Source organism: Dipodomys merriami, unplaced genomic scaffold (genome assembly GCF_024711535.1).
Source record: "Dipodomys merriami isolate MVZ:Mamm:240054 unplaced genomic scaffold, mDipMer1.0.p SCAF_70, whole genome shotgun sequence".
Taxonomy (NCBI): domain Eukaryota; kingdom Metazoa; phylum Chordata; class Mammalia; order Rodentia; family Heteromyidae; genus Dipodomys; species Dipodomys merriami.
The window spans coordinates 3,975,050-4,111,506 of record NW_027206291.1 but is presented as its reverse complement, the minus strand read 5'-3'; the positions used below and the strand labels follow the sequence as shown (position 1 = coordinate 4,111,506).

At 49.8% G+C, this 136,457-nt stretch overlaps 3 protein-coding genes across 14 annotated transcripts; 1 reads left to right on the top strand and 2 right to left on the bottom strand.

Annotated features, from left to right (window-relative positions):
- The first annotated feature begins 5,704 nt into the window (after positions 1-5,704).
- Positions 5,705-12,567, top strand: Plpp2 (phospholipid phosphatase 2). Of its 3 annotated transcripts, none has more exons than XM_070008565.1 (6): positions 5,705-5,829; positions 7,969-8,120; positions 8,256-8,533; positions 9,589-9,646; positions 9,860-10,036; positions 10,295-12,567. In XM_070008565.1, exons 2-6 carry the CDS (start codon positions 8,085-8,087, stop codon positions 10,442-10,444), a joined length of 699 nt encoding a protein of 232 aa, XP_069864666.1. In that variant the 5' UTR covers positions 5,705-5,829; positions 7,969-8,084; the 3' UTR covers positions 10,445-12,567. The 3 variants fall into 3 exon arrangements, with proteins under 3 accessions (XP_069864666.1, XP_069864665.1, XP_069864667.1); XM_070008564.1 differs by having other exon boundaries at positions 5,739-5,870; XM_070008566.1 differs by lacking the exon at positions 5,705-5,829 and adding an exon at positions 7,402-7,425.
- A 48,145-nt stretch (positions 12,568-60,712) lies between these two features.
- Positions 60,713-91,887, bottom strand: LOC138817759 (putative adhesion G protein-coupled receptor E4P). Of its 5 annotated transcripts, none has more exons than XM_070008406.1 (19): positions 91,846-91,887; positions 87,639-87,717; positions 84,623-84,673; positions 83,546-83,668; positions 82,402-82,554; positions 81,036-81,083; positions 78,036-78,083; positions 75,783-75,835; positions 75,136-75,271; positions 74,587-74,688; positions 74,146-74,330; positions 73,355-73,522; positions 72,029-72,223; positions 70,542-70,777; positions 69,562-69,628; positions 68,570-68,661; positions 66,407-66,587; positions 65,092-65,187; positions 60,713-62,224 (listed from the first exon to the last, which is right to left on the bottom strand). In XM_070008406.1, exons 2-19 carry the CDS (start codon positions 87,667-87,669, stop codon positions 62,156-62,158), a joined length of 2,034 nt encoding a protein of 677 aa, XP_069864507.1. In that variant the 5' UTR covers positions 87,670-87,717; positions 91,846-91,887; the 3' UTR covers positions 60,713-62,155. The 5 variants fall into 5 exon arrangements, with proteins under 5 accessions (XP_069864507.1, XP_069864508.1, XP_069864509.1 ...); XM_070008409.1 differs by having other exon boundaries at positions 62,140-62,227; XM_070008407.1 differs by lacking the exon at positions 78,036-78,083.
- A 2,430-nt stretch (positions 91,888-94,317) lies between these two features.
- Positions 94,318-133,949, bottom strand: Adgre1 (adhesion G protein-coupled receptor E1). Of its 6 annotated transcripts, XM_070008400.1 has the most exons (22): positions 133,910-133,939; positions 130,752-130,818; positions 126,950-127,012; positions 124,892-125,038; positions 123,470-123,625; positions 123,246-123,365; positions 121,819-121,965; positions 120,678-120,815; positions 120,441-120,587; positions 118,322-118,410; positions 116,827-116,907; positions 114,777-114,954; positions 113,531-113,647; positions 111,983-112,182; positions 109,606-109,776; positions 108,229-108,423; positions 106,737-106,972; positions 104,188-104,254; positions 102,749-102,840; positions 96,589-96,757; positions 96,377-96,481; positions 94,318-95,277 (listed from the first exon to the last, which is right to left on the bottom strand). In XM_070008400.1, the coding sequence occupies exons 2-22, from the start codon at positions 130,765-130,767 to the stop codon at positions 95,272-95,274; spliced, it is 2,640 nt and encodes an 879-aa protein (XP_069864501.1). In that variant the 5' UTR covers positions 130,768-130,818; positions 133,910-133,939; the 3' UTR covers positions 94,318-95,271. The 6 variants fall into 6 exon arrangements, with proteins under 6 accessions (XP_069864501.1, XP_069864500.1, XP_069864502.1 ...); XM_070008399.1 differs by lacking the exon at positions 130,752-130,818 and having other exon boundaries at positions 133,910-133,949; XM_070008401.1 differs by lacking the exons at positions 102,749-102,840; positions 130,752-130,818 and having other exon boundaries at positions 133,910-133,949.
- Between the last annotated feature and the right edge of the window lie 2,508 nt (positions 133,950-136,457).

The following is a 136,457-nucleotide window of genomic DNA, read 5'->3' as shown; positions in this document are numbered from 1 at the left end:
TTGTTAGGAAGATGCTCTACCACTTGAGTCAGTCACGTTTTTAGGTGGGGTCTTAGTAACTTTTCACCTAGGCTGGCCTTGATTCCTGATCCTCTTACTCTGCCTCTCAGAAGTAGCTAGGATGTCAAGTGTGTGCCACCACACATGGCCATATTCTATGGGGATTTTGTTGTTTTTGTTGACACAAGGACTTGAACTCAGGGCCTCACCCTGGCTCATCTTGCTTGCTAGGTTGGAGCGCCTATCACTTGAGCCCAGTTTTGCTGGTTATTTTGGAGTCTCACAGACTTTGCTACTCCAACTGGCTTTGGTTGATCCTCAAACCTCCAGATCTCAGCCTCCTGAGTGGCTAGTAATACATGTGGGAGCCACTGGTGCCTGGCTTATGTTGTGGTTTTGAATGAGTCAACTGATGATTAGGTCTCATGAATACTCTGCCCACGCTCCTGTGGCCAGGCCCTGAGCACTTACTGACTGATGGCTTTCAGTTGTTGCCAATGATGTGTTTCTGGTTGTACATTACACAGTGTGTATAAGGAGAGCCAATAGGAAAGTCAGCCCAGGCTGTTGGCCCCTTGTCTCCAGCTGGGGTCGATGCCAGGCAGATCTGCAGAAGGGCCTGAGATGTTCCAATTCTTGCCTTCCCAGCCCTCAGGACAAGGCCTACCAGTTAGAATTCCCTCCTTCTGGAACAAACTTGAAGAAAAGTTTGTTTTTCACTTTTCCAGCAGGTGTGAAGGCCTTTCTGGGACCCCTGCACTTCAGCCAGCATTGCACAGAGCTGGTGGATGTGGACCTGAAAACTGAGCCTCCACCTGTACCTTCTCCAGGCGCCTTCCTTCTGGAAGCCAGAAAGTTGCCCAGAGTATAGGGTCCTGAATTCATTGCTCCAACCATGGCCTCCCTGGCCAGGGAAGCAGTGGACATTTGGGCTCCATCCAGACTTTTAGAAGACCACCTTTTCCTGATGGTCTTTCTTTCCTGGTTTGTAGCTTCTCAGTAGAGTAAAATACAGTTAAGTTCTTAATATACACATGTATTGCTACTACAGTATGGTGACATAATTACATTAAAAAGTGGTTTATGCTGGTGGCTCACGCCTGTAATCCCAGCTACTCAAGAGGCTGAGATCTGAGGATCAAGGTTCAAAGCCAGCCCGGGCAGGAACATCCGTGAGACTCTTATCACCAGAACACTGGAAGAGGCTCTGTGACTCAGGTGGTAGAGCCCTGGCCTTGAGCTGAAGAGCTGAGGGACAGCACCCAGGCCCAGAGTTTAGCCCACCTCCGGCAAAAAAAAAAAAAAAAAAAAATGGCTTGTTAGCCTGGATTTTGGCTGCTCACACCTGTAATCCTAGCTACTCAAGAGACTGAGATTTGAGGACAGATGCAAAGCCAGCTGAAAGTCTGGGAGACTCTTATCTCCAATTAGCCACCAAAAAGGAGGTAGTAGAGGTGTGGCTCAAATGGTAGAGTGCTAACATTAAACAAAAAAGCTAAGGGACAGTTTCTAGGCCCCGAGTTCAAACCCAGTACAAGCATATACACTCAAGTAATTATTATTTTTTTGTGGATTGTGGGGCCTGAACTCGACCTGGGCACTGTCCCTCAGCTCTTCAGCTCAAGGCTAGCGCCCTACCACTTAAGCCACAGCACCATTTCTGGCTTTTTTCTGCTTATGTGGTGCTGAGGAATTGAACCCAGGGCTTCATGCATGCGAGGCTAGCACTCTACCACTAAGCCACCTTCCCAGCCCTCAAGTAATTTTTTTTTTAAAGTGGCTTATTGCCCTGTGCCAGCCCAGTATTGCGCTCATTCAACTCATGCAACCACAGCTCTGCTCTCGGGCTGATACCAGGACATAGAGATTGAGTGTGAAGTTCTGACTCTGTGCCCGCACACAAGATACTTCCCAGGCATATTCCGGGCTAGCACTGGTGGCTGTGCCTTTGTGATTAATGGTCAGGCAGGTGGATGATGGTGGCATTCCAGAGCCGGTGTGTGCCCAGCTGGCTTGAGCCTCCCTGGGGAATTGCATAGTCACCACCTGCACTTGGGAACTAGGCCTGACCTGGGGACATGAGCCCAGGCCATCACCAGTGGGGAAGAGTGTTGGCAATAGGGTCTCCTTGAGACAGAGGATTCAGATTGCTGGTGGCTGGCCTCTGATCCAGGACTTTTTGGGTGTTGCTTGCTAATGCAACTCCTTAGCTCCATCACATCCTGGCTTACAGTGGGAATGTAACGTGCAGGGTGTGAGGAAGGCCTGGCACCACAGTCTCTCTGTGTTTTGTAAAAGTAGTTGAGCCGGGTTCTTGTGGCTCACGCCTGTAATTCCAGCTACTCAGGAGGCTGAGATCTGAGGATTGAGGTTCAAAGCCAGCCTGGGCAGGAAAGTCTGTAAGACCTATCTCCAATAAATCAGTGGCGCTGTGGCTCAAGTGGTAGAGTGCTTGCCTTGAGCTGAAGAGCTAAGGGACAGCACCCAGGCCCCAGAGTTCAAGCCCCATGACAGACAAATAAATAAATAAACAAACAAACAAAAATATATATCAATAACAACAACAACAAAATCTGAGGCCGGGCATCAGTTCCTATAATTTTAGCTACTTTGGAAGCTGAGATATGAGGATCTCAGTTCAAAGGCAGCCCAGGCAGGAAAGTCTGTGAGACTCTTATCTTCAATTAACCAGCAGAAAGCTAGAAGTGGAGCTGTGGCCCAAGTGGTAGAGTGTTAGCCTTGAACAAAAAAAGCTCAGGAACAGTGCCTAAGCCCTGTGTTCAAGCCCTAGGACCAGCACCACTAAACAAAATCCCAAAATAAACCCTGGAGTGCCAGATAGAGAGAAAGAGCTCAGGGGCCAGAGCTATAATGCAGAGCCCTGGGCCCCATACCTAAGACCACCAGGCCTTGGGCAGTGGGGTCTGCCATGAAGGGGATGTGGGCAAGACCCCAAAACCAATCAGTCCCTCCATGGCTGCCATCTGCCAGGAGGCAGGCTGGGTGCCCCATGGGGCTGAGCAGCTGGGTCTGTAGTGGGGCCGGGTATGAGAACTCTGGGCTGCCCCAGGAATGGATGTAGGAGCCTTGACCCCAATCCTAACCTTAATCCTCATTTTTGCTGCCCCCACCAGGTTTTAATCCTGATTCTGTCCAGGGATTTCCAGGACTGACCTAAATCCTGATCAAGAGGAAGGGTGGGAGAGGGGGTACCCTCCAGATTCACCCCTCTTCTAGTCTCACCCCTCCAGCTTCACTCCAACCTTAACCTCCACTACTCATTCCTTCAAATTCACCTACTCCTGCCTCCAGCCAGACTCTGTCCTGCAGTAGCCTCTCCCAGTGTCCCCAGAGGCCCCATTCCCAGCACACATCAGCTGTTAAAGAACTTGAGCTGGGTGCTGGGGGTTCATACCTATAATCCTAACTACTCAGGAGGCTGAGATCCAGAGGATCTCCCCACTCCAGAGGATTTTTGGTTCAATGCCAGCTGGGACAGAAAAGTATGAGATTCTTATCTCCAAAATAACCAGCAAAAAGCTGGGTGGGAGGCATGGCTTAAGTGGCAGAAGACCAGCCTAGCAAGCAAGTTGAGTAAGCTCAAAGGCACTGAATTCAAACTCTGCAGCAGGCAAAATTAATAAAAAGGAACTTCACATTTCCTTGGCTTCAATACAACCTTGCACCTACACAGGTGTACTTTTAGGTCCTCTCTGAGGTTGGATGGTTTCATATGTGGGTATGTCTTTATAGTCTGTTTATGCCAGTTGCTGGCTGAGGACACAAGCCATATAGTGTAGGGGTAATCCTCACAATCCTGTTAACACAATCTCCATGTGAATGAATGAATGAGCAAATAAGGGTTGAGGACGGTGCACTCTGGGTTTTCAGTAGGAACCCAGTGGGCAGAGCCTGCCCCCAGGATGACCTGAAGCTAGCACTGTGACCACTGAGGTCTCTACAATGCATTTGCGATGTGCACTGGGCTTCCCCACACTCCTCCCACCCAGCTGCCTGAGCATAGAGCAGAAATCTAAGTGTGGGGTGGCTCTATCTGTTCATTCCCAGGCCCTTCATCCTGGCCACAGAGACCTTCCCTCCCTGCTCTGCCTGACTCAGCACCAAAGGGTGGGTGCCTAGGCTCTCCTAGAACTCCCAACTACGATACTTACTACCAGATGTGGAGTCTCTGGTTATGTGTGTGAGTGTGTTGTGTACGTGCTGGTCCTGGGGCTTGAATTCAGGGCGTGGGCTCTGTCCCACTCGAGCCACATCTCTGCTTGTGACGTTTTGGTGGTTAATTGAAGGTAAGAATCTCAGGGACTATTCTGGCCCAGGCTGGCCTTGAACTGTGAAACTGTAATCTTCAAATCTCAGCCTCCTGCGTAGCTAGGATTACAGGTGTGAGCCACTAGTGTCTGGATGAGTCTCTGATTTGATATTGGATAGAGGGATGCTCTTCTCCTAACTTCTGATGACCTCTAGTCTATACACACACACACACACACACACACACACACACACACACACAGCCTTGAGATTTGAGACTCACTCTATCTTGTTTTTTTTTTTTTTTTTTTTTTTGTCGGTCGTGGGGCTTGAACACTGGGCCTGGGCGCTGTCCCTCAGCTCTTCAGCTCAAGGCGAGCGCTCTACCACTTGAGCTACAGCGCCACTTCCGGTTTTCTGGTGGTTTATTGGAGATAGGAGTCTCACGGTTTCTCCTGCCCGGGCTGGCTTTGAACCGCGATCCTCAGATCTCAGCCTCCTGAGTAGCTAGGATTACAGGCGTGAGCCACCAGCGCCCGGCTTATCTTGGGGTTTTTGAGGTGAAGGGCTGATGGAGTTTGGCCCAGGTGGTCAAAACCCTCAGACTCTGGGGCCAGCCCTGCCATTCCCCCTGCAGCCTTGGGCTAAGGTTAGATGGAGGCCTAAGGTTAAGGCAGGGTCTCCAGGAAGTGGTGTCTGACCATAGTGGTGTCTGACCAGCCCAAAGAAACCTGATATGGTGTTTGGAATAACCAAAGGGGAGGATTTGCTGGGTACCCTTGTCTCCCTCCTCCCACACCCGCCCTCTCCCCGTCCCCCCGGTGTGGGCTTCCAGGATCCTCCCCAGGAAATGCAGAGCTGGTCCAGTCGCCTTTCCATCTCCAGGGGCCTATCTGCCCGCGGAGCAGGAGGCCGTGGCTCTGGGCCTCCTACCCCAGGACTCGAGGTGCGGAGGAACGAGGTCGATGGCGCCAGGCCGCCCCGCCCTTAGGTTCTTCCTGGTTCCAGAAGCTCGGGGGTGTCCAGCACGAGCGTCGTCGTCGTCGGGGGAGAGGAGAGAGAAGGAATGCACCCCGCGCCGCGCCGTCCCGCGGGGGCAGCCTCTCCCGCGAGGACTCTGCTGCCCCCGCAGCCGGGGGTCGCCCCGGGTGACCTCGAGCTCACGGTCCCTGAGAGTGCGGCGACCCCTCCAGCAGCTAGGACACCCCCGGGAGCCCTGCACTCTCGGGATCCCCAGTGCCTGACACCGGCTCCCGGTGAATCTTCGGCGCCGCCCCGCCCCCGCGGCCCCACCCACTGCCAACTAACCACGCCCACCCCCAGCCCCGCCCCCTGCTCGCCCCACCCTTCCCGCGTCCTAGCCCCGCCCCGACTCCGGACCACGCCCCCTCCCTCGCTCCGCCCCCGGCCTCCGCCCCGCCCCTGCCCCGTCGGTTCCCGGGGCTCCGGGCCGGCGCCGCAGCCATGTGACCCTGCAGCCGCTGGGACGGGACGGCACAGCTGGGAAGGGCGCCGGGGGTCGCGGGGCCGGGGCCCGGGCGAGGGCGGCATGGAGCGGAGGTGGGTCTTCGTGCTGCTGGACGTGCTGTGCGTGCTGGTCGGTAAGAGCCGCGGGCACCCGGGTGCGGGGGTCCCCTTCTCTCCCGGTGCGGACACGCCCCCGGCCCGTGATGGTGGTGGGGCGGGGCCCGCGCGACCGCGCTCCGGAGCGCGGCCGCCAGGTGGGGACCCGGGGTCGCGTCCCCGGTGTCCCCCGGAGCCTCCCTCGCGGCCCCCCGGCCCGTCCCGGGCTTTCTGGGGCGCGGGGTGCCCGGCAGCCCCGGGGGAGGCCGCTCCCGCCCGCCGTCCCGCCCCGCCGGCCGGCAGACTTCAGGAAGTGGCCCGAGGGCCGCGGGACGACGGTGACTCACGCGGGCGGGGAGGGCGGGCGCGGCTGCCGGGATCGGGGCTGCGGGCAAGGTCCGGCGCCCGCCCCTCCGACCCGGGGCCGGGGTGGGGGGCGAGGGCAGCCGGGTCGCCGTGTTGGGCCGGGGCCCCGGGAGCCAAACCTGCCTGGCAGGTTTGAGACGGGCGGGGGTTGGGAGGAGGAGAGGGGGGGAGAGGGAGGTGCATCCGGACTCTCCTCCCCCCCCTCCCCGCCCCCTTCCCCGCCCCTCCTGGGCCGGGAACAAAGGCCGAGTGTTTGCCCTTGGCCAACCGGACAATGGCCCCGGAATGGTACCCTAAGGCTCTGGGTGGGGGTGGGGAGCTCCCCCTTGGCCTCCCAGCCTGAGCTACCGTTTTCTGCAGTGCCCAGGTTTTTAGTTGTTTTTCTGTGAACCTTTCTTGTGGCAGGCACCAAGGTGGGGATAGAACAAATAATTGCACCTTTCCTTCCAAGCAATTTTGATCCCAGAGAGGTTGAGTCACCTGGTGGAGGTCACACAGAGGCTGCAGGGCGGAAGGCATTTGCATATTGCTGCTAGGTGCCCCGTGGTGGCGGCCGAGGCCGAGGTTGGAAATCTGAGTTCCTAAACATTTCAGTCGGTGTAGGTTTTAAGTACAAGGAGGAGTGGGAGCCAGGGAGGCTTTGCCTGCCGGTCCCCAGCTTTCCCCACCTACGGAAGCGCCAAGACCCCCGCGTTGTCACCACCCAACTCCTGTTCCCATTGGGGAAGAATCTCCAAGGGGAGGAGAGAGCCCGTGAAGCCGGCCAGCCCCCCACAGCTAAGTGCTAGCTCCTACACACCGGGTGCCCATCCTGCCTGTGCTCTGTTCATCTCCTGCTCCCCACTTCCTGTCCTGCCCTCCACTTCTGGCCTAAATCCTTGCCCCCTCCCTGGAGGCTGACTTTAGTATCTTCCTAGTCGGAGCTCAGCCCAGGCCTGGAAGGTCTTGTGTAGGGGTGAGGCCCTCCCATCATGCCCTCCAGCTTTGGGCACCTAGGAAACTGCCCTGCCCTGGGACAAAGGGCATCTTTGCTGCATTTCTCTCCGGAGCTCTGTCCCCTGCCCCAGCCTTGAGAGTGGGTCCTGCTTTCCTGCCAGGCTAGCTTCACAGGGCCCAGGCTCCCAGGGCCCTCCTGCCTGGCACGCGCTTGACAACTTGATTACAATGTAGAGGCTGGGCTGGGTCTGTCTGGGCCACCTTGTGTCTGGCTTCTGTCCTGGTGTAAAGGTAAATTAGAGCCCCTTTGCCTGCAGAAGGCATGTCTACCTGCACCTTGCCGTGTGCTGTGGAGCTCAATGGCCCCTGTTAGCCTTCCTGGTATTGGTAGATGTCTCCCTTACATCATCAGGCACCAGGGCACACAAATGCATATGGTGAATCTTGCCAGGCCTCAGACAAATGGGGGCTAGACTGTGACACTGATACTGGGGGCCAAAGGGAGGGGAGCTTCAGTAAGGTGGATGGAAGGCAGCTTGAGGGCTTTGCATGTGCAAAGGCCCTGGGTTGGGTGCTGGCCACATTTCCAGGAGCAGAAAGGAAGCCAGAGAGGCTGAGGGTGGGGAGGGAGGGAGGGAGGTGGTGGAGGTGGGTGGTGCCACTGGTTGGGTTTATTGGGACTGTAATGGACATGGCGCCTCTTGAAGGTGCCTGAGCAGCAGGGGGGTAGCAGACATCACGGGAGAGGAGGGGAGCAGGGGAGCAGAGTAGGTAGATGTGTGGGTTCCCAGGTACCTCTAGGGACAGCCATATGCCTTGTGTGGTTTCCCACAGCCTCTCTGCCCTTCGTCATCCTGACTCTGGTGAACACACCGTACAAGCGGGGGTTCTACTGTGGCGATGACTCCATCCGCTACCCCTACCGCCCGGACACCATCACCCACGGGGTCATGGCCGGGGTCACCATCACAGCCACTGTCCTCCTCGTAAGGCAGGAAGGGCTTGGAGGGGAGGGAGGGGGTGGGTTGGGGGTGGGGACACAGCCCTCCCAGGCCAAGCCAAGCCCTGTCCCCCCTGGGCCTGTAGCCCCCCTGGGCCTGCAGCAGTCGATCCCTTGGCAGGTGTCAGCCGGCGAGGCTTACCTGGTGTACACGGACCGCCTCTACTCGCGCTCCGACTTCAACAACTATGTGGCTGCTGTCTACAAGGTCCTGGGGACCTTCCTGTTTGGGGCGGCCGTGAGCCAATCACTGACTGACCTGGCCAAGTACATGATCGGCCGTCTGCGTCCCAACTTCCTGGCTGTCTGTGACCCTGACTGGAGCCGGGTCAACTGCTCGGCCTATGTGCAGCTGGACAGAGTGTGCAGGGGAAGCGCGGCCAATGTCACCGAGGCCAGGTGAGTGCCAGCCCTGGGGCTTGAACTCAGAGCCTGGGTGCTGTCCCTGAGCTGCTTTTGCACAAGGCTAGTACCCTCTATTTGAGCCACAGCTCCACTTCTGGCTTTTTTTTTTTCTTTTTCTTTTTTGCTGGTTAATTAGAGATCAGAGGCTCATGGCTTTGAACTGCAATCCTCAGATCTCAACCTCCTCAGGAGCTAGGATTATAGGCGTGAGCCGTGGGTGCTGTGTCTGCTCTAGGAGCAAAATAGAGGACATGGGACACTGGCTCTGCATGGTGGTGCGGGGCCTCGTGTCCCAGTGCCCTCTGGCTGCTGTCGCTTCTGGTTGGTTTGCAGGGCTGCAGGCAATGGCCCTGCCCTGCTGTGGCTTGCTTGCCACCCACACTATGCCTTGCTCTGTCCCTTCTGTTATCTCTGTCATCTGTTGCTAAATCTGGGTTGTGTGTAGATGTGGCTGTGTATAGGAGGAGGTGGCTGGGTGATGGCCCTTAGGACTTTTTTCACTCAAGGCTGGTTCACTACCACTTGAGCCACAGGCTTCATTTCTAGCTTTTTGCTGATTACTTGGAGGAAAATAAGAGCTCGTGGACTTTCTTGCCTAGGCTGGCTTCAGACTGTGATCCTCAAATCTTAGACCCCCTGAATAGCTAGCATTTACAGGTGTGAGCTACCAACACCCAGCTAGATCTGGGATTTACAGGACAGATGGTGTAGTGCTCCCTCGATTTCCCTAGGTAAGAAACAGTCCTAGGAGAAAGTCTGTGGACACAGAAGGGGCCCCCGCTGCCTGGGTGATGGATGGGGGTTCACCTGGGTTCTGAAAAGCCTGCAGTGCTGGCTGTAAGCCCTAATCTGACATCTGGTTCCATTGTGTGGAAGGGAATAATGACAACTTCATCGTGCTGGGATGAGCTCCATTGTGCGGTTGCTTACTGCCAGTCACAGGCTGAGACCCGGGAGGTTTGGAGGAAGCGATGCTGAGGGAGTGGCTGGGAGCCTGGCCCTGCTGCCCCATGCCCCACTGAACTCTCCCCTGCACTCTTCTTTCCTAGACTGTCTTTCTACTCCGGACATTCTTCCTTCGGCATGTACTGTATGGTGTTCTTGGCGGTGAGTTTCTCTGCCAAATGCTAGCCGGGGAGCCCCACACCCCTTCCCTGAGCCTCGGTCTCCCCAGATGCACGGAGAGATAAGGTGTCAGGTGGTGCTGGGGGGGCTTACGGCCTGGGTACTCTACACCGCCATCCTCTGTCCTGGTTGGGACCAGGAGGTTGTGGGCAGTACCCAGGCTGATGCCCTCTCTCCCGCAATCCCCCCCCCCAGCTGTACGTGCAGGCGCGGCTCTGCTGGAAGTGGGCACGGCTGCTGCGGCCCACAGTTCAGTTCTTCCTGGTGGCCTTTGCCCTCTATGTGGGGTACACCCGCGTGTCTGACCACAAGCACCACTGGAGCGATGTGTTCGTCGGTCTCCTGCAGGGGGCGCTGGTGGCTGGCCTCACTGTGAGCCCTGGATTCTGCCTCCTCCTCCCTCCACCCCTTCACCCCTCTAGACGCCTGCAGGACCCCAGCCCACCTTAGCCTTACAGTTTCCCCGGTGCCCTATCCTTGCTCAGTCTCCCATCCCAGGCTCCATTTTCCTCAGTGCCCTCCACAGGCCTTCCTTTTTGGGTCTCCTCCTCTTCCTCCTCCTCCCGCCTTTCCTCCTGTCCTGCTCATTGTCTGCCCGCTTACCTCATGACACAGATTCTTCTTTCCCAGGTCCACTACGTCTCAGACTTCTTCAAATCTCGGCCCCCGCTGCCCTGCCAGGATGATGAGGAGCTGGAGCGCAAGCCCAGCCTGGCGTTGACGCTGACCCTTGGCGAGGCTGAGTCCAACCGTTACGGGTACCCGGCCGCTTCCTCCTGACCTGGATGCCAGGACTGTCCTCTGGGTTCCCAGTTCCTGGACAGGCAGCCAGGGTGGGCTCTGGACAGGACTCAGCATCCCAAGCTGACAGCAGTGGCAATTTGGTACTGGACTGGAGATGTCGAGGTGCCTTTGCCAGCCCTGTGCATTCAGTGTGGCCTGTCCTCAGTTCCTTTAATGCCCCTCTTTTATTTTGTGGGTGAAGGAAGGTTCCCAGAGGGTGGTGGATGCTGCTTCTGCTAGACATGAAGTATATCTGGGGCTTGAGCATAACTAGTTCCCTGAGTATCTCAGAGCATCTGCTCTACTCTGAGGCAGTTGCTCATTGCAGAGTGGACTCACCCTGGGGCCCACCCCTCCATCTACTCTATGGCTCACTGGGGATAAGGTCATTGGGTGGGTCAGCTGTGGCCCCCTGACTCCCTCGAGGGCCTGCAGTGGCGCTGGGGCTGCCCTGCAGGAAGCTGGGCTCACCTTGGTGGTCTGGGTTGGGGGAGGGGGGTACAGGTGAGGACACAGATGCTACTCTGCCCAGTCAGCCTCTGGGCCTTGGAGTCTGGGGTCGGCAGCAAGAGGCACTAGATTTGAGTCTGGATTCCTTCCTCTCTGATTGCTCTTGATCCTCACTGACCATCGACACCCCTGCTCTGAGGCTTCTGGACATCCCGTGTGACATGGGGAGGTCCTCCCAGCTGCTTGCCAGCCCCAGGCCACCCAGAGTGCAGACCCTGGGGGGGGAGGCGGTCAGGCCTTGAAGGAGCCTGGTCTGTCCTTTGCTGGTGGCCAGTGGGACTCAGAGCTGCTGCCCATGGCCTGTGCCCCGAGTCCTGACCCTCCTGACCACACACAGACCCACGTGCGTGGCCAAGGCTTCTGAAGAGGGCACTGCAGGCCAGTGCTCTCCGTTTCTCAGCACACTCAGAGGTCACTTTTTCATAATTTTTTAAAAATCAAATACCTTTGTGATGGTCATTTGTTGTTTTAAAATTTTTTTGCTGATATTTTATTTGTGCCCTGAACCTGGTCTTTATTTCTTGATCCCCTGTGGTATGCCCATGTCAGGACTTAGTCGGGAAATGTGCAGATGTCTGATGCCCTCTGCACTGGAGCCAAGATAGAGAGATGTCCATAGCTTCTGTGACCCTCCCTGGGTGTCGTGGGTGGGAGAAGGGTCTCTGAGTGTCCTGGTGGCTGAGCTAGGTACTGCAGGAAGCTGAGAGGGTCAGGCAGGTCCCTGATGGGGAAAAAGCCTTGAAGCTCCCAGGGCCCAGGATCTGGTCTCAGCAAAGTGGTGAATGCATCCCATCTAGCGCAGAGTGTGAGCCGTGTGGAGCATGAAAAGACTTCCTGAAGAGCCCTCAGGTCTTTAGATCAGGAGTCCCATGAGGAAGGGGTATGAGGGATCCCCTCCCTCCCCCCAAAGCTTCCATGTCCCTGTTTGTGTCAGGTCACTAGGACCCCTGACACCATCACCAGAGACATGTGCAAACCAAGGAGTCTCTGATCCACAAGCCTGCCATCCGAGGCTCCAGGGGCTTCCTTGCGGACTCCACACTGGGTTGTCAACAACAGAAATAGTCTAATTCCCTCCCTACCAGCATCCTTCACCAGAGCCTTCTGCCCCAGCTCCCTCCCATGACTCACCTGAGGAAAAAATGGACTCAACATGATCCAAAGGAGTGAAGAGTCTTTTCTAGAACAGGAAGGGTGTGTGTGGAGGAACTGGCAGATCCCTGCTTGTCCGAACTTGAGTTGTGGGCTCCTAGGCCTAATCGTGCACTTGGAAAATGAAGTGTGACCAAAGAACTCCCATCGATTTGGAAGCAACAACAGCCCCATGTCTGATAATTGGCTGTTTTTCACCACTACCACCGCCTAGGTGATGTCTGGTCATCTGTCCATCTGCAGCTAGGACTGTTAGGCCAGTGTAGCCGGAACCACCCTCAGCCCTGAGGTTCCTCGGTCATGCTCCATATATATTCGCCATATAGCTCCTCCTTCCATGCTCCTTGGGTATAGATTCTGCTTGAAGTTGGGTCCAGTCTCTTCCCAGCTCCAAGATCCCATTCCAGTGGTCTCTGCCTGTCCTAGCATTCTGGAATAAAGTCTCTTCCCAGGTTTTACATATAGCTACGTATTTCTTTTTTATTAACATTGTAAACCAGGTGTCAATTACCAGCCATTGACACCTGGGAGATGCAGTGAAGGGTCCTCTATAACCTGCTCGTCCCTGCTGGCAGCTGGCCACAGAATGACAACTTCAGAAAGGCAAGATAACATTTCTGCTTAAAGCTCCCTGTATGCTGTCCTTATTACAGCAACCCTAGGAAAAGGATCCACACTTTCTCTCCAGTGCACTGCTAATCACACCAATGCTGATTGATAGGACTGATGAATTGGATGAAGAGGAACCGTGAAGAAACTTGGATCATAAAGGCCAGAGGGCTAGGCACTGATGGCTCAGGCCTGTAATCTTAGCTACTTAGGAGGCTAAGATCTGAGGATCGTGCTTCAAAACTAGCCTGAGCAGCAAAGTCCAAGAGACTTAGTTCCAATTAACCACCAGAAAACCAGAAGTGGAGCTGTGGCTCAAAGTGGTAGAGCATTAGATTTGAGGGAAAAAGTTCAGGAACAATGTCCAGGCCCTGAGTTCAAGCCTCCCTCACCACCAAAAAAGGCCAGAGGAAGTGGGCATGGGATTTGTAGGGCTGAGTTGAAAGATCACAGAGGCTGTTAAGGGCAAGGGAGTGGCTAGGGAGTGGCTGGGAGGGAAGCCGCCCAGACTCTGAGCACCCTAGCTCTTCTGAGTCTCCTATTACATAAATTACCAGTCACAGGCCTCCAAACTGGGATGATGCTGACAGCCTAGACAGCCTCAAACCAGTCCCACTTGAATGGGGGTTCACTTAGGGAGCAAAGAATGGCTATGAGTACATTTACCCAGCTTGGCCCATAATCTATCTTTCCTCCCTCCCTCCCTCCCTCTCTCTACCTCTCCCTCCTTCCCTCTCCCTCTCCCCCTCCTCCTCCTCCTTCTTCTTCCTCCCCCTCTTCTCTCTCTCCTTTTTTTCTCTTTGCCAGCCCTGTGGCTTGAACTAAAGGGTTAAACACTGTCCCTGAGGCCAGCTACAGTACCACTTCCTGCTTTTTCTGAGTATTTTATTGGAGATAAGTGTCTAATGGACTTTCCTGATCCGGCTGACTTTGAACTGTGATCCTCAGATCTCAGCCTCCTGAGCAGCTAGGATTACAGGTGTGAGCCGCCAGTGCCGGGCTGTGGCCCATAATTCTTGGCTTAGGCCCTGTCCCTGAGCTGCTTTTGCTCAAGGTCTACCACTTTGAGTCATAGCTCCACTTTCAGCTTTTTTTGTGTGTGGTACTGTGGTACTGAAGCCCAGGGCTTCAATGATGCTAGGCAAGCACTCTAACACTAAGCCACATTCCCAGGCCCACAGTTATTTTTTTTATGAAATTGTTTCTCAATATTCCCATAAGTAGGAGTGTTCCTGGGAGATTATAAATTAACCCCAGGTGTCAGACTGGAAAACACTAGTAATTCCAGATCTCTGGGGACATTCTTGCACTTAACCTCTTCCCTTGACTGTGGGTTTTGGTATGACCACTAGAGGGAGCAGGAGACACGGTAGATTTAAAGTTAAGGATGAAGTGAAGATCAATTTTGAAATTTGGTTCAAGTAGATTCTTGGTCAGTGTGACAGGGTGTGTGGAAGACAGAAAGGGCAGGTCCTGTGTCTGAGGTCCTGTGAAGATGGACGGACACAATGGCTCCTGAGCTGTTTTAGCTACTTATCCCAAATTCAAGCATCTTGTTCTCTGAGCACTTCCCTGAGCTTCTTTTGCTCAAGGATAGCACTCTATCACTTGAGCCAGGACATCATTTCTGGCTTTTTCTGTTTATCTGGTACTGTGGACTGGAACCCAGAACTTCATGCATGCTAGGCAAACACTCTACCACTAAGCTACATTCTCAGCCCCATTCCTATCTTTTAAAATAGTATCATTTGTTACTTATATGTATTTGTTGAGTACAACATTAATACATAATATTTCAAAAGGCTTCATTTCTCCTTTTTGGTCTCAATTCTTTCTTAGTATTGTGGGTTTTGTTTTTTGTGCCGGTGCTGGGGCTTGAACTCAGGAATTCACGCTCTTGCTTAGCTTTTTCATTCAAGGCTGGCACTCTACCATTTTAGCCACACATATACTTTTGGCTTGGCTTTATAAATTTTATTTTTATTTTTGTTGGTCGTGAGGCTTGAACTCAGGCCCTGGGCACTGTCCCTGAGCTCTTCAGCTCAAGGCTAGCTCTCTACCACTTGAGCTACAGTATGACTTCTGGTTATCTGGTGGTTAATTGGAGATAAGAGTCTCATGGGCTTTCCTGCCCAGGCTGGCTTTGAAGGTGATCTTCAGATCTCAGCCTCCAGAGTAGCTAGGATTACAGGCGTGAGCCACCAGCACCCAGCTTCCCTGCCTCTTGCCTTATAAAAAGTCCTTAAACATTGCACCAGTTATTCTGCAAGGTTGAAGCTACCTATGGTGCCTACCTTTTGCTCTAACAAGTTTCTGGCTTGAATTCAGGTCCTGGGCACTCTCCCCTAGCTTTCTTTCTGAAGTCTAGCGCTCTACTACTTGAGCCACAGCTTCATTTCTATCCTTTTGCAGGTTAGTTGGAAATAAAAGTCGCATGGACTTTCCTGCCCTGGCTGGCTTTGAACCATGACCCTCAGAATTCAGCCTCCTTAGTAGGTGTGAGCCACTCAGCACAAAAGCACATTTTCAAACTGTTCAGGTGAGGGAGAACGGAAGACAAGAAGGTGCTGTGTTCCAGGGCTCAGACTGTGCCGCCCTAAGCAGGAGTTGGGGGTAGGGTGGCAGTTACCAGGGTGGCAGACCTGCATTGTCCCTAAAGGGTGTGTACGTGTGCGTGTGTCCACGCACACCTGTATGTACACACATGTGCATGTGTGCAACTACATGTGTGCACCTGTGTGTGCCCACTTGTGTGTGTGCCCATAGATGTATGCACACCTGTGTGGACCTGTGTGCACACAGATGTATTTATGTGCACAGGGAGATCCCGCGGCCTTGCCCCCACTTGACCCCACCCCGCCCCCGAGTCCCACCCCTGGATGGCCACACCCCCGTACAGCCCTGCCCCTGCGACTGGTTCCCCTCCCCGCAGCCCCACCCTAGAGTCCCGCCCCTGGCTGGCTGTCCCCCCCCCCTCAATCCGAGAGTCCCGCCCCTGAGCGGCCCCGCCCCTGAGTGGCCCCACCCCTGAGTGGCCCCGCCCCGCGCGGCCCCGCCCCTGGGTGGCCCTGCCCCCGCCCCCGCGCGGCCCCGCCCCTGGGTGGCCCTGCCCCCGCCCCCGCGCGGCCCCAGGCGGCCCCGCCCCGCGCGGCCCCGCCCCCGCGCGGCCCCGCCCCCGCGCGGCCCCGCCCCCGCGCGGCCCCGCCCCACCCGCGCGGCCCCGCCCCACCCGCGCGGCCCCGCCCCACCCGCGCGGCCCCGCCCCACCCGCGCGGCCCCGCCCCACCCGCGCGGCAGGGTTGCCCGCTGTGGACGTTGAGCACGGCTGCCTTCCCCACCGCTGAGGAGCCGCCGCCTCCCGGCCCAGGGTGAGGTGCTGCGACTGCCCAGGGCAGCACAGCTTGGGGCGCGTGTGCGGGCTGTGCCTCAGCCCAGGGAGAGGCAGAGCGGCCGGCCAGGGCCGGGCCAGGGCGTGGTGTTGGGGTCAGCCGGCCGTTACCCACCGTGTGCGCCAGCACCGCCCGGGGCCTGCGGGGGTGTTAGAATCATGGCCGCCCCCTTCCGGGACGGCTGGGCGCCCCCCCCACCACGGATTACCCCACTGATCCCCCCCACTTCCCTGTCCCGCCCCTCCCCCTCCCCCACGGACCCCCCCAGGACGCAGCCCCTCCCCACACTGCCCCTCCCCCTCCCCCACGGACCCACCCCAGGACGCGGCCCCTCCCCCACACCGATACTGCCCCTCCCCCCTCCACCGCTCCCCCCCCACGGCTCCTTCCCCCCACGGGGACATCAGCGCTCACCCCCACTGCCCCTCCCTCACACCACCCCGCCCCCTAGGCCCTGCCTCTCCCCCCAAGGACCTCCCCCCATAGGCTCTTCTCCCACACTCCATCGCTCGCTCCGCAGCGCCCTCCCCCTGGGCTCGGGACCCCACTCACTTCGGGGTGTTGCGTGGTTAGCTGGAGGTCGGTCTCACGGGGCCTCGCTGCCCGGGCTGGCTTCCAGCAGATCCTCCGATCTCAGCCTGTGTTCGCACATGAATTGAGTCTTTGATGTCTATTTCCCATCCGTGTTTTTGGGAGTTTGAGTGTAGGTCTGTCCCACCATGAGAAGTTTGATAGCGCTAATTTTCTCTGGACCGGTTCCAATAATCTAATCTATGATGCAAGGCCCGACTGTGATGGTCAGCAGTGACAGAGCAGGGGACCTGCCGTGGCTGCGATGAATGTAGTTATCCAGGAAGACGAATCGAATTTTGGGACCCTCCTTTCTCTTGCCGGTCCTTTTCCCTTTGTAGCTGGATGTTCTTTCTCACCTGTGACAGACTGTCTCTTAGGACCCCTGAATTGTTTGCATAAGAAGCAATAATTTCCTCCCAGAGCCATACATAGACCCCCTTGTTGGAGAAAGAGGCAATCCAGACCCCTTTGGTTTGGCAGGACCATTTCAGCTAGGGAATCTTCTTGGCTCTCAAGCTGTGAGACCAAGTTTTTTTAGGTGGCCAGGGTCAGTGTCTGAGTAGACAGTTTCCAAGGTTCATGTCCCCTTTTATTAGCGCCTCTCAGTCCCAGTAGTACCGGTACCAGCATTAGTACTCTTCCACTGGGACAAGGATGGTGGAGGGTAGATGAGGGTCCCTCCCTCATGCCCATCATACCAGTACACTTGGGGAAGAATATCCACTAGAATGCATAGTAGAGGTGTGCTTTTAAACGTAGAGAGGAGGCACCCTTGGTCAGCCTATTTGTGCAGGTAAACCAGGTATGGTTAGGTGCTTGGTAGAGTACTTGAAAGCTGTCGTTTACTACACTTGTATTATTGCAAACTGAAGCATAGGGGGAGTACTGAAGAAGGTAATTGGGCCACAGCAAGCAAGTCCCAGATCTCTGCACATCTCCTAGCTTTAGTCGAGTAGGTACCATTGGCAGCATATTCCGTGAATCAATAAGACCAAGCCCAATATAGTAAGGGGTTTTGAATTTAAACAGATCTGCCCCTAGCCCCGACTGAATATTGTTTACCACCTGATGGATGGTGTTTAACATGGTGAGAAGGGATATCTCAGAGGAGATTGGTGGCTGGAACCACACTGGTCTGTCTCCCAAAGGAGTAGCTGTTGGGGGAGGGGGACGGCTGGGTTTTGAGTCAGGTTAGGCCCTACTTGTATCTGTAGGGCCATATCAACAAGCAGGCCTATAGGCCTCCTTTGGCTAGCCTGGCATTTCCTTTCAATAGTGCCCGGATACTTTCCTTTTAATATATATCTTTTTTTTGTGCCAGTCCTGGGGCTTGAACTCAGGGCCTGGGCACTGTCCCTGAGCCTCTCTGTGCTCAAAGCTAGTGCTCTGCCACTTGAGCCACAGCGCCACTTCCAGTCTTTTCTGTTTATGTGGTACTGAGGAATCAAACCCAGGGCTTCATGCATGCTAGGCAAGCACTCTACCACCCCTCCTCTTGATTTTTTTTTTTTGGAGAGGGGTCCGGTTGTGTGGCTTGAACTCTGGGCTTGGGCGCTGTCCTTCAGCTCAAGGCTAGGGTTCTACAACTTGAGCCACAGCGCTACTTCTGGCTTTTTTTCTTTTTGCTTATGTAGTGCTGAGGAATCGAACCTAGAAGTTCATGCATGCAAGGCAAGCGCTCTACCACTGAGCCACCTTCCCAGTCCCTCTCCTCCTCTTGATTTCTGACTTGAGTTTCTGACAGATAGGCAGAATGGGCAATGTCTTTAACAGTGATTTAAAAAAAAACACCTTTATACTCAAATATCTGATACTTAACCCTGAATTTTTAACATTGGAGGAAATAAATCCTAAATCCTCAAAAGATATACTTTTTGCTAAGCCAGATAACTCTTGATTACAGTGCTAACAGCTTTTATTTAGAACATGTTTACACGCAGACACTTGTGCACAAAGATCTTAAAATGTACAAAAATGAATATTGACTGAACATTTTTGGAATTCCAGTGGCAAGAGATACCTTTACCAATCTCATGCTTACAGATGACCAAGATTTAAGATAAAACTTTGCTAACAAATTAACAAATCAACTTAGCATCCCCCAGCTCCATTTTTCAGGGCTTGCTTGTTTAACAAGGCATTAATATTCCAATTGACCTTTGAATACCTTCAGATGGAGAAAGAGTAGGATGGGGGTTACTTGAAGCTAAACTATTCTGACTATGTCTTACCCAATTTTAGACAAGAGCACTTTACAATTCCAATTTTTAAGTTTCCAAAATTAATAGGGGTCAGAACCAGGACACTGAGGCCACCCATGCCCTGCCTCCAACCTCCAGCTGTGGTGCTGAGCAAGCTGTGGCTATAGCCAGATGCTAGAACTTTGACTTCCCCAAGAGATATCCAAATGAAGAACAAAGACACAGAAAACCATATGAGACCAGAGAGGAACACAAAAATCAAAGGCTGAGTTGGGGCACCATGCGTGCCTCCCTCCCAGTTCAGACCTGACTAGAACTCTACTGTCCTAAGAGCCAAGACTCTTTACAGTATGAGAAATAACCAAACCATGAAAATAAATCCTTGGGGAAAAAGAAGAAGAAAATATCCTGAAGGAGAGTAGATACAAACAACTGAAATTAACAGGAAAAACAAAAAGGGCCCACATACATCACAGGACAACTCACAAGAATTCAAATAGGTCCTACTCTAGGGACCCCCAACAGTTCCCACTAACATATTGGGGGAGCTGGTGGCAGGGAGTTCAGGCTGCATCTGGCCCTCCCACAGTCCACCATGCACACAACTACCCAGATAAATGAAGTGATATGACCCACTTCCAAAAAGGCAGGCAGAATCCTGGGATGTGGAGAGGAGACACTGATGCAGGTGTCAAAACTTCCCTTGGAATCTTCTGGAGCCCTGGAATGTCTCAAGGGGCACCTCCCCTAGAGGATCCATAGAGACTGACAACTGGGAAGGAGAGGCCAGCAGTTCCTGGGTGTCTGACCCAAGAAAGATTTCCCAAGTGTTGGTAGGCACAATCCCGTTGGGGCCTCCAAAATGTATCCCAATCAGTGAGAAAACAAAGGACACCACAATTAATAATCCAAATTACAGGAGTTTATTACTCAGGCTGGTGACTGCATGGGGGCATAGATGTCCCCAAATCATGCAGCACTGAGACAGCCCTGAGTTAATATTTTAAAGGCAAAAAACACATCCTTTTTGGCAAAAATGTAAAGTTTTTTTTTGTTTTTAGTTTGCAAAGAATACACACAAGCAAAAATAAACATTATTAGTAAATCCAGACTTATTTCCTGGAATACTGGGCAGATGAAACATTTGGGTTTTTTTTGTGTGTAAAACCTGCTGAGCAAACAATTTGCAGTTTTTCACAAAACCCACTAAACAACAGCTCTGGGGCCTTTTTCCTTTGGGGGACAAAATGGCATTACTTCTGTCAGGCTTCATAACCTACTTCATAACCAAAAAACTAGAAGTGGAGATGTGGCTCAAAGTGGTAGAGTGCTAACCTTGAGTGAATATGTTCAGGGACAGCGCCTTGATCCTGAGTTCTAGCCCCAGGAGGGACAATTAAAAAAAGTATCAGCACTCAGCTTGAGTTACAGTGCTCTCGGCAGCCTGCCAAGACTCCCAAGGTTGCAGCCCTGAAGCAGGCACCACCTGCTAGTGTTGCGGTTGATTGTCGTCTCAGGAACTGAAGGAATGAGGTCCACAGAGAAGGATTAGTGAGTGCAATGAACTTTAGTTAAGAGAGAAGTATTTCAGTAGCTGCTTTTTTTTTTTTGTCATGGGGTTTGAACTCTGGGCCTGGGCACTGTCCCTCAGCTCTTCAGCTCAAGGCAAGCACTCTACCACTTGAGCCACAGCACCACTTTCCAGTTTTCTGGTGGTTTATTCGAGATAAGTGTCTCATGGACTTTCCTACCCAGGCTGGCTTTGAACAGTGATCCCTAGATCTCAGCCTCCTGAGTAGCTAGTATTACAGGCATGAGCCACCAGTGCCCAGCTGCTTTTGTGTCCCAAGTAGCTGAACCTAGTAGCTATACCCTGGGCTGTGCTCTAGTTCTCCCTATTAGGTCTGTTGATAAGGTGACTTTTTGTGTGTTTGTGCTGGTCCTGGGGCTTTAACTCAGGGCCTGGAAGCTGTCCCTGAGATTTTGTGCTCAAGGTTGGTGCTCTACCACTTGAGCTACATAATTGGAGATAAGAGCCTCAAAGACTTTTCTGCCCAGGCTGACTTTGAGCTGAGAACCTCATCTTTTTTTGGTTGGTCGTGGGGCCTGAACTCTGGGCCTGGACATTGTCCCTCAGCTCTTCAGCTCAAGGCTAGCACTCTACCACTTGAGCCATAGCACCACTTCTGGCTTTTTCTGCTTATGTGGTATATAGGAATCAAACCCAGGGCCTCATGCATGCAAGGCAAGCACTCTACCACTGAGCCACGTTCCCAGCCCGATCCTCATCTTGAGTAGCTAGGATTACAGGCAGGCCTGCTGGAAGGTGACTTGTATTCATTGAGTCCTCACCATTCTAATTTGTTGTTAGTTCCCAACCAGGTTCCTTCTGTAAATTCCCTCCCACCGAAGGCTCTTGGAACTTGAGGAGCTAGAAGGGACTAGGTGTGGTCTGAGGCAAGATGTTTTGTTGCTTGCTTTGTTTCCACATATTCTTTGAAATATTTTAAAAATTATTTCATCTTTCACTGGCCTGGTCAGGATGCTCATCAGGATTTCTGGACCTCCAGCTAACTGTTCCTCACAGCTCTAGCCTCCAAAGGTCACCTTACCCTCTCCTACTATCAGTCAGCTCACTGACAGAGCTCAGAGGCAGAACCAGAGAAAGCCCCAGACGGAATCTGAGGCCACTGGTCCAGCAGCAGAGCACAGCATAGGTGTGTTACCTTGAGCCCACTCACTGTTCAGCTATGCTGGACTCTTCCAGACAGCCAGGCTCCCCTGCCTCCCTGTTTCTGCTAGTCCTGGGGCTCCCCTGTATTTTCTTCCTGCCCATGATCACCTCTATTTGATACTGTCTTGGGTTCAGGTTCCTTTTCTCTATGGATAAGAATCAAAGGGAAAGAAAGTATTAAAGGCAGACAGAGTGAATTTATTTGAAGGTGAAAGGAACAGTGAAATGGACTCCTTGTAAAGAAGGACTCCTGGAGCCGTCTCCCAGGTCTCCCTCTATATGGGGTTTCTTGCCTCTCCTCCTTTGGTGTGCTCCTGGTCCCACTGGTAGTAGGGTGAAGGACTCCTGGAGCCGTCTCCCAGGTCTCCCTCTATATGGGGTTTCTTGCCTCTCCTCCTTTGGTGTGCTCCTGGTCCCACTGGTAGTAGGGTGGACATGCAAGACTCATGATTTGTTCCTCCATCTTACCATCTGTCTTAAGTCATTCCCTACCCCATGTTGGAGCCAGCCTCAGCTGCCATTTTCTTTCTTTTTTTGGGGGGGGGGTGGTCCAGTCATGGGCCTGAACTCTGGGCCTGGGCGCTGTCCCTCAGCTCTTCAGCTCAAGGCTAGCACTCTACCACTTGAGCCACAGCGCCACTTCCGGCTTTTTTTTCCTGCTTATGTGGTGCTGAGGAATCGAGCCCAGGGCCTCATGCATGCAAGGCAAGTGCTCTACCACTGAGCCACCTTCCCAGCCCCATCAGCTGCCATTTTCTACCTAGCTGGTGTTAGAAATGCCTCAGGATATTGAGGTGTTGCAAAGGAATACAACTTGAACTTGGCAAGGCAAGTTCACTTCTGAGCCAGATGCTTGTGGCTTATGCTTACAACCTGAGCCACTCAGGAAGCTGAGCTCTGTGGATCGAGGTTCAAAGCCAGCCCGAGCAGGAAAGTCTGTGAGACTCATCTCCAATGAACCACCAGAAAAATGGAAGTGGTGCTGTGGTTCAAAGTGGTAGAGTGCTAGCCTTGAGCTAAAGAGCTCAGGGACAGCACCCAGACCCCAAGTTCAAGCCCCACAACCAACAACAAAAAAGGTTCACTTCTGTGCAGAAGGCAGTATGAGTACACCAAAAGAGTTGTAAAGCAGAATGACCCTCTGTGCCATCTTTTAACGTGGCACAGTGAGCCTTTCCCCCCTTCCTGGATCGGTTCAGCTCAGGGTTAACAGTCTTTGGGATCAGCTAACACTCAGCATTTGAATCAGGAGTGGGGAGTTTTGTTGGCAGGCTCTTAACAAAGGACTCACTGGAAGAACCTGGCTAGTCTGGGCAAGGAGGGGTTTATTATTAGCAGAGAAATAACTCAGAAAAAGAACCCAGAAAAATAGTCTTACAAAGGAATGTAACACAGATAAAAAGAGTATTCCAGAGTTGGAAGTATGGCTCAGTTGGTAGCGCGTTGTCAGTGAGGGAAATATTCAGGTACCGAGTTTGAGTTTGGGTCTCAGACCAAAGAAGAGAGTAATTCCTACACTAGGAGGCCTTGCATTTCCTGAAACCCAGTACCTTGGAGGCAATACACGTGGTCAGTTGCTAGACTGTGTTGGTAAGTGGGGTGTAGCCTTTCCTTCATTTACTTCTGCAGACTGTTTTCCTATTACAGGTAATAGGCTTTGACAGCAACCCTCAAATAACTATAGGGCGTCTTAAGCTTTAGGCTCCCTTACTGAGGGAATAATGAGAGGGACCCAATGAGGTCCCTCCATGTTAAAAGCCAGATTCTGTCTTAAAGAGCACAAGACAGGATACTGGGAGGTCAAGATAAGCAGATGTGGGACACTAGGTGGAGAGTCTCAAAGACTTGGGCCAGGTAGGTCATGTTAGTAAGGTGCTCAATGGCTGAAGGGTCAATGGGAAAGACAGGAACACTCTCAGTGACACAGGTTCTATTGAAAACCTGAGAGGGACTCTCGGCATCCTACTTGTAGGCAGGGTTTTAAGGAGATGAGCAGGGATTGGAGGCATGGTTCCGTTGGTAGGGTACTAGCCAAAAGGGAAAGTATCAGATACCGAGTTTGAGTTCCAATTTCACACCAAAAAAAAGGAGATGAGCAGAGGGGATGGGATGGGTGAGGGGGAGAAGGGGATGTTGCTGATTATCTGGGAATTGTCAGTTACAAGAGCTTTATATCCTGCTGAGATGACAAGCGGAAAGTGGGTCCAAGGTAGTAAGGCCTGGTGGCAGAAGGCTGCTTGTCATCAGCAGAAAAGATAAAGACTGGGGATCCCTCCACCCTTCCCATGGAAGAGCTTTTTTTCTATCTTTAAGAAATGTCTTTTGCTCCCCACTTCACTGTTGAGCCAGTCATTTCTCCTCTACTCTTGCATGTAATCCCCATTCTCACTTAGGTCTCATCTTGTATCTGTACAGACAGTAGGACCCACTTCTGCCTGTTGTCTTTTCCCCAAAAGTCCTGCCACACTTAGTTCTATCTCTCACCTGGTTATAATGACATCTGCCATCCAGTTAACAGCACCTAGCACGGCTGCCATTCTACAAGGCTTGGGTGTGAGCTTCACTGTCCTTGGATCCCCCTTTCTGCCTGCAACACTGAGAGGGAACCTCGGGCAAGGGGTTGGGGAAGGCTAGTCTGAGTTCCTTTTTAACTTTGGCTGATGCATTGTGTAGAATGCGTCCATTAGTCTTTGACCCACAGAACAGAGAGGATCCACTAACCCCTGGAGTGTTGGTCTTAGAGGGTATTGCTTCTATGGAGAAAGGACTTGAGGAGGCCTTTAAATGAATTTGTACTGGGTCTGAATTTAAGACTGGGCCCTGGACTGCCTGTACTTTGGGGTGGATGTCTGTCTGTATGAGCAGGGAGGATGAGAGACTGGCCAAGTCTCATAAGAATAGATCTTTAGAAGAGCCAACATACTCTGTCCTAATTGAGGGATCTGTCTCTCTGGCATAGTAAAAGAGAGAACAGGAGAATATGACATTGATATCTCATCAATCACAAAAAGTTACCGAGTTGGAAAGAGACAGGAGACATCTTATATGTGGTTGCTTTTCAGGAAGAGGGAGTACAGTCCTTGATTCAAAAGGAGCCCAGCAGAAACTCAAATCAACATCTCCCTCCTCCTTAACACCCCCCCCAGGAAGTAGATCTCTTCTTTGATTGGTTGAGAACACCCCCCCTCCCAGGAAGTACATCTCTTCTTTGATTGGTTGAGTTTTGCCCAGGCCTCTGGGGATCTCTGATTGGATCTTCTACCTAGGAGCACAAGTGAGGAAGTAGGAAGGTTCATTCTCCTCCACATTGCGCTTTGTAGGGCACATGTTTCTGGAGATTTTGGAGGCTGTCTGGCCTGACAGAATATGAATAGTCTAGTGTGCTGTGTCATTATTCCTCACCATGTTGGCCTTTGCTGCAGTCATCATTTTCTACCCCTGATTATCTAACAGAGTAAGTTAACTGTCCCTCAGAAGCAGAGCTTATACTTCAATTTGTGCACTTGTGCATATGACCTTGTATATGTTTTCATACATGTTTATAATTTAAATCTAACTTCCATATATGAGCGAAAACGTACCCTGTTTGCTTCTCTGAGCTTGAATTACTTCATTTAACATAATTTATTTTTACTTTATTTTTATTTATTTTTGCTAGTCCTGGGCCTTGAACTCTGGGCCTGAGAACTGTCCCTGAGCTTTTTGCTCAAGGCTAGCACTCTACCACTTGAGCCACAGCACCACTTTTGGCTTTTTCTGTTTATGTGGTACTGAGGAATCAAATCTAGGATTTCCTGCATGCTAGGCAAGCACTCTACCACTAAGCCACATTCTCAACCCTTTTTTTTTATGTTTAAGGTTCATCCATTTCCTTGAAAATGACATTCTTTCCGAGAGATGAGTAAATATCCATTATGTATATGTACTTATGTACCTACTTATGTATAGCTCTATAAATATATCTATATATTTGCATACTTCTATATGTATTTCTGATCCTTCCAGCATTGATTTTTTTGGCCCAGGTTTGATTATTCAGTGCCTTTTGTGATTCCATATGTGTTTTGGGATTGTTTTATCAACTCAGTGAAGAATGACATTAGGATTTTGACAGGTGTTCCTTTAGATAATATGATAATAAGGTCATATCATCTGCCAGTAGGAATAGTTTGACTTCTTCCTTCATTTTTAGATTCCTTGTAATCTTGCTTTATTGCTCTGGCCAGAGATTCCAGGACTGTAGTGGACATCCTTGTCCCTGATTTTAAAGGAGATGGCTTTAGCTTTTAACCATTTAGTATGATGTTGGCTGTAGGTTTGTCATAGGTAGCCACTATTATGTTGAGGTATGCTGCTTCTGTTTCTACTTTCCATAGAGCTATTGCCAGAACAGGTTAGATTTCGTTAGATTTTTGTCAAGGGCCTTTTCTGTATCTATTGAGATGATCATATGATTCTTGTCCTTGGCTCTGTTAATGTAATGCATCACATTTCTTGATTTCTGTATTCTAAACCAGCTTTTCATCTCTGGGATGAAACCAACTTATAGTTGTTGAAGTTAATCAGCAAGTAGTTTTATTAAGAAACTTTGTTCATCAAAGAGTTTAGTCTGTAGCTCTCTCTCTTTTGTCTCTTTGTCTCTGTTTCTCTGTGTCTCTGTCTCTGTCTCTCTCTGATCCCTGTCCAGTTTGGGGATGAGTGTAATGCTGGCTTCATAGAATGAGTTTGGTAGGGATCCTTTCTTTTCTACTTCATGGAAAAGTTTGAGTATTGGTGTTAGAGTTCTTTAAAGGTCTTACAGAATGCAGATGTGATCCCTTGGGGCCTGGAGCTTTCTTTGTTGGGAGACGCTTTATTACTGCTTCAGTCTTATTGCTTGTTTTGGCTGTGTTTAAGTGGGTTATATCTTCTTGGACCAGCAATGCCGCAAGCGTGACCCATAGTCACCACCCCTTAAGTCTCCACTCTTAGGCTCACTGAGTAATCCCCTGAATAGGGGATTAAAAAAATCCTATATCTCATGGCTGCAGCTTTTGTTGTCATATTGGAATCTGTAGCAGAAAGAACTGCATTTTACCAAAAGATGTCTTTCTCTATCTTGTGGCGGTCTCTGTCAAAGGTCACCTTCGGGCTGTATTACAGCTGTATTTCAGCTGTGTGTCCTCCCCGGTTTCTGGGAACCCACATTCAAGACCCTAGGGTCTCTGTGCTCAGGGTAGGCAGATCAGGGCTTTAACAGTCTGAGGGTATTGAGCTGAAGCTGTGGCTACTGTCTGTTGGCCTGGCATTCCAAGTCCTCTTAACCCAATGGGACAGTGTCCTGATGGCAGGTCTCTGTGGCCATCTCTATTCCCTGGGCTCCCAGAGAAGTCCTCCCAAGATGGTGCCTTTCTACCTCTTTCCTGGCTACAGGGGATGCACGGTCAATGAACTGGGACACACGGTCAGTGAACCGGGACAGCCGGGTCATGTCCCAGTCCTGGCTCTCCCAGTGGATCAGTCTCATCTCCAGTGCCTCCTGTGGGCTTCAGCCACAGTAACCGTCATTCTCAATGGCTGCCATGGCCCACACACATATGTGACCAGAGTCTCCTGGGGTCATGAAGCACCCAAAGGGTAGAGACCCTTGAGGCACATATTTTTGAACAGGGCATCTGCCTCTGTATGTCCAAGGTCACTCGTAGACTGTTGGGCTGAAAATATGTAAGATGGGAAACCTGTTTATGTCCTCAGTTCCCATAAATCCTGTCATGGGTCTGCTCCCCCTTCTGGACCCTTCCCACTTGTCATTCTTGCTCTCCCACAGGCATAGCCCCACTGTCAATCCTTCCCTGCAAATCCTGTAATGGTCCTAGGTGGGGTTTGTCTGCCTGCCAGGTGGCCCTTCCTTTTGTTTTATGCATTTTTGTTTCAGGGAAAGACCTTTGCACAGTGAGAACAGCATAGCTGTTGATTGTCCATCTATATCAGCGGAGTCTACACTGCAGCCACCAGAACTGCCATGTTACATGGTGGGACGCCTTTCTGGGACCCATGATGGTCCGTTTGGCCAGGCCCATTTTGGTTCTTCTTGTTTTTCTCTGTAAATGGTTCTGTGCATTGGTCTTTGTTCTTCTGTCCTTGTTTTAAAAGCCTTGTAAACTGCATTATGTGTGCATCTTTTTCCTTGAATGTCAGGGTGACATCATAGATGCCATGGTTCACACAGGCATGAGAAGTATACCGAGAGTTCCAGATGGTCTTGCTGGGGCCATGGCTGTCCACACAGGTCTCCTTTTAGTGGTGAACTGCTGGTCGTCTGGGCTAGTATGTTATAGCTGCAATATGTGGCATAGGCGCATTTCCCTTAGCACTGGCACCATTCAGCACAGGACAGTCACTTAGTGTTGTGGTAATGGGAAAAAAAATCCACCCCCCTTTTTTTTATCAGTTGTGGGGTTTGGACTCTGGGCCTGGGCGCTGTCCCTGAGCTCTTCAGCTCAAGACGAGCGCTCTACCACTTGAGCCATAGCGCCACTTCTGGTTTTCTGGTGATTCATTGGAGATAAGAGTTTCATGGGCTTTCCTGCAAAGGCTGGCTTTGAACTGGGATCCTCAGATCTCAGCCTCTTGAGTAGCTAGGATTACAGGCATGAGCTACCAGTGCTTGGCTAGGGCAATACCCCTTCATTAACCCATACATCCTGGCTGTCCCCACGGGCCAGCTGAGCATTGAAGGGTCCCCACACCATCTGGTGCTTGCTGCATTACATTCTACATGTGCTGCCAGAGGGTCAGATTTGTAGTTATAGAGATTAATTGTTATATTTTCTTCTTTCCTTCCTTCCCTCCCTCCCTCTCTTGCTTCCGTCCGTCCCTCCCTCCCTCTTTCCCTCCCTTCTTCCTTGCTTTCTTGCTTTCTTGCTAGTCTTGGGGCTTGAATTCTGGGCCTGGGTGCTGGCCTTGAGCCCCTTTGTGCTCAAGGCTAGCACTCTACCACTTGAGCCACAGAGCCACTTGTGGTTTTTTCTGTTTATGTGGTACTGAGAACTAGCATGCCAGGCAACCACTCTACCACTAAGCCACATTCTCAGACCAATTGTTATATTTTCTCAAGAGAGGATCAAGGTATCTGCCTATTAACCCCAAATCCTAGTAGTCGAGCCCTAATAGATTTGCCCGGCTGCTGTTGGCTTTGCATGGCTAAGACATGCAACTCCTCAGGGTGTGCTGCACATATGCAGTCTGTTTTACCTCAGGGGACCCCACCTGCCCACCCTGCTATCAAATTGCAGATCATGCTCCAGTTGATGCTTTGCAATGCTTTGGCCTCTATGCATCACCAAGGTAGAAGGAATAATCTGCCCAAATTGGAGGCAGCAGTCTACAAGCTTGCTCGTCCAGCATGGTTACCTTGGCCTCCGGGCTGTCTGCGCAGTCCTCTCATGGGGCACTTGTCTTGCAAGGCTGGATCTTCTACACATTGTAATCGTGTAAGAACAGCCATGCTACCTGGCATGCGGATCTGTAGTGCTCTTCAAGGAACATCTCCAGCACATGTCCAAGTGCCTCTTGCAGTATAGCGGCCTTGCTGCTGGATCCTTCCATGGTCTCTGCAGGCACCCATTGCAGCCACAGGTCACCACAGGGTACCACCACCACCAGACACCACAGATGTATCAGTGGCCCCATATCATGCACTTCATTCAGATCTGTCAGAGGAGTGTATAGTTGATCCTGCTGATGACCCCAGCTTATCAGACTGACCATCTTGGCCAGTGGTTCTGGTGCAGGTCCAGTGGCCAACTGGAAGAAGGTACAGGTGGCCAGAGGTAATTGCATGGAGATATTGTATTTATTGCTAGCACAAGCTAGGAGGGCATGGGCAAGTCACCTGGGCTTATATAGTAGGAGAACAACAGAGGTTTATTGCTGAGACCCTCAGCACCCCAGGTTGGTATCACGGCATGTTACATAGGGTCACATTGTATCCCTGCCTTTGGTCTGTGAGGTGGGCCCAGTGACTGAGGGTTTCTTGTGATGCACACATGGGACCTCCATACTGGCTCCCTTATACCTCTCTACTGGGAGGTAGTGAGGTTGAATCCTTCCGAGAGATTCTTCCAGATCAGGGGAGTTTCTGTCATCTTCGGTGTGTCCATAGCTGTGTGTGGTCCCATGCTTTCGTCTTTGGTACAGCCAGGCTTTCCAGACTTCCAGTGTTTAAGCTGACTGACTCTTCTCACTATTTGAGAATCTCTTCTCAATGCACTTTTTTTTTTTTTTTCGTCTGTCATGGGGCTTGAACTCTGTGCCTGAATGCTGTACCTCAGCTCAAAGCTCAAAGCTAGCACTCTACCACTTGAGTCGCTGCACCACTTCCGGTTTTCTGAGTGGTTTATTGGAGATAGAGTCTCACAGACTTTTCTGCCGGGGCTGGCTTTGAACTGCGATCCTCAGATCTCAGTTTCCTGAGTAGTGAGGATTACAGACATGAGCCACCGGCGCCTGGCCTCAATGCACCTCTTATGACTGATTTACTGAAGTGTCTGTGTCCAGATGTCCTTGAGTTATAAGCCAGGTGGCCTCAATGTGGATTACAGGCTCACACAGATGCTTCTAGTTCACCGTTCTAACCATTTTCCTCACTGTCATTTAGACCCTTTGCTTTATGTAGTGTCATGTTGGCTTTCTTTTCAGGTCTTATAAATTTCCATATTGAGATTTGTTCATCTAAGGTCCAAGTGTTAAATTACAATGAAGTTTCTGGTTTGAGGTTTTTGGTCACTGAACATTTTTTTTCATTGACTTACTCTGCATTTCGGCAGGAGTGGGTGGTAGCAGGGTTGATGTGCCATTTTTCACCACTGGGGGGAGGTGTAACTTGGCAATCACAAATTTGCAAAGTGTGAATGCTGTACAGACTTTCTGATCCTGGCAGATTGAATGATGATTTGGGCAGGCTAAAGAAAAGGTGAGTCACAGCAGGACTGATGGTCATGCTTGATTCACGACTCTGCAGTTTGTACTCCAGCTAGACAAAAGTGGTGTCTGGCCACGTACAGCCTCAAGGTGACCACGAAGGTGATAACATGTGTACATGATTGAAGGTTATGGGAATGTGCTGAATCGTAGTCCTGTGGAAGTGAACTCAGAGAAGACCCTTCAGAAGTTAAGAGGCAGTGGCAGCCTTGGGCCCACAATCCACCAGCTCTGTTGGGGGAGGGGAGGATCCCTGCCACAGAGTACCATGTTGTCTCTGACCACCATTCAATTGCTTCCTCCATGGGGGCATCAAAAAACACTGTTCTTTTTTTTTTTTTTTTAAAGCAAGTATTTATCTATTGGTCAGTCATGGGGCTTGAATCCAGGGCCCCGGTGCTATCCTTGAGCTCTTTTCTTTTTGCCAGTCCTAGGGCTTGAACTCAGGGTTTAGGCTCTGCCCCAAGCCTCTCTGTGCTCAAGGCTAGTGCTCTACCACTTGAAGCCCAGAATCACTTTTTCTGTTCATGTGGTACTGAGGAATTGAACCCAGGGCTTCATGCATGCTAGGAAAGCACTCTATCATTGCCACATTCTCAGCCTTCCTTGAGCTCTTTTGCTCAAAGCTAACGCTCTACCACTTGAGCCATAGTGGTTTTCTGGTGGTTAATTGGCAGTGTGAGTCTCATGCACTTTTTTGGCCTAGCTGGCATTGAACCTCGATCCTCACTCAGCTCTCAGCCTCCTGAGTAGCTAGGACAGTAATCTTAGCTCACCTCTAGGCATGAACCACTGGTAACTGGACCCTTTCTTAAAATTTTGTAAGATGCACGTTGAATGTTTGACTGCATTCTCTGTCCCTTCTTTTTTACTTCCTTCCCCTTAACCCCACCCAACCCCTTCCAGTACTCATTTACTGGTGCTTATTTTGTTGAACTTTGATTTATCTTTTCTAAGGAATTACAGTGAGTTCTCCGCTGGAGCTACCATATTTCATTCAATGAATATGTTTATGTACACATGTATACTACCCTAGCATTTACTTATAGGTTTATAAATGAATTCTACCTTCCACATATAAGAGAAAAACATGTAACCTGACTTGACAGCATAGTTTTTCTAGGTCTTTCCATTGCTATGCAAATGAAGCAACTTTTTTTCTAATGGATGAGTAAAATTCCATTATGTATGTAATGCCACATTTTCTTAACCCATTTGTCCATTGAGACATCAGCTGATTGCATACCTTGTCTATGGTGGATAGTGCTGCAGTGAACATTGTTGTGCTGATAGCTTTATTATAGCCTAGTTTGTACTCTTTTGGATAAATGTCCAAGAATGGGACTTTGTTCTAGCCTTTCAACTGGAGTGGATATTTTGGTCATTTAGATGATTTCTTATAGGTAGAAGATGGTTGGGTCTTGCCTTTTGACCTGACTCGTCACTCTGTCTTTTGGTTGGAGAATTGAGCTCATTGATATTGAATGTTAGAGCTGAGAAGTATGTGAAAGATCCTAGTGTGCTACCTCCTATTTTGGGGTTGTGTCTCTTCTGTTCTTACTGCTTATCTGCTCACCTGATGGGGTCTGTTTTCTCTGACTCTTTCATGTTTGTCTTGATTTCCTATATGTGGGACATCTGAGTATCTTCTGTAGTGCTGATTTGGTGACTATAAATTGTTTTAGTTTTATTTGCCCTTCAGTTATGAATAAAAGCTTGACTAGATACAGTATTCTCAGTTGTTAGTTGTTGGCATTCAATGCTTGGCACACACCATACCAAACCCTTCTTGCTTTTAGGGTTTCAGATAAGAAATCTGTTAGTTGGATAGCTTTTCCTTTGTAAATAATCTCTCTTGACAGCTTTCAGTATCCTCTCTATTCAGTATGTTCAGGAATCTTGTCTGGAGAGCTATTTTGTGGGCTGGTTTAGGTGGGTTGGCATCTTTCTTTGCTGTCCTCTGTGTTCTGCAGCTATCTTCTTGGTTGTTTAGGGCTGGGGGAGGGGAGAGATGGGGTGTCAGTCCCCAGGCCTTGTGCAGAAGTTCTCAGTCCTTCTGCTTGTCTGGGGTTGTGGGCAGATTGATCGATGATAGGTTGGAGATCAGATCATCTGCCATTTTTTCCTGCTGGCCTGGTGTAGTTCCCTCACTCATCAGCCGTGACTTGGCCTGGAGCACCATTTCCTCTATTCTTACACTGCTCTGTGGGCACTGGCGGCTGCTGTGGGCTGGGGTGGTCCACAGTGCAGGGTCGTGTGGTGGGTGTGCTCTCTGGTGTGAGGAGTGCAGGCAGGTCCTGTGGGTCTCTGTTAGGTGCTCTCCCTGGCAGCTGCCTCAGCAAGGAAGACTTGAGAGTTCCCCCTCACCAGCTACATGGATGGCTGTGGGCAGGGCTGGGAATGGGACTTGGTCTGCTGTACCTTTCCTACTGATGATATGGGGTCCGTGGCTGGGTGCTCACCACTCACTGGTGTTAGAAGTCCCTGCAGAGCCAGGCAGCAACCTTGTGGCACTGCTTTGTCTCTGAGTATGGTGGTGCACGTTCCTGGTTCCAAGCCTTCTGCCTCAGAGTTGCAAGTATGTTACTGTTAGTGAGGCGCATCTTTGGGTCACCCAGAATAGAGAGCGGGAAAAAAAAATGGAGAAAGACCTCAGACTAGAGACTGTGGCTTTTCTTATAGATGCTTAAATTTTGAATTTTCCTGGTGCAAATCTCTGTTTACAGTTTTTTTTTTGATGTCCTCTCTTAAGGTAGAATTCTGTAGTAGGCCTGCACCTCTGCTTGACTAGAGCTGAGCTGGGGTTATTCCCTGTCATGACTCCGCCATCTTGCCCCTGGATCCTATTTTCTGTCTTCTCATTGAACATTTTATCAGAAGATCTTGGAGTCCAGTGTGAGGGGTGTCCTCTAAGAGGTCCCTGTCTTTCTGTTCCATCATTGTATGGTGGTTGTTTTCTAGGGGAGAGGGTGTGGCAGTTCCTTAATTTCTCATGTTTCTTGTATTTTGGTGATGGGCTTTGAAATATTTTGTTGGATGGTTCTCTATCTTCTCCTGTTGACGAGGTTACTGATGATTGGATAGGGTGTTTTCCTCTACTGGTGTGTGTTGTATGTCAGCTCTAGTACCTTATCCCAGTCTAGACAACTTAAAGTCTTACACATAGTTGGATATTGCTGTTACTTTTTATCCCTCTTCAGCATCACTATCTGATCATAGGATTGGTGTTTTGTGGTAATGTTGGGGTTAGTTAGGCTCTTTGGGGCTGGAGGGGTGAAACTAGAGATGGGGTGTGGAGAGAGCACTGGGATGGGGACTGGAATGCACTCGGTGTTGGTTTGGAGATTAGCTGTGCTGGTGAGTTAGTGATGCCAGGGCTAGAGGAGGAGAAGCTGAGTTCTAAGGGAAGGGAGGGAGATTAGCAACAAAGTGAGTTGCTTAAAGAAAGAACTTTTCATCATTTAGGGGCTGGGAAGGTGGCTCAGTGGTAGAGTGCTTGCCTTGCATGCATGAGGCCCTGGGTTCGATTCCTCAGCACCACATAAGCAGAAAAAGCCAGAAGTGGTGCTGTGGCTCAAGTGGTAGAGCACTAGCCTTTAGCTGAAGAGCTGAGGGATAGCGCCCAATCCCAGAGTTCAGGCCCCATGACTGGCAGAAAGAAAGAAAGAAAAAACTTTTCGCCATTTACTATGATCCTTGCTGATGGTCTGTCATATATAACCTTTGTTGTGTTCTTTCTGAATAGCTTCTCCAGAGCTTTTCGATTTTGTCAAAGGCTTTTTCTCAGTCTATTGAGATGATCTATGATTCTTTGGCTGTTTTAATGTGGTATGTTACATTTATTGATTTATATATAGTAAACCAGCTTTGTGTCTCTGGAATAAAACCCACTTGATCATAATGTACAATGTTTTTGATTAGTTGTTGGAATTCTGTTGGCCAGTATTTTATTAGGGAGTTTTGCATTTTTGTTCATCAGAGAGATTTGTCTATAGTTCTCTTTTTTTGTTGAGTTCCTACCTGGTTTTGGTATTAGTGTAATGCTAGCCTCAAAGAATGTGTTTGGTGTAGTGGTCCTTCAATTTCTATTTCATGGAAAAGTTTGAGGAATACTGATGTTTAGTTCATTTTTAAATGCCTTGAAGAATTCAGCTGTGAATCCGTGTGGACCTGGACTTCCCCTTGCTGGAAGACTATTACTTCCTCTATCTCATTGTTTATTTTGATTTGTTTAAGTGGTTTATATCTTCTTTAGACAGCTTGTATGTCTCCAGGAATTTACCTATTTCTGCCAGATTTCCCATATTACTTGAGTATAGGTTTTGAAAGTAGCCCCTCATAATCTTTTGGAGTTCTTGGATGTTTGTTGTGATGTTAACTTTATCATCACGAATTTGTTGTTGTTGGTCATGGCACTTGAACTTAGGGCCTAGGTTGTCCCTGAGTTTTTGTGCTTACCACTTTGAGCCACAGCTCCATTTCTGGTTTTCTGGTGGTTAATTGGAGATAGAGTCTCATAGGGTTTGCTGACCTGTCTGGCTCTGAACTATGATCCTCAGATCTCAGCCTCCTAAGTAGGGAGGATTACAGGTGTGAGCCCCCAGTGACTGGGTCATCATTACTTTTATTTATTTTAATCTTTTCTCTTTTTTCATAAACTTAGATGGAGGTCTGTCAGTTTTATTTATTTTTTCAAAGAATCAGCTATTGGTTTTATTGATTCTCTCATCATTTCTTTAATAATGATGCTTTTGTTTTTTCTCTTTTCACTCTTACTGAAGTCCTCCTCTGAGTTGTTAGTTTTTGAGAGTGGCATGTTGTCTTGATTGTTGATAAATTTTGGGATCTCTTGTTGTGGTTTCCTCATATGTTTGGCTTAGGGAGTAAGTTCAGCTGTGATGGGAGTGGTTTACTGGGTTCCTGCTGAGTGCTACACTTGGTGGTATCACCTGTGCAGAGAGGTATGGGCAGTTAATTGAATCCCTGCCAGACACTGTGCCTGGCACTGCACAGAGGGACATGGACAGTTCAGTGGGTACCCACTGGGCACCAGGTCTGGCAGTGCCCTGTCCAGAGAGACTTGGGCAGTTCCATGGGTCCCTGCAGGTGCGGTGCCTGGTAATTTCCCACAGAGTGTCGCAGATAGTTTATTGTAGTTTGATTGGGCACTCTTCCTGGTGGAGTACTGACAGGGTGCTGGGGCTTACTTGGACTTTGGCTTTGGTGGCTGCGGAGGGTGGAGGTGGGGTTTTCGGCCCAGACACTCATTGCTGCTGGTGTTAGAAATCCTTCTGAGTCCTTTAACAACCTTGTGTTGATGCTTTGTTTTGACTATGACGGTCCTGGCGTGTTGCCATGGCTGTACCTTCCAGTTCCAAGACTTCAGCTTCTGGATCACAGGTATATTGTTGCTGGTGAGGCTGAGTTGTGGGAGGGTTGTGAAGGCTTGTGAGAAAAAGAAGAAAATAATTGGAAAAACTCTATGACCGGTGCCTGCAGCCTGGCTGCTGCAGGAGTCGCCTGCTTGAGCTCCTCTGTGTATTTTTAACTCTTATAAATCCTTAAATCTTGAATCTTCTTGGAGTGAAGCTCTGATGACTATAGTTTGCATGGTATGTTCTCTTGAAATGGGGTTCTGTGCTGGACACTGTTTCTCCACTTGGTCAGAGAGTGCTTGGGTCAATCCTTGTCACTATTCTGCTACCTTGACTCATTCTTCTGTTTTGTACACCCCCTTCCTCGCCCCCCCTCCCCGCCCCCGTGTTCTCTCCTGAGGATTCTCTGCATTCCCAATCTGAGGATCAGTGCTGAGAATTGGTTTGAATAGGTTTTGAGCCTCAGGGCTCATAATTTTCTGCCTTTGTTCTGCTGTGGAATGAATCGCTCATTCTTGGCTCCAGGGCACTGGAGCCCTGGGTGCCAGGTAAGGATCCTTTGCCCACGTAGGGTTTGAGGATTGGGCCCATCCCTCATCATCCATTCAGTCCGTCTCTGTCCTGTGTGTGGGATGGGGTTTTGCCATGCTTCTCACTGTCTTTGTGAGGTCAAGTGTCACATGCCTTCCACTCAGGCTCTGTGTGCTGTCTGGGTGGAACAAAGTTTGACCACTTTGTCTCTGCTGTGTGGGACTGTTTAGTGGGACCCTCACCTGGGGTGGTGGTAGGGGTTGGCCCCATGTTCTTCCTGGAGTCCTCTAGTGACTCCCTCCCCCCCACGGGAGGGAGGAGCATGGAAGTCCCCTGTTAGCTGACTTCTTGGGCCCTTGGGGAGTGGTGCACACCCATGGTAGGCACCAGCACCATCGGTGTCATTTTCCAAACCTCTGAGGTGTTGATCTGTGTCTCTTTGCTGGTGTGGTGGGCATGCATGTGTTAGCAGTAATAAAGATGCAGGGAAAAGAAGAAGAGACTAAAACAGGAGTAACTGGCTGGGCATTTGTGTCTGCCTGCAGCACCAGCAGGTTTGGAGTCCATTTAAGTTGTTTTCTTTTTCCCTTTTTGAAGCTTAAGATTTGGTACCCCTTGGTTGGCACCAAACTGATCACTTCTGGACTGTCTGGTGTCCTCTCTTGGGCTGGATTTCCCCGCTGAAGCTCTGTACCTCTGTTTGCTTGATCAGAGGGCACTCTGCCTCTTTTCTGTCACTATTCTACCATCTTCCCAGAATCCTCGCATCTAATCTTTTATGCCTACTCCTCTTTGGGAGCTAAGAAATGTATGAGTCAAAGTCTTAATAAAAATTAAGACTTTGGTAGCTGATGTGGGTAGCTGATGTCAGATGTGCTATTGGTGATGGGCAGAGCAGGGGCAGAGCTGCGCCTCCTGGCCTTCTGATGCTCCACTGAGCCACGGTGCAAGGAAGGGGCTCAGTTCTACAGAACAGCGAGGAGGACTAATACCTATCTGAGCACTCACACTCAACCCTCATCAACTGTTGGCTGCTTTTAGAGGCTAACGGTTACGTGTGAGGTTTTTCCAGGGAAGATATTAATGAAGTACTATGTGGTCATGCACTGAAATGGCTCAGACATCCATGTACCAAGCGACTGTGCAGGACTGCCCTCAGACCACAGTGACCCTGACTCAGTTTCTCCTGGTTTATATTAGGCTGCTAGCTCTTTCACTGTGATTTACTCATTTGGGGTCAGGGTTTGTAGAGGCCATTCATTTTAGGTATTAAGTTCAGTCATTGTGGGATGTGGTTCACTGGATCCCTGCTAGATGCTAAGCCTGGTAGCATCCATCAGAGTGGTGCTAAGGGTCTAATGGGCCCCCACTGGGGTTGAGCCTGGGAGCAGGGTCCCACCGTGAGGCTCGTGCTGTCTGATAGGTCCTAGCTGGGCTGGGCTGGATAGAGATTTTTTATCTAGTCCTAGGGCTTCAAGTCAGGGTCTAGGCACTGTCCCCGAGCTTCTTTTGCTCAAGGCTAGCACTCTACCACTTGAGCTACAGCACCACGTCTGGCCTTTTCTGTTTTGTGTGGTACTGAGGAATTGAGCCCAAGGCTTTGTGCATGCTAGGCAAGCACTCTACTTCTAAGCCACATTCCCAGTTCTGTGGCTGGGGTTTTTAAGACTGCTGGATCTTGTAGTTTTCTGGCCTGGGGGCATGACTGTGTCCTGGTGATCTTTTGCAGGTAGCTGTAGAAGTGGTGGGAAGAGGGCTCACTTCTTTGCCCTTTTCAAATATGGCATCCTTTCTCAGGCCAAGGCTTCAGGCCAGGCGCTCTGGGTCACGGTTAGTGCTGGTCTCCTGAGGGTTCCCAGTAGGGTATTCCCAGTTACTGGTGTTGGTTAGAAGCCAACCAGCAGTGGCATGGTGAAACATTTCTAGATGGGGCTATCAGGTTTTACAGACCAATAGAAAGAAAGGCTTGATCAGGAACACCATTACTTGTACTGTACATGCAGTCTAACAATGAAGCCATAACCTAAACTTTCTTGTAGACTATGGCAGAGTGACATGTTTTTCATGCTTGTGGATCCTAGCATGTGGTATCATTGAGACCAGGAGCACTGTGTGACAAGGTAGTCATTCCTTGGAAAAACATATCCCATAGTCACAAAGCCCCTCATGCAAGAGTACCCCCACAGTGATCTACCCTTTAATGTTGGTAAACATTGATTTTTGTCACTGCCTAGGACTCAACTTTGTCTTAAAAAACAATGTCAAAGAGTTGAGGATGTGTTTGAATATCTTCTGAAGTGCTGCCTTAGTGGTGATAGTTTTAGTTTTTATTATGGAGGCCTTAAATATCTTCCCTTTATTTTAAGTACTGTAAGTTTTGATAACAATGTGTGATGAGAAGTTCCTGCCTCTGTCAGGTGGGTAGTATTTTTTCTCTTGAGATTGGGGAAGTCTTCTATTATTATTTTGTTAAATAGGGTTTTGCCTTCACTTTTGAATTCTCCTTCCTCTATCCTGATTATGCGTAGATTTGACCTTTTGCCTGAATCTGCCAATTCTATGTTCTAAGTGTTTTTTCCATGCCTTTGGTTTTTTTTGGTCCAAATTTCTTTGCTTTATAACTCCTGATTCTCTGCTTTCTACTTAATTCTATTGCCTATGCTTTCGACTGTGCTTTGCAATACGGAGATAGAGCCTTTCATGTTTCCTTGATGTCAGTTCTCATGGTGTTTTTGCCTTGTTATTTTTGTCTTTCATGTCCTTCCTTGAGGTGTATAAAGTTTTTGCCTTCTTATTGATGTCATCTTGGATGTCTATCCTGTATTTCTTCATCATTTTATCCCTGTATTTGTCTATTTGTTTGTGGGTCTGCTCTTTTAATTTGTCTTCCAGTTTCCTCATCATTCCTTTAATGGTTCTTTTGTTCTCTTTCTCTTCTTCTTTGCTCTCACTAGAGTCCTCTGAATTGTTCTTGGTTTTTGAGAAGTGGCATGTTGTCTTAGTTGTTTGTGAATTTTGTAATCTTGCACTGTGATTTATGCATCTTGTGTCTGGGTTTGTAGGTTCAGTGGTACTGGGCTATGGTTTTTAGGTTTTCTTGGGTGTTCTGTGCTGTGGGTGTCCCCTGAAGAGTTGTGGGCAGGCTTTGGGGTCCAGCAGAGTGCTGTTTCTGGCGATGATGTGTCCCAGGGTGTCCTACATAGGGATGCATGGAAGGCTTTTGTGCCTGGTTACATGCAAACCACGGATGGCACTGTGGGCTGTCAGCAGCCTCCCCTTGCACAGATGATCAGGTGGGCTTCTGGGGTGGGCTAGGCATAGACCCCTGGTGCTGTGGGTGAGGGTGTCCTGCGCAGTAAAGCATGGATAGGCTTTTGGGGCTGTCTGGGAACAACCCTAGACACTGTGGGTGGGGCTTCCCATGCCAGAGTGCACACTTGGGCTCTTGGGTCTGGTTGGGTTTAGATCCTTAGTGCTGTGGGCCGCCTTCAGTGTCCCTCTTGAGGACAAATGGGTGGATTAGGCTGGGTGAAGATGCTTGATGAGGTGCTGGCAGGATCCTGTGTGAAGATGAGTGCATGAGCGTGTAAGACGCCCCCACCCCTGCTGGGTCTGCTTGCTGGTGTTAGAGCTCCTGCCAAGGCTGTTCCAGAGGTCACGGGCCGCCGTGATCCCTTGCCGACATTAGAGACTTGCAGAGGCCCTTTCTGGGGCCCAAGGCCCTCCTAGGCTTTTGCAGTTACCTTGTGGAATTGCGTTGTCTCTGAAAATGATGTTCCTGGTGCACACTGCTGTGGCTGCCTTATCCAGTTCCAAGGCTCAGCTTCTAGACCCCAGGTAAGTTGTTGCTGTCTGCTGGTGAGGTTGAGTCCCTGAAGGGGCACCAGGGGAAAAAGAGGGGGACTGGAGGAAAAGAAGAGCTGGTATGGCTTTCATGCCAGAGCCTGTGCCTGCAGCACGGCTGTGCTGAGCACCTGCTTCAGTGTCTGTTTCCCCTCTTGTAGAGGCTTAATTATGAATCTTGATTGGTGCCAACCTCTGATTATTTCTAGTTTCTTTGGTGTGGTCCCTAGAAGTGGGGTTTTATGTTACAGGCCAAGCTCCTCTGTTCGATCAGAGGGAGCGTGGGTTAGTCCCTGTCCCTACGCTGCCAACTTGATTCCTCCTCAATTTTCATTGAACCCCTTTTCTTTCACTTGTTTAACTTTTTATTTGTGTTCTCCATGCATGCTTCCATCCCTCTTTTATTTCAAGCTCATCCTGTTCATGACATTCCTTGTTGAGGTCTGCCCTCTTTCATTTCATTGAGCATTTACTCAGCAGGTCTTTGAGTCTAATGCGTGAGGTTCTTCTTCACTATCATTGTGTTCCTCTGTTTGGTGGTGGTTGTTTTCTGGGGCTGTTGTATTTCCCTGATTTATGATATTCTTGTATCCCTGTGGTGGGCCCTGTCCAGTTGAAGGCACGTTTTGGGATTGAATGTCAGGTGTTTAGTCTTCATGGTGGGCTGTTCTCTGTGTTCTCCATGTTGGAAGGTTGGACAAGGCATGCCCTTCCCTTGACATGGGAGCCCATATCAGTTCTAGCACTTTACCCCAGTCAGGATGGATTAAAATCTTACAGCAGAATGCCATTGGTTGCTATTTGTCCTTAGGCTTGGATTATTTTTTTTCTCCAAGACTGGGACTCGAACTTGGTATCTGGTGCTTTTGCTCATTGGCTCATGCTCTACCACCTGAGCCTCCAGCCCCAGGGTTGGACTTTTATGGTTACATTGGGGTTAGAGCTAAGCTTTTGGAGGTAGAAGGGAAGAGGCCAGAGCTATGATGCAGGGTAGCTGATGAGGCAGGGGATGGAGTACACTGAGCGAGGGTGTGGGGGTCAGTTATTGCCAAGGTGAGGCCCTAAGAGGAAAGAGAAGAGATGAGCAGCCGAGGTAAGGGACCAGCGAGGCTGCGGGAGGGAAAGGACATGAGGGTGAATGAGAGAGAAGATGAGAGAACGAGGAAGGGAAGGAAAAATCAAGCAATCAACTTCAAAAACAACTAAAAAGAAGTCTCAACCCCTAAACAAGATGAAATCAACTCTGAACAACACAAGCCAAATGTTGGTACCCCCCCCCACACACACACTCTAAAGAGAAGGGAAGGGTGGGGGTGGGGGAGGAGGTCCCAATCCGGTCAGTAGTGTCCTTGTAGAGGTTTTGAGGTTTTTTTCTTTAGGATGACGTGCACTTGTGGCCTGAGGATCGGCTCTGTGAATGGACGGGGTGGGCCACAGTGTCTGCCTTGCATTGTTGGCCCTTCTCCCTGCCCTGCAGAGCTTGTGCCGGGCACCCGCTGCTGTAGATGACTATGTTCCTCTGGGCTGTGGGTCCAAGGTCTGGGTTTGGGGTGAGCTGTTGGAAGATTCTGTGGAATCTTACCCCTGGGAGCACAGTGGGTGTGGCTTCCTTCCTGGATTCCTCTTGTGGAGAGATTCTCAGTAGTAGGCAGTGGCAGTGTGGCGGGTGTGAATGTCCTTTGTAAACTGTTTCTCTGGGACTCTCAGAGAATGGCTGTCACTCTCCGTACCACCATTTCTGTCATTTTCCAAGTCTCCAAGCCTCCAGATCTGAAACTGCAGTTTTGTTTCCCTCCACTGGTGTGGTGGTTAGGTGTGTCCAAGGAGCAAAAAAGAAGAAGAAAAGAAGAGCCCGCTGATACAGGGTACAGTGGCAGCTCAGCATTTCTGCCAAGTCACAAATCCCTTTAAGATTTCTGTTTGCTTCTTGATTGGCACCAAACTCTTGGCTGGTTATAACTTGCTTGGAGTGGAGTTCTCTTGAGCTGAATTTCCCTGCCAAAGCCCTGTACCTCTCAGTGATTAGAGGGAACTCTGACTCTTTCCTGTTTCCACTATTTTCCTACAGCTTTCAGGGGTCTTTTTCTTTTTTGGTGTCAGTCCTGGGGCTAGAACTCAGGACTTGAACTTTTGTGGTGCTCTGCCACTTTGAGCCACAGCTCCACCTGTGACCTTTCGGTGGTTAATTGGAGATTCTTATGGGCTTTGCTCCACAAGCTGGATTTGAGCCATGATCCTCCAGTCTTAGCTTCCTGAGCAGTTAGGATTACAGGCCTGAGCCACCAGCTCCTGGCTGAGAGGTCTTTTTTTAACCCATTAGCCAGAGGCAGGGCAAAAGGATGAGCTGAAGAAAGTCAAAGTTACTTGTTCTGTGAACAAAAACAGCTCATCAACGCAAAATCCAGTACCAGACTCCCGCCAGAGAAGAGGAGAAGTTCACGGCAGATCTGAGGAGACCCAGAAGTGATGGAGGATGAAGAAATGGCAGTGAGGTGTGAAATGCAAGTAACCAGCCCAGAAGACCATACAGACAAAGTCAGGTGGAGCAAAGGGAGTTTATTCCCAGTGGAGCTGATAAGGCCTGTTATCTCACAAGTGTGGGGGAAATGGTGCCTGTCCTTGTTCAGGGGCACGTTTATATAGTCATGCAACTAGAGTTGGGAAGTACTCTGCATATGCAGCTGGATGCTGAAGGTAGCCTGTAGATGGGGTGGAGTCTAGGTCTGGCCGGAGAGGGTAACACAACTGATTCTGGAGAAGTGGCAGGATCCTGGGAAAGTTCTCTTCTTTGTGAAGGGCAGGGTGGAGTTCAAGGCTGGATAGAGGGCATTCTTCTGATGCAGCTGGGGGTAGAGATACGTGCTGAGGGCCTAGGATGGAGACTGTCAAGTCCAAAATGGAAGAGGACACACTGACGTTCATGCTTTGTTATTTAATAGGTATGGGTACTGGGCTGGGAGATGGGTGGAGTTTCTTCTGGAGCTGCTTCCTGCTGAAAGGGGTGATGTAGTCATGTCGTTCAACCGGGTACCCTCCTAGGAGCATTTGGTTGACAGTCTGATTGGTGAAGATCCTCATCTTTCCCATAAGAATGTTTAGCAGACACCTGAATAGGCAAGGCACAATTAGTAAAAGGCAAAACATTGCTGTGAGCAGGCCCAAGAGAGGCGTAAGCCAGGGAGCATTCCATCCAGATAGGGCCCACCCTCCCACCCTCCCTTATCCTGGTGGATCTTTTCTGCAAGCTCTCTATGATGTTTGATTTCCTCTCAGATGGTATAGCTGTTATCAGTGAGATTAAAACAGCACACGTTCGTTACCTCCTCACACTCCTAATCGATGGCAGCATGTTTGCCCAGAATGGCTTTTTTATGCTCCTGCTGTTCTTGGTTTAACAACACTATGGTGGAGGAGGTATAGTTAATATTTTTTTTTGCCACTATACATACCAGGCGCATGATGGCTTTATAGACTCCAACTGCCAGTCCTGGTATCCCAACCAGAGAAAATGTGAGGCCATTATATTCTGCCTCAGATAAAAGTGTAGCTCATAAATGCAGGATTCTTCCAAGGCCAGACTCTTGTCTCTTGGGTCTGGTGAAGCTCAAAAATTTCCTTCTGGGGTAGCACAATGGCCAAGCAATTTAAACAGCAGTGGGAATTGTGGGACAGACCGGTGGGGATGTAATCAAAGGTATACCTTTCACAAGTGAAGAACCAGCCAGTTGGCAGGGGAATGTGGCTTGTTGCATATAAAATGAGTTCATAATTAGCACAAGCAAATTTATCCCTTTTTAGTTGCTTACATTTGTAAGTGCAATTTTGAATTTGTTTTTTGGGATTATAACTCCAGGGGTGTGGAACATCAGTGCATCTAGGGCCTTTTCCCCAGCTATAAGAACCAGCATAAGTAACAGGTTTATTAATTTGACCAGAGGAGTAAATAGTTTAATTTTGCATAGCTAATGTGGGTTTACATACCAGGGAGTAGGCAAGACCCAAGCATATGTCCTAATTGTCATTCCTGCTTAGACAAAAGTTAGAGCTGGGTCCGTCACAGCCAGTTATTGTAATGCATGCAGTCCTATAAGGATTCTGGGGAAGATCCTTCACGTTGTACTACACAAGTGCTTAGGGGAAGCAAGCAAAAAAAAATTATAGCCTGGTACAGTAAAGAATTTACAGAAGTGGCGCTGTGGCTCAAGTGGTAGAGCGCTAGCCATCAGCTGAAGAGCTCAGGGACAGCACCCAGGCCCAGAGTTCAAGCCCTACAACTGACTAAAGAAATTTACAGCCATTGTAGGAAACTTCCTTGTAGAAAGCACAAGAAGAAATAGAACAAAGTATAGAAGATATAGTATCCCAGGCTCACCAATATCCAATGAGATAAGGGCCAGTCCGGTGCGGCTGCCATTCCTAGAGCTACACCCAGAAAAAAACAGATGATTTCTATACCGGAGTTGACCAAGGCTGAGACTGTTATGATGTTACTTGTTCAGAGTGGGGTCCTCTAGTTCCTCAGTGGCTCGGGGAAGACTGGGTCCAATCTTGTTTCTCCATAGAGACGAAGGTCCTGTTGGCTTGGAGGTGTATGAAAGTTGATCAGGCAAGTGACGCTTGATGTGGCAGAGATGAATCCAGTGGACGGCCCTGAACCTGCACAGCTGTGGGAACAGAGAGTTACTGGATAAGTTTCCTCCCCTGTAGCAGAAAACTTGGTGGAACTCGGTGCCTATGGAAGATAATTTTTAGAAATGTATACCAGGTTCCCAGCATTTATGGAGGGCACCGAGGATGAGGAGGAGGAGGGCATAGGGCTATATTGGTCAGCATATTTCCAAAGAAAAGTGCATGGGTGCTGAAGGAGGGAAGACAGCATTGGGAGAGGCATAGGAGAATCTGAGGCCTGAAATGGGAGGCAAAGGTGAGAGGCCATACGTCACTTCAAAAGGACTTAGTATTCAAGGCTTTTTAGGTAAAACTCGCTGGCAAAGAAGAGCCAAAGGTAAAAGCTTTAACCAATCTAAATGTAACTCAAGGGACTGTTTGGTCCAAATCTGTCTGAGGGAGCAGCTGGCATGTTCCACCTTCCCTGAGGACTGAGGGTGATAGGGAATATGAAAATATCAGGAAATGGTTAGGGACTTGGCCAAGAGCTGGGTTATGGAGGAAACAAATTCTGGGCTGTTGTCCATCTGGATAGAAGCTGGCAGGCCCAAGGGAGGGATTATTTCTTGTAGTAGAAGCTGGGACACAGAGGAGGCTCTCCTATTGGTAGTGGGGAATGCTTCTGCCCATCTTTTAAAGAACCAGTGGGTGCTTGTACTTTTGGGCTGTTGGCATGTGAGTAACATCGGTTTGCCAGTCCAAACCTGGGAGGTTACCTCGAGCCTGACGGGTTGGAAAGGGAGGTGGCCTCACACTGGTATTGGGGTGGGCCTTTTGGCACACTTTACAGGTCTGTGAAAGCTGTGTGTTGGAAAGGAACTGTGTGTTGGCCAAGGTTAGAGGGAGGTTTTGTTTGAGGAACTCGCTTAAGGCACCCCCATGGGGGTGGAAAAGGTGGTGCAGGTATTCAAGAAGATCCTGCCTGGAGGGTCAGGAGGAGGGCCTTTTGTTACAGGCGTTGTGAACGCTCACACTTTTGAGGACATTGCAGCCCATTTGGCGGTCTCCTTGGCCAGGTTGTTTCCCTTAGTTATAACTGAGTCATCTGACCGATGGGCCCTGCAGTAAACTATGCCAATGGCTGAGGGGAGAAAAGAGGCTTTTAAAAGCTTGGTAATATAGGGACCGTTTATAACTGAGGTCCCCTTGGTTGCCAAAAGGCCTTGTTCTTTCCAAATAGCTGCATGAGAGAGGACGGTATAGAAAGTGTACTTAGAGTCCATGTATCATTATACCATCGGGGAATGGCCTGCAGCTTGGTGGGAAGGTAGGGCCACTAGTTCAGCCTGTTGATTGGTAGCTTGGGGAAGCAGGGGGCCAGACTTCACAGCACCAGCGTATCCAGCCACCTGGGAGCCTTCCCAGAGGAAGGAGCTGCCATTGGTAAACCAAGTAAAATGGGAGTCCTTGAGCAGCCCTTCACATGTGGGCTGGATGAGGCAGCAGGTCCTCCAGAGTCTCCACACAGAGTGTGTAGGCGAGGTTCCCATAGCTGGGACAGGTAATAGGGTGGATGGGTTTAATGGAGGCAGGGCTGGAAGGTTAAAGTGGGGTCCTCTACCAGCGATCCCTGAAGGGAGAGAATATGGGAGGGAGGCGTTGTATACAGCCCCTTATAAGTTAACAACTCAGAAAAGTAATGGTGGGAAAGAATTTTGGTAAGGGCTGCGCCAAAGCTTAAGCTGTTTGATTCCTGTATTACAGCTGAGGACGTGGCTAGGGTGCAGATGTAAGGAGCCCCTCTCCTCATGGTGGGGTCTGGGCATTTTGACAAGTAAGCAACCAGTGCAAATGAAGGCCCAATTTGTTGACCCAGAACACCCAATGTAATTGATTTTCAGTAACATACAGGAAGAATGGGAGTGAAAGACCCGGCAGCCTGCGGGCAGGGGCCTGTAACACGGCCTGCTAAAATCTCTACGAGGAAGGGGACAAAGGGGGTTCTCAGGTGACCTTTGGCTGCCTCATGTAAGGAGTGGCTAGGAGGGAGCTGTTGGGGATCCAGGACCCGAGGCTCAGACTTAGTGCAGGGTAATAAGTGTTTCCTGGGGGTAGTAATATCCTTGTGAGAGGGAATAAGTTGAACTCCCAGATAAGTTACAGACTGCTGGATGGCCTATACCTTATTGGACGAGACTTGGTATCCCTCAGAGGCAAGAAAATTAAGAACTGCCACGGTATGGGTATGACACAGCAGCTTGGTGGGACTGCAAAGGAGAATGTTATCTGCAAACTGGATAAGGGTGGTTAGTTTTAAATTTAATTCCCATGCCAACCTGGCCAAACAGGTGGGGGCTGTCACCAGAAGCCCTGTGACAGCACAGCCCAAGTGAGCTGCGTTGAGGTGCAGGTAACAGGGTCAGTCCACGTAAAGGCAAAGAGGTCCTAAGAGAAAGGAGACAAAGGAAAGAGGCATCCTTGAAATCCAGCACTGAGTAAAAGGCAATTGTTGCCGGAATTGTAGAGAGCATTGTATAAGGACTGGGCACAGGGGATGCAGGGAAATAACAGCTGCATTTATGAGGTGAAGGTCCTGCACTGGATGAAACAAGCCATTAGGTTTGGCCACTGCTAAGATGGGAGTATTGTAAGGGGAGTTAGCGGGCATAACAGCCCTTTTCTTAGCAGATCTTGAACAATCCATTGTAGTCCTAAAAGGCTGTGGTGTCAGGCTAGGAAGGTGGCTCAGTGGTAGAGCGCTTGCCTCGCACGTATGAGGCCCTGGGTTTGATTCCTCAGCACCACATAAGCAGAACAAAGCCAGAAGTGGTGCTGTGGCTCAAGTGGTAGCGCTCTAGCCTTGAGCTAAAGAGCTGAGGGACAGCGCCAGGCCCAGAGTTTAAGCCCCTAGGACAGACAAAACAAAACAAAAAAGGCTGTGGTAAGGGAAAGGATACTGGCAATGTGAGGGGAACTTTTGGGGGGGTCTTTCAGGGCGATATGAATGGGGGCATGATGTTTAGCAATGGAAGGGTTGTGAGTGTCCCACACTGAGGGGTCAACTTCAGAGGGTGGAAAGGGGAAACCCACGGAGTCAATAGGTGGATTTACTGACGCCATCAATAAAGAAAACACAGGGGAGGCCAAGTCGTTGCCCTCCAGCAGTTGGGAGGGACACAAAGTGATGAGGTAACACACGTAGCTAAAAGGTTTCTGCCCAGTGGGTCAGGGCAGTGGGGAATGATAAGAGAAGAGTGACAAAAGGCTACAGGGGCCTGTAAGATTTACCCTCCACCCCGACTACAAAGGTCTTAGCTAGGTAGATCAGACCCCAGAACTCAGTAAGCACAGACTATGTAGCGCCTGTATCCACCAAAAGTGACACTGGCCTACCTGCAAACACAACTGTTACCCTGGGCTCGTGTGGGTGATGTCAGTGGCCTGGGCCGGGAGTCCAGGGCCTCCTCAGCCTTCATCTTCAGCAGCCACTCCCAGAAGGTCCAAAGAAGGTGATGAGGCCTTAGTGGATGGCCACCATCCCTGAGAGGAGGATGGACGGTGCACAGCCCAGCACCTGGGTCATGGCCCGTCGGCTTTTGTGGCTTTATGGCCTTGCTGGCCATACTGGTGGAATGGCTTAGAGACTTCTTCCTTTGTCTTCAGGGGGCAGGATCCCTTCCAGTGCCGCTCACCACACCCATAACAGGACTGGGGCAGGCCCTGTGGGGAAGGGGGCTGGTGGCAAGGCCTGGGGCTTGAGTCTTTTGGCCTTGTGGTCCCTGCTGTGATACATCTTTAAGGCCTCCTCCCTAGCTTGACCTGGGGTGGGGGTGGTCTTGGGTCCCCTGTCTCATTTCTGTAGCTTAGCCCAAATGTCCAGAGATGCCTGATTAATACAATGAGTCATTAAGCAGCATTGTCCATCCATACACTCAGGGTCTAGGTTAGTAAACTGAAGGAGGGCCTGATTTAGTCTAGCCCAAAGGGCAGGTGGGTTTTCATTTTTTGTCCTGCATCACCTCAGTCATTTTGTCCAAAGAGATGGCTTTGCGGCCTGCCTGTCTGAAACCCTCAGTTATGCAGGCAATAAAGCAGTTCCAGTTTTGGCGACTGACTTGGGAGTTGTAGTCCCAGAGGCTCCTGGTTGAGCACGCCTCAGTCCCAAGTGGGTGATGGGGGTGGGGAGGTCTGGTGGGTCTCAGCCACATAGTGGCAGGCCCTTTCCCAAACCTCCTGCTGTCCCCGGGGCAGGAGAGTGCTACTCAAGATTACATATACACCATGCCAGGTTATACCTCATAGGACTGGAACACACGCCCAACTCCTTGATGTAGGTGGTAGGATTGGAGGAGAAAGATCCCAGGCACGTCTCAGGTCTCAATCAGGGATAGGTCAGACAGTGAAAAAGGCACATGGACACGTACGATGCCTTCTGTCCCCACCACCTTGTGTAAGGGAAGAAGGGGGATGGGGCATAACCCTGAGTCGGAGCAGGCCCCTGGGCAAGGACCTGGGTCAGGGCGGCACCCAGGGTTTCTCCAGTGTGTCTGTCATTTGGCGGGTGGTTTACAGTGGCTGGGTGGGACACACCTCTGGCCTGTAATGGAACCTGGGGGGCCTGAAAAGGAAGAGGGGGTGCTGATGGAGGAGGGCCCTGACCTTGGAGAGTGTGAGAGCGAGAGGCTGGCAGGCAGAGGTGGGAGGAGGAAGTACCGCCTCTGCCGGAAGTACCGCCTCTGCAGGAGGAGGAGCCACCACCACCAGGGCCTGAAATGGTGGCAGCGCAGCCCCTGGCTTGAAGGAGGAGGAGTCTGGGTAAGATGGCCGTGGCCTCTTAGCCAGGAGAAGCTGCGTAGGTAAACAAGAGGAGCGAAGTAAAATCTTGGAGCCTCTACACAGCTAACTTCCTTTAACTTGCCCAAACACTAGCAAAACTTCGAGAGGTCCCATATAATGTGGGGATCCAGTGTCCCATGAAGGGGCCACGTGGCCAGATGGTGCAGCCAATATTAGGGCCCAATTTGCTTACATAAACGTACCCGTTTAGGAGGCTTGCTGTCTGGTACAAGTGTAAGTAGGAGCCTTTAAAAAGACAGGCCAGAGAAGATCCTGAGGGAGTTTAGACTGTGCTTCTCTCCTGGTGAGTGACTGAGTTGAAGCTAGAGATACCACGTGTGTCCCCAGAGGCTCTCTGGTCAACTAACTTGGAACAGGCAGCAAGAGGGGTTGTCACCATGCAGGTGATGAGTCCCTTGTCCTATCTGGCCTGGTGGCCCAGGCCTGGGGGTTAAGGGCTCAGAATGTGACACCCAGATTTTTCTCCTTGTAAAGCGATATGGAAAAAGGACTCCAAGCCCCCAATGGTGGGAAATGGTCACTCACCCAGGAAGAAAGCAAATGGGTCACTGGTGGATGTAGGAAAAGGCATTCGGTCAGAAGGAAGTCAACTCGACAGTCCTCTGGGTGGGCCTGGGACTGGGGTTTGGTCCCAGGACAGCTCAGATTTCCCAAAGGGAGGAAAAAAAAACTGCCAGAGAGCCTAGATCTGAGTCACCACACCAATGAAATGAAAGTAACCAGCCCAGAAGACCACATGAACACAGTCACGTACAGCAAAGGGAGTTGATTGCCAGTGGGGCTGACAAGGCCAGTTCTCTCACGGGAGAGGGACAAATGGCACCTGTCTTTGTTCAGGGGGATTTTTATATAGTCAGGGGACTAGAGGGGGTAGGCACTCTGCATGCGCAGGATGCTGAAGATCGTGCACGCATAGTCAGGGTGGAGTTTAGGCTGGGCAGAGGGTGGTAATGGGACCTATTACCTATGACCTATCTATCCTGGAGAAGCCAGCGGGATCCTGGGAAGAGTTCTCTCTTCTTGGTGAAGGGCAGGGTGGGTGGGGTGCTGAGGGCCCAAAATGGAAGAGGGCATACTAACAAGGAGGAGGAAAACACCGTGCACAGCGCATGTGGCTCGCCTCCCCCCAGGCGTGTGGGATTGCTGAGACTGGTGCTTGTCCTATGTCCTTTGACTCAAGGCAGAGGTGGGAACTCGGGATCCTCTCCCAGAAGCGCCCGGGAGCCAGGTGACTGTTGATGGCTTCCTGAGTTTCTTTTTTCTTAAGAGAGGATAAAGAAGTCGTGTGTGTGTGTGTGTGTGTGTGTGTGTGTGTGTGTGTGTGTGTGTGTGTGTGTGTGTGTGTGTGTGTGTGTGTGTGTGTGTGTGTGTGTGTGTGTGTGTGTGTGTGTGTGTGTTCTGGCAATGCATTCTGGGCTACAGCCAGAAAATTGGATTTTAAGGGAGGGGAGATGCTGGGTTTTATTTTATTTATTTATTTTATTTTTCTCTGTCCTGGGGCTTGGATTCAGGGCCTGGGCGTTGTTCCTGAGCCTCTTTGGCTCAAGGCTAGCACTCTGTCAGTTTGAGCCATAATGCCACTTCCAGCTTGAGCCATGGTGCTATTTTTGGCTTTTTCTGTTTATGTGGACTTAGGAGTTGAACCCAGGGCTAGTCCAGCTAGTCCAAGCACTCTACCACTAAGCCACATTCTCAGCTTGACCCTGGGTTTTATCTAAGCTGGTTATACACAAAATAGGCATTAATCAGATATACAAAAGGATGTCAGGTGGGCTGGCATCAATTTTTGACCAGATGGGCAATTCCTTTCTAGTTGTACAGAGATAATGACATCCTGCCACTACCCCTTCTGAATTGTTGCTTTAAAAACGCCTTGAGGGCTTCCCACTATCTGTTCCAATAGCCCTACGCTGTGCACACCCAACCCATGTGCTAGGCCACACTCCAGCACTGTGGATACTGGAAAGTCTTTACCTGAGGGGTAACTTTGTTACTCATCCCCCCCCCCCCCACCCAGTACGTAGCTCAATTCACTGGGATATAAGTAATACTATTTTTGCTGCCAAGATGCTTATTAAAGGAAGCTCAGGCCCCATGTGAGGAGAAAGAGTAAAATGAGTCCAGTGATTCTACTAATGATGGATGTTAGTCATGAGTTCTAGTTAAAAAGACTTCCATACCAACTTGATACCTGACTTATTGGCAAGAATGCAGCATCCTTCCCCAAGTGCTGTGGAGCTGAGCTGAGTGTGGAGGTCTGTGAGGGCCGCGTCCACGCCCTGTAGGACCAGGTCGCTGGCCCTGCTTAGCGTCTTGGTGTCAGCAGCCCCCTTCCTGAGGGCAGCGGTTGCAATGGTGGAGGCCTCAGCGATCGATCCTGCTGCATTGGTGCGGATTGGATGGGGCGCCGTGAGGTTGAGACCTCTTTCCCCTCCATATACTTGGACCTGTGGCAGCACAACTACTAAAACGCAGAGGCCTTTTCAAAAGACCCATCAGTACATGATTTTGGGCCATCTACACACACACACACACACACACAATGGGTTTCCTCAGGGACAGTATAAGCAATGTTACCTGTCAGGGTAGCATTCCCCATGCAAGGCATCTGGGTAATTGAGTTAAGTGGGCCCGCAACGAAACAAGGCATTTTCCTGGATGTCTCCCAGGCTATGAAATGGCCCTGTGGACTTGCATGATTTTTATACCCGAAGAGGACTGACAGTGGGGAGCTTAGCACCCCATGTAATAAGGGGGCCTGGACTAAAGCCAGAGCCAGCAGTCTTGTAGTCGATCTGGCATAGATGGATTGACTACCCCGCAAGTGGCCTGCAGCAAATCCTACGAGTTCACCTTAGGGAGTGCTTAGGGTGGTTTGTAGGGCCCTGGGGGTTTGGAGAGCTGTCTGAAAGCGTGAGCCAGAGGGGATCTTCAAAGGTCCAATTGGCACGGGGCAGTGGGGACAACAGGAGTCTCTGGTGGATAAAAGAGACCCCTGGGTCTCTGCCAGTGACCTAGACTCTCACTCCCCAGGTTTTGAAGTTGGAGTGCGATTCCTATTTTCTGGGGAGCCATAAAAGGCTTTGGCCTGTGACCATTTTCCTAAGTGAGATATCTCCATCCAAGAGAGGGGTCTCTGCTTGTCACCACTGCTGCCCCAAGTCTATTTTCCTAATCTATCCTGCCTCGCTTTTTCTAAAAAAATGACTTCAGTCCCTCAGTCTTAAGAGACGTAGAAGGGCAAAGATCCATCTTCTGTAACTGCTTCAAGCTGAGTAGGGGATCTGAGCCTGCCTAGCCAGGAACCTGAAGTCTTATCCTATCTTATCTACGGGTGACATGGAAAATTCAGTTGTCGTTTGCCATGTCATTAGGAGCATTCTTTGACTCCAAACTAGAAAGGAAACCATGTAAGAAGTTAGGGGAGATAAATAAGCTACAGAGACAGTATAAGGAACAAATTAATATCCCTCCACATATTAGTACCATAAAGCTAAATGGCATTTTTTTCTGGTCCTGGGGCTGGAACTCAGGGCCTGGGTGCTGTTCCTGAGTTCTTTGTGCTCAAGGCTAACCCTCTATCGCTTTGAGCCACAGCTTCCCTTCTGGTTTTCTAGTAGTTCATTGGAGATAAGAATCTCAGACTGCTTGGTCTGGCTTTTTTTTTTAAACCTTTTTTTTTGTTGTTTGTTTTTTGTCTTCTTTTTTGGTACTGGGGATCAAACCCAAGATGCTGCACTTGCTAGGCAAGTGCTTTGCCACTGGGCTACATCCCAACCCCCTGGTCTGGCTTTGAACCACAATCCTCAGATCTCAGATTCCTGAGTAGCTGGGATTACAGGTGTGAGTCACTGGCATCCAACTAGCATTTTTTTTTTTTTTTTTTTTTTTTTAGGGACAATTCCTTTTTTTTTTGTCGGTCGTGGGGCTTGAACTCTGGGCCTGGGCACTGTCCCTCAGCTCTTCAGCTCAAGGCGAGCGCTCTACCACTTGAGCTACAGCGCCACTTCCTTTTTTTTTTTTTTTTTTTAAAGACAAAGTGGTTCCAGAGAACCGTGAGATAAGAAAGCTAAGAGCAGAGTCAGATCTGTGTGTGCAGACTGAGGAGACATTACCTGTGTTTCTATAATGTCCACACACAGCATTTAACTTTTACAATGCATCTATTTGGTCCAAATGACCAGGTGTCCTTACCTGGAGTTGGGTTTCTTTTTTTTCTTTTTTCTTTTTTTTTGTGGGTCATGGGTCTTGAACTCTGGGCCTGGGCGCTGTCCTTCAGCTCTTCAGCTCAAGGCGAGCACTCTACCCCTTGAGCCACAGCGCCACTTCTGTCTTTTTCTGCTTATGTGGTACTGAGGAATTGAACCTGAGACCTCATGCATGCAAGGCAAGCACGCTACCACTGAGCCACCTTCCCAGCCCTCTTTTTGTATACTTCCTGACTCCCTATGCAGAGACCTGCCTACTTCTTGAGCTTGCCTAGATTGGCAGATCAGACCCCCCAGACCACCACAAACCTTCCACTGGAGGAGTTTGATAAACAAAGGTGCCTTCAGGAGATTCCCCACGCCAGGGGGCTTCCTCTGGCAGGCCTGAGGCCACTCCGGATGGATGAGAGGAGAGGGGCCTGGCAGCACAGTCCCCTTTTTGCTGCCTCTTCTGTCACTGGATTTCCTTGGGCCGCTTCACCAAACCCCTATTTGCATCTAAGGAAAAGCATGACAGCTACCTACTGCTGGCCCTGGAAGGGTGCAAATGTTCACCCCTTTACCTTGCAATAAGTTCAGCCAGCTGTTCATTGGTATTTGGTGCTAGGGTGCAGCTGATGGGGTTTGAGACTTGGTCACGCTTGCATATCCTGCCTTTCTAAGGCCATCTTTTTTGTTTTGTTTTTTTTTGTTTTTTTTTGTTTTTGTCAGTCATGAGGCTCGAACTCTGGGCCTGGGCGCTGTCCCTCAGCTTTTCAGCTCAAGGCTAGAGCTCTACCACTTGAGCCACAGCACCACTTCCTGTTTTCTGGTGTTTCATTGGAGAGAAGTGTCTCACAGACTTTCCTGCCCAGGCTGGCTTTGAACCTCGATCCTCCTGAGTAGCGAGGATTACAGGCATGAGCCACTGGTGCCCCGTTCTCACGCCATCTTTAGAAGTCAGGACAGGATGGGCTGCACACACACAGTGCCACAGCTCTGCACAGAGCCTCTGCCCACCCTCCTTAGCTTCCTCACCTGCTGGGACAGGTGATAGCGGGGGTTCTCCTGGATTCTGGGGGCGGGGTGTGCTCTCCCAGCAAGTGGAGGTGTGGCCTTTCCTGGCCTGGGGTCGGGGAGGGGCGCTCTGAAGGGCCTCTTGCTGCCAGTGAGCTGAGGGCCGCTCTCCTGGCAGCTGGGGGAGGGGAGGCTGATAGGCCCTAGACTTAACTCATATTTGATACACACATATTAAAATATCCACCACTCAGTGGCTGGCATTTCCAGCCACATTTGGTGATGCCCGATGGCCTTTTTCTTTCCATGTCATACCTATTATCTAGTCATGAGGGTTTATGACCATGCCTCTTCCCATGGTGTTTACTACACGAGTATTTATTACACATAGCAGTTAGGTTGTGACTTCAATTTAATGCAGTATTTGGTGGGAGCCCCAACCTCATTTTTCCCTCTATGAATTTCCAGTTTGTACCAGCACCAATTTTGTTGAAAAGACTTTTCTCCATGTGACTGTTTCGTTGCACTTGTCCATAATGACTATCAATGGACCCTTAAGATGTGGGTACAATTTTTTTGTTTTTTGTTTTTGTCGGTCCTGGGGCTTGAACTCTGGGCCTGAGCACTGTCCCTCAACTCTTCAGCTCAAGGCGTGTGCTCTACCACTTGAGCCACAGCGCCACTTCCAGTTTACTGGTGGTATATTGGAGATAAGAGTTTCATGGACTTTTCTGCCCAGGCTGGCTTTGAACTGTGATCCTCAGATCTCAGCCTCCTGAGTAGCTAGGATGACAGGCGTGAGCCACTGGTGCCCTGGTGCCTGGCCACAGTTTTGATTCCTGTCTGCTTTAAAGATGTCCTGTGTGTCTCCTCCTGGCCAGGAGCAAATCAGCTCAGCACAGTTATGAAACAAGAGTGCTTTCCAGTCAAGGTGCGGGTTTCCAAATGTCTCGTGTAATAACAGAGCAGCTTCAGCTTCGCTGCTGTGGACAGGTGGCTTCTTGCTGGAGCCAATGACCGGTTCATGACTTGCTGATGGAATGGGGAGCCAGGCTTTATATAACAGATCCAGAGGGGGCCCAGGCGCTTCCACATGTAGCCCCGGGCAATCACAAGGCTGAAATGCAGCGGATCAAGATTCAAAGCTGAAAAGTTTGAGATTCCATCTTCAATGAGTCAACAGAAGAGCTGCACTACAGCCATAGCTCGAGTGTCTTCAAGTCCTGGCACGCGCGCGTGCACACACACACACACACGAATCTAGGGCTGAGGTGGCACATGAGTCTGGCTGGCTAAGGGCTGCGGCTACCACTGCTGCATTTGATGGCGCTGGCATCGTGGGGGCACAGAGCACCCGCAGCCCTGTCAGCAGGAGCACAGCGCCCGCTCTCGGCTGCAGAGGAGCCGGATGTGGGCGGCCCTGCCTGCCCTTTCACTCCACCGCGCTACCCTCGGTGCTACATCCTGTCCTTTGGGGCAAGCGCCCAAGTACCCGGGGACCTCAGAGGGATGGAGTTGTGTGAGCACTTCCAGGACCTGGGGGTGAGCTGCCAAGAGCCCCCTCCGCCCAGGCCACTGCCGCAACACCCACGCCACCCACCGCGGTTGCGGCCTGTGATGCCCTTTGCTGACCTCGTCACCCGGGGCCAGCCCATCCAGAGCGCCCGAGATGGAGCTGGCTGTCGCACATCTGCATGGGGGCTCAGGAGCATGCGCAGCTCCGGGGAACTCACTGGCTGTCCTGTACCCGACACAGCACATCCACTGGGCAGAAGGAAGGAACTAAGAGTTCTTGGTGGTGGCTTGGGCCAGAGAGAGGCAGGAGTGGAAACCACCAGAAAAGAAGAGCTGCCAAGGAAACAGCTGCTCTTCCGTGTGGCCAGGAAAGTGCTGGAGAGACAGCTCCGGTCACCATTTTCTGCATGGCCTGTGAGCCCGGCTCTCCCAGCAATGGCAACTTTGACAGCCACAGTACATCTGGCCCTGGAGTGGCTCCCACGCCTCAGCGCTGCTGGGGACAGAGCGGGGTGACCCAAGGCCTCACCTGCACCCGTCATCTGCCACGAACATGCCTTCCACACTGCCCAGCCCTTGTCACATGAGCAAGCCTGGAAACAGGGGAGACCTTGTGGAGAATCCCTCATCCCAGTATCGTGATCTGCTCCCACAGTCGTTTTCATGCACAAAACACCAGTGTGAATTCACCCAGGCCAGACCACCAAAAGTACCCCATCCAGCCAGCCCAGCATGTGCCTCGGCCCCAGATACCCATGCACACACACACTTCCGGACAACACTGAGCAATGGAGGATTGAGGCATTCGACTGTGCACCGCTCCATAATGGCAGCTTGCCATCAGTTGGTCCTGGGGTGACCCAGTGGGTCCTCAGGCAGATTGCAATGGGGAGCCCAACTCAGGCAGGCCACCATTGCCCTGCGGGTGTGTCCTCTCCCCATGGTGACCGACATGTCTCTCACCTCAGCCCTGAGCTGCTTGGCCCCAGTGAAGACGGCTGTACAAGAGCCTGTGCCCAGACGAGGGCTCTGGGCAGCTACTCTGTGAGACGCTGCAGTGGTTATGGCAAGTGGGCCTCCTCCATGGGATGAAGCTCCATTGTGTCTGTGCGTGTGCGCGTGTGTGCCAGTCCTGGGCTTTGAACGTGGTCTCCTGCTCTCACTTGGTGCTCTACTACTTGAGCCACAGTTCCACTTCAGTGGTTAATTTTTGATGAATTAGAGATCAGAGTCTCTTGGATATATCTTACCTAGGCTGGCTTCAAACTGCACCCCTCAGATCTCAGCCTTCTGATTAGCTAGGGTTACAGGCATGAGCAACCAGTGCCCAACTCGCCCTGTGGTTTGGATGGCTTGTTAATGGAGCACTTGAACTGGGGTGTGGAGTCCCCTCATCTGGAGCAACCCCATGGATGGAGATATCTCGCATTTTTACATCGACGGGGTGTTGCCCACCGTAGCTTCTCATACCGTGTTGAGAGACACAGTGGTGTGTCAGGCTAAGCTAGTGACTGTGCTTCAAAGTCCTTCACATTGTTGTGGCAGCATTAACAGAGAGCGGTCCTAAGATTTCCCTTCCCGCCTTCCGCATCATTTTCTTCATTTAAAAACAATCCTTACTCTTAGTGCCAAGTCCGAGGGGAGGAGAAGACACCCTGGGGAGGTGTGTGTGCGGGGTGTGTGCTGGAGTATGGACTAAGCACTGGAAATCCATTACAGTCCAGTGCCAAGCCTGCCACACCCCCGGACTGCAGAGGAGCCTGGCAGGGCGCAGCTTTGGTTCTGTGTCTACTCGCTCTGTGATGCTGAGATGGCGGTGTGCTGTGCTGAAGTGACTGATCACAAAGAGCTGGCGTGGCCATTCCCTGCCTCACTGGATGGCTCTGGACCTGCCCACGCCACCAAGGGACTCGTAAGAATCGAGGGGCCAAACTAATGGACTCATCAGACTTGGTGGGGGTGGGGGGACGCATAGTAATACCATTGGTGTACAGGTTTTCTCTGTTTTAATGTTATTTGTAAATTTGTACAAACACTAAAAGTAGTTCCCATTTCCAGATAAATGATATTTTAAGTTATCACTGGGACTTAAGGTATTTTTCCCCCCAATAGTGAACTGTAATGTTTTCTTAAAACTAGAGTCTACTTGAGCCGGGTATCAGTGGCTCACACCTGTAATCCTAGTTACTCAGGAGGCTGAGATCTGAGGATCACAGTTCAAAGCCAGCCTGGGAAGAAAAGTCCGTGAGACTCTTATCTCCAATAAACCATCAGAAAAAGTTGGAAGTGGTGCTGTGACCCAAGTGGTAGAGCACTAGCTTTGAGCACAAAGAGGCTCAGGGACAGCGCCCAGGCCCTGAATTCAAGCCCCAGGACTGGCAAACACACAAACACAAACAAACAAACAAAAACCCACCAACCCCTCCCAAACCAAACAAAAACCTACTCTACTTGAACATTTGTGGAGGGTATTGTATTTTTGTACTTATTGTATTTCTAACTGGATTCGTGTTTTTGTATGTACTTAATTGATTTGTGCACTTTGAGATACTTCTTGATGTTTTTTTTTTTTTTTTTTTGGGGGGGGGGGGGTCCGATCATGGGGCCTGAACTCTGGGCCTGGGCGCTGTCCCTCAGCTCTTCAGCTCAAGGCTAGCACTCTACCACTTGAGCCACAGCGCCACTTCCGGCTTTTTTTTTTCCTTTTTGCTTATGTGGTGCTGAGGAATCGAACCCAGGGCCTCAAGCATGCAAGGCAAGCACTCTACCACTGAGCCACCTTCCCAGCCCCCACGTCTTGATGTTTCTAATGTTAAAAATCACTGTAATTAGTATTCAGATGGCCCACGTTTCTGGACCTCCCACCCTGGCCTCCCCAGTACAAAGACGCCGCGAGACCCGGTTCTCCCATCATTGTTACCTCACCTGTGCAGCCTTGTTTGGTTTATTTCCTCCAGTTTGTCGTTAAAAACATACTGTGCTCAGGCACTTTACATATAAAGATGTATCATTTCCATTTCCATAATCTAAACGTATGGAATGTATTTGGGTAATAAATGTGAAGGAGAGGTAGACAGGGCTAGGAAATTACCGACAGAAAACATGACAAAAAACACATGGCCCACAATGGTGCTGCTGCTTCCCACAATGCCCTGGGTTCCTGCTCAAATGCTTCTTCCCATAATGCCCTGGGTTCCTGCTCAGTCAATAGAAAGAGCGAGGCAGCACATAGACAAGCCATCAAGCCATCTGTGCAAAGCCTAGGGCAGAAGACACGGGAGGAGCCCTGCAGTGTAACAGTGGCCCTCCAGGAGGACCCCACTGCACTTCAGCCGCAGCTGTGCTCTGCTCATGGAGAACATACTCTACCACCCTTTCCAATGCACTCACTCTGTCTGCTTGAAAACCTTTCCTGCCTTTTAGTTCTTTAACTGGAAGAGAAATGAACCAGACCCCTACAGCCTAAAAAATACGCACGCCTGTAATCCTAGCTATTCAGGAGGGTGAGATCTGAGGATGGCAGTTTAAAGCCAGCTCGGGCAGAAAGCCTGTGAGATTCCAATGACCAAAAAACTAGTGGAGGTGTGGCTCAAGTGGTAGAGCACTTGAGCAAAAACGCTAAGGGAAAGAGCCTAGGCTCTAAATTCAAGCCCTAGTACCAATGCGCGCGCGTGTGCGCGCGCACACACACACACACACACACACACACACACACACACACACACACACACACACACACTACAATATGTTTTTGTCTTGGTCAGTTAATCCAAATTACCCAGCATTTTTCTTACAAACTTTGCATCTCATGTGAATTTTGTGTGCTTATAAAAGCCACTTTCACAATTCCTTTTGAGATGAGTACACTGCACTATTGTTACATTATTCAGATTGCATATTTTTGAAATGATTTTTATTGTTGTTCGAATAATCTCAACAAAAAAATTAGAGGATAACTGGGTGCCTGTGGCTCATTCCTGTCATCCTAGCTAGTCAGGAAGCAGAGATCTGAGGATCAAGGTTTGAAGCCAGTCCAGACAGGAAACTCCATGAGACTCGCACCTCCAAATAACCACCCAAAAGCCAGAAGTCGAGGTGTGGTTCTAAAGGAATAATGCTAGCCTTGAACAAAAAAACTCAGGGACAGCACCAAGGTCTTGAGTTCAGGCCCCAGGACCAGTGCATGTGTGAGTAACCCCCCCCCCCACCCTCCAGAATGGGAGAAAATCAAGTGTTCAACAGAGGAGAATAGCAATTGTGTGGAATAGGGACTGTTTAGGAGGACATCAATGAGAGGAGGGGAAAGATACTGAAGGGAAGAGGAGGAAAAGATGTGATATACACGTGTAGAACAGATGTGTAGGGAGGTAGCACAATGAAGGTCAACACTGAAAAGGGGAGATTTGGTGAGAGGAGGAAAGGGAACACATCATGGAGAAGGTGAATCTGTTCAAAGTACACTGTGTCTACACGTGAGCAAATACCACAATGAACTTGCCTCATGTTACATGTACATGTTAACTCATTGTAAAAAAAAAAAAAAAGGGCTGGGAAGGTGGCTCAGTGGTAGAGAACTTGCCTTGCATGCCAGAGGCCCTGGGTTCGATTCCTCAGCACCACATAAGAAAAAAGCTGGAAGTGGTGCTGTGGCTCAAGTGGTAGAGCGCTAGCCTTGAGCTGAAGAGCTGAGGGACAGCGCCCAGGCCCAGAGTTCAGGCCCCACGACCGGACCCCCCCCCCCCAAAAAAAAGATGATGCAGCCATACTACCCATGGATATTTTTCTAAAGGAAATTCTACAGTCTACCACAAAGACATTTATTTACAGTACTAATAATGCCCAGGTCACGGAGTCTTCAGCAGGTGAGTGGGTAAGGCAATGCTATGGACACAAAAGAGTATTATTCAGCCGTGAAGAAAGGGATATCCTGCGATTCCCAGCTACATCATTAAACTGGAGGGCATTATTTTCAGAGAAATAGCACAGATAAATACCAGGTGATCTCCTTCATATGTGGAATTAAGAACAAGATACATTTGACCTGAAAGATTATTAGGGGTAGCCGGGTGCTGGTGGCTCATGCCTGTCATCCTAGCTACTCAGGAGGCTGAGATCTGAGGATCTCTGTTCAAAGCCAGCTCAGGCAGAAAAGTCCATAAGACTCTTATCTCTAATTAACTACCAGAAAAACATTGGAAGTGGTGCTGTGGCTCAAGTGGTAGAGTGCTAGCCTTGAGATAAAGAGCCGAGGGACAGTGCCCAGGCCCAGAGTTCAAGCCCCACGACAGGCCAAAAAAAACAAATTATTAGAGTTGAAGGTGACTGGAAGCAAAGGATGGGGAGGAGGAAAGGAGAAACGCTGGGGGGGGGGAGGGAGGAGAGAGGGCAGGGGAGGAGATGAATGGATGGAAGGCTTGATCAAAGCATGATACATAAAAATGAATGGAAAATATCACAGAGAAACTATATACAGTAAAATGCATTAATAACTGATAAAAATGGTCTTCCAGCCTGCTGCTGGAAGTCTGGGTGTTTCACGAGAAAGGCACATTAGCACAACCCACCAACAACCACCAGAGGGAGCCAGCGGCACACAAGTCCATTCTGGGAGGCAAGAGGGAGGGGCGCCAGGGGCTGAAGATGGACTCAGCACGAATCTTCTCCATGAACTCCATGAATCTTCTCCATGGACTCCAATGACTTCCCGGGGTCCCCCTACTTGAGAAGAAAAAGAAAACAAACACTTCAAGAACTGGCCAGAGTTCTACCTTCCTTGGAGCTGGCAAAGCTTTCTATAAGGTCCAAAGTTTAGGAAAGTCTATAGTCCATAACCTCATTATGAAGTTATAAAGTTAGCCAGTGGCTCTTGCCTGTCATCCTAGCTACTCAGGATGCTGAGACTGGAGGATCACAGTTCAAAGCCAGCCAGTCCATAAGTCTTATCTACAATGAACCACTAGAAAACGAAGTGGAGCTGTGACTCAAAGGGATACCTTGAGCAAAAGAGCTCAGGGACAGTGGCTGGGCCCTGAGTCTATACTCAATGACTGACCACAACAAAAGGTGTATGTTTGCAGGCTTGCATATGGGTGAAAAAAACTGGGTTTGAACTCAGGATGCTTTTTCCCCTCAAGGCTAGTGCTCTACCACTTGAGCCACAGCCTCCCTTCTGGCTAACTTCTGGTTCACTGGAGATGATTCATGAACATCCTTGCCCAAGCTGACTTCAAGCTGTGATCCTCAGATCTCAGCCTCCCGAGTATCTGGGAGGACAGGAGTGAGCCACTGGCACTTGGCAAGTTTCAGTTTTTTTTTTTTGTTTGTTTGTTTCTGTTAGTCGTGGGGCTTGAACTCTGGACCTGGGCACTGTCCCTGAGCTCTTCAGCTCAAGGCTAGCTCTCTACCACTTGAGCTACAGTATGACTTCTGGTTATCTGGTGGTTAATTGGAGATAAGAGTCTCATGGACTTTCCTGCCTAGGCTGGCTTTGAATGGTGATCCTCAGCTCTCAGCCTCCTGAGTAGCTAGAATGACAGGTGTGAGCCACTGGCACCCGGCAAAATTCAGTTTTTTTTTGTTTTTTTTTTTTTTTTTGTCGGTCGTGGGGCTTGAACTCTGGGCCTGGGCGTTGTCCCTTAGCTCTTCAGCTCAAGGCGAGCGCTCTACCACTTGAGCTACAGCACCACTTCCGGTTTTCTGGTGGTTTATTGGAGATAGGAGTCTCACGGTCTCTCCTGCCCGGGCTGGCTTTGAACCGTGATCCTCAGATCTCAGCCTCCTGAGTAGCTAGGATTACAGGCGTGAGCCACCAGCGCCCGGCCAAAATTCAGTTTTAAATAAGGTTCCCTTAACAAACCTCATGAGAGGCTCACTTGGGGGAGACTTGCAGGGTATGTGTGCTAAAGTCCCCCCCCCCCCATCATTATTGAGAAGACTACATACCCTACATACAGACTCCAAGCCAAGGATTCCTGAGTTCTGGGACCAGTGCACCTGCCCTGTGCCCACAGACCTGCTCCATAGCTTCTCTTGGAGCCTGGTGCCTGTGGCTCACACCTGTAATCCTAGCTACTCAGGAAGCTAAGTTAGTGGTTCACTTTATTCCTGTGCATTGATCCTCCTACTTGTGCTTCTCTGTAGCTGGAACAGCAGGTTCACGCCACTGCACACAGCAATTAATGGAGATGGGAGTCTTGTGAATTTGTTGTTGCTGTTCGTGATTGGGCTTGAACTCAGGGCCTTGGTGCTGTCCCTGAGCCTTTTTGCTCAGGGATAGCACTCTACCACTTTGAGCCACAGCGCCACTTTCTGTTTACTGGTGGTTCATTGGAGAGAAGAGTCCCATGGACTTTCCTACTTGGGCTGGCTTGGAACCATGATCCTTAGATCTTAGCCTTCTGAGTAGGATTACAGGCGTGAGCCAACTGCACCCAGTGAACTATTTTTTTCTTTTTAATTCTCAGGCTGGCCTCAAACCCTAATATCCTAAATTTCTGCATCTTAAGTGGCTAGTTTGTTTTTGTGTGACACTGGCAGTGTTCCCTGTTTTCCTTTCCTCTTGAGTAGCTGCTAAGTGTCTGCACCACGGAACCAAAACACTTGCACACTCAATGTCTGTTGTGGCACAATTCCTAACAGCTAAATTTGGAATCGGCCTAGATGCCAACCAATAGAATAAAGAATTTTCATCCAGGTGCCAGTGGCTCATTGGTGTAATCAATGAGCTAATGATTATAATGAACAAAGCTGAACTTCCACCCGTGGACTCCTGACTTCTTGTGCTTGTTGTATTTTTAATGTAACAATGTTTTCTAACAGACTGTGTGACTCAGTTATTGTGGCTTACTCTCTGTGCATCCACCCAGCTTGGATGTGGACACTGGGAAGGAAAGGGCTGCCAACTTGTCTGGTGCTGTGTCCCAATGACTGGACAGGGCATACAGAGTGGGTAATGGACGTGTGTTGGGTAAACGGGCTGAGACACCTTTTAAATGACATAATCCTTTAAAGAAAAGCCAGGCCAGGGTGGCTCACACCTGCAATGCTAGCTACTCAGGAGGCTGAGAGCTGAAGCCAGCCCGGGTAGAAAAGTCTATGCCATTTTTATCTCCAATAAAACCACCAGAAACTGGAAGTGGAGCTGTGGCTCAAGTGGTTGCTAGCCTTGAACATCAAAGCTCAGAGACGGTGTCCAGGCCCTGAATTCAAGCCTCAGGAGTGGCACAAAAAGAAAAAAGGAAGAAAAGAAGGAAAAAAGGAAGGAAGGAAGGGAAGGAGGGAGGAAGGAAGGAAGGGAGGGAGGGAGGGAGGAAGAAAGGAAGGAAGGAAGGAAGGAAGGAAGGAAGGAAGGAAGGAAGGAAGGAAGGAAGGAAGGAAATAAAAATGGCAAAGAAGGGGAAAGAAAAGGGAAGAAGATGTGGAAAGTAAAGAGGGAGAAGAGAAAGGAAAGGAAGGGAGAAAGCATTATATGCTCTTGTGTGGAGCTAACAATTGTCAAGAAGCTAAGCAATTGTCTTTCAGATCAGGCCACACCCAGTGCTGGGCTGGGAGGAGGCATTCTGAGGGTTGGGAGCTGCTCGTACCATTTTGGTGTGGGTGGTGGAATGGGACATCTCCGTGCTCTCAGCCTCAGCCCCTTTCCGCATTCCACTAAACCACTTTCTGTATTCCATCCGCACCTGAGAGAGAGAGAGAGAGAAGCCGGGGTTACAGCCAGTGGACCTGACAACGAGAGAACAAAGTCCCCCACTGGCACGTCCTGGTCATTTCCTTCTTGTTGTCTTGGCCACACTCAGGGGGATTCATTTGATTGAAACTTAATCTCCATTGTGGAAAGGTATTTGTGTTGGATGACCTTGATGGGCAGTGGTGGCCATGGTGGTTATATTGGTGCTGATGTTGGTGATCATCATTTGATGGTGATGGCGGTGGTGGTGATAAGTTATAATGGTGATGGCGGTGATGGTGGTGATGGGCATCAAGGTAACTGATGCGGTGCTGGCGGCACCATTCATGGCACACTAGCTATGTGTGAGGCCCTTTGGTCATTTAACCCTCACCTCGACTCGGTGAAGACAGGCCTCCACCTTTCCTTGGACTCTGCCGGAGTGAGTTCTCTTGAAGGTGTGTGGACTCAGCCAAGGTCACCCAGAAGCCGGGACACATCTGCCATTCTAATCCCGCAGCCCTGACACGGAAATGCCACTGCGTGCCCGGAAATGCCCCAAGTCAACCTCACTTAGCTTCTGGACACGTGAACGTGGGCAGGGAAGGAGTCAGCGCTCAGCCCTGCTTCACCAGGGAACTGAAACTGTATTTCTTCTGGGCAGGAAGAACCCAGAGCCCACAGGCAGTGCTGAGACCTGGGGGAGAGCCGGGCCTTCCACCACCGGCACTGCAGCTGCTACCAGTTCCACTTGACAGCAAAGGAAACATCCAGAAAGGCAATTCCAGAGGCAACATGGCCCCTGACCCCAACCCACGCATGCTCTCCCGAGAGAATGGTAGAAGCGGGGCCCTGGTGGCTCAGGCCTGTCATGCTAGCTACTCAGGAGGCTGAGATCTGAGGATCATGGTTTGAAGCCAGCCTGGGCAGGAAAACCCATGAGACTCTTCTCTCCAATTCGCCACCAAAAAGTTGAAGGTTGAAGTGTGACTCAAGGGGTAGAGCGCAAAGGGCTAAGAGAGCATGAGACCCCGTGTTCAAGCCCCGCCATGGGCAGGAAAAACAAAAAGAGAGCTCCATGGAGATGATTCGTTGGTAAGCCCAGAGGACTCGGCAGGGCCAAGCAGCACTGGTTCCTCATTCCAAGTAGAAGATGGATCTCGCGAGACCCATCACAAAGTAGGGGGAGGGGGAGCAGGCCCTGGGCGGTGCCCTGGGCGGAGAGGGCTCACCTGGCGGTTCAGCGGGCAATGTACCACGAAGAGCCACACCCCCTGCAGGACGTTGGTGATGGTGAACAAGTAGGCCATGACCGAGCCAACCACCTCCCCTACTTCCTCCACCATGAAAAAGCCAAGGCTCCACGAACAGCCCAGGATGAAGAGCTGCGAAATGGCTTTCAATGTCATGACTCTGCAGGGAAAAGGGCAATGTTAACTATTATCTATAAGCATTTTTTTTCCTTTTGTCAGTCGTGGGGCTTGAACTCAGGGCCTGGGTGCTGTCCTTGAGCTCTTTGGCTCAAGGCTAGTGCTCTACCACTTGGAGCCACAGCTCCACTTCCAGTTTTCTGTAGTTAATTGGAGATGAGAGTCTCTCTGGACTTTCCTGCCTGGGCTAGCTTTGAATCACAATCCTCAGATCTCAGCCTTCTGAGTAGCTGGGACTACAGGCGTGACCCACCAGTGTCCACCAGCTGAGTGATCTTTATAGCCACCTACTTGAAGATGAGGCTGAGCCCAGCTTTTCAATCACTGCTGCTGACCATTCTTGAAGATGACTAAGTCCTCTACATGGAATCACTGTGAGATTTGTAGGCAATGCCTTGTACGATTTTGGGTGGGTGCATTTGGATGATTTCCTGACTTCCTGTCCTACTGGGTTTCCTCAAACAAAAATTGCGTTGGGTGTTTAGCAATTGACTGAGAACTTTGCAGTGTGTGTGTGTGTGTGTGTGTGTGTCCCCACCACGAATCTTCACTTACACACATGTACAGGGTTGGGAAATTCCCAGAAGGCTGACATTCTTAGGTCCTTAAGGATGAAGGAAACTGGGGACAAGAGATGTTAGGTCATCTTGGTTAGTAGATAAGACCAAACGCAGGGTCAGACAGAGGTTGAGCAGTGTAGTTTTTTATCTATATAACAAACCAGTTCCAGATATGTATCCATTTGTGGAAATGGAACTAGGAAATGAGGGGCTGGGTGAGGCTGGGAGAGACCCGGGAGGAGAACAATGGAAAGAGGGCGCTGTCAAGATACATTGTACACATAAACTGAGCCCCCTTTGTACAACTTTTAAAAAACCAGTAAAAGGGCTGGGAAGGTGGCTCAGTGGTAGAGCGCTTGCCTTGCATGCCTGAGGCCCTGGGTTCAATTCCTCAGCACCACATAAGCAAAAAGAAAAAAGCCAGAAGTGGCGCTGTGGCTCAAGTGGTAGAGTGCTAGCCTTGAGCTGAAGAGCTGAGGGACAGCGCCCAGGCCCAGAGTTCAGGCCCCATGACAAAAAAAAAAAAAAGATGAGCATGTATTTGATTCATTTTAATAACTGGGACATAACTGGGATAGTAATATCAATCCCATGATTTGTAGTTAAAAGGGTTCCATAAAATAATATTGACAAAGGACATTTATATATAACAAGTTCCAAATAAACATTATTATTATTGTTGTTGTTATTATTATTTGTCTGAGACAGGGACGTGAACTTGGTATCTGATGCTTTTGCTCATTATTAGCTGGTGCTGTACCACCTCAATCATGCCTCCAACTCCTCATTCTTATTTTAAGATTTAAATGATACCTATGAGGACTAAATTTCTGTTATCAAAGAGTGAACTTAGAAGTGAATATACTCTCAAGGGAGATAAAAAGACAACATTGATTCTCCTGGATTTGGTTTCATATACAGTGTGTCTACCAAGGAGAAAAATCAGTGAATATTCCCTGAATAAATAAGGTCCATTATTACATGAATTCTGTGCTGGAAATTGCACCCAGGGACCCACCCATGGGCGAGGCAAGTACTCTACCACCGAGCCAGGACTCCTCATCTGTTTTTGTATGTGTGCAGACACTGAGAGTTGAACTCAGGGCCTGGGCACTATCCCTTAGCCTTTTCACTCCATGTTGGCATTTAACCACTTGAGACACAGCTGAACTTCTAGCTCCCCCTTTTTTTTTCTGGTTAATTGGAAATAGGCATCTCAGACTTTTCTGCCCAGCATGGCTTCAAACCTCAATCTTCAGATCTCAGCCTCCTAAGTAGCTAGGATCACAGGGGTGAGCCACCGGTGTCCAGCCCATACCTTGTGTTTAATGGGCTTTCTCTCCCGGAAAGAATGGTCTTATAAAGCCAAATCCCTGGGCACCACTGATGATGGTCCTTTCCTTACCGGGTGTCCTGAAGGGTAGACACTTCTTTATTGAGGGAGGCAATTTTGCTTCTCAGAATCCACAGAATTTGGCAGTAGAACACCGAGTTTATCTGTGGATGGAAGCAGCGTGAAACAAAGCGACTTGAGCTATTCTGCAGAGACCCTTTCAGGCACCTTAACTTGCGCTGGATCTGAGAATCGTTCCCCCAGAGACAGAGGTTTCTTTGGACCAGCGTGATGTGGTACGGTTTGTACTGTGCGCAGTGAGTGCTCTGTGACACCTGGTGATTGGCTGGGTAGATTGATCCTCAATTGTTCAAAACAGGGTGCTGGAAATGGAAGTCTGTTATCATTCATCTCCATAGCAGGTGTAATCCACAAGTTCCTAGTTCCCTTGTGGAGATAACCATTTACTCAGTGAAAGCCAGGCTTTTCTAATGGGGGGGGGGGAGAGAGAGAGAGAGAGAGAGAGAGAGAGAGAGAGAGAGAGAGAGAGAGAGAGAGAGAGAGAGAGAGAGAGAACACTAAAGGCACAGGTCAGAGGTTGGCCTTTTGCTTAGCACCTGTGAGACCTTCCCTGGGTCTGATTCTCAGCACCACAATAAAAATGATTCACTGGTAGCTCCCACCTGTAATCCTAGCTACTCAGGAGACTGAGATCTGAGGATCACCGTTTGAACCTAACCTGGGTAGGAAAGTCTTAGGAGACTTTTATCTCTGATGAGTCACCAAAAAAGTGGAGGTGTGGTTCAAGTGGTAGAGTGTTAGCCTTGAATGAAAAAGCTAAGGGACAGTAGTGCCCAGGCCCTGAGTGCAAGCCCTGGTGCACACACACACACACACACACACACACACACACACACACACACACACACACACACACACACACACACACACACACACACACACACACACACACACACACACACACACACACACACACACCCCAGAAGCACATACTCTGCTTGGCCATATAAGACCAGGCACAGCCATGAATAATTACCACATACCAAGATAATGACTGCCACAGGTCCTATGAAGCTCCAGATAAATCCTTTATCAAGGTTGAGCCAGCAGCTGTGGACGGGAAGAGAGGCATCAGCTACCTTTTCCTCCAGAGAGGAAGAAGAGTTTGAGTCCAGGCTTCTAGACTGGAAGCTAAACAAGTCTCTTAGCCTCCCCAAGAATGAAGCAGGGCCAGTTTGGTGGGAAGACCAAATGATTGACTATAGCAGATCGATCTTAACAAAGATTCAGGTTCTCGCCAGTCTCCTCCTTTTCAATCTCATGTCGGCTACTCTGGGTCTTCTCTGCATATAAACTTTAGAAGCATTTTCATGAATGGGCACAACATATTTCCTGGGAATTTTTTTTTAATTGGAGATGCATCGATTCTGTAGATCAAGTGGGAATCAGGTTTACAAGATTGAATCTGCCTGTCCATGATCACAGACTGTCTCTCCACCTGTTTCTATCTTCTTTGAATTCTCTCAGTAGACCTGTGTGGCTTTTCTGTCATAGAACTTGTAGGGAAGTTGGAATGTCTGGGAAGGTTTGGAGGACAAATAGATCCTGGCAGAGAGGTAAGACATGCTAAATACACTGATGACCACAAGGATTGCTAGGATGAGAATGACCGCTATGATGAAAACAACATTTTAAACTGGGCTCTGGTGGCTCACACCTGTAATCCTAGCTCCTCAGGAGGCTGAGATCCAAGGATCACAGTTCAAAGCCAGCCTGGGCAGGAAAGATATGACACTCTTATTTCCAGTTAACCATCACAAAGCCAGAAATGGAAGTGTGGCTCAAGTGGTAGAGCACCAGCCTTGAACAAAAACAAAAAAGGTAAGGGACAGCACCCAGGTCCTGAGTTCAAACCCCAGAACCAGCAGGAACAAAAGAAAACAAACAACAAACCAAAAATCATTCTGGTGTCATAACACTGAAATTCATTTCTAACCCCTCCTCCCCCCCGCTTCATGCTTACTGGGTAAAGGTTCCATAATTCTTAGGTCCAACTGCTGCAGACACAGCCACGATGCCAGCTGGGATTCCATAGCCCAGAGGGTACATGAATCTCTTCTTGAATCGTCCTGTGGTGGTGTAGTTGGCCACCTTAAGGTTCCTGACGGTGAGGAAGAGGTGGAGGCCTTCTAGAAGCATCCACATGAAGGAGGCCAAGTAGAGGTAATGTAACACCCCTGCTATGATGGCGCACAGCGTCTAGAAGGGAGAGAGGAGCTGGCAGTGGGGGCGCATGCGGGCCAGATCTCACTTTCTTTGTTGTTGTTGTCAGTTGTAGGGCTTGAACTCAGGGCCTGGGCGCTGTCCCTGAGCTCTTTTTGCTCAAGGCTAGCACTCTACCACTTTGAACCACAGCACCACTTCCATTTTCCCTGTGGTTCATTGGAGATAAGAGTCTCATGGACTTTCCTGCCTGGGCTGGCTTTGAACCATGATCCTCAGATCTCAGCCTCCTGAATAGCCAGGATTATAGGTGTGAGCCACCAGCACCTGGCTCTCACTATCTTCTTGGCGTCTTGCTTAGAGTTTGGCTTGGACCGGCAACCTCCAACCCCTACGGCCCTTTGCCAGGAGGCTGTCCAATTTCTGGAAGTATCTGTTGGCTATTGGAATTAGCCTTTCCCGTGAACACAGCAGGTCAGAAATGACATGGAATAAATGTCACTGGAGAAGCTCACAAATACATGATGGACACAGCAACAGAGAAATAAAAATCCTATTTTCTCTCTGAAGTCAATGTAAGGCGGGTGCCAGTGGCTCACGCCTGTAATCCTAGCTACTCAGGAGGCTGAGATCTCAGGATCATGGTTGAAAGCCAGCTTAGGAAGGGAAAAACTTGTGAGATTGCTATCTCAAAGGTCAGAAGTGGACCTGTGGCTCCAGAGGTAGAGCATCAACTTTAATTGAAAAAAAAAAAAAAAAGCTAAGGGAACACGCAGGCCTTGAGTTCAAGCCCAGTGCCAGCACACACACACACACACACACACACACACACACACACACACACACACACACACACGAGCTGAAGGAGTCTGTGCATTCCATATAAACCTAAGCCTTTCTAAAAGCACTCTGTGATGCTCTCTTTGCCCATTGTGTTGTTTAAAACAGGATAGCCTTGGAAGAGTCTCCTTCAGCTTGGAAGTGAAGGATCGACAACTTTCAATCTGCTCACCCCTGACGCATCTACAGGAAATAAGGACTGTGCTAAGCCTCTGATATGCTGGGGGCTTATTTGTTACAGCAGCTAATGTTAACCCGAAGTAATTCCACCAGTTGGACATCCAGTGAATAAACAGACACTCGTTCTGCAGGAAGAAACCTTAAGATCTCTAGTTTGGTTCTCTAGTTTGGTTTTTCTTTCTCTTTCTCCTACCCCGTTGCTCTGATGAATGTCTCTTCCTTGTCATCTTTTGATTGGCAATGAGATCACTCAGTGACACCGCTCACCTCCGGCTCAGTTCGGTTGATGCCTGTGAGGAAAAGCAAGTGTGCCAGGAAGAGGCAGACAGAGAGCTGCAGGTGGAGCGTGGTGCCTGTGTTGTGGATGGGCCGGCACAGGACGAAGGTGAGGGCCGCCAGGAGGAGACACAGCAGCGATACGCTCAGCCCCACGCAGGTGATCACAGACAGGGTGAAGTCTGCCTGCAAGCCGCCAGAGGAGAGACACAGTTCCCGTTATCAGGAACAAAATCCCCTTGGAGCCTTTTGTCTTGGTCAGTCATGGGGCTTGACCTCAGAGCCCGTGCGAGGTCTCAGCTCTGTTGCTCAAGATTAGCACTCTTACCCACGTTTAGCCATAGTGCCACTTCTGGTTTTCTGGTGGTTCATTGCAGATACAAGTGTCACAGACTGGCCTCGAACTGCCATCCTTATATCTCAGCCTCCCAAGCCCCCAGCGCCTAACCAAAGGGCATTTCCAATCCTCTATCCATGTTACCATGGCCAGATGTGCAGGACTTCCCTCGCTGGCCCGAGCCCCCTCCACTCCCGCTCACAAAGTATCAGGCCATTAACAGCTATGAAGGACATCCCCCCCCCACATCTACCCAGAGCCAGGGGGCAGATGGTACCCCAGCTCCTCACTTCTCAGTTGTGACAACTGTGAGGGGTGAGCTCTACACTGACTCCCAGAGAAGGGACTGTTATGTACATGGGGATGGAGATGGCGGACAGAACACACGGCCCATGACCTGCATCCCATCATTGTGGTTCTTGCTCCCATGATGCTTTGGGCACCTATTCAAATGATTCCTCCCATCATGCCCAGGGTGCCCTCTCAAGCAATGGGTGGAGCCAGGGAGGTAAAAGCATGAGCCATCACCACGGGAGAGGAAGAGAAGTCCCAGCTCCTGCCCCCAGCAGAACACTTACCACCCCACCTTGTTTTTCCCTCCACTTCGTGCCCCTCGCCTTCTACTGCCATGCCCTGAGGTCACCTCGAAGGTTACGACCAGGTGACCCCCGAAGAGTCTTTTTCTAATTTGGGCGTGGGCAGCGATGCCTGTAATCCTAGCTACTCAGGAGGCTGAGATCTGAGGCTCTCGGTTCAAAGCCAGCCTGGGCAGGAAAGTCCAAGACACTCTTATCTCCAACAAAAAGCTGGAAGTGGAGCTGTGGCTGCAGTGGTAGAGCACTGGCCTTGAACAGAAAAGCTCAGGGACAACACCCCAGGCCCTGAGTTCAAGCCCCAGGACTGGCACTCACTCACACATACACACACAATTTTCCTAAAATGAGTGTAAGATGAGCTCCAGGACCCATGAATCTTGATACCTTGGGGGCCAGTGCCATGAGGACAGCAAAGCTGGACAGGTGGTAGCACTTGCACGTGGTGTAAGAATCGTTACTTCTCACTGGAGAGCAGCCTTTGGTAGACCAGCTACCCCCTTCCTTGGATCCTTCCCAGGACACACACAAGCACTTTCTTCTTAGGGTGCCATGCTGGAAAGAGATGGTGTGAAGGTGATTTCATCTTTTTGAGTTCATGATTTTCATCCGAGGTCCTGAGTTAGGGACCAGCTTGGGAGAGCATGGGTGAGGAAGTTTGGCCTCACCATACCTGCTGGGGCGGGGTGTGGGGGTTAGGAGGAATTTATTCTCCTTGTTGTTGTTGTTGTTGTTGGTGGTGGTGGTTGATGGTGGTAGTTCTGGGACTTCAACTCAGGGCCTGGGTGCTGTCTCTGAGCTTTAGCTTTCAAGGCTAGTGCTGTACCACTTTAAGCCACAGCGCCACTTCTGGTTTTCTGGTGGCTCATTGGAGATAAGAGTCTCACGGACTTTCCTGCCCAGGCTGGCTTTGAACTGATGTCCTCAGATCTCAGCCTCCTGAGTAGCTAGGATTTCACGTGTGAGCCACCAGCGTCTGGCATCTTCTCAATTCTAATAGTTTCCAAGTGTTCTCTGTCTTCCTCAGCCTCACTGGTGCTCTGGGTTTCTGTGTGGGATGCACTGGTGGGTGCTTCGACATGTCTTCTCAGCCCTCTTACCTATCAGTGCTTGCAGCTGGATTTGGGTGAAAGCTGGTGAAACCCACGAACCTCCAACTCACCGTGGGTCCTGCTCACCTGAGTGTGTTGAAAAGTCAGCAGTGCGGGGTCTGACAGGTCGACTTTGCCTTCCGAGCCAATGGTGCCAGTCACGACCTGAGAGTTCAGCCTGACTCCCCGCATCCCTTTTCTGTGATGGAAGAAGGATTCGTTCAGAAAGTTCCCGAGAGTCTGGTAAGTGATGAGAGCCACCTTCCCGGCACCTGAAAACGAGACGCACAGGTGAGGGGGTGGGGGCTGCAGCGACTGGGCGGACGCACCCCTGACCTCTGTGGGGTCATCGAGAAAACGGAATTTGTGGTGAAAGTCATCTCAGTGCAACCCGAACATCTCATGGCGCCCATGGATTTGCCGTGTGCCTGAGGTGTTGTGAGACTCTCTCTTGAGGACGCTGCGAGCCCCACCCAAGGGTCCAGCCACCCAGGACAGCGCCCAGAGCGTTCGTCTCCCCACCCTTACCTTCCCTTCCAGATCCCGTGAGGGTGCTGGCGCAGTCGATGTCCATTGTGTTGTTTCCAGCTGCCAGAACAGTCTTCTGGTCGCATCTCTTGGTTTCATAGACTGGGGACATGGGATGATGAGCACCGGGCCCCGGCCCTGCCTCTCAGGGCTAATAACACTTAGAGAACTGCTTGCTTGCCAGGTGCCAGTATCTCACGCCCTGTCATCCTAGCTACTCAGGAGGCTGAGATCTGAGGATCCTGGTTCAAAGCCAGCCCAGGCAGGAAAGTCTGTGAGACTCTTATTGCTAATGAACCACCAGGAAACTGGAAGTAGTGTTGTGGATCAAAGTGTAGTAGGGTTGCAGGTGGAGCTACTAATCCGCAGCCCCACGTGCATTTTGGCATTTTGCAAGAAGAGCCCCAGTCACACCAAGTGCTGACATGGACATGTTTGTAGTCTGGGAGCAGAGAGATCTCATGGGAGGCGCAGAGAACACCAGGCCCTCCCTGCCCCCACCCCCAGCCTCTTACTGTAGCTGGAAGGAATCTGCTTGCCATTTCTTACCTATATCAAGCTCCGGATATTCTCCTTTTGTTGGAAAATCAGAACTTTGATTCCATATGAAGAATTCTACACGCCGAAGCATTTGGGTGACATTCTTCGCAAAGTCTTTTCTGTTTCCGTTTTTACCCATAGCTCTCTTTCCAAGAAACAAAAACAAGTAGGTGAACTCTCATGGAAACTTAGTTAAGAAAGAATAGGATCAGGTACAGTGCCTCTCAGTGACTCAGAAGGCTGAGATCTGGAGGATCAAGGTTCGAAGCCCAGCTTGGGTAGAAAAATCCATGAGACATTATTGTTGTTGTTGTTTGTAGAGCTTGAGCTCAGCTTGGGCACTGTCCCTCGGCTCTTTGCTTAAGGCACTCTAGCTCCACTTCCAATTTTCTGGTGGTTAGTTGAGTGTCACAGACTTTCCTGCCCGGGCTGACTTCAACCCATGATCCTCAGATCTCAGCCTCCTGAGTAGCTGCCACCTCTCCAGTTTAAAACTTAGCTATTTCCCACCGCCTCTCAGGAAAGAGGCAAAACTTTCCCCAAGTAGGACCTAGGCTAGTGTGAAAATAACTGGTGAGCGGCGCAATGCTTGAATAGCAGAGTGGCCATGTCAGTCTAACCCGATGTTTCCCAGAGCCAAACTTGACCACACTCACCCAAATATTCACTTGAGGGGTGGCCGTTCCTCCTGTCTCTGTGCCCTGGTCTTCTGGGGAGGAAAGAGGACATTGTCATGAGATGTAGGGAAAACACATCCACCCCTGAGGTTCCTGCAGTCCATGCCGATTCCCCCTAAGAAGTCCAAAATGCTGGGCACTGGTGGCTCACGCCTGTCATCCTAGATACTCAGGAAGCTGAGATCTGAGGATCACTGTTTGAAGCCAGCCAGGGCAGGAAAGTCCAAGAGACTCTTATCTCCAATAAACTACTCAGAAAAGCTGCACGTTGCACTGTGGCTCAAGTGGTAGAGCCCTAGCTTTGAGCATAGAGAGGCTCAGGGACAACATCTAGGCCCTGACCTTAAAGCCCCAGGACCGCTGGGCTCCGGTAGCTCACACCTGCAATCCAAGCTACTCAGGAGACTGAGATCTGAGGATCACAGTTCAAAGCCAGTACGGGCAGGAAAGTCTGTGAGGCACCTCATCTCCAATTAACCACCAGAAAACTGGAAGTGGCGCTGTGGCTCAAGTGATAGAGTGCTAGACTAGAGCTGAAGAGCTCAGGGAAAGTACCCAGGTCCAGAGTTCAAGCCCCACGACCAACAAATAAAAATAAAGCCAGGTGACAGTGGCTCATGCCTGTAATCCTAGCTACTCGGGGGCTGAGATCTGAGGATCGAGGTTCAAAGCCAGCCCAGGCAGGAAAGGCTATGAAGCTCTTACCTCCAATAAACCACCAGAAAACTGGAAGTGGCACTGTAGCTCAAGTGGTAGCGTGCTCGCCTTGAGCTGAAGAGCTGAGGGACAGCGCTCAGGCCCAGAGTTCAAGCCCCATGACCAACAAAAAATTAAAAATAAAAAAGCCACAGGATCAGGACTAGTGTGGGGGGGGAAAAACAGTCTAAAATGAGACAAGAACTGGTAACCCATGCTTATAATCCCAGCTAGTAAGGCAGAGGAGATCTAAGTATGGTTCCAAGCCAGGCCAGGACAGGGAAATCCATAAAACACCTATCTCTAATGACCCAGCAAAAAGTCAGAAACTTAAGTGGTAGAGCACCAGCCTTGAGTGGAAAGGAAGAGGGACAGTGCTCAGGCCCTGTGTTTAAGCCCTGTTACTGAAGTAAGGAGGCCAGGTCTGGCTGGCACCATATTGGCCACATGGTAGATTATAGGTCTGGCATCTTGTCTTCATGCTGGGGGAAGGAAACCCTCCCCCCACCCTACCCCCATCACCTGCCTCCCAGGTAATGGGCGTGCCCAGACCCCTGGAGGCAGGAGCAGGCACTTGGCTGATGATAGGTTACTGAATCTGTCAATCCAGTGCTTAGGACTGGGAATTTCCTGAGGATCTGCCTCCTGCACCGACCTATTTAGGCCCAGACCAGCCTAGCCGCCATGACTCCATGCCATGTGTGTCTCTGTGATCGTATCCTGTGTCCTATCTCCTGGCTCATCTCCGGTCATCATGGCGTCCCAGTTCAGCCGAATTGGCTTGTTGGTATTGCTTTTGTTATCTCTTTCCTCTTTAGTATGTTTCCTAGCTGTGTTATGTGTATCTGTGTGCGGCCTACAGCTGTTAACTGTATAATAAAGACTCCAATATTCTCTATTTTAAAATGTGGCTTCTTGGATGACTGACCTTACAAATTACCAGCAGGGAAGACACAAAGAAAACTTAAATGAATGGAAAATGAGGGAGCTATTGGGCATCCCCGGATTGGTTTGTGGCATTAGAGATCCAGTCTCTCCATCTCTCCATCTTGTCTCTGTAACCTAATTCTCCCTCTTTTTGTAAAAAAAAAAGTCAGGTTGTCGATTATATTAGACTTAGGGACTACCTACTTTAATGTGTGTGTGTGTGTGTGTGTGTCTGTAACTGGGATTTGAACACATACCCTATTTGTTAGGCTGGTGCTCTACCACTTGAACCACACCTCCATCCAGACTTTTTGCTGTTTACATTGGGGAGAAGAGTCTTTTTGGACTGTCATTCCCAAGTTGGCTTTGAACTGTGATCTCCAGATCTCAGCCTGATGAGTAGCTAGGATTACAGGAATGAGCCACCCTGCTTGGCTCTGCTCTGACCTTGCACAGAGTCACCTTCACCTGACCGCATCCTCACAGACCCTCTTTCCCTGCAGGTCACATTCCTGAGTTCCTGGGAGGCAGGGATTCAGGAGCACAGCAACTAGCCCAGGAAGCAGGGATCTGGAATTGCCAGCCAGGGTCCTGGCTCTGGGTACTCACCCTGCTGTGGAACCGTTTCCCTTTCCATGTGGCCTGGGGACAGTTCATCTACAAAGGGGACAGCATGTCGAGTCTGTGATCCAGTCGCACAACCCTGCAGCTTCCCCTTCAAACCCTCTAGCCGTCCCTGGCTCTGTGCGACACTGGAGCAAAGCAGAGATGCTCACGTCCCTAGGAAATGGAGGCTAGTTCTGCTGAACCACCAGCGGCCAGCCCAGGGCTTCCACGCACTTGCTTTCAAGAAGCTGAATTGTGAGCTGGGCACTGGCAGCTCACGCCTGTCATCCTAGCTACTCAGGAGGCTGAGATCTGGAGGATCACAGTTCAAAGCCAGCGCGGGCAGGAAATTCCATGAGACTCTGATCTCCAATGAACTACTCAGGAAAAGCTTCATGTGGTAGAGGGCTACCTTGAGCACTGAGAGTCTCATGGACAATGCCCAGGCCTTGAGTTCAAGTCCTAAGATGAGGACAAACAAAAAAAAAAAATTTAAGTCCAAAATGGGACAGGGGCTGGTAACCCAGGCCCAGAATCTCAGCTATTTAATGAATCCCAGCTATTTAATGAAAACTATAAAAACTGAAAGAAAGAAATTACAGAAGACACTAGGAAATGGAAAGACCTTCCATGTTCTTGGATAGGCAGCCTTAATTATAGTGAAAATGGCCATGCTGCCAAAATTAATATACAAATTCAATGCAATTCCTATTAAGATCCCAATGATGTCATTTCTGAAATACAGAAAACCGTCCAAAAATTCATATGGAACAACAAAAGACCTAGAATAGCCAAAACAATTCTAGGCAAAAAAGACAATATGGGTGGGATCTCGTTTCTGGACTTCAAACTCTACTATGAGCCATAACAAAGACAGCATGGTACTGGCACAAAAACAGACCCGAAGACCAACGGAATAGAAGAGAAGATCCAGAAATAAAACCACACGCCTACAGTCAGCTGATATTCGACTAGGAGCCAAAGACATACAATGGAAGAAACACAGCCTCTTCAACTACTGGTGCTGGGAAAACTGGGCAGCCACATGCAGAAGACTAAAAGTAGACCCCAGCCTGTCACCATGCACTAACATCAACTCAAAATGGATTAAAGACCTTAACATCATCCTGAATCTCTGAAACTACTGCAGGACAGAGTAGGAGAGACACTAGAACTTATAGGCACAGGCAGGAACTTCCTGAACAGAGTCCCAGGGTCACAACAAATTCGAGAGAGACTCGACAAATGGGACTACCTTAAAATAAAAAGTTTCTGCACAGCTAAAGACATAGCTGCCAAACTAGAAAGACAACCAAGTAACTGGGAAAAAAATATTTACCAGCAATATATAAGACAAGGAGTTAATATCCAGTATATACAGGGAACTCAAGAAACTAATCCCTCCCAAACCTAACAAACCAATTACTAAATGGTCAAGGGAACTAAAGAGAGACTTCTCAGAAGAAGAGATAAAAATGGCAAAGAAACACATAAAGGAATGTTCACCATCCCTGGTTGTAAAGGAAATGCAAATAAAGACAACCCTGGGATACCACCTTACCCCAGTCAGAATGTCCCACATCCACAAGTCAGCCAACGACAAATGCTGGAGGAGATGCAGAGAAAGAGGAACCCTATTACACTGCTGGTGGGAATGTACACTTATACAACCACTTTGGAAAGCAGTCTGGAAGGTCCTCAGAAAGCTAAATAATGACCTCCCCTATGACCCAGCCATACCACTCCAAGTATCTATCCTGAACAACAGGAACCAGGATACAAGGACAACTCCATATTCACTGCAGCACTGTTCACAATAGTCAGGATATAGAAACAACCCAGATGCCCCACTACAGATGAATGGAGCCAAAAAATTGTGGTATCTATATACAGTAGAATATTATACAGACATTAGAAAGACAAAATAATGTCATTCACAGGGAAATGGATGGAACTAGAAGAAATCATGTGGAGTGAGGTAAGTCAAGACCAAAGAGACAAACGGCACATGGTCTCCCTGATAAGTGGATGTTAAATCCAAAATGTAGGTGATATGACAAAGTAAACAAGACTCGAGAAACAAAGGACCTCCACTCATCTGGTCGAATCATTACTAAATGACCCCGTGTTGCTGACCACATATGTAGTATATATGGGCACATCGGAGGGAAACTAGCAGGAGGAAACAGAATCAGAGGGAAACAGGGGAAAACATACAACCCATCATCTGCCCTGGACATTGATCAAAACAAACCAAACAACTCAATGGCAGTGATGGGAGGGAGGGAATGAGAGGGAAGGAGGGAACAGCTGACACTATGCAAAAAGAAAGGAATGTACATTTCATCTGATGTGGAAGACATAACTATATAATCAAAGCCCACAGAACTCATAATCGTCATAGGCCACCATAGACAATTTGCCCCATGAAGGTTAGAATGTGTTTGCGACTTAAACTAAGCATCACTATCCCACAATACTGTGAAATTTGTGAAATTATGTAATCACTTAATCACAATAAAATTTTTGAAAAAGAAATCAGGTTACTGATTATATTGAATTTAGAGCCCACTTTAATTTATGTGTGTGTGTGTGTGTGTGTGTGTGTGTGTGTGTGTGTGTGTGTTGTGTGTGTAACTGGGATTTGAACACATAGCCTACTTGTGAGGCTGGCGCTCTACCACTTGAGCCGCATCTCCATCCAGACATTTTGCTGGCTATTTTGGAGAGAAGAATCTTTTTTGGACTGTTGTTCCCAAGTTGGCTTTGAACTGTGATCCTCTAGATCTCAGCCTGCTGAGTAGCTGGGATTAAGGGGATGAGCCACCCTGCTTGGCTGTACTCCCTCATCTTGCACAGACTCTTCTTGATTTGACCACATCCTCACAGATCCTCTTTCCCCACAGGTCAAATTCCTGAGTTCCTGGGAGGCAGGGATTCAGGAGCATACCAGGAAGTAGGAATCTGGAATTGCCAGCCAGGGTCCTGAATCTGGGTACTCACCCTGCTGTGGAACGGTTTCCCTTTCCATGTGGCCTGGGGACAGTTCATCTACAAAGGGGACAGCATGTTGAGTCTGTGATCCTGCAGCTTCCCCTTCAAACCCTCTAGCCATTCCCAGCTCTGTGCGACATTGGAGCAAAGCAGAGACGCTCACGTCCCTAGGAAATGGAGGCTAGCTCTGCTGAACCACCAGCGGCCAGTCCAGGGCTTCCACGCACTTGCTTTCAAGAAGCTGAATTGTGAGCTGGGCACTGGTAGCTCACGCCTGTCATCCTAGCTACTCAGGAGGCTGAGATCTGGAGGATCACAGTTCAAAGCCAGCCTGGGCAGGAAATTCCATGAGACTCTTATCTCCAATGAACTACAAAAAAAGCCAGAAGTGGTGCTGTGCCTCAAGTAGTTGAACGCCAGCCTGAAGCAGAAAAGTTCAGGGACAGCATCCAAGCTTTAAGTTTAAGCCTCAGGACCAACATACACACACATTAAAAAAACCAAGTTCAGAAGAATACGAAGCCAGTCCTTTTGGAATGGAAGGAGAGTGACTTGTAAGGCAGCCATGGATTCCCAGGAGTCTGCGAGCTGGGACTGGCTAGGTGGTTTGGTTTAGACAGCCTCGCTCTGGGAAGGACGGGGGACAGCACAGCGATGAGGGACAGAGGCTGGGACACAGCTCTGCTCTCTTACTCTGCCTTGAGGCTGGTGTTGCTGTCACCAGCTATGGTCTCCTAACCCCCCTTTTTTTGGGGGGGTGCCCATCCTGGGGCTTGAACTCAGGGCCTGGTTGCTGTTCCTGACTCTTTTGCTCAAGGCGAGTGCTCTACCACTTGAGCCACAGTGCCACTTCCGGTTTTCTGGCGGTTCATTGGAGATAAGAGTCTCATAGACTTTTCTGCCCAGGCTGGCTTTGAACTGCGATCCTCAGATCTCAGCCTCCTGAGAATTTAGGATAACAGGTTTGAGCCACTAGCACCTGGCTTTAACCTCTTTTTTTTTTTTTTTCTTTTTGTTGGTCATGGGACTTGAACTGTGAGCCTGGGTGCTGTCCCTCAGCTTTTTGGCTCAAGGAGAGCGCTCTACCACTTGAGCCACAGCACCACTTCCAGTTTTCTGGTGGTTTATTGGAGATAAACCCTGGCTGGCCTTGAACCATGATCCTCAGACCTCAGCCTCCTGAGTAGCTAGTATGACAGGCATGAGCCACTGGTGCCTGGCCTTTTTTTTTTCTTTAAAAGATTTATTATACTTATTTTTTAGGAGAACTCAAACTTATCATACCAGTGGGCCCAGAGGAATTTCTACCCCGAAGTCTGTGCCTCCCTTCTCCCCCTTTTCTTTCATGAGGGAAGGAGTATTTGGAGATGCTTACTGTAACACTGTGGATGTTCGATGTCAATGATGCTGGCCACCCAGTTGAGCCAAGGCACCGCTACCACGCAGCTGCAGAGGTAGCTCCCAATCTTGTTCTTGCAGTAAGATTTTTTCCTGCAGCGCGCCTGCTGCGTCTGGCACTCATCAATGTCTGATGGGCAAGAGGAAAGCTACGTTTACTCTTCAAGAACTGTGCCATGTCCTCTTCTCCACAGAGTTCTCATGGCCTAACATGGTTTATCCAAGTGTGGAGCGTGGCAGGGGCCAGTGGCTTTTCATCCCAGCTATTCAAGAGGCTGAGATCTGAGGGTCAGGGGTTCAAAGTCAGCCCCGGCAGGAAAGTCTGTGAGACTCACCTCCAATGAGCCACTATGAAGTAGGAAGTGGAGCTGTGACTCAAGTGGTAGAGTTGGAGCGTTGAGCAAACAAGCTCAGGGATAGCACCTGAGCCCTGAGTTCAAGTCCTAGGACTTGCACAAAAACAAAACAAAATAAAACAGAACAACAAAACATAAACCAACACCCAGGGATTGGTAGTGGAATAAAGTAGAAAACATGTCATGAGACACAGAAGGACCATATTCCTTATGTCCTGGCTCACAGAATCTGTGCTCTGAGTCTCTCTTGGTTTAGCAGCTAATGGCAAGAGTTGAGGTTCAAGAAAGGAAACCCACAGACTGACTCTGCTCTGGGCCGATGCCACATGCTTCCTCTTTCTATCCAAGCACGGAGATGGCTAAGCCAGGCGCCAATGACTTATGCTGGTCATCCTAGCTACTCAGGAGGCTGAGATTTGAGGATTCCAGTTCAAAGCCAACCCGGACAGGAAAGTCTGTGAGACTCTTATCTCCAAAAAACTATTCAGAAAAAGCTGCAAGTGATGCTATGTGGGTCAAATGGTAGATTGCTTGCCTTGAGCACAAAGAAGCTCAGGAACGGTGCTTAAACCCTGAGTTCAAGCCCCAGGATTGGGGGAAAAAATATACCTGACTAATTGCTGTACCTCTTCTGAGGCCCTCTGATCCTCTGGAGGCTGTGGGGAGGGGGTGTGTTTTACACACACACACACACACACACACACACACACACACACACACACACGCCACACCATGATGGCTTCTTCTACTGAGTGACATCCTTACCTTTGCAGGCCTCCTGGGGCCAGATGAAGGGGCCTGGCCCAGATGTGGGCTGGAATCCAGGCTTACAGATGCAGTGGGTGGTGTTGTGGCAGTCAGCGTAGACATGGCAGTGGGGACAGGGAGCTGCACAGAACACAGGTCTATTCGTTCATTTGCTCATTCATTTGTCCAAGAAATGATCCCTGACAGCTGGGTACCCGAGGTTCATGCCTACTCACCCCTAGCTACTCAGGAGGCTGGGAGCTAAGGATTTGGGGTTCAAGATCAGCCCAGGCAGGAAAGTCCAGAAGGCCTTTTTTTTTTTTTTTTTTTTTTTTTTTTTTTGTCGGTCGTGGGGCTTGAACTCTGGGCCTGGGCGCTGTCCCTCAGCTCTTCAGCTCAAGGCGAGCGCTCTACCACTTGAGCTACAGCGCCACTTCCGGTTTTCTGGTGGTTTATTGGAGATAGGAGTCTCATGGTCTTTCTTGCCCGGGCTGGCTTTGAACCGCGATCCTCAGATCTCAGCCTCCTGAGTAGCTAGGATTACAGGCGTGAGCCACCAGCGCCCGGCTCAGAAGGCCTTTTATCTCAAATGAACCACCAAAAAGCCCGAAGTGGAGGTGTGTGGCTCAAGTGGTCGAGCACCACCCTAACTATTTGCAAGTGCTATTGGTGCTGAAAATGCTGGTGATGGGTGGTGAGAACGGAGCACAGGAAACATCCATTATCCAAAGAACACAAGAAAGTGCCCGAGGCTCAGTCCTCTCTCACTTGAGAAGACATTCTTCTGGGCTGGGAAGGTGGCTCAGTGGTAGGGTGCTTGCCTGGCATGCATGAGGCCCTGGGTTCGATTCCTCAGCATCACATAAGCAGAAAAGGCCGGAAGTGGCTGCTGTGGCTCAAGTGGTAGAGTGCATGCATGCCTTGAGCTGAAGAGCCCAGGCCCAGAGTTCAAGCCCCACGAGCAATAAAAAAAAAAAAAGAAAAAGAAAAAAAGAAAAGACATTCTTCCCTTCTCCCTGTCCCCTTTCCCCCCCTCAAAGTCCTATAGCCCCACTTCCTTTCTCTTGGTGTTTGGCCATGAGTAGACAGACTCACCTTTAGAATTTGTTACTTCCCATCCTGACACAGCCAGCAAGACGCCAAGGGCTGGGAGAAAAGACAAAAAGGAGGAAGCGGTCATGTGAGGCTCCCCCTGGGACTCCCCCGGGGCGAGCTGAGGGCTTCTCCCCCCCACCCCCCATACACAGAAAAGAGCTATTGGCACATGTACCAGCTTCCTCACAGAGTCTCCAGGCAGGCTATGAGCACCAGGAGTAGGCTATGTGCTCGGGGTGCACGGGAGAAAGGTCTGACTATTGTTATGTGATCCAACTTCTGAAAATCCACCACCTTATGCCGCAGATCCTCCCAAAACTAGCTAGCCCCCAAAGCCAGGCTGGAAGTCTCCTCTTGGTATTCCCCAATGGCTGGCAGTCTAGGCCTGTACCTCCTATTCACCAGTAGAATAGAACACAAGCTACTGGGTTACTTAACATTTCTTAGTGGCCACATTAGAAAACAACAACAACAAACAAGTAAGAGCTGAGAGCCTGTGGCTCACACCTATAATCCTAGCTTCTCAGGAGGCTGAGATCTGAGGATCACGATTCAAAGCCAGCCTGGGCAGGAATGTCTGTGAGACTTTTATCTCCAATTGACCACACACACAAAAAAAGCCAAAAGTGATGCTGTGGCTCAAGTGATAGAGCACTAGCCTTGAGCACAAAAGCTCAGGCACAATGCCCAGGCCCTGATTTCAAGCCCCAGGACACACACACACACACACACACACACACACACACACACACACACACACACACACACACACACACACACACACACACACACACACACACACACACACACACACACACACACACACACACACACACACAGGCAAATTAAAAAACTCATTTCAATGATATATATTTTTTTTGGGGGGGGGTCCGGTTGTGGGGCCTGAACTCAGCTCTTCAGCTCAAGGCTAGCGCTCTACCACTTGAGCCACAATGCCACTTCTGGCTTTTTTCTTTTTGCTTATGTGGTACTGAGAAATCGAACCCAGGGCCTCATGCATGCAAGGCAAGTGCTCTACCACTGAGCCACCTTCCCAGCCCCTCAATGATATATTTTATGAGATACACTCAAGATGTTATCATCCAATGTGCTCATCAACTTGGGGACAGGATCAACCAATGGGACTGTACCAAGCTCAAAAGTTTCTGCACAGTGAAGGACATAGTTTCTAAGCTATAAAAACAGTCCTACAGAATGGGAGAAAATATCTCTATCTATCTATCTATCTATCTATCTATCTATCTATCTATCTATCTATCTATCAATCAATCATTTTGCCAGTTATAAATCTGACAAGGGCCTAATATCTAGAATATACAAGGAGCTCAATAAACTAAACCCCCTCAAATCAATAACTCTCAATTAATAATAAGCAAAGGAAATACAGACTTCTCAAAATAAGTAAAAATAGTCAATAGACACATGGAAAAGTATTCAACATCCCTGGTCATAAATGAAATGCAAGTCCAAATAACATTGAGATTTCATCTCATCCATGGTAAGCTTGGCCAGCATCAAGAATATGAGTAACAGCAAATGCGGCGGGGATGGGGGAATGGTGGGGGTGGGGTGGAGGGGAGTCCTAGTATTACACTGTTTGGAGGAATATAAATGAAAGGCAGCATGGACATTCAAAAAGAAGAAGAAGAAAGGAGAAGAAGAAGGAGAAGAAGGAGAAGAAGAAGAAGAAGAAGAAGAAGAAGAAGAAGAAGAAGAAGAAGAAGAAGAAGAAGAAGAAGAAGAAGAAGAAGAAGAAGAAGAAGAAGAAGAAGAAGAAGAAGAAAACTAAACTTAGAACTACTCAAGGATCCAGCAATACCAGCATTCTTTTTTTGGGGGGGGGGGTCCGGTCATGGGGCCTGAACTCTGGGCCTGGGCGCTGTCCCTCAGCTCTTCAGCTCAAGGCTAGGCTCTACCACTTGAGCCACAGCGCCACTTCTGGCTTTTTTCGTTTTGCTTATGTGGTGCTGAGGAATCGAACCCAGGGCCTCAGGCATGCAAGGTAAGCGCTCTACCACTGAGCCAACTTGCCAGCCCCAATACCAGCATTCTTAACTGTAAAGGAAACACAAAAGCCAGGTGCCGGTGGCTCAAGCCTGTCATCCTAGCTACTAAGGAGGCTGAGATCTGAACTTTGCAGTTCAAAGCAGGAAAGTCCATGAGACTCTCATCTCCAATGAACCACCAGAAAATTGGAAGTGGTGCTGTGACTCAAGTGGTAGAACACTCACCTTGAGCTGAAGAGCTGAGGGGCAGTGCCCAGGCCCAGAGTTCAAGCCCCACAACTAGCCAAAAGAAAAAAAAAAAGGAAACACAAATCAAAGCATCCTTGTGATTCCAGTTCACCTCACACAGAATGGCCGCCATCAAGAAAATAACGAAGAAGTCATATGGTGAGGTTATGTATGTGCATCTTCACTATTGGTGGGAACGGAAGTCTGTCTGCCCACTATGGAAATTATCCTAGGAGTTCCTCAAAAAATTAAAAATAACATTTTCACATGATCTGACCAAACCACTTCATGGGCATATTTTTTAAAAAGAAGAATCAAAGTCAGCTTCTTGTACACATGTTTATCGCGTCCTTATTCACAATAGCCCTGATTGCAGGAGGAGATTAGATGCTCACAACCAGGTCAATAAATGATTATGTGATTTATAGGCAAAAAATGGAATATTAGTTAGCCACAATGAAAAATGAAGCCATGCCATTTGCAAGAAAATCAAGGAAGTGGAAATCACCACATTAAATGAAGTAAGCCAGTCCCACACTGACAAGAACTGAATATTTTCTCTCATCCATGGACTGTAAAGATGGGAGAGGGAAGGAGAAAAAGCTAAGGGGGAAGGATGGCAAAACAAAACAAAACAAAAGGACTGATAGAGATAGGAAGAACTTTCTAATGAACCAAGCGCTGGTGGTTCACGTCTGTAATCCAGCTATTCAGGTGGTTGAGATCTGAGGATCAAGGTTCGAATCTTGTGTTTCACTTACCAGCGAGCATGGGTAGGCACCAGCTTCCCATAGCTCAGAGACACCGGAACACAAAGCCGACAGTCTCTCTTCAGCAGACCTGGAAAGATGAAACAAAATGCGGATAGTGTCCGGTGTAACCCTTTTCATCTCTCTCCCAATAAGTCCTCAGAAGCAAGGGTTCCAGTTAGCAAATGATAAACAAGTCTGTCTGTCCTCCCTCCCTCTGTCCCTGGAATTTAAAAACCTGGTCTATTGCATTTAGCAAAATCCACACTGTAGAAAATTTCCCTGCACACACCATCCAGATATTATTTTCCCCCTCTCCTATTATTTATTTGCTTCCCATTTTGTCACTGACCATCACATCTGTATTTGTGAAGTCCAGTGGGATGTCTTGGTGTGTGATTCCATGGGAAGATAAGTAAATAAAAACAAAGAACATATCCATCTTGTAAATTTATCCTTTTCTTCTGACGAGCTCTTTTGGAAGTTTAAAAGTCACAGTATATTATCATCACCTGTGTCACCAAGGTATGCAATAGGTAGTCTTGAACACATGTTTCTCTTGTCTCCCAGAGGCAAGAGGATAGCAAATGTAAGACCAATTTGGACAGAGTTAGCAAGATGGTATCTCAAAAGTAAAATACAAAAACAACAGGGTTGAAGGCCTTACTCAATTGGTAGAGTGCTTGACTAGCATGTGCAAAGACCTGGGTTTGATTCCTATTATGGAGAGAGAGAGAGAGACAGAGACAGAGAGACAGAGATAGAGACAGAGATAGAGACACAGAGACAGAGAGAGACAGAGAGACAGAGACAGAGACAGACAGACAGAGAGAGAGACAGAGACAGACAAAGAGCAGCTTTTCCCTGGTGTCTGGCATGGTTGGAAGAGGAGCTGTGAGGAACAGTCACTGTACTGCCATCAAGCTAGATTTGCCTTGTGGCAGCCCAGCTGTTCTAGAAACATTGCAATCACTCTGAGGACATTCCAGCAGCTGCAGAGGACCTCCACAACCAGGGGTTAAGACCTGCTCCACAGCCTGCACCGTATGGGCCTTGAGAACTTGTATTCTAAGCAAGATTCTAGCAGAACTCTTGATGATCCTGTAGCCAGAGAAGTACTTCACCTGATGGCCCACGAGAAGGCCTCTGATTGGTGAAAACAAGATCCTTCATTTACATGAAAAGCTGAGCCATGATTGGTGCAAACACAATTCTTCATTTGCACGAAGAGCTCTGCTAAGATTGGTGCAAGCACAGTTCTTCATTTGGATGAAGGGCCCTGCTATGATTGGTGCAGACACCACCTTCATTTGCATAAAGGGTTCTGCTATGATTGGTACAAACAAACACAGTCCTCCATTTGCGTGAAGGGCTCTTCTGTGATTGGTGGGAGCACAATTCTTCATTGGCATGAAAGGCTCTGCCATGATTGGCACAAACAACCTTTCCTGTGCCCCTCCCGGCTACCTAACCAGGTGATTCAGTCCAGAAACTCCGTTCTGAAGTGCTGATGGCATGAGGTTGGCCGGAGAGTACCAGGAAGTGACTGGGCAAAGAGAGCCGAGTTGGCAGAGGAGACAAAGGGTGTCAAACGCTGGAGATGAGCAACTGTGGGACCCAGTCAATGGATGAGTTCCAGGAGGCTTCCAAGCCCTTGACTCAAGCAAGAGCCACCACACTGGCTAGTGTCAGAGCTGTGGGTCCCTACACCTGCACCCACCCAGAAGCTGTGACACTCATGGGGACTCCCCAGGGCTGCCACTCACTGCTGCAGGAAGCCAAGGTTACAAAGGTTGGAGCCACTGGTGACAAAAGCCCAGAGGCGCTAAGCTCCCAGCCTGCACACACACAGCTGGAAGACCTGGCCTTCTCCACCCTGGAGCCACACAGCCTGCAGCTCTTCTGGTTTGAGCTGTGAGGCTCTGGGTGCCAGCCTAGTGCCCCAGCCTTGCTCAGGTCTGGGCCTGGGAAAGGCAGGACTAGCAGAGCTTTGAGCTATCTTCTCAGGAGTTCGACTCCATCAGAGGAACAAGAATCCAGCCAGCAGAGTAGTAACACACCACCTATCTGCATTTTCATAATGTAAATATTCCCAAGAAATTAATGACATTACTTGTCTTTAAATATGAGTGGCCGGAAAAACGAGGGGGTAGAAAAACTTTACATTCAACCACCTGCTTTGATTCTGAACCAAATGAAGGTCCTTTATATCCCACCCCAATCCCCCCCCAAATCCACATCTAAAGGACAAAATAACAGAAGCATCCCATGCTACTGTAAAGGTGCCTTTCAAAGTTGGTTTTATTTTGGTCCAAGACTAGAACTCAGATTCAGTATCTGATGCTTTTGCTCATTGGCTGGCACTCTACCACCTGAACCAAGCCTCCAACCCTTCAAAGAGTTTAAACTACAACAACCACAACAACACTGTGGCAAGTATTTGCTTGATGGGCATAATTTAGGTAGTGGGATTTGCCATCACATTTCCAAGCTCATACCTGTAATCCTAGCTACTCTGCAATCAGAGGACTGTGGTTCAAATCTAACCTGGCTAGGAGATTCCATGAGCCTCTCCTCTCCAATTAGCCAGCAAAAAACTGGAAGTGGAGCTATGTCTCAAGTGGTAGCGTACTAGCCTTGAGTAAAAAAGCTAAGGAACAGCACTGGGACCCTGAGTTCAAGTCCCAGGACACACACACACACACACACACACACACACACACACACACACACACACACACACACACACACACACACACACACACACACACACACACACACACACACACACACACACACACTTCAAATTTCCAGGGTGTATTAAACAAAGATAACATGCTCTGCAAATCTATCTTGGCACACCTCACATGCACACACAGGAAGGCAGCCTTTGAACACACTCAGGGCTCATAATTCTCAGACACATGAACAGCCTCTCCTGCCAGGCTGATGCCCTGAAAGAAGTCACCAATTGTCCCTGATGTGGAGAAGGATGGTGACCTGTGCCTGGAAAACAGCAGCACCTCAACACCACCCCCTGCCCACAAGGAGCTCCATCCTGAAGGATGTGCACCCCATCCCCGTGTCAGAAGGCTGGAACCATGCGGCCTCTACCTGCCACAGACCCACAAGCTGCCTCAGGACAAACCCCAGAACAGACCCTATCCGGCTTCAGAGCGATCTTGGCTTACTGCGCCATGTTCGGGAGGGTCATGGCTTCTTTCCTCATTGCTGACTGGGACCCCTGGTCCTGGAGACCAGGAAGAAGCAGACTAGGCAGGCTGGAGTTCAAGGTCTTGGTTAGGATGAGCCCCTGACCCAGCCTAGGTCAGAAAACTCTTAGCAGGCACAGGGATGGATACAGAAGGGGTGCTCCAGGACCTTGGCTCGTGCTTCCCCTGGCCTGGAGACAGTTCTGGGGCTGAAGTCTGGGCTCAATGCTCACTTAGTGTCTCTCCCACAATCCTCTTTCCTTCCATCTGGGACGTCACATGAGGTGAATGGGAAGAAAGAAGAGGGATGGAGGAAGGGAAGAAGTATAAGATGATGCAATGCATAAGCTGCTCTTCCGCGTTCTGTGCATTGTATGTTACAGTCCTGGATTTACATCAAGGCTTTTCTATAGCTCTCTCTCTCTCTCTCTCTCTCTCTCTCTCTCTCTCTCTCTCTCTCTCTCTCTCTCTCTCTCTCTCTCTCTTTCTCTCTCTCTCTCTGTGCTGGTACCAAGGCTTGAGCTCAGGGCCTGGGTGCTTTTCCACTCAAGGCTAGTGCCCGATCACTTAAGCCACAGCTCCACTTCTAGCTTTTCTGGTGGTTCATTGGAGACAAGAGTCTCATGAACTTTCCTGTCTGGGTTGGCTTTGAACTGTGATCCTCAGATCCCAGCCTCCTGAGGAGCTTAGGGTTTACAGGCGTGAGCCACAGTGCTGGGCACTAGACTTTTCTTCTTAACGCTTTATCATTTTAGCACCTGCTTAAAGCACCCCACAACATATCACCCACACAGCAGTACCTCCATTCTCTCACACACAGACATGGAAAAGCAAACAGGCTCAATGCCCATCTAGCAGACTTTCAAGAAAAATAAAGCCACAGGGCCAGGAAAAGGAACATCTCCTGGAAATTTTCTTTAAAGCCAGGATATTTCTTTCCCAACTCAAACACCCAAGCAAAACACCTTCCGTGCAGGGTGTGGAGTTACTAACGCGCAGACACTTACCCAAGGTGCCGAAGACTTAGCCTCTCCTCAGCCTGGTGCCTCTTCAGTGCTAACTAAAGAGGAAGTACATCTTCACTTATCTTGCAATTCAGCATCTCAGGGAATCTCTTGGGGCTGGGCACAAGGGCTGGGCTGTGTATTAGGGTGTGTGCCTATAATGCAATGTCCACTACTTCTCTCTTTTTTTTTCTTTTTCCGATGTGGGGGCTTCAACTCTGGGCCTGGGTACTGTCCTTTAGCTTTTAGTGCTCTACCACATAAGCCCCAGCTCCATAGTGGAGAGAAGAATTTTATAGACTTTCCTACCCAGGCTGGCTTGGAACCATGACTCTCAGGTCTCAGCCTCCTGAGTAGCCAGGAGGACAGGCGTGAGCCACCAGTGCCAAGATCACTGGTCCTCTTTTTGCTAATTTAAAATAGTGCAGGATTGCACTAAAAAATTAATTTGAAGCTGGGCACCTGTGGCTCACGCCTGTAATCCCAGCTACTCAGGAGGCTGAGATCTGAGGATCGAGGTTGGAAGCTAGCCTGGGCAAGAAAGTCCTTGAGTCTCTTATCTCCAATGAACCACCAAAAAGCCAGGTATGAGGTTGTGGCTGAAAGTGGTAGAGCACTAGCCTTGAGGGAGAAGAGCTCAGAGACAGGGTCCAGGCCCCACGTCCAAGTTCCATGACTGACAAAAAAGAAAGGAAATATTTCTTTCCCTCTGTAGAAACTACGCTTGTGATCAGTGGCAGGCTTCTACTTCTGCAGGCTAAAGCCCCTGCCAGGTTCCAGCAATCCTCCCTTCCCTTTCCTCTCTAGACCAAGGTGTGATAATACACCCCCCATGCCAACCACAGAGTCCCCATTATCCCTTATTGATTTCCTGGACTCTGACACCCACTTAATAAACATTCCTCTCACTCACCCTCCTCATCTAACTCACATGACTTGGCCCAGATGCTTCTGCTTAGAGTCACCTACACAAACAAGGAGCTGCCTCTAAGTCTAACCACAAGCCAATCTTTATCAGCTACCACAGGAGAAAAAAAAAGAGGAAAGACTACCCTGTTTTGGGTGTAGACTCAAAGCACAACACTCAAATGCTGCTTCCCTTTTGCCAGTGTTGATAAAGAATTGTTTCTTGCCAGACATAGTGGCTCACGCTTGTCATCCCAGCCACTTGGGAAGCTGAGATCTGAAGATCAAGGTCTGAAGCCAGGGCAGGCAGGAAAGTCTGTGAGATTCTTAGCTCCAGTGGCTCAAGTAGCAGAGTGATTTCAGGTCATACTGCCTCAGGCCTACATGGAATGTTTATCTTTGTTCACTTTGGAAACACCATGCTTGAGTCCCAGCAGGGCCCAGAAAGGCAGGGATGGTTCTAGGTTCAGTACAGGCCAGGTGGAGTCACTCAGTGGTAGAGAAAGCCATTGCCTGGCATCCACTTCAGCACCCTGGGTGATATATGCATGCATGCATGGATGAATGGTAAAGGATGGACAGATGGATGATGATGGATAGACCAATGGATGGATGGATTATTAATGATGGATTAATGATGGATAGACAGATGATGGACTTGGGTAGATGAGTAGATGGGTAGATGGATGGATGGTTGGGTAAATGGATGGTTGGATAGATGGGTGGATTGTGAATGGGTGAATAGGTGGATGTATAGATGGATGGATAATGGATGGATGGGGGGTCGAATTAGTGGGTATATTGATGGATATGTGGACTGATGGATGGGTGGGCGGGTAGTTGGATGGATAGATGATGAATGGGTGAATGGATGGGTAGATGGATGACTTGATGGATGGATAGATGGGTGGAGGGGTTTAATTGGTGGGTGGATGGATGGATGTGTGGATGGATGGAAGGGTAGATGGGTAGTTGGATGGGTAGATGATGAATGAGTGAGGGGATGGGTAGATGGAGGATAGATGGATGAGGATGGATGAGTGGATAGTTGGATGGATAGATGATGAATGGGTGAGTGGATGGGTAGATGGATGAATTGATGGATGGATAGATGGGTGGATGGGTGGAGGAGTTTAATTGGTGGGTGGACAGATGGATGTGTGGATGGATGGATGGAAGGGTAGGTGGGTAGTTAGATGGGTAGATGATGAATGGGTGAGTGGATGGGTAGATGGAGGATAGATGGATGAGGATGGATGAATGGATAGTTGGATGGATAGATGAATGAGTGGATGGGGAGATGAGTGAATAGATGTAAAATGGATTCATGACTCTTCTTTTCTCCCCAGCTGAGCCAGTTACTGTTGAAAAACCAGTTACTGTATGCACCACATAGACTTAACCAACAAGCACAGAATTTTCCACGCAATGGCCACAGAATCCATATTCTTCTCAGCAGCCCAGAAAACTCCCCCCAAAAGTCTTATTTTAGACCCATAGCAAGTCTTTACAAATAAAAGTTAACATAACTTGTAGAATGTTTTAGAACATCATGTGCATCTTGCTAAAATTCAGGTTTGGGTTACAGCTCTGGAAGATGTGATGGCAGGTTTGGTCTGCTAGAAAGCTTATGTGGCCGGTTGATGGGTGACACTCTAAGGAAAGAGGGGTTTCTAGAGTATTCTTGGAAAGGAGGACATACACATTTAAATTGGTCACCTCCTTCTTCCCTCCCTGGCATTCAAGATTGGAAGGAAGGTAGGCTGAGAATCTTTACCAAGTCACAAGAGTTTCTGGGTAAGTTTCTGGTCTGGATCTTGAGTCTAGACTTGTGTTTTTTTGTTGTTGTTTTTTTCAGTTGGGTTAATCTCAGTTGACACAGCTTATTTGCTGTTGCTGTGTTCGCTGTTGTTTTGGTGCTGGTTCTGGGGCTTGAACTCAGGGCCTGGACACTGTTCTTGATCTTTTGTGCTCAAAGCTGGTGCTATATCATTTGAGCCACAGTTCTACTTCCAGCTCTTTTCGTGCCCAGTCTGGCTTCAAACTGCAATCCTCAGATGTCAGCCTCCTGAGTAGCTAGGATTATAGGTGTGAGCCACTGGCATGAGGTGTGACTTGTTTTGTAAAGCAGGAAGCGATTTTGTCTTGGTTTAAATCATTCAGATGGATGGAAAACCATTTATTGCAAGCTATTTTGTACCCAACCCATGCCAGGGGCTCCCGCTTGGAGCACAGGACATAAAATGGCAGCCACAGGCCCTCAGATCTGACACTGGACTGAAAGTTGTTATTTCCTAGAGCTCTGGAAATTCAGAGCACTGCAAAGCACAGAGGATAAAAGTATTGCTCGGAACAGTTGCACAAAACACTGGGAAATGGACGCCCATCTGTACTCTGGATTCCCAGAGGTTCAAGTTGGCACATTCTGAATTTGCACACTACGCCAAGGAGAGATCTTCAAGGAAGGACCCACAGGCACTTAACACCCTCCAGTGCTGTTCGCTGAGTATGGAAAGCAAAGCTTTAGTCCTGGAAGACAGAAATGAGAATTTCTTCCTCATCTGACTCATCACAAATAAAACTGGGATTTCAAACATCTACAGAAACATAAACACACTGAGCGAAATATAGCAACAAAGTCCTAAAAAGTGAAGCATGGGCTGGGAAGGTAGCTCAGTGGTAGAGTGCTTGCCTAGCATCCATGAAGCCCTGGATTCGATTCCTCAGTACCACATAAACAGAAAAGGCCAGAAATGGCGCTGTGGCTCAACTGGTAGAGTGCTAGCCTTGAGCAAAAGAAGCTCAGGGACAGAGCCGAGATCCTGAGTTCAAGCCCAGGACTGGCAAAAAAAAAAAAAAAAGTGAAGTGTGTTTTTATGCTGGTCCTGAAGACTTGAACTCAGGGCCTGAGCTTTTTTTCACTCAAAGCTGGCACTTGAGCACCACTTCTAGTTTTTTGGTGGTTAACTAGAGATAAGAGTCTCGTGGACTTTGCTGCCCGGACTGGTTTTGAACTGCAATCCTCATATCTCAGCCTTCTGAGTAGGTAAGATCACATCACAGGCATAGCCACCAGTGAGCATAAACATAAAAAATAAAAGTTTAAAAGTAATTGTTCTGAGTGTGGCAGGCCCGTTGTCCAACCCAGAAGCTGTCTCCAGCCTATTCTCCTGACACCTCTTCGTCCAGACATACGAAGTCAACACTTGTGTGTTGCTCAGCATCCTTTGCAGCTAGGTTTGGTCCATGCAAGGTGTGGTCTCTGTTCCCACCCTATCTCTCTTTGCTCATCTGGAACCTAGTGGTGATGTCTGGAGCTGTGCATCCATTTCGGCACCATGCAAATAACATAAATGGAAAGCTCACAGGCTGCTGGCTAAGTGACAAACTAGGGAGAGCCCAGAGCTTTCTCGGGGTGATGGGAATGGAGCTGCGCACAGGCACGGCGCTCCCTTGACCACTAGCTACACCTCTGAGCTCCCCCCGCCTGCACACTGTCCCTCACACAGGAAGCTGAGGTGGAGACACCCAGCACCCATGCGGCTCTGGCCCCAGCCGTGTGTCTGACACTGGGCAGCAGGCCTTCCTTCCCATCAGCACTTGGGAAGAGATGCGCGGGCCCCCTCACCGTGTTGGCTGTAGAGGGCATGGACGACAGCTGGACCCCCAAGGTCTGGGACTGGGAGCTGGGCTCCTTCTTCTTGGTGATCCATCTCCTGTATTCCTCTCGCACCTGGAGACAGAGACACCAGGAGCGGGTGGGTGGTGCTCACAGGTGAAGGGGAATGGGTGGGGGGAGGGGGGAGGGGGTGGAGACGCAGGCCAGTGGCCGTCATCTACCTGGCGGTTGAGGAGACAGTGAATGAGGAAGATGAAGGCACCCTGCAGGCTGTTGGTGATGGTGAAGAGGTATGCCATGACACTGGCCACGGGGCCGATCTGGAAAATGCCCAGAATCCAAGAGCAGCCCAGGATGAAGATCTGGGCAAAAGCTTTGAAGGTCAGCAATCTGGAAGACAGAAACAAAACAAAACCAAGCGGTTCTGGGGGCTGGCACGCACCTGCTGGTCCCCATGCCCGGGCCCTGGAAGCGCCGGCACTGCACGCTTGTGGCCTGCCACAAAAGGGGGACAGGGAGAAGGTGGAAGCCTCCCAGCCTAGAGGTGGGGAGCTGGGACTGCAGGCGGCCCCTGCGGCACTGGGTACGGAGATGTACCAATCCTGGACCTATTTAGCAGTCATTCCCTACTCCACTTTCCCTCAGGTGAAAACAGACACCACACACACACACACACACACACACACACACACACACACACACACACACACACACACACACACACACACACACACACACACACACACACACACACACACACACACACTCATCCAGAGGAGACTGAAAGATGCAGAGAATGCTCTATGCCCACTCAATGGCATATAACTTAGCTATAATAACGAATAGCACATGCTAAGACACACATAAACCTTACAAAATTTGGTGCTAAATGAACACAGCCAAAGAGGGTTACGTACTTTGGGACTTATACAAAATATCCAAAATAGACCAACTAATTCAGAGAGTCAGACAGAGATTATAAAACCATTTTTTTTTAAGTAACAGGAGAGTCATGAGATGCCATTTTGGGTAAGTCCAGACTCTTCAATCAGAGTGTCTTTTTTCAAAATATGAAGGCACTGAGCTGGGCCCTGGTGGCTCACCCCTGTAAATGCTAACTAACTCAGGAGGCTGAGATCTGAGGATCACGGTTCTAAGCCAGCTGGGCAGGAATGTCTGTGAGACGCATCTCCAATTATCTACTCCAAAAGCTGGAAGTGGAACTGACTGTGGTTACAGAGGTAGAGTGTTGTTAGCCTTGATCAAAAAAAGCTCAGAGAAGCTGGGCACTGGTGCTCACGCCTGTAATCCTAGCTACTCAGGAGGCTGAGATCTGAGGATCACAGTTCAAAGCCAGCCTGGGCAGGAAAGTCCATGAGACTCTGATCTCCAATAAACCACCAGAAAACCAGAAGTGGCGCTGTGACTCAAGTGGTAGAGCATTTGCCTTGAAGTGAAGAGCTGAGGGACAGCGCCCAGGCCCAGAGTTCAAGCCTCACGACCAAAAACAAAAACAAAAATCAAAAAACAACTCAGAGATAGCACCTAGGCCCTGAATTCAAGCCCTAAAACTGGCACAAGCCTGTGTGTGCATGTGCACATGCGTGCGTGCACACACACACACACACACACACACACACACACACACACACACACACAAGTATGATGGAATCTAATTCCATAGTCATTGTAAGTTTCGTAACCTTATGTTGCCTGTTCTGTGTGTGTGTGTGTGTGTGTGTGTGTGTGTGTGTGTGTGTGTGTGTGTGTGTGTGTGTGTGTGTGTGTGTGTGTGTGCGTGCCTGTCCTGGGGCTCACACTCAGGGCCTGAGTGCTGTCCCTGAGCCTTCTGGCTCAAGGTGAGCACCCTACTACTTGAACCACAGCTCCACTTCAGCTTTTTGAGTAGTTTATTGGGGATCACAATTTCACAGATTTTCCTGCTCGGGCTGACTTGGAACCATGATCCTCAGATCTCGGCCTCCTGAGTAGCTAGGATGGCAGGCAGGAGCCATGGGACCAGCTTGCCTCAGTTTCCTCAATTGGCACAGGAGTAATGACAGGATACCTGCACCACACACTTGGAGGCAAGATGCCATGGCCCTCAAGGACCCAGAACAGCAGCTGGCACAAAATACACATTTGTGTTCATTGCTGCCAGCCACAAGGACTGATACAAAACCAGTTGTGCGTCATGCAAAGTACAGCATGGTGCAATCGTGTCTTCCTCCGTGGTGAAGAATGTGGGCTGCTCGGCACAGTGACGCAGTAACACGGACAGAGAGGAGAGGCAGCGGGGAGGGGGGGGCGTGGTTAGCGGCTGTGACTGTACACTGTGACTGTACACTTCCTGAGCTCTTTTGCTCAAGGCTAGCGCTCTACCACTTGAGCCACAGTGTCACTTCCAGCTTTTCTGAGTAGTTCATTGGAGATAAGAGTCTCATGGACTTTCCTGTCCAGGTTGGCTTTGAGCTGCGACCCTCAGATCTCAGCCTCCTAAGTAGTTAGGATGACAGGTGTGAGCCACTGGTGCCTGGCACTTTGGTTTTTTAAGACAGAGTCTTGCTAGCTAGCCAAGGATGGCCTCAGGCTCTAGATCTTCCTACCATGGCCCCCTGAGTTCTGAGGTTTCCTGCTTTGCTTGGATTGACATTTTCAGTGTATATTGACTGTACAAGAGGGGCCGGAGGTATGACTCAGGTGGTAGGGTGCCTGCCAAATGAGCAAAAGTATCTGGTATCAAGTTCAAGGTCTGGTGTTGGATTTTTAAAAAATTGTACATATAGAAATTATCATTATGATATCATTATGATATTTCCAAATTTATGATTAAAATATCATTATGATATTTCCAAATGGGCACATAATAGACCGTCTCCTTTCCGTTCTTACTTTTTTTCCCCACAGCCTCACCAACATATGTTGTTTTTTGTGTTCTTGGTGATAGCCAGTCTGAGTGGAGAGAGAGGAGATCTCTATGTGGTTTTTGTTGTTGTGGCTTGCTTTGTTTCTTCTATATGTGCATACCAGCGATGTTACTCCTATACACCCCATTTTCTGTTGCCTCCTCCAGCCGGCACCCCTAGCCTCTCAATAGCTCCCTTATCCTACCATGGGGACCTCTGCTGGGCAAGCTGTTAGGTATCCTCAGGACTTTCAGAAATCCATTCCAGGCCTTCCTGGCTTTTACAGTTTCTGCAGAGAGGTCTGATGCCAAAGTGGAATGAGTCTGTCTTGACATGTTAATGTTTTGCTCTTTCCCCTTTCAATGTTCTTTCCTTGTGCTGTAGACTTGGCCTTTATAACATAATGTGGAGAGAACCAGACACTGGTGGCTCATGCCTGAAATCCCAGCTACTCAGGAGGCTGAGATTCTGAGGATCCAAATTCGAAGCCAGCCCAAGCAGGAAAGTCCATGAGACTCTTATCTCCAGTTAATCCCTAAAAGCTGGAAGTGGAGCTGTGGGATCAAGTGGTAGAGTGCCAGCCTTAAGCAAATAGGTTAAGGGAACAGTGTGAGCCCTGAGTTCAAATCCCAATGCTGGGGCAAAGAAAAAAAAACAAACGTAAAGTTGAAGATTAGTCTCTGGTGAAGTCTATTTTGAGGCTGAAGCTTCCTGGACTGGGAAGTCCCCATCTGTCCCCAGATGTGTGGTTTTTCTGATAACAATTTCATTGGATACATTTCTCTGTGTTTAGTTTATATCTGGACTCCTTCTTCCTCCCCGGGAGTCTGAGGCATGGCTGGTGCTTCCTCACACACAGGACTTGAAAGTCCTGTCCTGCTTACGCAATTCCTTACTCACTGCTGTCTGGCTGTAAAATCCCCTCAGTCGTGTCCCCAGCCCTGATGTTATTAGTGTGCTTGATCCCATCTATTGGCGATGCTTTCTAATCTGCTTTTATTTAACTTTTGAGGTTTTCATTTCTAACATCTCCACTTTTTTATTCTTTGCTCAGAATCTCAGTTTTGTTGTTGAATTCCTCACCGATGGTGCTTTCTTCTCCTTTCTCTTTATTCTTCTTTCCTTTCTTCTTTCTTTATTCCTTTCTCTCTCTCTCTCATTTCTTTTTGAACATGTAGCAGTATTTTAATGATAGTTTAAAATATTATTGCTGTCTATATTCATAGTGTGTACTATAACTCACAATAGTTTCTGGCCACTGAGTCATGCTTTGTATTGTTTTGTTTTGCCCCTTCTGTATTTCATTTGAGTTGTTAAATCAGTTTGGCAGTGACTTTCACATCCAGATGTTAATTGGCATCCCTGTTTCCTTCCTCTGTATGTTTGAGGCCCCTTTGAGGTCACAGATGACTTTAAAAATATATTTTAAAAAATTCCTTGTTCTCCCTTCCCCACAGTATAACCCCTGCTTTCACTGTATTTGATGTTGGTATAATTTGTGGAGGGGAAGGGAAAAACAAATCGTTTAAATAGGGGTACAGGTGGACCCACTGAAACAATGAGATGTACAAGTCATTATGTCGAAAACGAACTTTACAACTTTGGTGGGGGGGGAGGGTTGGGGGGAGAGTTGGGTGGGGGGGCGGGGGGAGGATGGGATGGGAAGGGGAAACAAAGGAGGAGGCTACAATGCTTGATAAGAAATGTACTCATTATCTTACTCATGTAATTATAACCCCTCTGTATAGTATTTTCACAATTAAAAATACGTATAAAAATAAAATAAAAAATAAAATGTTCCTAGAATAAAAAAAAAATTCCTGTTCAGGGGCTGAGAAAGTGGCTCAGTGGTAGAGCACTTGCCTTGCATGCCTGAGGCCCTGGGTTGGATTCCTCAGCACCACATAAGCAGAAAAAGCTGGAAGTGGCGCTGTGGCTCAAGTGGTAGAGTGCTAGCCTTGACCTGAAGAGCTGAGGGACATCGCCCAGGCCCAGAGTTCAGGCCCCACGACCAGACCCCCCCCCCCAAAAAAAATTCCTTGTTCAGTATTTCATCCATTTCAGCATCTTTGAGTTCCATCTGAGGCATGGTGGGAGTTGCCTGGCCTTCTGTTTTCCTGTATTTGTGTTTCTGTGTTGTAAGTTGCTCAAGTGTTGAGACTGGTATATCTGAGTTTTATAGGGGTCTCCTGTGCACTTTTTGGGGTCATTTTCTTCTCTTAGGGTTGTGACTTCCAATATCACTCACAGGAGACACAGCAGGCAGTAATAAAAGCAGTGATTCAAAAATGAACCTGATATTTAACTATGGGTTTTTTGTTTTTGTTGGTTATGGGTCTTTAACTCAGGGCTTGGTTGCTGTCCCTGAGCTCTTTTTGATCAAGGCAAGTGCTCTACCACTTGAGCCACAGCTCCACGTCCAGTTTTTTGGTGATTAATTAGAGATCAGAGTTCCACAGACTTTCTTGCCTGGGCTGACTCTGAACCATGATACTCAAATCTCAGCTAGGGTGAAAGGCATAAGTCATCAGCGCCTGGCTTTTTTTTTTTTTTTTTAGAAGCATCAAATCTACTCCCAGGGCTGGGAAGGTGGCTCAGTGGTAGAGTGCTTGACTTGCATGCATGAGGCCCTGGGTTCAACTCCTCATCACCACATAAACAGAAAAAGCTGGAAGTGGTGCTGTGGCTCAAGTGGTAGAGTGCTAGCCTTGAGCTGAAGAGCTCAGGGACAGCGCCCAGACCCAGAGTTCAGGCCCCATGACCGACCAAAAAAAAAAAAAAAATCAAGTCTACTCCCAATATAGTGAGAAAAGAAAGAAACTAGGTTGGTTATAAATAAACTGGCTGCTTACAATTCTTAATGCTAAGTTTGGGCAGTGGTGATTCACACCTGCAATCCTAGCTACTCAGGAGCATCCTGGCCCTGAGTTCAAGCCCAAGCGTTAACCTAAAAAACAAGAACATAAACAAGAAAAGCAATGGGAAAGCAAGCTTCTGAGAAGAAAACTGCTTTGGAGGGGATGTGGTGTGGTCTGAGGTCCACACACTGCACCCAGGGGGCCAGTGCTGGAGGCTCTCCCTGGGGACCCTGTGCCTCTCTGCACCCACCTTCCGCCTCTGCCTCAGGCAATGCCAAAAAGGTGCTCAGCAAACATTCGCAGGAGGAAGGAAAAGAAATGAGCAAGCTGGGCGCCAGTGGCTCACACCTGTCATCCTAGCTACTCAAGAGGCTGAGATCTGATGATTGTGGTTCAAAGCCAGCCCGAGTAGGACTATTCATGAGGCTCTTATCTCCGTGGCTCATTGAGCTGTGGCTCAAAGTGGTAGACGCTAGCCTTGAGTGAAAGAGCTGAGAGACAACGCCTGGGCCCTGAGTTCAAGCCCCACGACCAACAAAAACAAAAAAACAAAAAGTAAGAAAAGAAAAAAGCAAAGAAAGAAAGGAGCAAAACACAGGACAGGACGCTGGCTGCACCTGGTGTCTTTGAGCGTGGAGACTTCAGCATTGACACTGGACAGCTTCTGCCTCAGGATCCACATGGTCCCCGTTAGAAGCACTGTGTTGATCTACAAAGTGGAGCATGGGAGTCAGGGACTGGACACAGAAACCCACCATCCCAGACCATCTGTGCCAAAAGAAGCCTGATCCTTGGTCTCTAGAAACCAAGCCAGGAGGCCAGATGGTAACCCAGGAAAGGCCATCACACCAGAGCCAGGACGCCCCGCATCAAAGAGGCCTGCTTGCAGCCTCCCTGTGCCAATGAAGGGTTGCCCAGAGAGCCCCTCTTCCTTTTTCTGTGAGGCTTCTCCATGCTTCTGCCTGACTTTGAAACTCAGCCATGCACACATGGTGGTAGTGGCTCTCTCCTTGCTGCTGTACCCCAACCAGTCCTGGGAGAAATCGCCTTTAATTGCCCACCCATGGATTGTATTTGTCTTATTCCTTCATGATGCTTCCCATCATTTAGAACCAAACCAGGGACCTCCCAATGGCTCCCAGGCAGGAAAGTCTGTGAGACCCTTATCACCAATGAACCACCGGGAAAATGGAGGTGTCATTGTGGCTCAATTAGTAGGGCACTAGCCTTGAGTGGAAAGCTCAGGGACAGAATCCAGGCCCTGAGCTCAAGCCTTGGTACCCTCTCTCTCCCTCCCCCCCCCCCTCTCTCTCACACACACACACACACACACACACACACATTAGCAAGAAAGAAGCTGAGCTGAATGAGGTCAGGTTAGTGTGTTTCTTAATCTGAGGTCTGCAACTACTCAGACACTGTAACTTTATGTTGCTCCTTGCTGTAACACCACAAAGGAAACAAATGCCACCTCCCAACCCCCAAATCATCTCCTGGACCTCCCTGGAAGGGAACCCCAAGATTTAAATGCTCAAAAATGAATTTGAGAAGGAAAAATACAAAGAAAGAAGTGCAAAGGCACAAGGAAGCAAGCCACCATGAGCAACTGTCAGAAGAAACGTCGCTGGGCAAAACCAAAGAACAAATGAGCAACAAGGAGGGAAGGAATGGCGTCTGACCTCCCCAGGCTTCCCTTGGTCTCTGTCTTCAAGTCCTCAGCTCACTGGAGTTCTCAGAACCTCTGCAGTTTCTCTTGTGATTTTTTTTCTCATTCAATGTCTCTACCTGGGAAAGGCTGACAGACTCATTTTCCCCAAAGCATCAAATATGGATAACACATGGGTTCTTCCCAAAGGCACTTGCATGTCAGCGTGAAAGCAAAGCCACAAGCTGGAGGGTTTATACCCTAACTGGGAAATCTCAAGATTCAAAGATCATAAGGATGAGCACTTTAGAGGGGACCAGATGGCCTTCGGCCCACTGTGGACACATGCTATTCTCTTGGCTCTCCTTGCTTCTCCTTCAGAGACATGCTCCACCAGACAGAGCTGCTTACCGTGATGATCACACACACCGGCCCTAGGAAGCTCCAGATAAACCCAGTTTCTGTGTTCAGCCAGCAGCTGTAGAGAGAGACGGGAGGCGTGAGCTCATGTCTTGGGGGCTGAACTCCCAGCCTCCCTGCTCACACAGATGGAGGAAGAGCGCTGGGAGGGCAGATCTAGCGTTCTCACCACAGGGCTACGGGCTGAACTCTAGTTTCCCTGGGACCACTTTCTCTTGAAGACAAATGTTCCTGGAAAGTTTGCCTGCACTGCGTAGTTCCAATATCAGCTCTAGTGTCACATCCAGAAGAAAAGTCACTTTTCTTTTTCTTTTCTTTTTTTTAGGGGAGGTGCTGGTACTAGGGCTTGAACTCAGGGTCTTAGGGTGCTGTTCCTTTTTTTTTTGTGTGTGTGGGGGGGGGGTCCGGTCATGGGCCTGAACTCTGGGCCTGGGCGCTGTCCCTCAGCTCTTCAGCTTAAGGCTAGTGCTGTACCACTTGGGCCACAGCACCACTTCCGGCTATTTTCCCCCCCTGCTTATGTGGTGCTGAGGAATCAAACCCAAGGTCTCATGCATGCAAGGCAAAAGCTCTACCACTGAGCCACCTTCCCAGCCCCTGTTCCTTTTTTTTTTTGCTAATGGCTAGCACTCTACCACTTAAGCCACAGCTCTACTTATGGCTTTTTTTTTGGAGGTGGAGGTTAAGTAGAGATAAGGGTCTTATGGACTTTTCCTGCACAGGCTCGATTCGAACAGAGATCTTTAGATCTCAGATGCCTAAGTTGTTAGAAGACAGTTTACAGGGATCCTTTTATCCCTGGACACAGATGTGGGAGTTACGAATCGTTAGAGTGATGTTAAATACTGTAAAAATCACTGTTAATATTAAGCCTTTATTGCAAGCACAGTTTGTATGTGTGTGTGTGTGTGTGTGTGTGTGTGTGTGTGCACTAATCCTGGGGCTTGAACTCAGAGCTTGGGTGCTGTCCTGTGGCTCGAACTCAGGGTCTAGACATTGTCCCTGAGTTTTTGTGTTCAAGGCTCTTTACCACTTGAGACACAGCTCCACTTCCAGGTTTTTGGTGAGTCTCATGAACTTTCTTGCCTGGGCTGATTTCAAACCACAATCCTCAGATCTCAGCCTCCTGAATAGCTATGGTTACAGAGGTGAACCACCAATGCCCAGCCTATAAACACTGCTTTTAATGTTTATAGTTTTCTTTTTATTTACCTAAGATGCTGGAGACCAGGGTTTACAGAATCTCTGCTTTATAGCTGTCAGTCCCTTCCCTGGTGATGTGGATGCCTTGAGCAAAGTAGTATCAGTCCTCAGTCCAAGCTAGCAGCCTTACACCCCACAGATGCCTGCAGGCAGTTCCATGGAAGCCGTGGTTGTTTGAGTTTCAGAAGGCCCTGGAACAGGGCCTCCAAACAGCTTCCACAGGCTATTTTGCCATCATAGCCTCAATGAACTCTAATGACCCTTCAGCCATCTTCACCCAAGCCCAAGAGCTACTGCTTTCAATGACCATCAAGTATAAAGTCTGTGACTGGTGCAAAACACAGACCTTCATTTACATGAGAGACTGTGCTGTGATTGGTGCAAAACACAGATCTTCATTTGTATGAGAACCGGTGCTGTGATTGGTACAACAAGATCCTTCATTTGCATGAGGTACTGCACCATGATTGGTGCAAAACACAGATCTTCATTTGCATACTTTGCCATGACTGGCTGAGCTGATAACATAAGAAGATAAAGTGGCAGCAGGCACCATACACCAGGAGTTGCTGCCATCTGTCACTGCCACACACTGCTGCTAGAGGCTGGGGATTGCAATAGCTGCTGAGTTCCTGGGCCACTGATGGCTAAAGCTAAGAGCTAGAAACTCCAAACTGGGTGCTGGTGGTTCACACCTATAATCCTGGCTACTCAGGAGGCTGAGATCTGAAGATCATGGTTGGAAGTCAGGCCAGGCAGGAAAGTCTGAGGGACTGTTATCTCCTCTAAGGTACACTAAGAAAGCCAGAAGTAGAGCTGTGGCTCAAGTAGTAGAGTACTAACCTTAAATAAAAAAGTTCATGGGCAGTGCCAAAGCCCCTGAGTTCAAGGCCCAGGACAGGTACACACACACACACACACACACACACACACACACACACACACACACACACACACACACACACACACACACACACACACACACACACACACACACACACACACACACACACACACACACACACGCTCCTATCTCGGTGCATAGAGTCATAAGTCTCTGGCTTCTGAAGCATGGAGTGTCACGCCTCTCAATCTCAGGGTTTGGAGCTGTGAGCCTTTGTGTCTTCCCGCCTTTCTTCTAGGCCTTGGCCTCCCGGAGGGCTTGGGGCTGCCTTCCCTGGGAGAGCTTCTCCTCACCCATGTACAGAGTGCCATCTGGGCAGACTAAGAGCCTAGCCAGCTGGCTGGCACAGTCCTACCGCTAGAATTCTTTCTCTTGTTCACCCAGCTCTCACTCTGCACCAGGGAGAGAGAGAGAGAGCGCGGCTGTTGCTCACCGGTTGTGCATGCCATAACCCTGTGGCTGCATGCCGGCAGAGACCGCGACCACGAGTCCCGGGAAGCCATAGCCGAAGGCACAGAGGTACAGCATCCTGACATCATGGGAGCTGAAGTAATTCACCACCTTCAGGTTCCTGACCGTGAGGAAGAGCATCACCGCCTCCACCAGCATCCAGGAGAAGGCAGCGAGGAACAGGTAGTGCAGAACCCCAGCGATGATGGCGCAGCCCGTCTGTGGAGGAGAAGCGTGGCAGGGCCTTCCCCCTGGGAGCAGGACTGGGGACAGGGGGCTGGCAGGGGGACTTCCATGCTGGGATTTCCCACACCCATACACATGGCCTATCAGTTCACTCCACAGATTCTTCTAGAAACAGGCAGTGGTTGGCCATCAGAGGCAAGCCCATTCCTAGATGGTAACACCCTTGGTGTTCATCTGTCCTTAAGGTTTCCCAGGACATGTGACTTCCGGTGCCACAAATAACCACACTTGCAACCCTACATTTAAAAATGGTTGATAGCAGGGCACTGATAGCTCTCGCCTGGAATCTGAGCTACTCAGGAGGCTCAGATCTCAGGATCGATGTTCGAAGCCAGCCTGGGCAGGAAAGTCTATGAGACTCTTATCTCCAATTGGCTACCCAAAAGCCGGAAGTGGAGCTGTGGGCTCAAGTGGTAGAGTGCTTGACTGAAAAAGCTAAGGTAAGCCAAGTTCAAGCCCCAGGATTAGCATGTGCACACACGCACGCACACACACACAACTCAGAAAAGTAAAAAAACAAAATGGAGTATATAAAAGAGTAGAGACTCACCCATGGCAGGTCTCATGTCAAGGGAGGCACTATTGGTGTTAAACATCCCAATGAGGGATGCTCAGCTGCATCCCTCACCTCCCACCACCCACACACATAACACCCTCCCACATCACAAGAAAACCAAACAATCACCAGGCACCAGTGGCTCACGCCCATAATCCTAGCTACTCAGGAGGCTGAGATCTGAGGATGGCAGTTCAAAGGCAGCTTGGACAGGAAAGTCCATGAAACTCTTATCTCCAATAAATCACTAGAAAACCAGAAGTGGTGCTGTGGCTCAAGTGGTAGAGCGCTAGCCTTGAGCTGAAACGCTGAGGGACAACGCCCAGGCCCAGAGTTCAAGCCCCACAATCGACAAAAACAAAAACAAAAACAAAAACAAAAACAAAAAAAACAACAACAACAAAAACCAATCTCTCTAGGTATAGCCAAGGGTCTCTTGTAAGGCTGGTTTAAAAAATCTAGGAGGGACCACCACAATTCATGTCATGATTGGAGAAATTACATATAAATAGATAAACTGACACTTGTCACAAGAAGTCAACTAGGTGAGCAGTTAGGAGAGCATGAAGCCCAGCATGTGCAAAGGCCCTGCGGGAGGGAGGTGGGCGAGGATGAGCAGAGGAAGACAGGGGAGGTGACAGAAGTCAGTGAGCACAGACCGAGCGATGCTGACCTGGCTGTTGGTCTTGTCTATCCCCATCAGGAAGAGAATCTTGGCCAAGAAGAGACACCCGCAGAGGTGCAGGTGGAGGTAGGTGTTACGGTTGCGAAGGGTACGGCACAGCAGGAAAGTGGCGATGGCCAGGATGAGGCACACCAGGGAGATGACAGTACCCACGTGGCTGATGATATGCAAGGAGAAGTCCATCTGGTGGGGAAGAGACTCGCTGTCGTTCTCAGAATAGACCCTGACTCCTCCCGGGCGGAAGCCAGAATCACCCAGCCTTCCCGGAACTGGAGGAGAGCGTTGGCGCTTCATCTCCCCTCTGACACTTACAAGGAACTAGATATCCCCTCCAGTCTCTCTCTCTCTCTCTCTCTCTGTCTCTCTCACCTGAACTCAGAGCCACGGGCTCTCATTTGCTCAAGGTTGGTGCTCTACCACTAGAGTCATTGTTCCACTTCTGACATTTTCTGGTTAATTAGCCATAAGAATATTCCTAGGCTTGCTTCAAACCCAGATCCTCAGCTCTCAGCCTTGCACTCTCGCTTGGCTTTTTCCGCTCAAGGCTGGCACTCTACCACGTGAACTACAGGTTCAACTCTAGTTTTTTAGTGGTTAATTGGAGTAAAGAATATCATGGAAGCTGGGCACTGGTGGCTCATGCCTGTAATCCTAGCAACTCAGGAGGCTGGTTCAAAGCCAGCCTGGGCAGGAAAGTCCATGGAAACTCTTATCTCCAATTAACTACCAGAAAGCAGGAAGTGGCCCTGTGGCTCAAGTGGTAGAGCACTAGCCTTGAGCAAAAGAGCTCAGGATCAGTGCCCAGGTCCTGAGTTGTAGCCACACAAATGACAACAACAAAAAAGAATATCATGGACTTTCCTGGCCTTGGATTAGAGGCATGAATTATCAGTGCCCAGCTCCAATTGTGTTACATACAAATCCACCCTTTCACCCTTTGTATTGATGGGCTGGACACCTACAAACTACATCCCCCAGAGTCCCTTGGAGATTCTGACTGTAATTTAGATTCTCCAATGAGATGCTCCCATGAGTCTGGAAAGGGAACAAAGAGGAAGACAGCAGCACTCTACAGGTAAAATGAGCTGAGAGCTAGGCCTTGGCAGCTTACACCTCTAATCCTAACACTTGGGAGGCCGAGGATTGTAGTTCAAAGCCAGCCTGGGCCACTAGACTCTTCTTTCCAGTTAACCAACACAAAGCTGGACTGGAGGCATGGTGCAAGTGGTAGAGCACCATCACAAGCAAAAAAGCTGAGCCAGAGTATTGGGCCCTGAGTTGAACCCTTAAAACTAGCTGCAAAAAAAAAAAAATCACTAGATTTTAAATCACTCACGGAGCCAGAGAACAGACCACAGTACTGACCGTGAGCTCCCCAGAAGCCATGATGATGGCCAAGTTGGCCATCTGGTGACAGCTACAGACTGTGTGACGCTCAGATGCTTCTAGAATCACACAGCCAGCTGGTGTCCACCTCCCCTCCTCTGTGTCAGTGCTCCAGGTAACACAGATGGGCCTCTCAGACTTCTGCTTCGGCTGAAAGTACCAAAGAAAGAATCACTTGAGAACTTCGCTCCAATGCAGTCAATGGGACCAAACACAGAGCCACATGGAGCTAAGCTATGTGGGATGCACTCTCTAGGGACACTGTACTGTGGTCTGTGCTGATGAGGCCTGCCACAAATTCACTCACTTGCTCGATCATTCCCTGCACCTGTGTGTGTGAGAGAGAGAGAGAAGAGAGAGAGAGAGAGAGAGAGAGAGAGAGAGAGAGAGAGAGAGAGAGAGAGAGAGAGAGAGAGAGAGAGAGTCACGGGGCTTGAACTCGGGGCCTGGACACCATCCCTGAGCTTCTTTTGCTCAAGGCAAGCACTCTATCATTTGAGCCAGAGTGCTACTTCCGGTTTTCTAGTAGATTACTGGAGATATGAGTCTCATGGACTTTCCTGCCCAGATTGGCTTTGAACTGCGATCCCATGATCAGCCTCCTGAGTAGCTAATTACAGGCATGAGCCAGCTCGCTGTGCTTTTATTGGGCACCTACGGCATACCCTCAGGGTATGTCCACTGGTAAGAGGAGTGGTTCTGTCTCCAGCAAGATCACTGGAAACGGAAGAATGAATATGAAAAAAATATGCACAGAAAACAATTTTTGGGGAGGGAGGAGAGAATGTATCAAAATAACAATATGTTGCCAGGCACCAGTGGCTCACACCTGTAATCCTAGCTACTTCAGGAGGCTGAGGTCTGAGGATTGGGGTCAAAGCCAGACCAGGAAGGTAAGTCTATGTCACTCTTCTTTTCAACGAACACCAAAAAGCCAAAAATGAAGCTGTGGCTCAAGGGGTAGAGTGCCAGCCTTGAGTGGAAAGCACCCACAGCCTTGAATTCAACCTCAAGTCCCCAACCCCCACCACAGAACAATATATCTGAAGAAGTACTGACAGGTAGATAATTGAAGGCTATGGGAAGGAGGTGGACTTCCATGGAGGGGCTGCCTTTGAAGGGTGCTGCTCCGCTCTCTTTCTGCTCCCAGGAGAGCAGCTGTCCTCCCTCCAAGCCTTCAGCCCTCCCCCAGCCAGAAGCCCAGAGCCCAGGACTCTGCAATGGAACTAGAGGACATCTTCCCTCTCATGAGGCTGATGTATCCTCTCAAGACCACAGGTGACTAATGCCACCGTGGACAATGAGGTATGTGGGGACTGAAGCATGACCCTCCTCTATGAGTTTCTGTGTTGATGTGTCAGTTACAAACAGACCAAATCTTTCTCTTTTTTTGGGGGGTGGGGGGGAGTCCGGTCGTAGGCCCTGAACTCTGGACCTGGGCGCTGTCCCTCAGTTCTTCAGCTCAAGGCTAGTGCTCTACCACTTGAGCCACAACACCACTTTCGGCTTTTTTCTTTTTGCTTATGTGGTGCTGAGGAATCGAACCCAGGACCTCAGGCATGCAAGGCAAGCGCTCTACCACTGAGCCACCTTCCCAGCCCCAGACCAAATCTTTCTAAAGGCCTCTGTGGAGAGGTTACAGTGATGACTGTTATGTCCTGTCCCTCAGCTGGACTGACATTAGTACCCTGATGGTAGTGCTGGGCCCTGCATTTCTCAAGAGGTCATCATGGAGACAAACGGTGAGCAGGATGTGTCTGCACAATTCTTACACTGAAACCTATGATTGTTTCAAAAGAAAAAGTGTCATTAAAAAAAAATAAGGAGCTATGTAGTCTGTCACTGTTGGCTCACGCCTGTCCTACCTACTCAGAAGGCTGAGATCTGAGGATCCCAGTTAGAAGCCAGCCCAGGCAGAAAGTGCATGAGAATGTTCTTATCACCAATTAAACACCAGAAAACCAGAAGTGCTGCTGTGGCTCAAAGTGGTAGAGTGCTGTTAACATTGAGCAGAAAAGCTCAGGAACAGCGTCCAGGCCCTGAGTTCAAGCCCCACGACTGACACACACACAAAAAGGGAGTGGGGATGGGGGTGGTGGAAGGGTAATGGTATGCATGTGAGCCTGCGTGTGTGCATGCACGCGCACCTGTGCACGCGTGTCACACATGCACGGGCTGCATGCAGACACACCTGGGCGTGCGCACGTGCACGTGTTCCTGAATGTGTGCACGCGTGCACGTGTACCTGGGTGTGTGCTGGATCGTCTGTGGTTAACTATGGAGCGGACGGGGCCCCTGGTGGGGCGGGCGGGGCCCAGGATCCCGGGCCCGGGCCGGGCCAGGCCGCAGCGCGCACCTGGACGTTCTCCAGCGTGTAGATGACGGGGTCCGCCAAGCCCGCCTTCTTCTCCCCGGTCACGATGGCGCCGACCACGCGGGAGCTCATCCGCAGCGTCACCTTCGCGCCGGCCCCGCCGCCACGAGGGTCTCCGAAGAAGCGCGTGTCCAGAACCGACTCCAGGCTTGCGAAGGAGACGAACGCCACGCCCGCGGGGCCTGGGCCCAGACCGGCAGGGCGGCGGGAGGCGCGCGCGCTCAGCAGGCGGCACCTGTGACCACGTACGCATGCGCACATACAAGCGCATGCGCACGTACACACACGCGGGTATGCAGGCATGCGCGCGTGGGCATGCGCACAGGCACACGCATGCCCACATACAGGAACCCACGCATGCGCACATACACACGCACACAGGCATGCCCAGGGACTCATGCAGGTACATACACAGGCATACACAAGAACTCACACACACAGGCACACACAGATACTCACACATAGACACTCACAGGTACTCACGCAGGTGCATGCACAGGTATTTGCACATGCACATACATAGGTACACAGGCATGTGCCTGTCACCCCAGCAACAACTCTGAAGCCTGAAGTCAGAGGTTGTAGCTCAGGGCCCTCTGGGTGGGAAGCCAGACCTCAATCCCACATTTAACCAGCAAAGGGCAGAGCTGGAGGCCTGGCTCTGCAGTGTGGTGCCGGCCTAGTAAGTGTGAGGCCTTGAGCTCAAAGCCTAGGACTGCTCCCTTCTCCAAATAATGTTACACACGGTAAATGTATACAGCTAGTTTGTGTGTGTGTCTATTTTTTTTTAATAGAGGAATAACAGGCCTGGTGCTGGTGGCTCAAGCCTGTAATCCCTGCTACTCAGGAAGCTGTGATCTGAGGATTGACGTTCAAAGCCAGCTCAGGCAGGAAAGTCCGTGAGACTCTTAATCTCCAATTAACCACCAAAAAGTCAAAAATGGAATTGTGGCTCAAGAGGTAGGCCATCATCCTTGAGCAACAAAAACTAGGGACAGTGCCCAGGTCCTGAGTTCAAGCCCCAAGACCTATATATCTTAAAGCATACACTTAATATATCTTAAAAGCTTTTTTTTTTTTTTTTTTGGCTTCATGAAGCAGGCTCTTTCCATGTAACTGCATCATAGTGACCTCACTATGGAACCAGGCTTGGCCTCAAACTCAGGCTCCTCCAGCCTTGACCTCCTGTATGCTGGGATTACAGGCTTGCCCCACCATCTCTGACTTAAATGTATTTTAAATATATTAAAAATTACAAGTGAGCTATTTTGTCTCCTTTTTTTGTACCAAGTCTTTGAAATACAGTATATATTACATACTGACCAACCCATTTGAGCCTGGTTGAATTTCAGTAGCCAATTAGGGCCAATGGCTACATGAGATCAGGAAGCAAAGGTGCTGATTTCCCTGGCATATAGCTAGTTCTTAGAGGGCCTGGGCCTCTTCTGTCCCCATCCCCCCTCCTTATGAATTCTCAGCCACCTGGACACTTAGACACAACCCAGAGGTTCTCAGGAGCAGCCCCCTTACCTGTAGGCCCTGATTCTTCAATGGTGGAGCACCCGATCTTTATCCCATCACCTTTGGCTTTCAGCTGAATGGACATATCCCTGTTACATTCCTCATTGATAATTCTGCTCTCTATATCTGAAGAGACAAAGGCGTGAGTTCTGCATGAGGTCATTCCCCCAAATAGGTCCCCTATTTGCTTTCTGTTCAAGAAAGATTACAACCTAAGCCACAGATGCAAGCAAAGAACAAACGAAGGGCCAATTCCATTGTAAAGAAGAATGATGAATCCCCTTAGTGAATGATGGGGGAGATGCCAGCACCAGACAGTAAGAGGTCTAGGTGGGGTTGGAAAAGGGAGCCTCCCATCTTAGGGGGTACAGAGGATGGGGTGACTGCTGCTGTCTGGATCTGAGATGTCTCTCAAGTCTTGGGGGCTCTGTCCCCCATCCCAGGACACTAGTGGGAGGTGGTGAAAGTTAGAGGAGATGGGACGTTGGGAAGACGTGACGTCATCGTGGGGAGCAGGCTTTGGAAAGGGGATTTTTGAGACTCACTAAATACATAAGACTCCTAAGAGCTGAGCTGCTCACTACTGGTGGAAGTTCACGTGAGCATTCCTGGCTCATGCTTGTGAGCCTAGCTCCTCAGGAGGCTGAGATCTGAGCACCAAGGTTCCATGCCAGCCTGGGCAAGAGAGTCCATGAGACTCTTACCTCCAATGAACCAAGAGAAAACTGGAAGTGGAGCTGTGGCTCCTTTGGTAGAGCGCCAACCCTGAGCCAAAAAGCTAAGCTTAGGCCTTGAGTTCAAGCCCCAGGACTGGCACCATAAAAAGTAGGAAATGTCATTCATGCAATTAGACCTGTGTTGTGTGAATGTGGGACTTGTTTATTTATTTTTATTTATTTTTGGTGCCAGTCCTGGGGCTTAAACTCAAGGCCCAGGAACTGTCCTTGAGCTTTGTTGCTCAAAGCTAGCGCTCTACCACTTGAGCCACAGCTCCACGTCCAGCTTTTTGCTAGTTAATTGGAGATGAGAGTCTCACGGATTTTCCTGCCTGGCTTGGCTTGGAACCACGATCCTCAGACCTCAGCCTCCAGACTAGCTTGGACTCTAGGTGTGAGCTACGGCACCAGGCAGAAGACGGGATTTTGGCGTAGTGGTGTTAGATGTTGGGGTTGCGGGGAAGCTACAGGTAGTGCCATGGACTAGATCAGCCCTCAGAAGGGGCCTGCAGGCCTGGCCTTGCCCTGATGGCTGTTACCCAGGTACTCTGTCTGGATGGTCTGACTGTTGTTTGCAGACGGGGTCAGGAGGGAAGCCAAGGTACTGCTCTCCACGCTGGCCAGGAGCACACTGGCCAGGGCCGACACCTCGGGCTGGCTGAGGTTCCTCCACATGGGGCTTTCCTGGAGCACTGAGCTGAAGCTCTCAACCTGACTCTGCAAGAAAAGGCAGTGAGGCCTAGAGACGCCTTTCAGAGCAGAACAACCACCTCCTGGGAAAGAAAAGGGGCAACAGACACCAGGTAGGGTCAGCGCAGACTGCAGAGACAGCCGGGGAGTGGCAGAGAATCCTTCCCAGCTATTCCTTAGACAAGGGATTAATATTCATCACAGTGAATACTAATTGTCAATGAAGCATATTTAACATGAATGACCATTAGGGCTTATTACCCATATTTATTATATCAATCAGTCATCAGATCAACTGTTAGACTAATGAACTGCATTATATCAATGAATCACATCAATTATATTATTAATCATATTATTAATTATATCTAATTGGATGATTAATTATTACTTGTGATGAATTATACCCAACATCAAGTAGTTAATTGTTCATTCTATTTAAAAAACTTGTTTCTTTTAATGTTTTATTGTGATTATAAAGGTGATGTACAGACATGTTACAGCTATAGAAGCCAGGTAAAGAGTACATTTCTGTTTGGACAATGTCCCCCCTTCCCTTGCTCTGTCCCAGGTTTTCCCTCCCACCCCCACCCACAAGTTGTAGAGTTCATCACAATGTCTAGTGAGTACATTAATAATATCAATTGTTAATTAATCATGCTAATTTTTGAAATCCATTAGTGTAATCATGATCGTTTGACTATTAATCGATTAAATCATGATTAATCAATATCAGTACATAAAGAGCTAAAAATATTAAGCCCCAAAAGAACAAATAATCCAACAAATAAAGGCGCAAGTGAACTGGACGGACATTTCCCCCAAAAGAACTACAAATCGCCAACAAATATGAAGTGACATTCCATGTCATCCCAGTCCGATCAGCCATCATCAAAAACACAAACAACAATGAAGTCTAGCTCCCAGGCAGCCTCAGCCTCCTCTGCACTGGGATTATGGGTGTGCACTACCACACTTGGCATCCAGTGATATGACATTCTTGAAGTTACACAATTGCACAGAGAAGGCACAGGTTAGGGGTGTACAGGTATAGGAGGGTCATCTGGGCTTGGGCGTAGTTCAGTGATGGAGCATTCATATAGCAGTGGTGATGCCCTGTGGTCTGTCCCCAAAAGCACAGGGAAGAGGACAGGCCATGTCTGCCCCATGGTTACTCTGCTTGTGTTGCTATTTTCCCAGAAATGTGCACTCCCAAAGCTCAAAAAGTAATTTCACTGTAGGTTCATTTGGAGGAGGGGGGCAGTACCAGAGCTTGAACTCAGAGCCTCACACTTGCTAGGCAGGTGCTTGGACTCCTTCAACCCTGTTTTGTACTAGGTTTGAACTCAGGGCTTTGCACTTCCACTTAGATTTTCCGAGGCTGAGGCTCTACCACCTGGACCACACCTCCAGTTCAAGCTTTTTGCTGGAAAATTGGAGATAAGAATCTTATGGACTTTTCTGCCTGGGCTGGCTTCAAACCTCCAACCTCAGATCTCACCCTCCTGAGTAGTTGGGATGCTGGTTATTTTCGAGATGCTCGCTGCCTGCCTAGTGAATGTCTGGAGAGTGATCAGCCTACTTACACTTCCCCATGAAGCCGAGATGACAGGCAGGCAGCATCAAGCCCAGCTATGTGTCAAGTTTTCTCATGAACTTTTCTGCCCAGGCTGGTCTCAAACCAAGATCCTTCTTATCTCAGCCTCCAAGTAGCCAGGGCTACAGGTGTGAGCCACTGCACCCGACTGGTAGGTACATTTTCATAAATTTTACAACTGCCTAAGTTAAATGCAAACTCACAAGCCAGTCATTCTATAAACAAAAGTTCTCTGTGCCCCCCAGAGCAACGCTAAGATGTGTTCAGCTTAATATGCATGACTGCAGAGGCTCCGGGGTTACCTTCAGGGACATGGCGCCGGTCTTGTTCTCACAGGTGTCATCCAGGATGCTGAAGGTGGCGTTCACAAGTGCACAGAAGACCTGAGCCCCAGAAGGAAAAGCACCTGTGAATCTACTCATCTGTCCCCCAAGTGTGGTACCCACATAGCCAGCCAGCCAGCCAGCCCTGCTCTGAGTTCCTGAATCCCTAAAGTCTCAGGGAATAAACACTCAGCAGATCAACTGAGGAGATGGGTTTCTCTCTCTCTCTCTCTCTTTCTCTCTCTCTCTCTCTCTCTCTCGTTTTTGGTTGTCCTGAGGTTTGAGCTCAGGGCTTTGCATTTGCTAGGCAGGGTTCTGCCATTTGAGCCACACCCAACCACTGGCCACACCCCTTACCACGGAGCCACGCCCATACTGTATGAGCCACACCCCTAGTGTGTAGCCGTGCCCCAGCCACTTAGCCACACCCCTACCGCTTTGGCCACGCCCCCAGACTGAGCCACGCCCACGGCTTGAGTCACACATACCCACCGGAGCCACACCTCTAGGCTAAGCCACACCCCCACAGCTTGGGCCACGCCCCCACCACCTATTGCTGGAACTCTCCACAGCCCTAGACCAACATTTTTCACTAGCAGTTAGGAAGTATGGGAGGGCAGAGGTCGAGGCAAGTTGGTTAACGAATATTAAATAAGAATAAATCTATTATCCCGGCTAATCTGGAGGTGGAGATTAGGAAAATCATGGTTTGAGACCAACCCAGGCAAAAAGTTCTGAAAACGCCATCTTGACAGAAGAAGCCGGAAGCATAAGTCAGAGAATCTCTCAGACTTTTCTGCCTGGGCTGGCCCTGAGCCTCAGTCAGTCCTCCAGATCTCAGTCTCCTGCGTTGCTAGGATGATAAATGTGAGCTACTGAAGCCACGCTTGGGGCATATTCTTTTTCTTTTTTCTGGGTCATGGGGCTTGAACTCTGGGCCTGGGCGCTGTCCCTCAGCTCTTCAGCTCAAGGCTAGCACTCTACCACTTGAGCCACAGCGCCACTTCCAGCTTTTTTCTTTTTGCTTATGTGGTGCTGAGGAATCGAACCCAGGGTCTCATGCATGCAAGGCAAGCGCTCTACCACTGAGCCACCTTCCCAGCCCAGGGGAATATTCTTGAGAAGAAAGATTGTGTCCTTTACTTCCTCCTCTCTGCCCATTCTCTGGGATGCAGATGTGATATCCAGAGCTAGAGCAGCCATCTTGGGCCACAAAGTGAGACTTCATAGAGGAGAAGGAGGAGAAGGAACAGGATCTAGTTGCAGCCATATTATTCTTGCTCTTTTGTTATTATTGTTCACTTTGCGAAGATTGAAGAAAGCAGCACCCTCAGTGGAGCTATGGCCGTAAGTGAAAAAGCTCAGGGATAGCACCCGGGCCCTGAGTTCAAGATCCATGACCCACAAAGGAAAAACAAAAAAAAAGTAGGTTCACAGAAAACCTCAAGAACTAAGAATCCTCAACAATACTCACATGTTGAGGTTTTGCAGCCGTCCCCGCTTGGCACTGCTGGACCTGCTCATTGTCAGGAATCATGTCCTCCCTACACTTAAAGGGAACCCCTAGAGAGAAAAGCAGAGCAGTCATGTCAGTCTCCAAGACAGGATGACAGGGTGAGTTGAGCTGAGCACCGGCGGCTCACACCTGCCATCCTAGCTACTCAGGAGGCTGAGATCTGAGGATCGTGGTTCAAAGGCTGCCTGGGAAGACAAAGAGAGACTCCTAGCTCCAATGAACCACCAGAAAAAAAAAAGCAGAGGTGGAACTATGGCTCAGGTGGTAAAGCACCAGCCTTGAAAGCAAGAGTGTGAGGCCCTGACTTTAAGCCCTAATATGATTGCCAAAAGAAAAAGACAAGGTAATCGGAGTTCATTACCCCACTGCTTAGAACCTGCAGTGCAGCTACAGCACAGGGCAGGAAGGCTAAGCGGCTGGATTTCAAGATGACACTTCGATGCACATACTCAGTCTGGGTAGGGGGCCCTAGGGAAGTACTTTGTAAAAGAGGGGGGCTAATAAATATGAATTCCAAGCCATTTTTTTTTCTGAGGAGACAAAAGGGTAAGTTGGAGGTCAGGAGCCCTCAGGAAAAACGAAGCCATTCTCACACACACTGGTTCCGCTATTATACATTTCAGTCCGATATATGTTAATGTATCCAAATATGTATTATTTCAAAATTTCAGTGTGTGGGGATGGGAGGGAAAAACTGAGAGAGAGCAACGGGGTGACATTGTCCAAAAAGAAATAGACTCATGCTGGGCCCTGGTGGCTCACGCCTCTCATCCTAGCTACTCAGGAGGCTGAGATCGGAGGATAGCAGTTCAAAGCCAGCCCAGGCAGGAAAGTCTGTGAGACTCTTATCTCCAATTAATCATGGGAAAAGCGGAGGTGGAGCTGTGGCTCAAAGTGGTAGAATGCTAGCCTTGAGCAAAAGAGCTCAGGGACAGCACCCAGGCTCTGAGTTCAAGCCCCAGGGCTGATAAAGGGAGGGGGGAGGTACTCATTACCTGGCTTAAGTAACTGTAACCCCTCTGTACACCATCTTTACAATAACATTAACAATTATAAAACATATTTTTTTGTCAAGTTCTCAGGCTTGAACTCTGGGCCTGCACAAGGCTAGCACTCTACCACTTGAGCCACAGCTCCATTTCCAGCTTTTTTCTGATTAGTTGTTAGAGATAAGAGTCTCATGGACTTTCCAACATAGGCTGGCTTCCAACAACGATCCTCAGGTCTCAGTTTCCTGAGTAGCGAGGATCACAGGTGTGAGCCACATGTGACTGGCAAAATTTTAAAACTACCACAGTTCTCTATTGGTGTGTGTGTGCGTGTGTGTGTGTGTGTGTGTGTGTGTGTGTGTGTGGTGTGTGTGTGTGCCGGTACTAGGGCTTGAACTCATGGCTTGGGCGCTTTCCCTGAGCTTTTACTTTCAACATTAGAACCAGTGCCTGGCTTCTATTATTCTTGAAGAAGAAAAAAGACAAATGTTTTGATCTGGCACCCAAGACCCTGAAAAATCTGAGTTCTGCCCACATCGCCAAAGCCATCTGAGGCTGCTTCTCCCTTGTCATTCTGTGTGAAGCCTCCGTACCTTTGCACATGCTATTACCAGGAAGAGCACGGTCTTTTGCTCTTCATCTGAATCATTCCCACCCTTCCTCCTTCAAGTTTCAACCTAAAAACCTCAGTTTCTCGAAGCATATTTCTCAGCACGTTCTTCAGTTCAGAGTTGCTATGGTGTTACAACTGTGGCTCCCACTGTGGTCATTATTAGTGAGTGGGCTGTGCTCTGTGGATCCTTCCATAGAAAGGCACCAATATGCCTGTCATATTCACGATTGGGGGGGGTAGATGCCGGGGGAGGGGCTGCTAAGTTACTTAATGGTTGGTCTATAGACTATTGAATGAGTAGAGGGAAGAAGGGGGAAAGGAAAGAAGGAAGGAAGGGAAGAGAAGGGGAAAGAAGGAGGGAGGGAGAAAAAGAAGGGGGAAAAAGGAAGAGAAATAGATGAAAGAAGGAAGGGGAAGGGGAAAGGGAAGGAGAAGGGGGAGTTTGAAGCCACATATCCCCTCACGAGAGTGTTACTTTCACAGCTGAAGTTGCCATGCGCCTGGGAGCCTCCTGGGTTGGCCCGGAAGCCCACGCGACAGCCACAACGGTAAGAGCCCAGGGCATTGGCACAGACAGAATTGGGGCCACATAACTCTGGGTCTTGGGAGCATTCATCAATATCTGCAACGAAGTCAGATAGACCAGAAAGTCAGAGGAACGGTGGGAAACCTCTCCCCTGTCCCCCGCCCTGTGCGGCTGGACCCTGCCCACCTGTGCATTGCACCTCTTGGTCTGTGAAGTTCGGTGGTCCACTGCTCGGTGTGAAGCCAGCGTGACAGGTGCAGAAGTGACCCCTGGGGGTGTTGGTGCAGGTTGCGTTCGCAGGACACCTGTCACACCTGTCTATGTCTGTAGGGCAGTGGGGAGGGGGAAGGTTGGTTGGAGCCTGTTGGTGACTCCTCTGTAGTTAATGGTGTGGCTGACAAGAGTATGGCTGGGGATATTCAGAGGTCCGATTGCCCTGGTACAAGCCTAGACAGTACCGATCCATCACTTGTCATTGCCATGATGCACATAAAACATATGTTTATGGTAAAACCAAAACATATAAGGGGATGGTTTTCAAGTGTGACCAATAGGGTGCAGTGTAACGAATGATCCCTGTGAGTGACCAATAGGATGCAGTGTAAGGAATGATCCCTGTGAGTGACCAATAGGGTGCAGTGTAAGGAATGGTCCCTGAGCGTGACCAATAGGATGCAGTGTAAGGAATGATCCCTGTGAGTGACCAATAGGGTGCAGTGTAAGGAATGGTCCCTGAGCGTGACCAATAGGATGCAGTGTAAGGAATGATCCCTGTGAATGACCAATAGGGTGCAGTGTAGGGAATGATCCCTGAGCATGACCAATAGGGTACAGTGTAAAGAATGGTCCCTGAGCATGACCAATAGGATGCAGTGTAAGGAATGATCCCTGTGAGTGACCAATAGGGTGCAGTGTACAGAATGGCCCTGAGCGTGACCAATAGGGTGCAGTATAAGGAATGGTCCCTGAGCATGACCAATAGGGTTCAGTGTAGGGAATGGTCCCTGTGAATGACCAATAGGGTTCAGTGTAGGGAATGATCCCTGTGAGTGACCAATAGGGTGCAGTGTAAGGAAAGGTCTGAGACTGCTTACTTCTCCCTCTGGAAATCTTACTTCTTTGGAAGCCAGCAATGAGGCAGTGGGAAAGCCCGAGCCACCTTGTGGAGAAGCTGCTGTGAGGAGAGCTTGGAGTGACGGCAGCAGGTCCGGCTGCTGGCCGGCCGTGTGAGCATGGCCGGTGTGAACCTACGAGCCCTAGCCCAGTGCTTCCCTGGCGTGTCTGCAAGCCCAGCCCTCCCTGGCCGCTGCTGGGCCTGTCCACCCACCTTCACACTCGTTCCCCGGGTCCTGGGTGCTCCGCTGCCCGCTGCCCAGCTCCTGGCCTGAGGAGCACAAGCACACGTAGCTCCCGGGGATGTTGTAGCAGGCGGCAGACGGGGGGCAGGTTCCGGGATCCGCACACTCGTCCACATCTGAGGAGGAGCAGACACAAAACCCCGACACCACACCTCCCCTTCCTCCTGAGCAGGTGGGGGGACACTTCCCAGCCCCCACCCCTGAAGTTCGCCACCTCCAAGAGGGTAAATTCTGGCCCCACATACGGAAGCCCAAAGATGATCAGTTTGCAAAAAAAAAAAATGGCTTCAGGAAACAAACAAAAAGCAAAACAAAACAAAACTACCATTTTGGGACACTGGTGGCTCACACCTGTCACCCCAGTTACTCAGGAGGCTGAGGTCTGAGGCTCGTGGTTCGAAGCCATCCTGGGCAGAAAAGTACATGAGACTTATCTCCAGGTAACCACCCCAAAACTGGAAGTGGTGGAGCTGTGGCTCAAAGAAGCTCAGGACAGTGCCCAGACCCTGAGTTCAAGCCCCAGGATTAGGAACAAAAAAAAGGCCTCACACCATGGGCCATGTCCTAGTACAGGAGCCTGGTCTCTGCGCCCTACTGCAGGTGGCTCTCTGGCTGTGTCACCAAGTGACAGCTGTCACATTGGGATCTCAAGGGACTTGGGGGCTTCGGTTGTCACTGTTGGGGCCTCTTGTCTCTGCCTGGAGCTATCTAAAGAAGGAAGACTCTGCTTAGTAAGGAAGTGGCTGTCGAGCATGGGCTCTTGCCTGACTCCAACACCAGGAGGGAAGAGAAGGGGAGGAGGAGGAAAGGGAAGAGGAGGAGCAGGAAGAAGGAGGAGGAGGAAGGAAGAGGAAGGAGGAGGAGGAGGAGGAGGGAGGAGAGAGGGAGAGGGAGGGAGGGAGAGAGGGGTGGTGTCTTTCCTGTGCATTGCAGGACATTTATTGATGTCTCTGGCCTCTACCTACTAGATGCCTCCAGAACACAGCTCCTTCACCTACCACCTGTGTGACCATCAAAACTCTGTCTGCATGGTGTCAGTGTCCCATGGGATCAACCACTCTGGAGATGAGATCCTAGTGACTCTCAGGACAGCCTGGACCCCTGCTGCCTCGATACAGTCCCTCAGTTCAACCCTGCTCTCTCCCCTCCCAGCTGTGTACCCTGGGAAAAGTCACTTCCCCTCTCTGAACTCCAGTTGGCCCTGCAGTAAGAGCCCTGGTCCCTTGCTCAAGGAGGTGGTGACCGAGTTGAGCTTTGTTGAGGAAGTACAAGTTGGGGGATGTAACTGGGTGTGTGTGTGTGTGTGTGTGTGTGTGTGTGTGTGTGCAAGGCCCTGAGCCCCATACCTGGAGCCACCAAAACGCCTCAGAAACAAGTGACAAGCACACTGCCATACCTTCGCAAGCGGAGCCCCTGGCGATGAACCCAGCCTGACAGATGCACCTGTAGCTGCCCATGGTGTTGGTGCAGTGTGCGTGCTCATGGCAGATCCTGCTGGCCAGGCACTCGTCAATGTCTGGGGGGGTGAGAGACAGTGAACAAGCCATGTCTGCAGATGCCACGTGCCTCCCTGGGCCACTTGTCTCCCAGGTTCCACACTGGGGAGCCCCGAAGCATTACCTGCACAGGCGAAGGTGCCGGGTTTCCCTGGTGCCCAGTTGTTCCCGGTGGGAGACGAGAAGCCAGAAACACAGCTGCAAGTGTATCTCCCCAAAAGGTTGGAGCATGTGGAGTGAGGGCCACAGGGATTTGGGCTTTCCGCGCACTCATTGATATCTGCACAGACATGGGGGGGAGCACAAGAGGGTGGCTCACGCCTGTAATCCCACCTACTCAGAAGGCTGGGATCTGAGAACTGTGGCTCAAAGCCAACCCAGACAGGAAAGTCCATGAGACTCTTGTCTCCAATGCACTACCAAAAAAAGCCAGAAGTGGAAGTGTGGTTCAAGTGGTAGAGCACCAGCCTTGAGTGAAAAATCTCAGGGACAGCACCTGGGCCCTGAGTTCAAGCTCCAACACTGGCCCCCACACACACAGTCCTGGTGGCAGATTGGGTTTTTCCCAAGATGGTTGAAACATCATCCCCCAGCCACGCACTCCCCACTCAGTGTGATCTTGTGTCCCTCAAGCAAGCGGCGGCAGGTGTACACCTCCCCTGGAGTGCCAGCCTGCTTGCAACCAGGGTAGAAATGAGGCTAGGAAATTAAGATGCCGTGCCAGGCCATGAGAACACCACACACTTCTGCTGAGCTCTCCTGACACGCTCAGTCCAGGAGCGCTGCTGCCATGCTGAGAGGAAGCTCAACCACCTGCAGACTTTCAGTGACCAGGAATTAGGAAAACAAAGTGGAGGGAAGAAAAGATTGTGTATGGTACATCTGTGGGTAGATGATGGATGGATGGGTGGATGGATGGGTGGATGATGGATGGATGGATGGATGAGTGGATGATGGATGGATGGGTGGATGACGGATGGGTAGATGGGTGGATGGATAGATAGTAGATGGGTGGATGGAGGGATGAGTGGGCAGATAATGGATAAGTGAATGGATAAGTGGATGGTAGATGTGCGGATGGATGGATGATGGATAGGTAGATGGATGGATGGATGGTGAGTGGGTGGATGGATATAGATAATGAATTGTATGGATGCAGGATAAATGAATAGAGGAATGAATGACTGGCTGGTGGATAGATGGATTATTGGATGACTGGGAAGATAGGTGGATGGATGGATGATGGGTGGACAGATGGATAGATGGATGGATGGATGAGTGCATAGATGAATAGATGGTAGATGGATCGTGGATAGATGTACACATGGAATGAATTGCTAGATGGATGGGTAGATGGATATATGGATGGACGGATCCAAGGATAGATGGATAGATGAGCAGATGGATGGTGGATGGATATATTGGTGGATAGATAGACGGATGAACATGAAGGAAAGGAGGGAATGGGTAGTCCCTCCATCCACTACCCAGCCCCGTGGCACCGGTTCCCCCATCCAATGCTGGAGCTGAGCGGCCGCGAGCTCACCGTCACACTTCACCTGTGGGTCACTGAAGTTGTGCTGTCCATTACTGGGCCGGAAGCCTCGTTTGCAGGTGCAGAAGTAACTGCCCACGGTGTTGACACAGACAGCATAGGCTGGGCATGCAGTGGTGTCCAAACACTCGTTCACATCTAGGCGGCAGCAAAGGGTGTTCGTGTGGGGTTGGGGGGGGAAAGATACTACCAGGGAACAGCAGAAAGGGCAGAGGGGGCGGTGATGGAAGACAAAACAGAAGTTCTATACCCCATGTCCTGGACAGGGGTTTTTTATAAGGTAATAAAGTTGCAGGTTCAGATTTTGGCCTCTCACCAGGGCACAAGATCTGAAGATCACAGGGTTCAAAGCCAGCATTGGCAGGAAAGTCTGTGAAACTCTTAGGTCTACCAAAAAGGCAGAAGCAAAGCTGTGGTTCAAGTAGTGGAGCACCAGATTTGAGCGAAAGAGATGATTAAGAGCGTGAATCCCTGAGGTCAAGCTCCAGCACAAAAGAAATGAAAAGTAAAACAAATACACCTATTTACTTAGTAATATGATAGGAAACTTCATGTGCAAAGCTCCCCAGGCCCCAGGGCACTGAGACATTTGGTCAAATGTTACTCCGGGTGCATCTGCAGGGCTGTCTTAGAGGAGTTGGACAATGAAATAAGTAAATGGAGTAAGGAGCCAGCTGGGTCCAGCATGGATGGTCCCTGTCCTATCCATTGAAGGCCTGAGTAGAAATGGAGCATCAGCTCCTCCTGGGTATCACCATCTTCACATCTTCACATTGGAACCACACCCTCAGCTCTCCCGGTTCTCAGGGCTCAGGGCTCTGATGCGAGAGTGACACTGTCCAGGTCTCCATCTTGCAGACTCATCCTGAAGGTCTTGAGACTTATCAGGCCCTGTCTAATCTTATAAACTCATTATTTCTTCTTCTTCTTCTTCTTCTTCTTCTTCTTCTTCTTCTTCTTCTTCTTCTTCTTCTTCTTCTTCTTCTTCTTCTTCTTCTTCTTCTTCTTCTTTCCTCGTCCTCGTCCTCGTCCTCGTCCTCGTCCTCGTCCTCCTCCTCCTCCTCCTCCTCCTCCTCCTCCTCCTCCTCCTCCTCCTCCTCCTTCTCCTCTTCCTCCTCTTCTCAACCATAGGGCTTGCAACTTGGGTCCTGAGTGCTGTTCCTGAGCTCTTTTGCTGAAGGCTAGTGCATTACCACTTGAGCCACAGCACCACTTCTGGTTTTCTGGTGGTTCATTGGAGATAAGAGTCTCACAGACTTTCCTGCAGGCTGGCTTTGAATTGTGAATCTCAGAACTTGGCCTCCTGAGTAGCTACAGGTGTAAGTGCCCGGCTGACCGTGTTCTTTATAATGCAGTGTGTGTGTGTGTGTGTGTGTGTGTGTGTGTGTGTGTGTGTGTGTGTGTGTGTGTGTGGTCATCTCCACAGACACATCTGAGTGATTGGCAACACTTCAGACACTTCCTTACACACTACAGATTTGACCATGGAACAAAGCACACATAACCACACACACAAACACCTCCCTACTCCCCACACACAGAGCAAGAATGCAGAAGCATGGGAGTTGGTGATAATGGTAAAAATAATAGAGTCCCTGAGTAGGGATTAAATACACAGGAAGTAAAAGAAGGGGAGGTAGAAAGTCTTGTGTGTATGCAGGGTTAGAATGTTCCAATCCTAGGGCATCGCTGGTGCAAAGGCCCTGGGGTAGGATGGAGGAACAGTAATGAGCCTGTATGGCTGGAACAGAAGGAATGAGGGGCAGAGAGGGGGGAGGAGGAGGAGGCAGAGAGGGGATGGGTGGGTTGTGCAGGGCCCTCGGGGCTGCAGCGAGGACTTGGGCTTTACCCTGAGGTTGGTGGGAATTGTGGAGGGCTGTGGGCAGACAGCAGTAATTTGAGGACACAAATGAAACATAATAGCAAGAATCAGAAAAATGAAGTATTCACCCTCCCCCACTCGCGCCTAGAAATCATGTGTTTGTGACTCCACCTCCTGCCCCCTCTCCAGGACAACCAGGTAGACTGGGCAGTCGTCCGCCAGCTTACCCTGTGTCTTTAGTCCCCACGCGAACGGTGTGGTCACTTGCCCGATGTGTGTGCTACTGCATCCTGCAGAGAGAGGAGAGAAAAGCATGATCAAAGCTGGTGTGTGTGTGTGTGTGTGTGTGTGTGTGTGTGTGTGTGTCGGTGTGTGTGTGTGTGTGTGTGTGTGTATCGGTGTGTGTGTGTGTGTGTGTGTCGGTGTGGGCTTGACCTCAGGGCCTGGGAACTGTCCCTGAGCCACTTTTGCTCAAGGCACTCTACTACTTGAGCCACAGCTCCACTTCTGGCCTTTTGCTGGTTCATGAGAGACATGAGTCTCATTGACTTTCCTGCTCAGGCTGGCTTTGAACTGCAGTCCTCAGATCTCAGCCTCCTGAGTAGCTAGGATTTACAGGTGTGAGCCACCAGACCTGGCCTTCCTGTCATTTTTAAACATAAGATAGGTTAGGCTGCCATCTGGTGTCATTGAAGAATTCTGAGTTTAAATTTGTCAGCTGGTAACTCACATGTATAATCTGATTTGCTCAGAACGCTGAGATCCAGAGAATTGCAGTTCAAGGCCAGCCCTGGAAGGAAAGTCCATTCAACTCTCCAATTAGTCAACCCTCCCCCCTCCCCCCCAAAAAAGCCTGAAGTATGGCTCTGGCTCAAGTGGTAGAGTGCTAGCTTTGAGCAAAAGAAGCTCAGGGGCAGTGCTCAGGCCCTGAGTTCAAGCTCCAGGACCAGCAAAAGGAAACAAAAAGAGTGAACTTATCTCTACTGGTTCTGAAGTTGCCTTTGACCTCTATGAGTGAGTGTTCAGTGTCTGATTATCCTTCCACTTCTAACTATAGTTCTGTTTCCGCTTGGCATAGCGGTGATTGAACGCCTCCATTTTCTGCTTATCAGAGAAAAAAAAAGTTCATTTCTCTTTCACTTCTGCAGGGTAGCTTGCTGAGTTCCTTGATTTGAGGCAGGCAGATTTTGCTTCTCAGCTGGGGTGGGGGGGATCATCAGGGCCTTCTCCTCCCCCCCTGTGGGGTTAATGCTGAGATACCTGCCAACCACCTGCTGGGTGTCCTGTGTGTGACAGCAGGCTCTTCTCATGCCACGTGGAGAACTTCTGATGGTTTGACCACACCAGGCCCAGGAGAGAGCCTTTTATTCAGGCTGAGTCTATGCAAGTAGGATTCTGAGAGTCTCCTGGATGTCTGTGTCCCTGTCTCTCCCAAGAATTGGCAAATTTGGGGATGTTGTTTCAGTTGATACATTTTCTCTGTCTGAAGCTTGCCTAATGCAAATACCGGTTTCCATTTATGGTGTTTTGAAGGTTTCTTCATTTTTCTTTTATCTGACTGGGGTTGTTCATGTGTGTGTGTGTGTGTGTGTGTGTGTGTGTGTGTGTGTGTGCGCGCACGCGTGCATGCGTGCACGCATGCCAGTATTGGGGGTTGAATTCAGGGCCTGGGCACTGTCCTGGGCACTGTCCCTGCGTTTTTTTTTTTTTTTTTTTGCTCAAGACTGGTCCTCTACCACTTGAGTCACAGCTCCACTTCCAGCTTTTTGGTATTTTAATTGGAGATAAGAGTCTCACAGACTTTTCTGCGCAGGCTGGCTTCAAACCAGGATCCTCAGATCTCAGCCTCTAGAGTAGCTGGATGACAGGCGTGAGCCACCAGCACCCAGCTTTTACTTTTTCAGAACACCTAGCATCTAATTCAGAAATTCTTCTGTGCGTGTGTGGCCCACCCCTTGGTTTTATGTGCAGATGGCTTAGACCCCATGTGGGGGCTCCATCCCCAAGAAGAGCTCTGCCACCACCTTTCCAAACACCCACAGAGGCGCTGGCACACACCGCTGGCACCCATTACCCACGAAGGAGCTTACAGCGGATGGCTGTAGCTCAAAGGAAGCGCCAAGGCCCGGTACATGCAGGAGGCAACAAGGGAGAGGCTGCTGGTGACTCTCTGACTCCATCTGCGGTGCCACAGCAGCCCACCCCAGCCCCATGCCAGGCTCCACGGTGCTCGCAAGAGGCGTGGAAAAGGGAGGCCTCAGGAATGACTGTGAATGAAGGCAGCTCGACCACTCACTAATCGATGAGCCTCCCCTGAGAAAGAAATCTTTTAATTCAAAACAATCCCCTGTAAGGCAAGTCGGTAAGATAACAAGAAGAAAGCATGCGAGAAAGGCCCAAGTGTGGTCTGTGAACCCCAGTTACTCTGAGATAGGGTGGTCAGGACAAATCCTGGTTCTAGGCAAAAAAGTTAGTAAGATTCCATCTCAACCAGTAAGCCGGGTATGATGGCATATACCTGTGATCCCAGATAGTGGGAGGTATAGGTAATACATAGGTAATAGGCATAGGTAATACAATCCCGGCCTGATGCCGACAGGTACAAAAAGTGAAGCCTTTTTGGAGAGATGAAGCAAAAAGGGTTGGGGTGTGGCACACATGGGAGGGGGCATGGCTCACCCTAGGGGTGTGGTTCATGCAGTAGAGGCGTGGCTTCAGTGCTGGGGATGAGGCTCGAGTCATAGAAGATCTACTTATCTACTGGGGAAAGCCCCAAGTGCGGATCTATGTACTGCCAAGAAACAAAAAGGAAATAGAGGAGATTCTATATTCATTCCATGTTCAGTAAAATAAGGACACCACTTATCATCTGAGTGAGAATGTTAAAAACCAATACCAAAAGAAACATGAAAAAGAACAAAACAGTAAGGACCTAAGAACACCACCAAGGTTTTCTAAAGCACACACTTACACGTGCATTCTGAAAAGTGGGAAGTCTCCCCGAGGGGGACCCAAGAAGAGAGATAAATGACAAAAGATAACAGAGCACAAGAAGAAGGAGGAGGAAGAGGAGGAGGAGGAGGAAGAGGAGGAGGAGGAGGAGGAAGAGGAGGAGGAGGAGGAGGAGGAGCAGGATGAGGAGGAGGAGCAGGAGGAGGAGGAGCAGGAGGAGCAGGAGGAGGAGCAGGAGGAGCAGGAGGAGGAGGAGGAGGAGGAGGAGGAGGAGGAGGAGAAGGAGAAGAAGAAGAAATAAGGGACCATACTGTTTTCTGTATACGGTACCTAAAGATGTCCATATACTACATAGAGAGATGGTCTGTCTGTGATTCCAAACTTCACAGGAGACAAGGCGACACTTAACAACGATGCAGCCATGAAATATTTGGCCCTCTGAGATAGCACCACCACCCACCCTCATCCCCAGCACAATTGGCACCATCACCACGATCGCCTGCAGCAGCAGCAGCAGCACCATCATCCTCATGACCAAGGTCAGCATAATCGCCACCCGTTCTCCTGTTTTATTTATTTGGCAGTACTGGGGATTGAACTCAAGACCTTGCTGGGCAGGTACTTGGCCCCTTGAGCTGTATCTCCAGCCCTTTTTTGCTTTTGTGGCTTTTTTTTCCCAACAGCCTCTTGGACCAGGACTCTTCTATTAAGATTTCCCACGTAGCTGGTATACCCCACCACACCCAGCTTCCTATCGGTGGAAATGGGGTCTCCTGGCCCTCTTTTGCCTGGACTGATCTTGAACCATCCCCCAGCTTTTTCTGCCTTCCGAGTAGCTGGGATTACAGGTGGAAGCCCTTGCATCCAGCTCATCACCAGCCATTATCAAAAGGGGCAGGGATGGCGGGTCCCCACGCCCAGGCTCACATTCATGCATTCAAGGTCCAGAAGTCTTTCATTCCTTCGAAGGAAGCCGCCCCAATCCACAAGCTCCACGAATCCTCACTCCCAACATCCCCACCTCTCATCGCTGACAGAATGCTCAGATTTGACCAGACAGATTCTGGAGTCAGATACCTGTGACAGGCTTCATGGCGTTTGGAGGAGTTCGTTGATCTCTCCGTGCCTCAGTTTACTGCTTTGTCTGGGGAAACAACCAGAACTTGTATACAGCCCCAGAGGACCTATACCCCCTTGGGGTTTTCTCTCTCTCCTTTTGCCATTTTCATTAGCATACATGAATCATATGGGAGGGAGGGAGATATTCATTATGACTTTTTTTTTTGTCAGTCCTGGGGCCTGAACTCTGGGCCTGGGCGCTGTCCCTCAGCTCTTTAGCTCAAGGCTAGCGCTCTACCACTTGAGCCACAGCGCCACTTCTGGCTTTTTCTGCTTATGTGGTGCTGAGGAATTGAACCCAGGGCCTCATGCATGCAAGGCAAGTGCTCTACCACTAAGCCACCTTCCCAGCCCCAACATTTCTTTTGTTGTTGGTGGGGGTGGTTGTGGGGCTTGAACCCTGGGTCTGGGTGCTGTCCCTGAGCTCTTCAGCTCAAGGTGAGTGCTCTACCACTTGAGCCCCAGTGCCACTTCTGGTTTTCTGGTGGTTAAATGGAGATAAGAGTCTCATGGACTTTCCTGCCTGGGCTGGCTTTGAACCATGATCCTCAGATCTCACCCTCCTGAGTAGCTAGGATGACAGGCGTGAGCCACCGGTGCCCGGCTTCATTGTGACATTTCCACACACATGCAATGAGCCCCATCAACCTCAGCCTTCTTGGTATTTTAAAATAATTTCAGCAGGTCTCATTGCTTTATTTTACACACTCATACAAAATACAGGAATCACATTTACCCTCTTTCCCCCTTTCTCCTCCCCTACCATGACCTGGTGGGGTTTTTGTTTTGTTTTGTCAGTTGTGGGGCTTGAATTCAAGGCCAGAGCCCTTTCCTGTCTTTTGCTCAAGGCAAGCACTCTACCACTTGAACCACAACATCTCTTCTGGTTTTCTGGTGGCTCATGGGCCATAAGAGTCTCATGGACTTTCCTTCCCAGACTGGCTTTGAACTTCAATCCTCAGATCTCAGCTTCCTGAGTAGCTAGGATTATAGTTGTGAGCCACCGGCATCCAACTTGTTTTATTTTTCTCTCATTCTTTGTTTTTTTAGTGTATATTAATTGTAGACAAGGTTTTGTCACGGTATTTCGCATGCACATATGTTCTATTAGAATTTAATCCAATTAACCCTGTTGATCGGATTCTCCTCCCCCCCCCCCCCCGTGCCCCCAGCTCTCCCATTGTTCAACAACCTTCAGTGAGTGTCCTTAGCATAGATGTCATGTATTTCTACACGATGGATCTTCCTCTATGCACTGTTCCCCTCCCCCTCCCCTGCTCACCCCAGATAGTCCCCCCCAGTTACAATTTTTCTTATAGAGGGAGACACATGCATGCATGTGTCTTTTTAGGTCTAACTTCTACCAATAAGGCAAAAAAACCAACTGCAGTCTGACTGAGCTTGGTTTATCTCACTTCAGTGAATTGTGCTCCACCCTTTCCTGTAAGTGGGGCCATGTTTTGCTTATCTTTATGGCTGACTGCTATTCCTCGCTACGTGTGTGTGTCATCCATGTCTCCTGAGCCATCGGACACCTTGGCTGACGGTTGTGAGCACAGTGGCGTACGCGCGGCTCTGCGGGTCTTTCCTAGCGGCCTGTCCCGTGCTGCTAGTGCAACCGCCGTGGACAGCAGCACAGAGACGCTTTGAAAGATGAAAGCCGCAGCTTCCTGCACCTCCACCAGCCACTCTTGGACATGTATCCCCAGGACTCTAAAACAGTCCCCCTCCTTACACTTAAACAAATAGTCTAGCCCGGTGCCGGTGGCTCACGCCTGTCATCCTAGCTACTCAGGAGGCTGAGATCTGAGGATCACGGTTCAAAGCCAGCCCGGGCAGGAAAGTCCGTGAGACTCTTATCTCCAATAAACCACCAGAAAACCGGAAGTGGTGCTGTGGCTCGAGTGGTAGAGCGCTCACCTTGAGTGAAGAGCTGAGGGACAGCGCTAGGCCCAGAGTTCAAGCCCTGGGACCAGCAGTGCACACGCATGCGCGTGCGCACACACACACACACACACACACACACACACACACACACACACGGTTTGAATTTCCCTGTATGGCATACAGAATATGGCAGATGAGAAAGGGCAGAGCGCACTGCTGGATGAAGGACAATTGCATGGCTGCCGCCCCCTGACTTCCCCAGCTGCATTCTGTGTGTGTGTGTGCTCACATGTGTGTGTGCTCGTGTGGGCACACGAGAGTGCAATGTGTGTCCATGTGTGTCCCTGTTTGGGTGCATGTGTGCACACGGGTGTGTGAGTGTCTGGGTGTGCATGTCTGCCCAGGTGCCCATGTGTGTGCATCGCCTGTGTATGAACGTGTGTGTGTGTGCGTGTGTGCACGTGCATTGCATGGCACTGGGGTTGCTAGGCCAGAGTTCTGACACTTGAGCCGTGTCCCAGCCCCGGGGTGGTTCTGGTAACTTCTTGCACAGAGCTTATGGACACCTTAAATTCTTCTTCTTCCCTAGCACCCCAGCCTGCCCCAGGCAGCACCCCTGGCTTCACATCCGGCCCCAGCGCTTTGGGATACGGGGTTCTGGGTGTGGGGCTCAGCTCTAGGGCCCCCCTCTGCTCCACCAGTGGCTCAGGGGCCTCCAGCAGCGCCGGTGCAGGGCACAGGGCAGCTTTCGAGTTCACAGGATGATGCTGGGTGCTGGGCTTGGCCATGAATCCCCACGGCTTCCTTTCTGTCTGGCCTGACCTGAGGGCTCTGGGACTCGGTCTGCTCCCGGCTGGATCCTTGTGGGTCACAGACCAGGGTTCAGAAAGCACGCTGCCATGGGCTGGGAAGGTGGCTCAGTGGTAGAATGTTTGCCTCTCATGCATGAAGCCCTGGGTTCAATTCCTCGGTACCACATACACAGAAAAGGCTGGAAGTGGCGCTGTGGCTCAAGTGGTAGAGTGCTAGCCTGGAGCAAAAAGAAGCTCAGGGACAGTGCGCAGGCCCTGAGTTCAAGTCCCAGAAAAGAAAAGATGCTGCCAGACAAACGATCCCTGCAAAAACCCTGAGACACGGGAGCCTCCAGCTCGAAGCCTCCGGGCCTCCCTCTTGTCTCTGTCCTGTCTCTGCCCTGGCTCCCCTGCGCGCCCCCCTCCAATCACACTCACCCCAGAAGAGGAGCAGCCAGAAGCCCCACATCGCAGCTGTGGCTCAAGAAGGGAACTGGGAGGCCTGTGCGCAGAGCTTTTCATCTGGGGGGAGGGCGGGGCCGGGTTGCACAATGGCACTGACGCCAGCCCAGCAAGCCCCCGACTTTCCCCTGCAGCCTGCCTGCCCTGCGCTTCTCTCCCTGCCCTGTCCCCACCACACACACACACACACACACACACACACACACACACACACACACACACACACACACACACACACACACACACACGCACGCATGCTCACCTCACAGACACAGAGGCTGGCAGTGAGTCCTGGGGGCCCAGGGGCCCATCCTGACACAGGGGCCTTTGAAGATGGCCAGTTGGGGGTGAGAGGATCCTGGGGACCCCAGGAAAGGCCAGCTGTTGGGGGGGAAGAGGGAGGAGAATGGAGAACAGCCATTCCAAGCCAGGATGGAGCAAGGATATAGGGTTCTGAGGGTGCCAAGGGCACCTCCCCTGCCCAGAGTGTCCCCCCCCCAACTTGGGACAAGGGGCAGGGGATGAGGCACTGCCCAGGGCTCCCTGGGCCCGGCCCGGCTGGCAGAACTGCACTGATCATTCATGCCTCGGCCGTGCTTTCGGCCCTTTCTGCTTTAGCTTTTCTTGTATGAGGCAGCAGGGGCGGCAGAGGTAGGGGGTAGAGGGGTGGGGGGGGTGGGGGGTAGGGTTGGGGGGAGGGCGATTTTTCAAAACCGGGCTTGTCATTTTGGCCCAGAGCCCACCTGGACCACGATCCTCCTCCCGTGGACACTTCCTTTGCAGCTGAGCTAAGGGACACCTGTCACTGCGTGCAACCTACGTGTTAAGATGAGGGCCTCACTCTCCTCTCCTCCCAGCTATCCTTGAAGCTCGAACCTCCCACTCTCTGCCTCCACTTGAAGCTTGAACCTCCACTGTCTGAAATCCTGCCAGGATTGCAGGCCCGAGCCACCAGGTGCAGCCCTCGCTGTCTCCCCTGACCTCGGCCTCCGCATATGCCCCCCCACCTTCCGCCATGTCCTGCAGGACGAGGCTTGAGTCCCAACGAGGCGGCCTGCTGCCACAGTCAGGGAAACACCCAGAGGGGCTACATGGGGGAGAGGGGAGACATGGAAGGAGGGGGTTATTCTACCCTCCCCCGGTTGGGGGGAGGGCATCTTGGATCCTGGCACCCCAAGACACAAGGTTCCAAATGCCTTCCATCGCAAAGGAAGAGGCGAAGGCTGCTGAGTGTGGTGTGGAGAGACTGAGCAGAGGAACCCGGCAGCCGACCATGGCCTCCTGCACTCCCAGCCCTAGCATTTGAGCCACAGCCCCACTTCCGGTTTTCTGGTGGTTCATTGGAGATCAGAGTCTCACGGGCTCTCCTCCCCAGGCTGGCTTTGAACCGCGATCCTCAGATCTCAGCCTCCTGAGTAGCTGGGATGACAGGCGTGAGCCTCGGTCCCCAGCCAGCGGGGACCGTGGGGAGGTGGACACGGGGGGTGTCTCTGAGGGAGGACCCCCCACTCCCTGCTGGCCCCGCTTCCCATCCACCACGAGAGCCACACATGCTCCCTGCTAGTACTCCCTCCACATCCCCCATCTGACACGGCAGCCACAGGGGAGAGCGAGGAGCGAGGAGGCTGTGTGTCCTCCCTGTCCCCCCCCCACGCTCGCCCCACGAAGGAGTCACAGCGCAGTGCGGGGCTGGAGCTGCGGCTCAGCGCCAGGATGCTCGTCCAGTGACTGAAGCAGTGTCAACACACAACAAAAACACAACCGTTGATTCCAGCCTGGCGTGGTGGCGCACGTCTGTAATCCCAGCCCTCAGGAGGCTGAAGCAGGAGGATCACAGGTTCACGGCCAGCCTAGGCTGCAGAGGAAGACCTGAGGGAGGAAGGGGGGGGCGTTCCTAAAGCAAAATCAACGAATATAAAAGACGCTCGGGGTGCCATCGGGTGAGAGCAGGCCAGAGGCCCCTCCCCCACTGTGGAGTCATGCGGGCGTGGCTGAGAACTGGGGATGCCCGGGGTGAAAGGCTGTCCACACCTAGGGGGAGGGGTGCCCATCAGAGACTCCATGCTCAGGGTGGGGCCCCGGAACCCGCACTCCAACCCCTTTGTCAGCTGCTCGGTGATGAAATGCAGATTCCCAGGTGCCACCAATGAAGGTCATGTGCTCCTGCTTCACTCAGGTAATTGCAGAAGAATATAAGATCTGGTCACAGAGACGCCCTGACAGGCCAGAAAGGGGGTGACTATGACCCCCAGAGCCAGACCCCTGGCCTGCTCATTTCTAGCTAAGCTATAATCCCAGCTACTCAGGAGACTGAGATCTGAGGGTTGTGATTCCAACAAAGGCAGCTCAGGAAGGAAAGTCTGAGAGACTCTTAGCTCCACTTAGCCACCCAAAAGCCAGAGATGGAGCTGTGGCTCAACTAGTTGAGCAAAAAGGCTCAGAGGTAGTTCCCAGGCCGTGAGTTCAAGCCCCAGGACTGACACATGTGCATTCCCGTATACACACACACACACACACACACACA

What these genes read in the sequence shown, in the direction of transcription:
- Adgre1 (XM_070008399.1), bottom strand. Translation starts at nt 133,940, where the DNA reads ATGTGGGGCTTCTGGCTGCTCCTCTTCTGGG. An exon ending in CAGGGGCTCCGCTTGCGAAG is followed by an intron (nt 121,966 to 123,245) that starts GTATGGCAGTGT and finishes GCTCCTCCTCAG; the next exon opens with ATGTGGACGAGTGTGCGGAT. An exon ending in TGGCAACTTCAGCTGTGAAA is followed by an intron (nt 118,411 to 120,440) that starts GTAACACTCTCG and finishes TTTTCTCTCTAG; the next exon opens with GGGTTCCCTTTAAGTGTAGG.
- LOC138817759 (XM_070008406.1), bottom strand. Translation starts at nt 87,669, where the DNA reads ATGGGAAGCTGGTGCCTACCCATGCTCGCTG. An exon ending in GCCCCAGGAGGCCTGCAAAG is followed by an intron (nt 82,555 to 83,545) that starts GTAAGGATGTCA and finishes CTTGCCCATCAG; the next exon opens with ACATTGATGAGTGCCAGACG. An exon ending in ATATCCGGAGCTTGATATAG is followed by an intron (nt 74,689 to 75,135) that starts GTAAGAAATGGC and finishes CCATGTCCCCAG; the next exon opens with TCTATGAAACCAAGAGATGC.
- Plpp2 (XM_070008564.1), top strand. Translation starts at nt 5,819, where the DNA reads ATGGAGCGGAGGTGGGTCTTCGTGCTGCTGGACGTGCTGTGCGTGCTG. An exon ending in TCACAGCCACTGTCCTCCTC is followed by an intron (nt 8,121 to 8,255) that starts GTAAGGCAGGAA and finishes ATCCCTTGGCAG; the next exon opens with GTGTCAGCCGGCGAGGCTTA. An exon ending in GCCAATGTCACCGAGGCCAG is followed by an intron (nt 8,534 to 9,588) that starts GTGAGTGCCAGC and finishes CTTCTTTCCTAG; the next exon opens with ACTGTCTTTCTACTCCGGAC.